This window comes from Dermacentor variabilis, chromosome 11, assembly GCF_050947875.1.
Source record: "Dermacentor variabilis isolate Ectoservices chromosome 11, ASM5094787v1, whole genome shotgun sequence".
In the NCBI taxonomy this organism is placed as follows: Eukaryota; Metazoa; Arthropoda; class Arachnida; order Ixodida; family Ixodidae; genus Dermacentor; species Dermacentor variabilis.
Window position 1 is genome coordinate 16,978,055 of NC_134578.1, and position 121,896 is coordinate 17,099,950.

At 44.8% G+C, this 121,896-nt stretch overlaps 3 protein-coding genes across 9 annotated transcripts; 1 reads left to right on the plus strand and 2 right to left on the minus strand.

Moving 5' to 3' along the window:
- Positions 1-48,468: 48,468 nt before the first annotated feature.
- On the minus strand, positions 48,469-75,370 carry LOC142564177 (uncharacterized). Of its 5 annotated transcripts, none has more exons than XM_075675072.1 (6): positions 74,915-75,370; positions 66,591-66,675; positions 64,505-64,653; positions 62,013-62,288; positions 60,184-60,278; positions 48,469-58,005 (listed from the first exon to the last, which is right to left on the minus strand). In XM_075675072.1, the coding sequence occupies exons 3-6, from the start codon at positions 64,644-64,646 to the stop codon at positions 57,559-57,561; spliced, it is 960 nt and encodes a 319-aa protein (XP_075531187.1). In that variant the 5' UTR covers positions 64,647-64,653; positions 66,591-66,675; positions 74,915-75,370; the 3' UTR covers positions 48,469-57,558. The 5 variants fall into 5 exon arrangements, with proteins under 5 accessions (XP_075531187.1, XP_075531188.1, XP_075531185.1 ...); XM_075675073.1 differs by lacking the exon at positions 74,915-75,370 and adding an exon at positions 74,467-74,889; XM_075675070.1 differs by lacking the exon at positions 74,915-75,370 and adding an exon at positions 74,338-74,458.
- An 883-nt stretch (positions 75,371-76,253) lies between these two features.
- On the minus strand, positions 76,254-96,455 carry LOC142564929 (ADP-dependent glucokinase). Its single transcript, XM_075676138.1, has 5 exons — positions 95,981-96,455; positions 91,448-91,735; positions 89,824-89,960; positions 86,587-86,857; positions 76,254-83,312 (listed from the first exon to the last, which is right to left on the minus strand). Exons 1-5 carry the CDS (start codon positions 96,325-96,327, stop codon positions 82,892-82,894), a joined length of 1,464 nt encoding a protein of 487 aa, XP_075532253.1. The 5' UTR covers positions 96,328-96,455; the 3' UTR covers positions 76,254-82,891.
- Positions 96,456-105,527: 9,072 nt separating this feature from the next.
- Positions 105,528-121,625, plus strand: LOC142564754 (uncharacterized). 3 transcript variants are annotated; one of them, XM_075675903.1, is made up of 6 exons: positions 105,528-105,651; positions 108,956-109,109; positions 110,191-110,345; positions 110,418-110,500; positions 116,844-116,933; positions 121,392-121,625. In XM_075675903.1, the coding sequence occupies exons 2-6, from the start codon at positions 108,960-108,962 to the stop codon at positions 121,538-121,540; spliced, it is 627 nt and encodes a 208-aa protein (XP_075532018.1). In that variant the 5' UTR covers positions 105,528-105,651; positions 108,956-108,959; the 3' UTR covers positions 121,541-121,625. The 3 variants fall into 3 exon arrangements, with proteins under 3 accessions (XP_075532018.1, XP_075532019.1, XP_075532017.1); XM_075675902.1 differs by lacking the exon at positions 105,528-105,651 and adding an exon at positions 108,442-108,534; XM_075675904.1 differs by lacking the exons at positions 105,528-105,651; positions 116,844-116,933 and adding an exon at positions 108,430-108,534.
- Positions 121,626-121,896: the final 271 nt, after the last annotated feature.

A 121,896-nucleotide genomic window follows, 5' to 3' on the forward strand; every position in this document is an offset into this window, starting at 1 on the left:
TGGTCGGTGGTCGGCTATCGGTGGTGGGTGGTCGGCTATAGGTGATCGGCTATCGGTGGTCGGATTTGCGATAAACTGACGGTGCAACGGAAGCGTGCTCTAGCGCGACCAAGTGTCGGGGCGCGTTGAACGCCAGCCTCGTAGCTCTTCGATACGCGTGCGCTATCGCGCGTGGGCTTTGATGTGCCTCAACGTTTAAACGCGGTACGGCGTCCGTTTCATCATGCGGTCGCTCGCTCTCTCGGGCTACTCGCTTATATTGATAATCATCGTTAAATATTTCTGCGCAATTTCGTTAATATTATTCTCATTGTTGTCACGTTTCTTTTTTTCTTTTCTCATTAATGCACAATTGTTCACCCTTAATTTTTTTCTTCTTTTATTAACCTATGTTCACTTGCAGTTTTGTTGCTGTACCCATGCACCAGCATTTACACCTTATTGATGTTCGTGTAAACGCTGAATCAGATTTCTTTGTCTAGTAAACTAGGGGAGACGACGGTATTAGAAGCGGACGCTTCTGGTGCAGTGAGGGAAGGTGCTGACGTGTCCTGATGTGAACTCCGATGTTTAATATGCTCCTGTATGGAGTGTGCTTCCCTATATGGAGCCAGTGTAAATAATGTAAAATAAACCCTGCTTTCTTCATTCCTACTACCGGACGTACTCGTCAATGGGCTTGGTGGATTCCTGGCCCAAACGACACCTCGAGCTGCAGCAGTACAGTGAACGCCCACTGCGCGCGGTCTACGCGATGGGGTCCCCCGAATCGGTTTCTTGCGTGAAATGTAGGCAATTGCTGAGAGCAAACTATGTGAAATATGTACTTATAGTGGGTTGTTTATATAACCGAATGGAGCATAACAGAAGGAAGCTTCAATGCAGCGACCGCATGGGTGGAGCAATGCAACTTTTCCAGGGGTGGGGCTCGCCCTCAGTAGTTTCGAACGTAACTGCATGATTATTGGCGTCATTAGGGATGTTTAGTTTTGCTTTTGCGCAAGCACGTTGTATACAGCGTATTCAGCAGCCGCTGAGCAAACGACGAGGCGCGGATGGACACATATCAAGGGGTACTCCGTCCTCCTATTGGCTTCCCGCCGCTTACACAGTGTTGAAAATGGCTCGTGAAATGGAGTGTCGTCTAAGCAGTTTTGTTTGAGAAGCGACGTAACGAGCTATCCTCGTGGCCGCCGGTTTTTCCACGCGCAGCGATGTGGCTCAGTCGGAAGCTGTGCTGGCACGGAGGTATACCTTACGCTAGGCTAGAGATGGCGAAAAGCAAGAGCAACTTCCGGGAAGTCAATAGAAACACCAAAATAAAGCAGACGACGAAGGGACGTCCCGCAGGGAGCGCGAGCTTTAGCCCCGACGAGCCGCTATCGTGTTGTCTCCGTCCGTACTCGTAAGTCACGGCTGCCCTCAGATAGCCGGGCTTCCGCGTGTAGCAGCGACGATCGACCTGGTGGTCGCAGTGTAGACAAATTGCGGCACACCGAGGCTACCGCTGTGAGTGTGAGCGGGGCGGAGGGGCGTACCTGTCCGGACTACTGTTTACTACATTAGCCTGAAGGAAATGCAAGTGAAACAAATAAATGGCGCGGTCTCACTCCAAGAGCGAAACATTGGACGCGGTAGGTAGGTTTAGCTTTGCGCTCCTTGGGCAGCTTTTTTTTTTAACTATACGCGGGGGGGGGGGGGGCGAAATCCTGGCGCGATGCAGCGCGCGCGTCAACTTCTGCTGCTCAGCGGAAGCATAGCCTCCGAGATTGGGAAGCGCGCGCCACCTGATCTAGGAGTCCATGGTAGAAGCTACTAGGCGCAACGCTGCCGTGATGCGGTGTCTCAGGCGTCGCTCCTCGGTGGCGCGCGAGATGAGACCGAAGGAAAACCATCGGCGTTTCTGCTTGAACTTTACTGCAGGCTCTGCGTTGACAGCTGTATGCGCGTAGCTGAAAAGCAGGAACGCACATGTTTGCGCGCGCAGCGCTCCTTGCCGATATCAGTGCTTTTACTACTAAATGAGAATTAGTTATCTTCCGACTTGGAAACAACAAACTTTCTTTCCGCCCTCAATCACGCCTGGAGCCACTGAGCTCGCGGCTAACCGGAAGTCAACCCCCTCTAGCGTCAAAACTGATATTTTCTTAAAGCGCAGCTTTCTTGTCGAGTTCGAGACACTTTTGCTCACGTATCTGGCCTCTAACGCCGAACGCGTGTAACGGAGTGGTGGTGCTGGGAACGGTACAACGAAGAAGTGGTTAGCCCTTTCAAGCATAGAGTTAAATACAATAATTACTAGAGGGAACTTATGACACAGGCGTTTACGGGAGCTGCAAGCAGGGCGATTCAGTCAGCATGGGAATCATGGTTAGTATATGGTGACTAGAGGGGGGTAGTGTGACGGGCGAGAGCGGAGAGGTGCACAAATTTGCGATGAAAGATGGCGGCCCCAGTAGATGGCGCTGGCTGTGCGACAGGTGCCAGAGGCGCTGGGCGGTTTCGCGTTGGGCCTCATGCTTTTACTCTCGACCTTGTTTCCAGTAATTACACGCCGCGTCCGTGTTAACAGGACACGAACTAGTCATTTTGTTAGTTCGTTAAAAAGCATGCGATTGAAATTTTAAATGGTGCTACTTAGCATAAACGAAAACCACAACTTTTCTGATAGGCGCAACTGGCAAGCGGCGTTTAGATTATAATTAAATGTTTATCAGCATTGACCAGATTTGACATGTTTCGCCAACTTCATTTGAATTAACCCATTTACGTGAGCGCACAGTCAAACTGTGCCTTGAGTGTTTCTTTATGACCTTTGTTTGGAGTGTAAACTGCTTAATATTTTCTCTTATAAGAAGCAATGGTTCGCGTGTAGCATGTTTATTTTTCGCTCTCAAAGGTTTTGTTCAGTGTTGAAATCATTTAAATTTAATTTTCTCTTTTCCTTTTCCTTCGAGAGCTTATATTTTTAGAGTAAAAATGGCAATGCTACAGTCAGGGCTCTGTTGCACCGAACATCTGCATTCATTATTTTTTTTTACTGTTTCTCTCCCGTTCCGTCGCTTTCGTGAAAATTGATTCTGCAGCAGTTTTCTCAAGTATTTGCAATGAATGCAGGGGCTGTTACTTTCACATACGTAAGTGCACTTGATGGAAAAGTAACACCCAGCAAAGGATATATATCTTCCTTGCTTCTCTGGTTTCACACCGCAACCTCCACACAATACAAGTGCATGTGTGCTGTCGAGCACGCTTCCTCCGGCGAAGAAACAGTGCACTGTGAGCGCAATTGGCCCCTGAGGAATACAGAGCAACACAACGATTCCGGTTCGTTGCTTTCTGACTTGAATTTCACTAAATTTGGCAGCAAGATGTGGTCAACCTGCTCGAACCTCGAGCTCACCAGACTCCGAAAAACACACTGTAACGTTCACTTGGAAACGTTACCTTATTCCATGTTGCATCAGGTAGGCAGACATTATGACCCACACGCTCAAGTTCCACGGCAATCTTCGTGCAATCTTAGGTGCCTCAGGGAACACAGTGGGCACGGCGTCTTCTTTCAGACGCGGACGATCGCGCGGCAATTCCACTACCTCACCGTTGATTGTGTGCCGGTCGGTCCTTTCAACGAATCTTTCGTCGAAGTGCCGTTCGCAAACCACGCTGTCGTTGGTAAGCTCTTTGTCAGCCCGTTTAATATTTCGGGCCCATTGCTCCCTTTGCAAGACATCAGTTGGGGCTTTAAACACGTACTGAAAGCTTTTGCGAGCAAGATCGATACCCGCCTTTGCATCCAGGTACAAACACGTACTTCAGCGGCTTGACGGCATGGTTCATTACACCCAAGAGTCTGAATCTGAAGAGTCCATTCCTTGTGTGGCAACGCAGCGACCCAACACGGCAGACAAATTTCACAGACAACGGCAGAGGCGACAGCGAAGCGCCAACGCAGCCGGTGAAGCCTAGTCAGTGCCCGGCCGTCGCAAGCGTGGCACCTTTGAACACAGCAGTGCCCCTAGCGGTGGCTAAATTTTCACCGCGTTCCGCGCGCTCCTCCTCCATGGCGCGGATAAGGCGTCCGGCACACCTCTCGTCAGCATAGTTAGTACATGAATTTGCCTAAATTTTGTCCTTTTGGCTTTGAATGGCTTTGTGACTTGGCAAGCTCATCCTTTTCAACAAAGTGCGGAGTTATGAATAATGAAATAAACATTATTAAAATTGTACGACGGAAAAATTTGAACACAGGGCCTTAAGCTTCAAGCCTTGATGCCTAATATTGAAACCACCAAGCCACTAACGCACCCATCGACAAGCGGCACGGAACACCCTTTCTCGCGAGCAAAGCCAGCGCGTTTCCATTCGCAGCCGCACTTGCAGAAGCAGACGCATCAGTAAAACCACGAGTGCAACACAACGCTATGGAACACCACTGAAAATATAAACAAATAAATAATATACATGGATGACATACTGCATGTAAATGTGTGTATATATATCCAGCCTGCCTATAAGCCAGTGCAAAAAAAAATTCTGCGTGTAACACGCTGTTCTTTAATACTAACATAAGTCGAAAACCACACTTCATGTACACACGAACATGGTTCATGAGCCCCTCACCCTAAGAACACCTTGCTTTACGTAGATGTCAACTGGAATTGAGTCTGCCGGTCTTTTATGTAGATTTACATAATGCCAATGGAAAAATATGAATGAAATATAATTATAAAATACCCAATGTACGTCTGTGCGTCTGTGCGCCATTGGTTCTGACCAGAACGCCATATATGACAGCTTGCTGCTCTCCTTTTTGAGGAGCGAAATTCACCGAATCTAGGTACTTCGCTGGAAGCATCACGTGGGTTGCCTTTCAATACATTATTTTTTAATAATATGTGTTTTTCTTTCTCTTTCTCTTTCTCTTTAGTCCCGAACGCATACGTACGCGTGGTGCCTCACCTGGCTGCATTGGAAGTAAAACGAAACAATATAAAAGCGTAAATGTCAAAGCTTCATCGATGCGCCGTAAGAGGGAGTGACCGTCGAAGTGTGAAGCTTATAGACGCGGGAGAGATTCAAACGGCGATGACTTGTAGACATTGGGGAAAACGTAAAAAAAAATGTCAAGCAGAAGGCACAACTAACAGTATAGGCCACGCACGAAAGTGGGCATAAGAGAAAACGGGAGCAAAAGAAGCTCAAGAAAGGCGAGCCAAGACGAGGACGTTTGTTAGTCTCCCGTCTTGTCTCGCGACCGCCCGGGAGGACTGGACACGGCGGAGAAAACAGAGAGGTCCCGTGAGGCCGAGATATACGACGCTTCCCAGGAACGCCCCGACTCGGGTGAGATCTTTATCGACTTGCCCTCCCCCCCCCCCCCCCCCCGGAACAGACGCCTCGATCGTTGCTGTGGTGGTGCAGCAGTGGCTGGTAATATATGCACCAGGTTTCTGCTACAGTTGAGTGCAGTGGCCTGATACCCCCCGCTATTAAAATAATAAAGAAGTCCTGCATGGCCAAATACGAGAATAAACGAAGTTTTCTTCCGGCCGGTGCATCCTCCCCCGAATCAGCAGCAGGAGATATTCCCCTGCAAGACCTGCGCATCGCTTAACTGAATTATTTCATTAGCGGTAAACTCGTTAGGGTACTTTTTTTCGGCCTATTTCCTTGTAATACAGTAAACTCTCAGTTGCACGAACGTCGGTGTAACGAATATTTCAGAATAACGAACATTTAGCAAATACCCCGACGTTTTTCTATGCATTCAATGCAAAAATGTTTCAGTAAAAGAAATTTCTAAATGGCGAATACCTCACCTGAGCGAACTTGATCAGTGGACCTGGGCTCATTTTTGAAATCAGTTCGCGGAGTTTTGCGCTCTGCAGCGCTGACGTAGCCCAAGCCCGCCGCCTCCAAATCCCCCCTCCAGCGGCGACTATGTGCACTATGACATTGAGCTGGTTACCTGTGCTGAACTATCAGATCTGGAAATTGTTTCCAGTGTTCGTCCCGAAGAAGAAGAATATGACGAGGAAGATGCAATGGCAGAGGCCGGTTTAAATCCTGTATTCCTAGCCGAGGCTATAGGATGCCTTGGAAAGTCGCGAGACTTCGTGTCTTAGCAACAAGCTGGGCCAGAGGAAGTGCACAAAAGCATAGACTCTCCAGACAGCTTTGCTACTTCTTGCGCTTTAAGAGCACCAGTGCAAACTGAACTTAGTTTATTTCTTTCTTTCAAAACGAGATTGGCAGCAACGTAACTGTTTCGCACTTCGTACATATTGATGTACGTAACTCCATAAATTGCATTCCACACTTTTGACTCGATGTCTCATGGGCCATATTCTGCTGCATATTCTAGCGAATATTCGATTTAGTGAACTTTCAGTTAAGTAAACTATTTCTTCGGGTCCCTTGAACTTCGCTGAAGTGAGAGTTCGCTGTATTACGCCTGTCATTCTCCATGGCACTGCTCGTTGCGATGTCCTTAGGTTCTAAGATATTTTTGTCTACTTTCCAAGTACCGCCCGTACAGCTCAGCACCATGAGTTCGTTGTTTGCGCACTATTCTTTTCAAGGAATCAGGAGTGCCGACTGTACCTATTTCAATGTTTCGATCTTTACCCTTCTCCTGAAAGTTTAACATGGCACCTGACAGTGTTCACATTACGCAAAACTAAGGTCGCGAACATTGAAAGCAATGCTGCGAAATTTACGTACTCCAACTTAAAATTTAAAAAAAATCGCGCATTACCACGCTCTGTAGAAATCGGTTGAGCGAAGCTTTCATTCGCGTTTGCGAAGAACGCTGTTCATGTTTATCGTAAATTTCCGGGTAATGCGATAGCATTATAGGCATCAGCCCGCCTGCACCTTTAAGTAAACTCTTTCTGGTATTTGCCCGAGTTACAAACTGCATCAAAACTGCGAGAGAGTTGAAAGTTGCGTTTATTGGTACACTGGTAGTTGTGGAACAGCGTTAAAAGACTGGACGCCCATTTGTTCTCATTACGCGCTGTTCCAGAAGTTCCATGAATATCATTGCAAGGACATATAACCTGCGCAGGTGCCAGGATGTTTCCGTTTTATCTTGCGCCGATACCAACAACGAGGGCTTGTTCTATAGTGCCCTCTGTAATACTACTGCTCCCACACTGGACAGCATGCTGGTTTCGAATCGGCTTATATGTTGCACCAACTGATACTATCGCTACCGTCTGCAACCATGAATCATTCCGTGATCACCTTCGCTGCTACATTCAAGTAACATCGTGACGTCGATAATCCTTGTCTGGTGTGTTATATTGTGTTTCTTGTTTTCCATCGGGGTTTTTTTTTGCTGTTGTTATTTTATTGTTTTTGTTCGTTTACAATAATTCACATTTCTATTAAAACAAGCTGCGTTTTCTTTCTTTGCCTCTACGTTTGACATTTGCACTGCAGTTATGTAGAGAAAGAGGGATAGTTCATTTATAGGAAAGGCATGCAGATAGGTCGACCTGAGCTTGTGCGCTATTGTCTGCTACTCCGCACTTGGAAAGAGAGAAGGGGAGTGAAAGTGCTTACATGGATGGCGGTGATAAGAGAAGGGGTGAGTGCTTGTGTACATTAGACGGTGGCCCTACTAGAGCCGCTGGTCTAGTTTCGTGTTATGTAGGAACTTCAACAGCGCTTTAGTTGTCAGCAATGAAGCTGCAGCGACACGCCGTGGGTCGAGAATGGCGTCCTCCGACAGTGGTTGTCTGCCAAAGCTGGCTAGGGAACTATCCAACGTCCTTCGCTCTAGCATAACGTGCTCCTTCAATGATAATGTTGTGTGCCTTGCACTTAGGTCTGTCTCTGTTTTTAGGTCCTAGCTATGTCCAATACGTTCCATTCCCCCGTATATTTTACAATTCCTCATAATATCCTTGTCCGTCCTCCATACTCAATGCGCCTTCCGGCCCTCCAAAAAGTTTCAAATAATAAATAAACTGTATTCTGCCCCTACAGATGGGCCTGTGTCTGGTTCCGTTTTCTAAGAAATAACGTAGTGAGACGATAAACGGTACGTAATATTTTCACAGCAACAAACATACGGCTTCAAGCGCACAATTCCTTTATTAAAGCGAAGCCTGTTGTGCAGTCCTTTCCGGGTTTAGGCGCATCTGCTCGGTCGGCTTCTTGTCAAATGTGGTGGGCTGGTCCTGGTGAAATAGCAAACTGGCCTGATCCCGGAGGCAGTGCAATCTGCGGTCACCCGAATCTCACGGACCCACGCAAGGATTTCCCTGTGGTTGCTGATTTGCCGGGCAGACCCGTAATCCATATGCTGCGAAATGCGTCGCAGGTGATGGACAATGTTACAGTGTTCAATTAAACGCTTCACGAACGCTCCGCTCCGCACAGGACATACCTCCCTACAGATCGCTTAAGGCGAAGCTTTGATCTGGATAATGATATGCAACATCATTCGGTTGCACAGGTTAATCACAGAATTTGCTGAAGAATTGTGGGACTTGCTGTTACAGTTATTGCCAGAAATAACAGTTAAATATGCATGTCCAAGTATATTGTCGCAGTCGACTACGAGAGCAAAGCGTACCAGGGCCACGCGTACCTCTTTGATTGTGCTGTGCGGCTAACAGTGCATGACGAACGAATGAAGCCGCCTTCCGCTTCAGGATTCAGTGAGTGCGCCACGTACGGTTTTCATTCGCTGCCGGACCTAGGACGAAACGGACCGCTAGTATCGATAGCAGCACAGCCAACGGACACCGCCCCCAGTGGGCAGGGTATAGCCATGTATAGCAACCGAGCGATGCAGCCGCGGCTAAACGTTTTAGCCCTTCTCGAGTAGGTGCCCGTGGCCTGCTTCGTCCAAGTCGACTACCGGAGCAAAGCGTAACAAAGCCACCCGGACCTCTTTGTTTCTGGTGTGCGACTGCCAGTGACGACAGGTGAAGCGCCTTCCACTACAGGATTCAGTGAGTGCGCCGAGTGCAGTTTTCATTTGCTGGCGAGACACACGACGAAACTGCACGCTATCATCAATAGCAGGTGACCTAACAAATACTGTTCCCCACAATTTCTTTTGCAAATGGGCAGGATAGGAGCCGAGTTATACAGCCGCAGATAAACGTGTTCGTATTTCTCGTGCAGTTCAGTAAATAACGCAGTACGTCTGAATTCAAAAGCAACGGATTGTGTTTGGTATAGTGCTTCCTTGCCCAAGCGTGTTGTGGTGATTGCTTGGCGGGTTGCTTTGATTCGTTTTGTCAGCTTGTCCTCCTTCTGAGCGAAGATATCGAAATTAACCGCGATCCTGATTTTGAGAAACAGTTGGCAGCCATCCCTGCGAATCAAGAGGCTTCTGACGATGACTTCCGATTCATTCAGAAGTTAGACTCGCCCATAATGGATACAAACAAACGACTAGCGTCTATTGCAAGGAACCTAGAATCACTTGCCCAAATAGCGCAGAAGATTGACGCGAAAGTTGTATTGCGGGACTGCAAGGTCAAATATCACAGGTGGCGAGCAAGATGAACTTGAAAATGGCAGTCTACGTAACAACTTGTTTCTTTACGGTGGATCGTCAACCTTAAGCAAAATCCGTAAACTCACACCAGGCTGCTGTTCTCAGCAATATCTTTGAAAATAAAATAGGCATTAAAGTTAACAGCGCTGAGTGCATCATCCGATTAGGCAAAGAAAGGGCGAACAAAATCCAGCCTATCATTATCAGGCTGTACGCTTTTAACGAAAAAAAGTAGAACCACTCCGTAATGCTTTCAAACTGAAGGGCACAATACAGTAGAAAAACAGACGACAAAGTGATCTTAAAGTATGATAAGTTTGTTGTCAACAGGAATACCTACGCAAAAAAAGAAAGACGTAAGCTCACAGAATCTGATCAAAGCCAGGCGAATACTGGGCCTGCCTAGTCTGCTATCACTGGCACGACTCGGGCAGGAGCTCAAAGGAGAAAAAAAAAGGAAATGCCACAGCGACGTGACCGGAACTGAGCTCCCAACCGTTAAGGCTGCTCTCCCTGAATGTCCAAAGTATTGTTGAGGAGGCAACGGGCCTTGAGAAATTACTTCTCGATCTCGATCCATATGTTACGTTATTAACGGAAACATGGTTGCATACCGATGTTCTGAACAATGAAGTTGTGCCGCCGTCGTATATGAGCTGCACAGATGTGATTGCCCATCCCGCGTTTGCAATAGCAATTAAAGGAAATTTGAAATATATTGTTTTCTGATGTATTGCCAATCATAGAAGTATATTTTGCAAGCTGATGTTTTATGGCAACACTATTGTATTCAGAGTAGTTTATCGTCGGCCACCAGATGCCGAATTTGAATTTCTTGAAGAGTTGTGTGATTGCTTACCAGTACAGCAATTTCGGCGGGACAATGCTGAAGTGGTTGTGGGTGGGGGCTTAGACCTGCCTGATATTGACTGGCTGAGCTGGAAAGTCACGGGTACCCATCCTGGACACTGCCCGCTTCATTTGGGTACTGCTTTTTTTTGTAATTTGTCCCAAGTTGATGCCGTTCCAACTAGGATTACTGCTACCACAAGTGATATTCTGGATCTGCTCCTCGTAAGCTCTCCGATAAGCTGCAAGAAAGTTGACGTTCTGAATGGAACATCTGACCACAAGGCTGCTTTTGCTACATTAGTTCTTACAAAACACTGTGGTCAACTTAAAGAGCTTAAAATTGATAGATATTTTAACAATGCTGATGATGTTAGCATATTAGACTACTCAGAAATAAATGCATTACGTAGGTTTCATCATTGAGATAGGTGTTAATATGCTTCGGTCTAGATTTAAGAAAATATACGGAATTCTTGACAAGGTTCGCTCCCGATAAAATGAAGAAAAGGAAACGCAACCCTTTTGTGGCGAGGGATGTGATCCAAACGAAGCAACAATTAAAGCGGTTGTGGCGTTCAACTCCATGTGCCGAAAAAAGGTTGGCCATGTTAAGAAATGAGCTGCGGTGGAAAATTAAGAACGCTAAGGACAACTTTTTTATACTTTAATCATTTTTTTTAAGAGAAGACCCTAGTAAGTATAAGAGGTTTTTCACAGGAGCACAATCGCGGTCTATTTCCCTAGAAGTTGAAGACACTCGTCAGTAATCCGAAGACTGTTGCAAATGTTTTGGATGAGTATTGTCAGCCATTGTATGCAGCTAAAGACACGCAAGACGTCCTTCGATCTTTTGGGGTTGGATTCTAAATGACCTTACTTTCACCCAGGAGGGCATTTTAAAATTGGTCTTAAGTTTGAAAGAAATGAAGGTAATCAGCCCTGACAATATTCCTTCTGCCTTTTTGCGGCGTTACGCGGTATGGGTTTAGCAGTATTTGAGTGCTATGTTCAGTGCATCGTTATTGCAGTGTGACGTTCCGTTTGATTGGAGAAAGATAGAGAAAAAACATCTTTACTGACTGCAGAATATATCGAATTGTGCCTATACCAAAGTCAAATCAACATTTAAACGTTTAAGATTACCGCCCTGCCAGTCTGCTGCAAAATGTTGGAGCACGTAATCGGACAGCATCTAAAGAAGGTACCTAGAGGACAACTGCTTGCTGTATGATTTCAGCATGGTTTTAGGGAAGGCACAACGAACGGCACCCAGCTAATTACTACATATCATGATATCGCAGTAGCAATCAGTGACTGGGACCAAATAGATGCAATATTTTTAGACTTTACTAAAGCCTTTGATAAAATGCCTCACTACAAACTTCTCTCAAAACTCCGGGAAATGGGAATAATTATTAAACTAGTAAACTTCATTAAAGCCTACCTTGGAAACCATACTCATTACGTCGAAGCTAACAACTCTTTTTCTAAGACTCTTACTGTCACATTAGCTGTACCCCAGAGGTCTGTCTTGCGGCCGGTTTTGTTTGATTTGTGTCATTGAGATTGCAAGTGTCCTTGAGTCTTACGTGAAAATGAAAGTTTTCGCGGATGATTGTGTATTGTATAGAGTTGTCAAATCAGAAAGGGATCGAATTAGACCCAGAAATAATCTTAGTTGTGTCCCCAGCTGGTGTGAAGAGTGGGGGATGACTCTAATAAGTGCTGCGTGATTAGGATTAAGATGCGTGATTATCCCTCAAGAGAAAAGTGTATAACAGCTGTGTCTTACCAGTACTCACTTACGGGGCAGAAACCTGGAGGCTTACGAAAAGGGTTCGACTTAAGGTCGACGCAACGAGCTATGGAAAGAAGAATGATGGGTGTAACGTTAAGGAATAAGGCAAGAGCAGATTGGGTGAGGGAACAAACGCGAGTTAATGACATCTTAGTTGAAATCAAGAAAAAGAAATAGGCATGGGCAGGACATGTAATGAGGAGAGAAGATAACCGATGGTCATTAAGGGTTATGGACTGGATTCCAAGGGGAGTGAAGCGTAGCAGGGGGCGGCAGAAAGTTAGGTGGGCGGATTAGATTAAGAAGTTTGCAGGGATGACATGGCCGCAATTTGTAGATGACCGGGGTAGTTGGAGAAGTATGGAAGAGGCCTTTGCCCTGCAGTGGACTTAACCATGATGATGATGATGATGATGATGATGATGATGATGATGATGATATAGGAGACGAATAGTACATAATGATAGCGTCATCTTTCAACCTGTCAGCTGCGAGTCAAAATGAACGTGACTTGTCTCACTTTACGGCTGCAAAATACTATCACTCTATACGAAGCCTAGGGTGTACCGTATTTTTCTAAATATAGTCCGCGCAAGCCCCGGTGTATGGTCCTCGGCTGTACGAATTCCGGCTGAAATAGCACATTTAACCAGTCCGCAACCACTCTACTGCCAGAAAGCAAAATATTCATTATTTAAGCAGTAACACACTGGTTTCGTTATTTGACTACATATAATTAGATTTATTCTTTGATTTCCATATGCTATTTAGCACGGTAAAGACTCCCAGGAACAGTCTTGTTTCGTTGTCTTTTTTTTTTCGAGTTTTCCTACTCTCTTAAAAAATTAAATAGCGTATATTCCGTAACGTCCGGTTGTCCGCCCAGCCCGAAACTCTAGCAATTTAAACACGAAGTACAGTTAGCGAGCTATAGCGCGGCAAATACGGTAGTTAAACGCTTACCGCGCCGGCGCGCCCATAGAATTAAACACGGAATCGACGTTCAGCGGCGTTCAGGAACGCAACCGTTGAAGCCCCTAGAATTACGGGGCCCACAGGGACCTGTCGGCAGGATACTCCATCAGAATGTTACGCCGCCACAGCGCGCCACTTCGTAACTTAGTGAGAATTTAGAGCGATAGGCGGAGTAACGAGCGGGTTTCACGCGACCGCAGCCGAAAGAGAGTGCTAGGCTAAACGATGCCTTTAGAATGGACTCGGCTTGTTCTGTGTTAGCCCATATTTTTGAAAATTCAATGTCTTTACTAAATGAAGTTTATTGAATGCCACACAAGTTCAGTTGGAAATCTGTTACCCGCCGTGGTTGCTCAGTGGCTATGGTGTTGGGCTGCTGAGCACGAGGTCGCGGGATCGAGTCCCGGCCACGGCAGCCGCATTTCCATGGGGTGAAATGCGAGAACACCCGTGTACTTAGATTTAGGTGCACGTTAAAGAACCCAGGTGGTCGGAATTTCCGGAGTCCTCCACTACGGCGTGCCTCATAATTAGAAAGTGATTTTGGCACGTAAAACCCCATAATTTATTTTTTTTATTTTTTTGGAAATCTGTAGAACAGCATCAACAATTTTTCTAAGGGAATGTCCTATTGCGAGAAAACTGTATCCTCCCGAGACCCCTTGTACACACTTAACATTTTACTACCCTTGCTGGCGTTAAAAGGGTGTTATTTGGTATTTACACCCTCCAGTAGGTTCATTTAGCACCCATTTTACGCATAACACCCCATATAAGGGTGTGTACGAGAACATCATTCATGATGCTACACATTGTCTTCAATCCTTCTCAGAATTACCTGGGAAGCGATAACGTAAACTATTCACCTCGTATATCGTGTCAGATGCTTGCGGAACTGCATGAAATTAGCTTAATCTCATTCTTACCAGCCTTCTTCGGCAAAAACTGACACTAAAATAACATAGGATGTTGTGCCGTCACAGATGAGGAAAGACGACCGTGTAGTGCGTTTGGACTACCGCAAAATTACATGAAAATTTAGGATGTAGCGTAAATATTGCGACCCAGCACATAGTATTACACCTTTACATTGGTGTTTATGCAAAGCAAATTGGTATTTATTATATTAAACATGAGAAAATTTTTCTTTGTCCGCACACACTAATGTGATGCTCCTGGGGCATAACAATGACGTTTACACGAAAAATCAACTTTATACTCCTGGCGTATAACAATGACATTTACACAAAAAATCAACTTCATAACACACCAGTCACTAATAAAAACGGCTATGTCCGTGACCTGACGTTGGGTCTCACGAAGGAGCGTTGACATTTCAAATACACGTGATATACTGTAATTCTCTCTCTCGGCAATGGCTCAGCCGATTTGAGCAAAACTTTTTGCATTGAAAGCAAGAAGTTTAATTATGCGTGGTCACTGGTGGTAGAGCAGGTTTTAACCGTTACCTTCTCTACGACTGCATCCAATCCTTCAGTCAATGGTTGGCTGGCTGGTTACAACTACCGTTATGCCGACGTCTGTGTAGGGTGGCCAGATCCTCTCAAGTTGTTTGATCAGCTTTTCTTTTCCTGGTCTCCCGTAACGTTGTCGCAGATAAACTCGGTTCGATTCAATCTCTGACGACGAAGGCTAATAGATGCAATGTGGTACGCGTATAACTAATTGGATTGTACAGCCGTCTGTACTAACCCTGAAGATGTACCAGCTTTCAACTCTGTTCGCTACTGGCTCTGACCTCTATGGGAGAAACAGCGAACCGTATCTATGAATATATTCAGCACAAGTTTACACCTTCGGACCCATAATTCCTTTACCAAAGTTGAGCATAATATTCAAATTTATTTTGCTGTTAGTAAAAAGTTGCCATTGTTTCAAGTGACATTTTGCAGAAATCGAGCAAGCTGTATTGAAAAATCTTGAGACACTCCACTCTGTGAAGGTGAATGACCAGCGAAGCTGTGTAGCACACGACAAAGAGGTGACACAGAATTTTGAACAAAGGTACGAACACATTTATTGGCTTTATCGGTGGTCATCGTGGCGAAAGGTATGCACACACAGTTGTGTTTAAACATTCGCGTTTATTCGTGTTACAAATTTGTTATATAAATTCGTATTTTCAGTTCGCGATATACTGAGGCAAAGAATTTGAGCCCGAAATCACCACACCGACTGGCAGTGGGCCAAGTGCCGTCAGCGCCTACGCAGAGGGAGGGGCAGTTTGGGAACGCTGGCATGAGCGGCAATGGAGCCAGCTGTGGAGGAAGTCGACTACGAGTCATTGCTGATGATGATATTTTTTGCTCGGACGCATAATAAATTCACGGGCCCCTAGCCATTAACAGCTTCGACGTAAAAAAGTTGTCTTATTGTTCAAAAACTATTTCATGGGTACCTGATTCGTGCTCGATTAAGTGTCATCGGTATTCGATTCTTATGCTTTGGTTTTAAAATTGTCATTCCCATAGCGCTATCTTTCAGCTGGTAATAAGAGAAAATGATACCGTTCATTGGTTGCCTCCGCTACCGTGTAACTATACATCCTTCCTAATCACCCTGCGTGATGACGTTCAGCGAGTCGCCTTGTTTCCGACCCCAGTCCGCTCAGCACCGCTGAGAATTTTGATAAAAGCGAAATGCGAAAATGTTCGTATACCCTTAGATTTAGGTGTACGTTCAAAGACCTCTGCAGTTTTCCAAATAAAATTGGAGTGCTCCGCCTACCGCGTGTCTTATAATCAGGTTGTGATGTTGGTGATGGTGGTAAACTTTTTTGAAGGGAGATGGTGAAAGGGGGAGGTGGCTAAGGGATCGGACTCAAGTAAGGCCCTGGGCCTGCTTGGCCTTCTCCGCCCGGTCCACCAGTCCAAGCTGTCGGTCGACGTCCCCGGATCTGAGCCAGGCTGTCCAGTCAGTCTCGCTGCTGACGGGGGGATCAGAAAAGTGGAGCGAGGTGCGTTCCAACATTATGTGTGTGAATGTCCCTGTTAATCATGGCGGGCAAGTAAAGCGACCTATATGTAGGCTCCGTGGTGTTGGCAAGTGAAATACCAAAATTTATTTTCCTCTTTTTTTCTTCTGACCAAACTTCCTATCACGATTGGGGTGCTTTTGAAATTGGGGAAATGTAGTTTACTAATACAACTCAATTTTTCTTTGGTGTACCATAAAGCAGCAACATTACGCGACGAGAAAATTTGGTTAAAATTCACCCGACACTATTGCAACAGGAGGTGCGGACGTCCCTCACATCGGCTCAGTCGTTTTTGAATGTTTGTGCAGCCTTCTTTGCCACCATTACGGATTCAAGCACATCACTGGATTTGTGAAGTCACCGGGAATTTGCGGACACCTTTCTTTAAGGTGGGACTTTCATTCTTGGACTGTTACTGGCCTTTCTTGGTGCAAGACCCAAGTAGGCCTACTGGCCCCGCCGTGCCGCGATGGCGGAAACGCGCATGGAAGATGAAGACGCTACCGGATCAGAAGAGAATGAGGAAGATCTAGGTTGGCAAATTGTGACAAGCCGAAAATTTCGCTCCACCACAAGGATTACTGGCGGTGGGAAAACATCGCCGCAGAGCCAGCGAGAGCAAGGCAACAGCAGCAAGAACAAGGGACCTACAACCACTATGTTCAAAAACCGGATTGTCAAGGCATCAAGGATGCCCCAATTGCCCGAGGAGCACAGCAAAATCATCATCCGCCCACGAGGAGGTCTCAACTTGAGCAAAGTGAGCACCACAGCGATAGGCGTGGCGGTTATTGAAGCATCGGGCCTGACTCCGCAACAAGCCCGAGAGGATGTCGTTTGCCCTAACTTCACGCAAAACATCGTGGTGGTTAGTACACCAGATCCCAGCCATGCTGCCAGGTATGTGCGAATCAGGTCAATCATTATAGTGGAAACCGAATACGAAGTGAACGCCTACGAGACAGCTCCGCATACCACGTGTAAAGGAGTGATTCGGAGAGTTGACCTCAGAGACAATCAGGCCACGATAACGAAGAACATTGTGCATGACTTTAACCCACTGGCATTGGCAGCCAAACGTATTAAATCCACGGGTTCGGTTATTGTTCTGTTTGATGGGCTCAAGGTACCCAATTATGTAAGATACGGGTCGACCCTCGTCAAGTGCTACCTGTATAGGAAGCAGTTTGATGTCTGCTATGCCTGCGGAAAGATTGGACATCGATCAGATGTATGTCCAACACCGGACGTGGTACAGTGCAGAGGATGTGGAACTCAAAACCCGGAGGACAATCACATGTGTGTGCCTAAGTGCAAATTCTGTGGAGGGGACCACCCAACTGGGGACAAGACTTGCCGACAGCGGTACCAAATTCCATACGTGGTACGAGTTCGACGACGAGAACGCACCAGATGTGCATCGGAGGCGACATCAGCACAGCTGCAATGGGATGCCCAAACGGGCACCAGGGGGCGCACGTGCTCAAGGAGCCCCACACGGTCAAGACGCCGCTCGCCGTCGAAGGGCAGAAGCCGCTCCAGATCACGCGAAGTGCAGGTGCGCTTCGAAGGAGGAGGGCAGACGCCTGGCGACAAGAGGACATCTGGAACAACCTGGGCCGACAAAGTGAAAGGTACTGTGAGGGCTGCGGAGAGCGGTGCGGAGCGGCTGGTCGGAGATAATGATGCCAGGGTAGAACAGCTAATTAAAGAAGTAACGTATCTGAGAAAGGCAAATGAAGAACTTACTAAGCAGGTTGTAGAACTTCGCAAGAACTCGCAGACTACCTCCACAAAAGTAGCAATAGCCAAACCGGTGAATAATGACAACAGCCAGGATGAAGAAAACACACCAGCTCCAAAGAAGCGGGCAATAAGCCCAGTAGAAACGACAGTGTGCTCTGCTTTGGAAGAGATCAAGGAGGCGATTAAACAACTTAGAGATGCCATAGATAAAACTACCTTCAAAGTTGATAAGTTATGGAAATGGAGACTGACGGCTGAAAAGAGGCTCACCAAAGTAGAAGCACAGGGCGATGACGACGAATACCTACCCTCAGAAGCAGAAAGCGTCAGATCGCTCCCTGGCGTGTCGGGGGGTTCTACGAAGCGTACTCTAGCGGGTAGCAGTAAGGCGGGTTCTATAAGCAATGGCTAGCAGGGGGAGCTTTACCGTGTGGCAATGGAATTGCCGAGGATTTTATCACAAAAAAGCACCTCTTATGCAGTTAATAAAAACCTCTCTAGACAAACCGAAAATAATTATGCTGCAGGAAACCTTGGCGGATGAGATCAGCCTATCCGGATACAAAGCGACATGCAGGGGTAAAGAGCCGGGTAGGGGGCTAGCCACGCTCGTAGATAAGAAAATACCTTACATAGAACATGATTTGCGCCTTGGACTAAACAAATTAGAATACTTACTAGTGGAAATAATTTTGAAAAGGAATAGAAGCAAACCGCAAAGCCTCTTTTGTCTTAATGTTTATAGCAGCCCTAGCGACATGCAACAGAGTTTCAGGGCACTTCTTAATAAGACTATGGCTGTTACTAAGCACGCTCCACTCATTATTGGAGGGGATTTCAACGCCCCACATCAAACCTGGGGATATCGCTGGAATACTAAGAAAGGGGATGGACTCTGGCACCTAGCTACAGATCTTAATCTCTCCCTCATCACAGACCCAGCTTATCCCACCAGGTGTGGTACATCTACATGCAGAGACTCCACCCCAGACCTTACTTTTGTATCAAACTTAGCGAACGCTGGCTGGAATAACTCCAATATTGACCTGGGTAGTGATCATTACATATTACAAATACTATTGGAAACACCAACTAATGAGATAAAGCACTTTAACTACATTGACTGGGATCTTTTTCGGAAAGCAAGGAAAAGCAGAGCTGAGACAGAGGAAGGACAAAAGAAAACACTCCAAACTTGGACCACTCAGCTCAGGGAAGATGTAAAGGCGGCAACGAAGGATATTACCACAGAGGAGGATATCGAAATCATGGACAGTAGGCTGGCGCACTTGATTGAAGCGAAACAATCTATGTTAAATAGATGGAAAACGCAACGGCTGAACAGGAGACTCAGGAAGCGCATAGCATTGTTGAATAGGGAGATTGAAGAACACTCCAGATATTTACAGAAACAACAATGGGATGAGCTTTGTAATTCCATAGATGGTCGAATCAGACGTGGTGGGAATTGGAACTTACTTAGACATTTGCTTCATGAGAACGACACGAAATCTAATAGGAGAACAGCAGTAGCACGACTCGTCCATCGTGAGAGTCAGGACACAACGGAGGAGGCCATTCTGGATCGGCTCGCAGCTAAGTATTTACCACTTAAGGATAGCGATGAGAGTACAGACCTGCCTGAATATACAGGGGAAGACTGTGAGCCTATGGATCAAGACTTCACAGAAAGCGAAGTTCGTGCAGCCCTGTACGACCTCAACAGTAGATCTGCTGCCGGTCCAGATGGCATTTCCAATAAACTGTTGAAAAATTTGGACGATCATTCCATAAAATATTTAACAGAGTATTTCAACGAACTCTGGAAAAATGGTGATTATCCGAAGGAATGGAGAATTGCTAACACAATTCTTATTCCCAAACCAGGCAAGCAACTCAATCTAGATAGCCTAAGACCCATATCATTAACATCATGTCTGGGCAAAACCATGGAGCATGTCATACTCAATAGACTGACTAAGTATGTAGAAAACAGAAATGTTCTTCCGCATAACCTGATCGGTTTCCGTCCTGGACTTTCGACTCAAGATGCAATGCTTTTAATCAAGCATCACCTTATTCTTGCTAGCCCGCTACATACGAGAGCTCTTCTAGGCCTAGATGTAGAAAAGGCCTTTGATCGCATCAAGCACAGGGCCATATTGGATATCCTCTCGGAGATGGGATTGGGTAAGCGATTGCACAATATAGTCAAAGCCTTTCTCGGTGGCCGTTCTGCTTGTCTCAGGTTAGGCGAACTCCAATCGACAACCCTGGAACTTGGGAATCGTGGGACACCACAAGGGTCTGTCCTATCTCCCATGTTATTTAATTTGGCAATGTCAAAAGTGGCTCGAGGTCTCGCGCAGATTGAGGGTATCCACTTTGCTATATATGCAGATGATGTAACAATCTGGAGTGCCGAAGGTAATATGGGACAAACAGAGATCAAACTACAGGAAAGCATTTATGTGGTAGAAACAACACTTGAGGGTATGGGACTGAACTGCTCTGCTAAAAAATCAGAACTATTGGTATTACGGAGCAATAAGCGTGGGCGCAGGCCGAACGGATATATCCCAGAGGAAGAACCCCGCATTGACATATGCGCCAAGAATGGAGAACCAATCAGGCAGGTGGAGACTATTAGAGTGTTAGGACTTCTCCTGCAAGCGAACGGATCTAATTGCAGGATGATAGAATACATCTCTAACAAGTCAGAAGAAGTCATTAGGCTTCTGCGTAGAGTTACCAACAAGCATAAGGGGCTAGGAGAAGACAGTGCCATAAGATTGGTACATGCATTCGCCTTTTGCCACTTCTCGTACGTGGCTGGCATGCTACAATGGACACAGGCTGATAAGAACAAGCTAAATGCTTTAATCAGACGACTTATAAAGACTGCACTAGGACTTCCCATCAGCACGGCCAATGATAGCTTATTGCGCCTAGGGCTGCATAACACACTAGAGGAGATAGCTGAGGCTCAACAGGTGGCCCACCAGGAGAGACTAATGGGGACACGCCCTGGGAGGGCGCTACTTGAAGAAATTGGCGTAGAAATTAACAACCACACCAACGAAGGAGAATTATTAACACAATTGCAAGCGGGACTACGAGAAACAATAAAGACGACCCCGTTCCCTAGAAACATGCACCCGACACATAACCTCGAGAGACGGAAGGCAAGGGCGAAGGCACTCCTTCAAGACATAGATCAACATAAGCAGCAGGCGGTGTTCGTTGACGCTGCCTGGGTTAAAAATAAGGATGCGTATACCTCCGTTGTCGTAGACACTCAAGGTAACATACAGGATGCCATCACCGTCTATACCAAGGACCCCACAGTAGCAGAACAAGTAGCAATCGCCTTAGCCATCCGGGCTAATCGGTGGACACATATTTACAGCGACTCTAGAACAGCCATACGCAACTTTACCAACGGATATGTGACACGGATAGCAACAAAATTATTAGAGAAGGTCAATAGTGAGAGGATCGAAATCCGCTGGTTTCCTGCACATCTGGGGGTGGTGGACGGAGCTCGGAGAAACCTCAATGAGGTGGCAAATGAAGCAGCACGAGGACTTTCTAGCCGTGCTCTTCAAGACCGAGCAACTTACACTTCACCCGGGGAACACAGGGATCGATTATTAACATATAACGAAATCACGAAGCATTATTATTTAAGCAGAAGGGAATACCCATTGCCACACGGTAAGCTTTGCAGAGCCCAAGCGGTCACATTACGTTTGCTACAGACAAGAACATACCCAAGTCCATATTTTATTAACAGGATCTATCCGGAGAGGGAAATTCAAACCAACTGTAATAAGTGCGATGGCATCATTACTCTTGACCATATGCTTTGGCAGTGCCCCGCGGTCTTCACAGACCGTGACAAGGAACAAGAATGGTGGCGGCAAATGCTACACAGTGAATCACTCTCTGACCAATTACGGGCAGTCCAGAAGGCCCGCGATGTGGCTGAAGGGCTCGGCCTGACAGTCCCAACGTGGGAGCGGCCCGCGTCAACGTATGGTTGACCTTCAGGACCCAATAAAGTTCTCCATACCATACCATACTATTGCAACACGCACCCCAATTCAACTACAAGCAAAAGCGGGCGCCTGATCGTGACGTGTTGTTTAGGTGAACGCCAGGCGTTGAAAGGGGCGTTCCAACGCACGAAGGAGCGGCCGGCTGTCATGGGGCGACTGACGCGCAGCACAACCGAGAGGACTTTACGAAAAATGTGATGCCGCACTTAATATTCCCTCCGAGGAATATTACTGACATAAACAACGATTGTAACCGCACCGCGAAACTTCAAACCAATTCCTACACTAAAAAAAATAGGGCTACCGTATAGACCCGTGTAAGGGCCGCATTTTCTTCCTTCACAATTTCGACGTGGTGTGGCCCTTACACGGGACCGCACCTTTTGGTCAAAATGCTTCCGGCGACGTCAGCAACTTTTTCACTTTCAAGTTTATTTCAGGAAAGTTAATACAAATTGTGCGCAAGCACTGCATGGTCCCTTAGCCGAAGGCTAGTAGTGGGGCCATATACAAATATGTAACTGGCAGTAAGCTTGTCAGTGACACATTATTGCCATCTAGTAACGGCATGCGGAAGTACGCAACGCGCGAAAATTCCCCGACGCGTCAGTGGGACATCGGGGCGCCGAACGTGATTGCTTCTCCGTTAGAAATATTTTCCAAATTTTGGGCAGCCAAGTTGGGAATGCGGCACTTACACGGGTGCGGCCCTTACACGAGTCCATGCGGTATCTAAATTTCGAACCAAAGTTGTTATCGCAGTAACTGCGACCTCTGACTGGTCGCACATACATGAATGAACAACCAAAGTATCGCGAATAGTATGTGCGTATAGTAATATATAGTATAGTATATAGTATGTAGTATATAGTATATAGGATAGTATATATAGTAATAGTAATAATGTATATAGTATTAATAAATTACATTTTTGGAGTTTCGCAACCACGATATTATTATGAGGCACGCCGTTGTGGGGGATCCCCTCCGGATTACTATTACTATTACTACTCCATTACCATAACTATTTGTTTGTGGTTTTTATGTTGCCCCGCCAAAAGTGTTCTGTTGTATTTTGTACTCCGTAAAGCTGGCAACAAGTCAAGCTGACTTGTCAGTTTTTTTTTCCGCACTCCCACACTTGATGAGTTAAATCAAGGATTATTATTGTTGTTGTTGTTGTTGTTGTTGTTGTTGTTGTTGTTGTTGTTGTTGTTGTTGTTGTTGTTGTTGTTGTTGTTGTTGTTGTTGTTAATCTTGACCACCTTGGGTTCCTTAACGTGCACCCAATACATGATGCACGGGCGCTTTTCAATTTCGTCCCCATTCAAGTGCGGCCGCGCCGCGGCCAGGGTTTTGGATCACGTGCCCTCGGAGTTAGCAGCGCGACGTCGTATAGGCGCTACGCCACCACGGCGGGCGAAGCATATGCCATTTGAAACGTGCATTAGTGCGCGGTCGTCCATCTGCAGAGTTTCAGCTACCAATCCGATCCCAGCGTTCCTCGCTAGTTCGGAAAATCCAACTGGGCTGTCAGCCAATACGATTCCTCTGGCTGTGCAACATAGAGCGCGCCTCTGAATTCTTTGCCGCCAAGGCAGCCATCGCTCCTGACAGAGGCATGCAGGGCTGTCGCATACGTCACCGACGTATAACGTTTAGCCGCGTGAAGCTCACGCAGGTGGGATGTGTTCAGGAATCCTGCAATATTTGTCGAACCGAGTTGACGCTTCCGAGCACCGGGGCAAGAGTGCGGGGAGCATATACTACGCTGGAGTGTGCTGTGTGAAGCGACGCCACTCCAAGGCAATGTCAATTGCGTGTCGGCTTAAGATAACAAATTTTCTTCAATCGAACGGTGGTGCCGTCTTTTAACACACGGCATGTTACGGCGCACTGCAAAATAATTTACGTCCTTAAAAGTGAACAAGGGTATAAATTGTTTTACAGTGCATGGTGCTTTTTCTTTTCTCTTCTTTCTTTTCGTTTCTTTCGTTTTCGTACGTAGCGGTAACATACGGCGACACTGTTCTGTTGCAGCGCGTCAGTCGCTGTTAATGAGCGACTCCTCGAACGCTGGAAAACAACAGCGACCAGGCACCGGGGGCCACTCAACTGTCAACAGCCACTGGCCACCGCTGATATCGTTGTTGGACTCTTTCTCATTGTGAGTCCGCTTCTCTTCTTTTCGGTTCCTTTTTCGTTATGACTAGGACGAACCTATATGTCCACCGATTGCACAGGGAAAAGCAACATTCCATCATAATAATCATCATAATCTTTATCAGTTAAGTTGCAGTGACATCGCGAGCCGTCTGTTTGTGATCATATATAGGTTAAGCCTTCATCCATCGATATATGGAGAATCAATCTCGAGAACATATTCGTAATTTCGTGGGAAGATCTTGAAGGTAGGGCAGTCTAACACAGCGGTAGATACCACACTGCGGTACCGCATAGTGGCACGGCGGTTAGGGGAATGCTCTCGTATTCTTCCCTCGTGACAGCTAGCCCATTTTAGACGCTGTCGCGGAGGCACTCTGTAGGGGACCCAGCCGCAGTAGGGTATACGTGAAATGTCGTGTGTGCGCTGCAGAAGGTGTTTCGACACTATGGTGCAGAAGGTGTTTCGACACTAGAGTACAGAAACATCGTAACGAAATACGCAACCAGTTGTTGATGGAGACGGATTCGAACCTTGCTGTAGGCAACTCCCAGCGCCTCTAGCATTCAGGCGCACTCGTAGTCTGCTCTGGCTGTGGTCCCACACTCGGGCCTTTGGGTGTACCCTGGATGCTCCTAGAGGATGCTGATTAGTTGTCCTCGTTGTCTACCTTCATCACAGTGTCAGACTCCCCCCCACCTCACCCCCTCCCCGTACTGGTGGCGCCCTAGACTGTCCTGCGCCGCTCAAGCTCGCTGCACTCGTAGATGATCGGGAATCTAAATAAAAAAAAAGAAGTTTGGTTTTACGTGCGAAAACCACGATATGAATATGAGTGGGGGACTCCGGTTTTCAACCACCTAGGCTCTGTAACGTGCACCAAATGCACAGTACGCGGGCGTTTTTGCATTTCGCATCCATCGTAGTGCGACCGCCATGCCCGGAAAACGATCCCGCGCTTAGAGGCTTAGTAGTGCAACGCCAAAGCCACTACGCGCCACCAAGGGCGGGTATGGTTGGGGATGCGCACGCACCAACCTGATGTGCTTGCGCTCTGTATGAAGACAAGTACGTTCCTCTGTGGTCAAAAGGGGTGGGCGAGAATACGCATTCCTTTGTCTTGCTGTCCGAGGCTCCTAACGCTTTTTTTTTTACGGGCATTATATGTCCCGACTGCGGAGTGCTATAGCCGAGCAACCGTCAAAATTCTCCATCAAACAACTCACTTGTAAGCACTCGTGGTGAGGACAGGTTTAAGTTCAATGGATTATACCTACTGTGGCAGAGTGAGCTCCCTCAAAGGCAACCATTCCATATGGCCAAACGTACGGGGACAAACGCTGACAAGCGCGGATAAACGTACAGCCGCTGACAAACGTACTGCCGAGTTATGAATCTGCGAACGCCACCCACGCGATTAAATTTACTTCCGATTGGGTCATGGGTGCCGCGACCACGGCGGCCTCTGCGAACGCTACACATGCGTGATCGAGTAATTGCTCATTTCCACTACACAACCATAACAAAGGCGCGTGGGTAGTGCGGCGGAAATTATATAAGCAGTACTAGTGTTATATTTTTGTTTTAGCAAGCGACCTACCTGAGTGACGGAAATGAAAGACGCTTCACGTTGAAATGTTGATTCACTTTTTCGGTTCAAAATTGAAAGGGTCTCCGACTTAAACTTAGTTGCCATACCAAACGTGGGGCGGCAACCATGGCCATAGCAATTCGAACCATGGCCAAACCTTTATCTTACTTTGTGTATTTTCTCGTGTTTAGAAAAATCTCGTTTCAAGAAGAGACGATACGCACACTTGAGTCATTATTCCACCAGGACATAAACAAAAAATCTGAAAACCTGAAAAACGAAACAGCTAGAGTTCGGCGAATTTCTACCGGAGCCAATTACACTCAGGTGGCGTTAACATAAACGTTATTGAAAAGCCTACGTTCTTGCTCTGGTTAGTTTGCAAGTTTCAATCGTCTGCAAATATAATTACCATTGCGGGGCAACTTAACATACAGACTTAATGATCAAACCCTTTGAGCTAACTTCATGTCCTTTAAGCTAATACCTCTGGCACTGCGACGTATAACTGTTTTCCGCAAGTGAGTACCAGATAAGGTTGTGTGAGGTGTATGCCTTTGTTTCAGAAAGAACATTATATGAAGTTTTCAAGGTATCCTGACAGAATCGTATCATTAGAATGTGAGGCAGCCTATAGGTGTGATGGGAAGACACACTTTTAAGCGTGTGAATCAGTCAGGTGCTAAATGAAAACTGATGGACCGTCAGTTCCTGCCTGAATGAAGGCGTTCTATGAAACACTTCCAAATTTTCCCTGCTGCCTTCGGAGAACCAAAGGTGGTAGCTATTCTACATTTGTAGAGAATGGGGCAATATTATAGGCGATGCGTATCGAAAGCTTAAAGCGTGAAGATATGTACTCCCGTCTTAGAAAATTACTTACACAAGAGTTCTAGAACTTTGCAGGCGCATATTACGAACCTGGAACGATGTTGTTTCAATACCCTGAAAGGTCTCAACTTGATACAGATTTGAAATTTTGAAGGAATAAGGAGGATATTATGCTTAACACATGCGCAATGTGTCCAAAGTGCCGGTTAAATAGAACCTTTGCAGGAAAAAAGAGGACAGCAGACTAGTGCGGTCATGCAGAATCCCAACCCGATTTCCAGCGAAGCCGTTTCCCTGAAGTGTTGTAATAATAATTATTTCAGTTGCATGTATTCAAATCGCAAACTTTAAAACATTGCTCGTACACGACTTACCCGTTTTAAACATTCCGGCATATAACGTACGCTATGGAGCATCTGTTAAGACATTTTGACAAAGGCAGCAACTCATCCAACTTCGCCATAACATTGGCCAAAAGGTCACCCTCCCCTCCCACCCCTGATTGATATACATACTTCAAAATATTTCCCCATATCGCCCCTGAGGTACCCCACTTTTCATCAAAATGCAAACTTTGTGAGCAATGTAGTTTTTTTTCTTATCCTTTTTTTAGATGGTAAAATAGTCCTATGTGTGTGTTTCTTTGCGCTTTTAGTCGCATAAGAGCTTCGCTATAAAACACAGCATTCTTATCCAGCTCTCATCCAAAGAAATATTTTCCAATGAACTTCGAAATTGCGTGTATACATATTCTGCTTTCGCCAGCTAACTACACTGCCGCAGACTAATCCGCCGCGGAAGGCCTCCGTGGGGCTGTGTGTTCGCTTTTCTGATTGGCTGATTTAGGTTGCGCTCCAGGTAGTCGGTATGATGAAGTATGTGTGTCACAGTACCTTCCGAAATTTTAATGTGATAGCTTCGTAGGTAGGCTTCGTCCGCTATTGAGGTATCCATAAATATTTTACATAAGAACGAAGTGGGTTGGAGCGCATACTGCAGGCGTTGCCAAATCAAGAAAGGTAGCTTACCGCTACCTTGAAAAGCTGTACAACCGTTGCATTCTACCGGCACTAACATATGAGCAAAATCTCGGAGGTTAACAGAGAAGATTGAGATTTCATTTCATTTTCATTTCATTTATTTGAGACATATAGCTGTCTCAGGTGCTGCAGCAAAAGGCAATATTCTTGTCTGACAAAGGCTGCAGCACCCAGAGCATGTTGACACTCTGAAGCAAACAACAGCACAAGTGTCACAATTTTCGAAATATGATAACATATCAAAAACGATTAACAATTCGAATCTCAATCAGAACATGTTAAAAAGGAAAACAAAACAATAACACTGTGGTACATAAGGAAGTTATACAATAAAGCAGCGAAGAAAATACGTTTTAAAGATGATGTCAACGACCGCGCAACAAGCGATGGAATGAAATAAACTGGCGGGTTTCTTTTTATATTTCTTAAAGAACGCTTCGCTTCACATAGGTTTGAACAGGAGCGTTGGATCAGCATTATTCTATATTTTCATAAGAACACTCAGATATACACGTGTAGAAATAATGAAACATGAAACTCGGCAACGTTCTCTGAAAGCTGCCTTCCTTGGCGTTTTTTTGGTTGAATCTAAATGCATTATGTTTATCTCAGGGCATGATCATCAGAAAAAGGACTACAGGAAGTTTTTGATAAGGAAAAGGAAGGTGGGTGATGAGCTATGGTTATTGTCTCACGGGAGGGTTTCTTTCTTTTTTTTTTGTTATTGTTGTTGTCGTCGTCATCGTACTAGACTAACAAACACGTACCTATTGTTCTACGCTAACGTACCATGAGAGGGAAACCTGACGGGCCTAAATCCGAAAAAGAAAGGGCGGAGAGGTGAGAAGAGAGATGTGTGATTTCACGGTACACTGAGCTTTGCCGTTCTGCGACGTTCTGCGCGCGAAACACACTTTCTGTATTTCGCAAACAAAAGTAACCTGTCTCTCGTGACACTCACGTAACACACACACACACACACAAACACGTGACACGGACTTTCACCACAGTCTGGCAGATCGTAACAAAGAAACCGCCATTGCAAATGGAAATACCACCAGCAGCAAGCACCAGAAACGTACATTAGAAAAATGCGACCTCTATGGTCGAACCTTTACACGTATGCGCCTATGCATCACGCTGGCGCCTCTTCGACGCCTTCCGCTGCGTAGAGGAAACGAAGTGTCTCTAACCGACAGAGCTCTTAATCTGAGCGAGATAAGTCGAAAATGGCGCGATGCTTCGCGCCCCCTGGTGGGCATGTACGGCGGACTCACGAACGCGGCGCGCCTGCCGAAAGCCATAAATCACCGAGGTTCTCGACCGCGCACTACCATTTGGCTTCTGTGTTCGTCCATCGCATCCAGCGGTGTTCAGATAAAAAGCGGCAAGGGCCGAACGCGATCGTTCAATTTCGCACGTAGAAACGAAAACGACGATGCCGCCGACCGAGGTGATGGAGAAGTATAGCACCGGTCTCGGGATATCCGAGAGACAGAGTGCTGGCAAGAATTTGGTTTGCGCTTATTCTGTCCAAAAGGGCGTGTGTCTCCACACTTCTGTGTGTGTTGCTGCTTGGCGTCAGTAGGTATCGTCTGCTATACGTGGCATCGGGGGCGGTATCGTCTGCTCGTGCTACAGTATACTCGAAATGGCTCCTGTTGGAATTGAAAGGCTCCTTCGCTCTAGATGTGCGTGCCTTGAATGCACCGGCAATCAGTCACTTTCACTGAAACCTAAGCTGGGTCGTCAAAGCGTGACTGGCATGGCGAAAATTTTCTCACTCTCTGCTTCACTTATGCCAAGCTGTCGCTTTCGGTTATCGTCTGGATGTTCACTGGGCAGTGCTTTGTCTTCACGCGCTTGTTGAACTTCTGGCGACCATTCCAAGCTACTTCTGCTCGGCGTCTTCTGGTTGTCTCGTCTCGCTCCTGTATTAATTTCAGTAAGCCCACCGTCCGCGTCGACGCAATGCCGGTAGCCGCAGTAACGCGGTAAAATATGTATGGTCAAGAAACTGCGAGATGTCCAGACGACATCGACACTCCCAGCGGGCACAGCACGCACTGAGTTCCCAATGATAAACGTCTTGCCCACGCTGTCCTATACTATTGAGTGCAGTGGCGCATGTCGGGTCTACACCTCTTCGAGTACGAATTAAAATTGAATACTTTCTAGGCCACTCTCCGGGCTCTTGCCCAGACAAGGACTCACTGAGGTGTCCCAACTTATTGAAAGAATCCATACCTAGTGTTTGGCGCATGATAGCCTAAGCTGCTTATGTGCCATTAAACTCAACTCAACAACAACAACTTTCTAGGCCAAACATAATCACGTTCGTGTGGCATGTACGACAAAGTCAGGAAATATGCGTGGTTTCTATGCTCGGCTCTTTTTTGGAGCTTTAGTATGCCGTGGCTTTCCGTGTGAACGACATAATAAATTATAAAAATGTGAATAAACGTTTCTATATTGTTTACATTCCTTGTATATTAATGAAACAATAGCGATCCTGTTGTTTCATTTGGCTAGGCTGGCTTAGGGATAGGTTAGGCTACTAAGTCCCTGGCTATCCTCTTCTATTACACAGAACTCAGTTAGCTGTTCAAAAACAACAAAAGTACAAGACTACCATGGCGTGCTTGTAGCTTGACCTTGAGGCCAAAAAGAAAGGCACCGCAGTGCTTTGCAAGCAAGCAAGCAAGCAGGGCGCAGCTTCGATGACGTAGCCATTACGAACCCGTCTAAATCGCGTGCCTGTCAGCGCTATAATTGATTGAGTTGAGCGCGTGAGCCAGAATTTCTTCAAGGAAGGTCGTGGGAAGCAACGAATGGAGATTGTATTCCGTCGGCCGTGTGACGAAGGCTATTCTATAGCCGCCATCAAAAATGAATTCACGTGCAACTCTCGCACACGAAGGCAGAGTCCCGAGCGGCGCACATTTTCGAATCGCCAGGAAGGCGTGACAGGGGCGGGTCGCTTCGCAGCCCGCCATTTAACGAATAAAGATCGCGGTCAACGGCCAACGCTTCTGGCGATGACGCTTATATGGCCACCAATCCGAGCGAAGATAATATAATAATAGAGCGAAGGCCACGGAATGTTGCGCCCCATCCAACGCGGCTAAGTCATAAGCCACGCACGGATCGTGCACGGCCCCGTGAAGAAAGTTTCGCAACGCCAAAGGCGGCGTGCGCTCAAGGTTGCCCGACGTATAGTCCAGCGGCGGCGGCCGAAAATAGCGCGCTTCTAGGCAATTAGGTGGGGCCGATCAACTTACCACAAAATCGGATTTCGCCTCAGCTTGGCTGTTACGTCATAGTAACGGCGAACAATTATTGTAGGCACAGTTGTTCGCATTCCTGAAAGGTATTACTCAAGATATTCCAATATTTTACAAACAAGCCTATTTAAGTCAATATTGTCACATCTGACTCTCCTCTATACAGGCCATGATTATATCTTTTCTTGCTTTATCTTTCTTTTCCCTCTTACCTTCCTGCTTCTCCCAGGGCACTTCTGTCCTCGATCACTTTACATATGCAGAATAGCGTACACAGGCGCCAACATATACGATGGAAGAATTCTCCGCATTTCAATAAAGAGCTTTCTCTCTTTGTATAAAGATTATGGGATTCTAAGAGACATGCTCATAATTCTAGAGTCGCTTGTTACGCCTTAAAAGGTTTCTTTGTTTCATCTTTCATATAACTTCTTTTCTTTGGGGGGGGGGCGGAAACATTTTCTTTTCTTTTTTTTTGTTCAGTGAGCAAATGGACCAGCCTTCTGCATTTATTTTTCAATTTCGCGCCCTGAGTAAGATGCCAATAACATCGTGGATTCCTCAGTGACCTTGTGTAGGCAATATTTTTTCTCTTTCTTGGGGGAGAGCGGTAGGGGGAGGGGGAAGTCAGTAGCTTGGAGCAAGAGTGCATGCGTTCTTTGCGCTTTCATAAGTTATTTATGATTGTGCTACTTTCGCACTCTTTTAACTTTTCAGTGCGCAAGTGCAGAACACTTCCTAGGTTAGCGTAATTAGCGTAGATTACGTGCATCTTCTAACGTCCAATGCGTGCACAGTTTCCTTTCTCTTTCTTCCTGTCTTTTTTTTTCTTAGTTTGCATGCTTATTTCGTTTTCGGCACTCCCCTAATTTTGAATAATTACTTTTCTTCTTGTCGCCTTCACTTAGCTCTAGGGTATCCTGCCCTTCGACGTACTCCCGTATTCTGCAGCTAATAAGCGACTGCGTCCAGGACAACAAAAAATTAAAACGCCTCCACGGCGAGGAACGCTTCGAGAATGTGACAGCCACTGAGTCGAGCCGGAAAAGTGTCATAATCCGCGTTCACTGCGGCTGATAAGATCTGTTGAGCAACTGCGTCGTCACGTGTACAGCCTACACGATTCTGTTTATTGAACTGTGAAGGCCACATGTATCCGGGACAATGCGAAACGATTCCCTGGGGGAATAACAGCCCTGCAGGCAGAAGCGATGGCACGCGGCGAGCGATATATAGAACCGCCGCAGACCACGCGTGATCTGCCATCTTGGAGAATGATGGATTCCTATAAGCGATCACTGCCATCAATAATGCTTGCGCAAGCAGTCACTTGCCGTGTGGAGGACTCGACTAGAAAATGCCTCGCTGGTTCTGTGGTTGAAGTGGGTGCATATATAGCGGATATATACATATACGCCACGCGAACACCATGGGATGAGAATTGGAGCCAGCATTCGCATTGTTCTTAAGCTAGGACTATTCGCAAGAGGAAGCCCTGGCCAATCGTGTTGCATGTCGGAGATATTGGCATAGGCGTCCGGTCTAGGGCCAGTCAGTTCTTACGAACGAAAACCTTTACGACGACTCCTCTAATTTCCCTGTTTCCCCATCATCGCATTTGACATGACATAAACAGCCAACGCGCAGTCCTGCAATTGGCACCTGTAAAAAAAAAACTTCCGTCCTAGTGTCACTTGATGATCCAACGCACCTTGTGGAATGTTAGGTCCACATATTATGGTGATGTCGATCTTCCTTAGAAAAAAAAATACAATTCGCCTAATACCTCCCTTTCTAACAACAACAAAACAATGAATAATATTGGAAGCAACGAATGAGCGAAAAGCCTTCTCGAAAAATTTCACGTGGGAACAAAAAATAACATTAAGTTATGCAATCCGTCAGGCACGTGCAGACAATGATAAACACCGCCCAATCAGCCCCATAAACACCGGCCAACGTGACAGACGCGCTCCACTGACCTCCGCAGCAGCCTCGAGTCGTCGTTTGTAAATAAATCGAGGTTAACTCCGTGGATTCAAATCAGCACGCAGCTACTAGTGTTCCCGTGGCAACCAATTTTAACTCGAAATCACTCGCATGCAAGCGGCGGCAGCCAGAGGCCGTGACCTACACCGCCCTCGGCAAATGTGGCGTGGGCAGCACACGAAGAAGCAAACGACAGATTCATCCGACAAGTTCTAAACTTCCTAAAATTCCCGCGGCCCTCAATCATACCCTTCAGGCTTTCCCAGCGACTTGAACTATATCCTTCCCTATTTCAAGTGCGTAGGGCTTTTGATAGTTATCTTTTTTTTTTTCAGCGACAGTGGTAGTACTATATAGAACCACAAAACATATAACAAAAGCGTTTGCTTTGCGGGTTCGCACGAGAATCCATAGCACTGTCGTCTGTGACACCCCAAAAAAGCAGAAAGAAATATGACAAAGAAAGAGAGAGAGACTGTAGGAAGAGAGAACTCAATATTGGCAGACGCAGGACACCCGAACAGTAAGGCACGTAGCATTGGACAAACGGCCACCGATCTGTCATCTTCGCTGCACCCCCACTTCTGCTGTAAACATGCGCCCGCAACAACCGTGCCACCGGATCTTGAAAGAAAGAAAAAAAGAACGTCTTGGCACGTAATTTCTGCGGAAGAACACAAGGTGGAGAAAATATCATGAAAGCTCAAATTTGTTATCCACCCGACAGTAGCTGAAACTACAAAGGAAACCAATGAGGTTTTCTCGGAAAATTTCGCAGTTGAAGAAACATTTGCCCTGTTCCGGATACAGAATGCGGGACCAAAGCTTTTCCTTTGTAGCTTCGACTACTGTCGAATGGGTGACACATAATTCCTTTCAAAAGAAGTTTTTGTGCACTAAGTACACTGTTTACTCAAGAAAGTGGCTACAGGAAACAAACAAAAAACACGTTAATTCCTTAAGGGTCGTAGTATTGTAAGTTCCGGTACCTCATAAAAGAGTGCGGTACTATGAGGTACTATATGCTTTTTAAATGCAAGGTATTCTGAGAAGCAAAAGCGTTAGTCCTTATCTATCCACACATCCCAATGCACAGTCGGCCACAAAAGTTCACAGGACCATTCACAGTCCTGTGAATTCACAAACGTTCACAGTCACACCCTAATCCTTTTTACACATTATTTCACCGAAAGAAACTATCTCGAAGCCTGTACGTATAGCCTCGATTTCAAGGTTTCCGTCTGCGCTTGCTTTTTCGACTTACCTTGTGATCCAACAAATTAGAAGCATACCTTAATAGAGCAGCGATTTATATATGTCCCTGGAACTCGCGTCCCGCAAACTTTTGTAGCTGACTGTATTTACGTTCCAAGGTCCGTTCGCTACAAAGAACTAAACAGTATTATTAATATATATATATATATATATATATATATATATATATATATATATATATTTATTTATTTACCCTCTACACCAGTGGTTCTGCCTTCTCAGAGTCGACGTTGAGCGTTTGCTTTATTCTATGCCGGATGCACAAATGTCTACTCATAGGTCTGGAATTGAGAGTAAACGGAGTCTTCGCTTTTAAGAAGAAGAAATCTTTATGTAATCACGGCTCTGTGGTCTTAGTCGTCTTCGTTCATGGGTGTGGCAATGTGGCGGCGATGTTGAAGTGGATAATTGGATGACCCGCCGTGGTTGCTCAGTGGCTATGGTGTTGGGCTGCTGAGCACGAGGTCGCGGGATCGAATCCCGGCCACGGCGGCCGCATTTCGATGGGGGCGAAATGCAAAAACACCCGTGTGCTTAGATTTAGGTGCACGTTAAAGAACCCCAGGTGGTCAAAATTTCCGGAGTCCTCCACTACGGCGTGCCTCATAATCAGAAAGTGGTTTTGGCACGTAAAACCCCAAATAATATTATTGGATAATTGGATGGCCATCCTACCCTGTATGTGACAGAGTTGGTGTGCCAGGAGCAATCACAGAACCTGACTCACGTCCTCGGGAGGGGTGGCCCAGATTGCCCAGGTGTAAGTCATGCATTCAAGTATGCATGTTAATTGGCGCACGCGATGACCCCTTCAGGTGCTAATTCATTATGTCCATTAAAAATATATTTTCACCCCTTTTCTTGCATCTTCAGAAGCATGAAAGCGAACAGCTATAGAACGAATTAACAATTTTACCTTCTTCAGTGAGTTTAACCCCATGTAATGAATGTGGACTCTGTGCGCGAACGCTCTACAGGAAAGATGGATACGAGAACATCAACTACTCCGTGTCTAGCGCATTTTTTGGAAACCACCTCTCCGTGCAACCACTAAAATAATGGAGCAATGAAATAAGTGAACCCGCTACATGACAGCCGTACTGACACTGAGAACAAACATCCATTTGTTTACCTTCCAATTGGTTTTAATAAAAGACTTCGAACATATTGTTCAAACTTGCAGCGTATGCACTCCAATCAGAAAGATGTTCAATGTGTACGCGACATGTTTTAAATGCCATTATTTTCATCAATGCTTTAGCTTTTGATGCAATATATTGGCATGCACAATTATGAAGCAAGGGTAACGTGAAGGGTGCTTTAAGGATAAGTTAAGGGTAAGGTAACAACGGGCAAGATAATAGGGGTTGCTCAGTGGCTATGGTGTTGGGCTGCTGAGCACGAGGTCGCGGGATCGAATCCCGGCCACGGCGGCCGCATTTCGATGGGGGCGAAATGCGAAAACACCCGTGTGCTTAGATTTAGGTGCACGTTAAAGAACCCCAGGTGGTCAAAATTTCCGGAGTCCTCCACTACGGCGTGCCTCATAATCAGAAAGTGGTTTTGGCACGTAAAACCCCAAATATTAAGAAGATAATAGGGTGCTGAGAGATTCTCATTCGCGCATCATGGTGTCTACGTCCCGCTTGTGTCCTTGCCTGTTCGTGTTAAACCGTTATCCAAGTTCGAATACGAACACGCCCGCCTCACTGCAGGGCGTTCTCAAGACGCGTGCATCGTGTTAGTACGCTGCCCGCAAATCCAACAAACGGAGTCGGGCTTCGCAGATGGTCATTTTGAGAGGTAAGCAGGTATGTCGATGGGCAATCTTACGACTTTCTTAGGCGTTCTTTCCAGTCCCGTCGATATTTATTCTTCGTATGCTTTCGCGCATTGTTTCTACATCAAAACGAAGTACCGGCCGGAAACTTTTCTCGACGCGAACAGCGCAATAGATGGCACAGCTGTAGGTGGCAAACACGCACACACGCCGAGTGCTGACCTTTAAAGTTGCACCCTTATTCTTATTTCACTTTTCACTAAGTAAGGGGGACATTTTTACGCATATGTTGCAGTTAGTGGAACCTATTTGGGAACGACATGAAGGTGTCTTACGTACTTAGTGGGACCTGTGTGGAGCCAAATTAAGCGTTAAATATCAGCGGTAGCAAGAAGCTGCACCAAAGGAAGGGCCGACGCCTCGTGTACATTAACCGCGTGGATTAATTTCACTAAGTCAGACATTTTTACAACTGTTTCAATTACTTAGTGCAACCTATGTGGAATCGCAGTAAGAGTGCACAAGCAACGGTCTTTTGAACTTTTACTTTCAAAGACTTTAGCTAAGCGACAAGTAGGGACAAACATTTGCGGAAAACGCAGGTATCATGGCTCCAATCCCTCAAGACCGCGGACGCGACAGACGTTCCGCGAGGCCTACATTCCCGAAGCGACGTCAGAAAGCGGTGCGCTCCTTCTTTCACAAAACAGCTTCTCTCGCGCCGGGAGACCACGTCGCCGGCTAGTCGGCGCCCAGCTATAAGGTTCACGGCTATCTATACACGCGCCTCGGGCTATGCGTTACGACAAAAGAAACATCAACTACCGGGCTCCAAGGGCGAGGCGTTGATTGCTTACCGCAACGAATGCTGCCAGACTCGCAACCGTGGCGGGCCACGGCTTCTGTGTGCACATTCGTTGACGTGCGCGTTTGCACGCGTTGCCGCCACGGCTCCGTGAGTCGTCGTCGTCTCCGTCGACGTCGTCTCGACTTTCAACTCGCTTTCCGCCTGGCCTCTGCGGGTGATAACCTCCTCCGTAATGCGCCCACTGCGTGGTCGTGATGAATTGCTTCCTCCGGTTCACCGAGACGACAGGCAAGCAGGTCTTCGGCGAGCGAACGGTACGGAGGGGGGGCAAACTCTGCAGCACGTAAATTGCCTTTTGTTTCGCCCTGTAGTTCGCAGTATGTTGCTTCATATTACGCGAACGTCGAGCCACCCAAGAAGGAACAAAAAGAGAAAAAGGAAGTTCGCGGGTCCCCCGTCAAGTTGGAAGCAGAGAACGAAGTGGCTTGCGCAACCTTTGGAAACATTGATACGTTAAGTCCTTGGAATTATGGCACGTAACAATGAGGGAACTGACCATGCAGTGACAAATAAAGTTCATAGATTGATAAACAGTAGTAGAAGAGTGTTGATTGCCGCAGGCAAAGTATGCCTGCGGCAGGTAACGCTCTTACTACAACAACTCCCTGGAACATTTAAGCCAACCAATCGTCCAATCAGTTCGCGTGTGTAATGCTGCACATGCAGGTATGTGGATAAGCGATGAAAGCACAGTTTAACACCCATCGGGACAATGGAACCGAACGTAATCTTGCGAGAACGAATTCGTCAATTCGAATACCTCGGAATTCATGGCACGCACACGTGGATCATCGTTGCACAATTTTCTTGCCACCTTCGGAGACCGATGAAGCTGCGCTGCTCTAAGATTTCTAAACTTTTTTTAGTGTGTGATGGAGCGGGGTGCAATTTTTTGGGCGAAAACAAAAACGACCACATCGCATACAGGGCACTCGTGGCGTCTCCGACGCGATATGCTTTGCTAAAAGCCGCGGACACAGCGACTGAAGCGAGCACAATCTACGCGTTCGAGATGGGTGCGGTGTGGAGAGTTGACGGAGCACCCGGGGCGTCTCTCTTAATTAAGATCACTGGGCGGCGTTTAAAACGCGAAATCATTCTTCATTGCCGTCGACGATAGTTGGGCCGGCCAGGACTTGCGTAGATGGAGAGCTTCTAGAGCGCAGGTTACAAGCAGGCTCATGCCGACCCGCCGGGGTGTTTTGCTTCTAAGCGTGTGAGGTCGCAGGTTCCATTCCCGGTCACGAAATTCACGAAATTATTTCGGGTGAACCATCTTCAATCAAAGACTTTACCCCCAAATAATACTCCTGATGTGGACGCCTTAAAAACGATTTCAAAAGGCTTTTTGCCATGAATGTTTATGTAACGTTTCACAATATTGTTACGGCTTTATACAAACAGATATGCTACACTTGGTCAGAAGGCACAACCCGCGCTACCTTCAAATAGTTGTCATCCTTCCCACACAACTGGGGGGCGGTCACCCCCCAAATTTCCCACCTGCCGCCCTCCCCCTTCACCCCCCCCAAGGGCACCGAAAAGCTGACCCATGGTCGGCGGTATCAAAAACTATCAATTTTGATGTCCTATAATTTGGAAGCAGATGCATGAAAGCAGCGCCGCTTACAAAGGACGGCCTTGTTTAAGCACAACAATTTATTATAGAAAATTTCTGATGACAAGCAATTACCCTCGGGCTTGTGATTGAGTATGCGCTTGAAATACAGCGCGAACTGCCGCAATAACATAAAAATAGTTTCAATGGTTCTAAACAGATTTAAAAATGGGCTACACTTCTTCGTTGTTCGGTCTGCATTGCTCCATGTTGACGCGAATGTTCCATTTCTTCAACGTTCAGTCGAACGCGAGAGTGCTGAGTTGACGTTAAACGTTACCTTGCGTGCACCCCTGCTGTTTGTCTGCGTATTACACAGAACACACAGGAAGAAGTGTTTGCTTGAGGAATTGTTGTGCGCCATATTTTATAACCTCTCAGAGAGTTGAGTATATTCATTGCCTCACATGGAACATCCCGACGTGGCAGAAGTATTAAACTTTAGTTGAATGATGGGGCTGTACGTGCCAAAACCACAATCGGATTATGAAGGACGCCGTAGTGGCGTACTGCGGATTAATTTTGACACCATGGTAAATTTTAACGTGTCCCTAAATCTAACTGCATGGGCGCTTTTTTTTTCGCTCCCGCCGAAATTCGGCTTCCGCGTTCGGGATAAAATTTGCGACTCGAGCAACGACATAGCTGCTAAGCTACCGCAGCGGACACAGAAGTGTTGATTTGACTAGCGACCGCTTCCGTGTAGTCTCCTAGACCCTGCGGTTTGCTTTAATTAATGCGGGTCGTTTTCTGCACGCCGTGCGTAAGCTGTAGGCTTCACATATTTGCTTGGCGTTTTTTTTTAAATAGCACAAACGTACCTTACCTTGAACTTCATTTTATTCTGCTTCCCCGCTACCGCTGTCGTGTCTATAGTAGTAGCATTTCGTTGCCTTCTCACGTCACCTTTTCCCTGTCTCCCCCTCCCTTCCCGTTGAATGGGAACTACGAACGAAGAGTGACAAGGCTGTTAATCACTAATTTAGAGATTGCGTCTGTTCTACCCTATGTCTGCTTCCTCTACCCCTGCCTCGCCACCATTTTATCCAGCTACGCTCTGAAATTGCACGTTTGTAGAAAGGTAAGCGCTGCAGTTTCTGCAGTGCTTTTGCAGGGGCTCACGGATAATTAAAGCTGTCAAGAGGCTAATGTGGTCACGCCCAGGGAGCTCCAGAGGGTATTGTGCACATTCGACGTGGTGCAAAAGTCCAAGCGAGTTTCTCGCGTCACCTTTACTCTCTACCGTGCTCCTGTCATGTACACATATGCTCTGAACCACCACCCGATGCGGTGTGCTAGACAGAAGCAGCAGCAGCAGCACTGGGAAAGTCGAAGGAATAGGCAAAGGAAGCTTCGCTTTAAAAGAATTTGTTTGCATTAAGCACAGTGTCTCCAGGTACGGAAGCCCACTTCATGTAGGAGCATATTAAACGTCTTTCACACCAGTGGTGCACATCAGCCTCTCTGAACGAAACGTCCTCGCTTTTTATCCTCTCGTCTTCCTTAGGCGACTAGACTAGGGAATCTGATGACTGCATCGGGCCAATCACAAATGTTGAATTGGTCGCAATATCCCACCCAGGATTTCACGCCGTTCCGCCGAACTCCTCCTCCGATGGTATGAAATATGTGACCGAGTAGCAACCTGGGAATCCAAGGTAGGCACTATTTTTCGGTAGCCGTCGACTCGGGCCCCTTTCATCGCTTAGTTCCGCTTGTCATTTTCAGGTAGAAGTCATTTTCTTGACCCGTCAACGGTCGGCGACAAAGCTGCGTTGACTTCTTGATAGGCGAGTGATGAATGAGTCGGTAAACGTCTTAGAAATGCTCTTCGCCTTGGACAGTGAATGCGACGAGCTTTCTGCATCGTGTGCAGCAGAGGATGAACCTGATTCTGTGACCGAATTCACCGCCTCGGATGTGGATGTCGATCATTCAGGCCAGTTGGACATTTCCAAATTTAAGACAGTCACCCACACAGCCAATACTGAACCCATTTCCATCTAAGTACGGCAAATTGAGCAGAAGCTTCCACTCGGACTGGTACGGCGCCTATTTCCTTGGTGTGAGTACAGCGCGTAGGCTGACGCAGCTTTCTGTTACCCTTGCAGAATGTTTCATACTGGCGCCAATTAGAAATCTGTATTTGCCAGTGGTGCATACAGTAACTGAAAAAAAACATATAAAAAGATATTGGTTTCTGAAAGCACAAAAACTCCCTCGCGCATAAGTCTTTCCAGACATCGTTGGTTTCCTACATGCAGATGAAGTCGAGAAGACAGAGCAAGTCAGTTGCAACACATCTTAGCGACGCGTACTTAGATAGGTGCAGGGAAATCGCCTCTATAGTAAGATTGGCAGATACTTTGCGATTCACTGCCGTTCAGGGAATCGCTCAGAGGGGCCACGATGAAAGCGCCACAAGTGAGAACAATGGAAACTTCGTTGAGCTCTTGAACTTTTTGGCAAACTTGATGATATTGTTAGAAAGAAACTGAATGGTGGAGCGGCGAACGCGAAGTATGCTCATCCTTCGATACATGACCAGATCCTCGAAATTCTCAGCCACATCACATTAACAAGTATTAACAAGCTCCAAGTGCTTTGCACTTACTGTCGATGGAACCAAATACCTGAGCAAGACAGAACAATTATCAGCTGTAGTAAGGTACTACGTCAGTGTAGCTTCAGTTGCAGTAACATGCTACGTAAGAGCGGGTTCTTTGATTCCGCAACGCTGAGCACTTGGATGCAAGGACGCTCCTGGGCTATGTAAGGGAAACGTTGAATCGCTGATGCATGGATGCTCGGCTGTGCATTACTCAACCAGATGACGGTGCGAGGGTCATGAGCGGTACCTCGTCCAGGCGCTTTCAGCAAGGAAGTACCGCAGGCAGTGTACGTCCACTGCCTGAACCAACGCCTGACTCTAATCATCGCGAATGTCTGCAAGGTGATAAAACCGGTGAGGGATATTTTCTCTCTTTCAGAATGTCTCTATGTTTTCTTGGGTGGATCTGCACTTCACTCACTGTACGCGTAGATGTGCAGGAAAGGTTGGGTTTGCAAGTGATAGAGCTTCAGAGTCTCAGCGATACACGGTGGGGCTGCGAGATAGCGGCGTGCACAGCGCCAATGAAAAGCTTTCCTGCTGTCCTTGTGTGTATCGCCAAAGTCATCGCTACAAACAGCAGCCCGCCGGGCTACGGAAGCTAGAGGTCTGCTTAAGCAAATGAACTATTCGTTTCTCTTCCATTTAAGCCTATTTGCCAAGGTACTATGGCGCCTTAAGGTTCCTTCGGACCTATTGCAAAGTAGAGACTGCAATATTAGTCAGGCATGCCTCATGGCACGCGCACTCATTGACGAGTTCTCCGAAATTAGAAATTCGCAGAACGCGTTTGACAGTGTCTGGGCGCAAACCTGCAGTACTTCTGAGTAGAACGCAGTGTCCCAAAGAGGAAAGCAGATAATCATGCGCCTTCCACTTCATTTAGAACAGTATGCATTGACCGAAGGACGGTCATTTGATGAATCTTGAAATTCAAGGGAAACATACAGATTCAAAGTTTTTCCACCCGTTTCCGACCACCTGATTGCGAAGCTGACTAGGCGGTTCACGAAGAATAATGGTGTGCTCTGCGGAGTCAGTGCCTGCGGAGTGGGAATTTTATGGACATCTCCTTAAACGAACGTTTCGCCGACCACGATGCATACGACATCGAAAGCGTTGAAGTTGCACTGAGTACACGCTGGTAACGAAACATCTTCAGCGCATCGAAGCCGAAAGGAAGTGCAAGATATAGAGACACTACTGCAATTGGCGTCTGTCTTGGGAGAATATAAACTAGCCTTACACGTACTGCACAAGCGTTGTTATCGCCGTGACGATACCGACATCGTCATCACCTTGCGAGCGCACGTTGACGTGCCTTCGAAGATTGAAGACTTATCTTTGCAGCAAGATGACTATTAACCGTCTTAGCGAGCTAGCTGTGCTTACGGTCGAGCGATCTCTTGAAGATAGATCTTCAGCGTGTTGAGGACATGTTTGATGCTGCGCACAGTAATAGACGTATACGTCTGCACTAGTATGCCGGTATGATGATACCCCACCGTATCTCTGCGGCACTTACGCGGGAAAATTTTGCAGCATGGGCGTAGGACCGATACTTATACCGGCAACAGAACACCCCGCTACACTATCGAATAAATCCCGGCTGTGTTTTGTCTTGCACTGTCACAGCGTAGACATTGGCATCTGTGGTTGTGACAAATCCTTCCTCTGTCCCTGTCATCGCGTTGAAAGAAACTGCATATAGGGTGCTGTTCGAGGCCACGTCGGTGGCCTAACTTGTGTATTGAACAGTGTATAGTCGGAGAGCTGTTATATGTGTTTGTGAAACCTGCTGTACTGTATGGTCAAATGTGACACTGACTGAAATGCCTATTGCGTGCTCTATTTTTGCAGTTCTCTCCTTCTATTTGTTTTGGTTATTACTTTCCTATATACATTTTTGTTATTCTTTTTCCCATTTCCATCGTTTAGAATCACCAGCCGGCGCCACAATGGTGTATATTTTTGTAATTTAGCGCGTCTTTATCAAAGTATGAATTAATATGCACATTGCTTAGAATAGTGTTAGTTCCCTCTCTTATTGTGAAATTACTCTTTTGAATCTAGTTAATGATGTTATTTTGTTGCTGCTGGGTACCTGTGTTCTTTTTTTCTTTTCTTTAATACTCTTTTAATGTATCTGCTGTACCATGTATTATATGAAGTTTAATTTTCTTAGTAGAAGCACTGCTGTGTAAATATGCTAAATTTTATTTTATATCCAAATGCGATGCTGGAAATCATTCACACTGATGTGTTTAGAAGGCTTACTGCCCAGTTAAACATAGCCAAAACACAACGCATAAGTTCCCCGCGTCCCCCCCCCCCGAAGGAACTCACTTGTCTTGGATGCCACTGTAGTAAATATAGTGGCGCCGCCCCAGCGTTGTGCATATTGACGTTGCTGTTCTTTCGTCGCTCATTGAATTCGCGCTGTTCTGCAGGCGCTCTGTGCGTGGCTTACTTTGGGCAGTAACTGCTGCGTCCTGCGTAGCCCGAGCACGATGTCGTTGTGTATATTGGCGGTGCTGTTCCCGTTGCCACTCATCGTGTAATGACCACAATTGATTACAAATGACTAAAAATGCTTACTAATGAGCAGTAATGACTAATAATGACTGAAATGACTTGTAATGACTACTAAATGACCTATATGTCTAACGACGACTTGTGTCGACTACAATTGCTTACAAATGACTAAAAATGCTTAGTAGTGACTAATAATAACTAATTACTTCTAATGACCTGCAATGAAAGACAGAAGAGAAAGAGGTGAATGATAAGAGGAGGAAGAGTAGGCTTTCGCCGTTCACCTCTTAAGAGAAATCTTAAGACACCCTGTAATTTTTCCCCCGCACGTCCGGCGCCGCCGCTGCCGGGGATGGATGGATGGACGGATGGATGGATGGACGGATGGACGGATGGACGGATGGATGGATGGACGGACGGACGGATGGACGGATGGATGTTATGAGCGTCCCCTTTGGAATGGGGCGGTGGGTTACGCCACCAAGCTCTTGCTGTTATACTGCCTAATGTCCTACCTAGGTTAAAAAAGAACAAAAGAAAAAAACCCTATGAACTCCCACAACCAAATTTTCTGAGGCCCTGTTGCGAGCTTTGTTTTTGTACGCCTCCGTTGTTTGTCATTTCCTACATTTCTTCCACCAATCCTCCAATCGGCTCTTAATAATTCCTATTGCGGACATGTTTACTTTTCCACTGCTCTCGCTGCAGTGGTGCCTAAATCGGCCGCTGAGTAGACGTTTCACAGTCTAATAAAACATGCACCATAATTTCCCTAGCTTTACCGCTGCAAGCACATGCACGGAGGCGCGCGCCATCTGGTGTTGTTGCGAGGAACCCACCGGCGCATGCAGCGCGCACCTCCCACTGTGATTGGTTGAGTTTTTGTCCACGGACACGACAAATGCATTGGGATGTAGAGGCATACAGCTTCGCTCTAAAAATTATTCTCGCACAGACAGAGCCGCGAATTGAAAAATCGCACACACACTTAAACTGCTTACGTGGGAGAATGCGAAGGCATTGTACCATTTGTAGACCTCGGAAGGCCATGAACGCGCACACTGCACGCATGAACGCGCTCCTGAACGCATGCACTAGGCGCACACGTTTAGTCAGCCAGAACCATGAAGCTGCCGTAGAGTCAGGAAAGTGTGCCCCTCGCACCACGGAGGGCCGGGTTCGATTCCCACCCAGACCGAAATGTACTGAATTTCCTTTTCAATGCCCTTTCTTTAATTCGTTTACAGTAACCTCCCTGACAAATTTGACGTCCATCCGAGAATTTTTGACATGTTTTTTGCTCTTTGCGCCGTCTGCCAGTTTTGGTGTCATCTTTCGATCATGACGAAGAATTTTCGCGTAATGGGGCACATACAGTGGCGTAGCAACAGGGGGTGCCGGGGGGCCGTGGGCCCCGGGTGCACGGGGCCAGTAGGGGGGGGGGGGGGTGTCATATACGTCTGAAAACACCCGAAAATTGTCGATATCCTCGCCTTCCTCGACTACACCCGGGGGGGGGGGGGGGGGGGGTTGACAGAAGAGCTAAGGGCCCCGGGTGCCAGACGACCTAGCTACGCCACTGGGCACATAACTCTTTCGCATTAAAATTTCAGACTGTAGGTGGTTTTTGTGACAGACGTAATTATGATCTGCTGAACTGCAAGCGCCGTGCGCTAAAAACCGAGCAGACATTCACGCATGTCATGCAACTGTCCCGTATACTTTTCTGGTCGGCTGTATCCCACGGCCTGGGGACGGCAGCCCCAGGATCTCTGAATGCCTTTGGCAAACGGAGTGGAAGAGTATCACCACGGAGCCTCTTGGTTCCCCCTATTATTCGTTGCTTCGGCAAACGAGTGTAAAATCTATATATAACGAGAAGCCCTTCTGGGTGGTCTCATTCCTCTGGCTAATTTCGTATTTGTTCATTTGTCGTTGTGGTCTCAGTCGCGCATACGCTACGGCTCCATCAATTGGCTTCCATTTTGGGATCGACACCTCCGGGCAACTTCGTGGGCGATCACCAATCACGTCTTTCTCAGTGGGCGTGGCATTTACGCTCTTAAACGCTTCCGGATTACGCAGAATAATAACACCGACTGGGAGCCTCATATCGATCGACATTGATCATCAACGTGAAGAAGACGCCCTTTTACGGCCCCTTGGATGTCAAAGCCAATTTAGATGAGGCGTGGCATGTGGCAATCTTACCAAGGTTGCCTTTTTTTTTTTTTTTTTTTACTCCGTGGAATGTAGGGGCCAGACCGAAAGCCAAACGTCGAGTAACGCAACATACAGCAAAGTTACCACTTGGATATATGACAATATGTGTTGGGCTGCTAAGCACGGGGTCGCGGGATCGAATCCCGGCCCCGGCGGACGCATTTCCATGGGGGCGAAATACGAAAATACCCGTACATTTAGATTTAGGTGCACGTTAAAGAACCCAGGTGATGGTTTTGGCACGTAAAACCCCATAATTTAATTAATTTTAATTTTAATCATAAGACATATTGCTAGGGGCCATTTTAACGGACAATATATAATAGGGCGTAGTCTATAACCAATCGGTGCAAGGCTGATTATGCACTGGCCATCAGTCACGCAGTCGATGTACTGGTCAGTCAAATTTTCTGTTCAGATAACAAAACCCGCGCGCCCACTAAGCAACCATCCTGCAGGAATTGATTTCGACCGCTCCGAAAGGCTGGCCAAACGGCAGCAGTCGTGCTGGTCAATCGTTGGTCCCGTGGCGCCATCTGTCACCGAGTGTTAGAACATCGTCTAGTGAAAAACTGGTTTAGCGCGAAACGTGCATTAAAATGCCCTTATCGCCGACGAGCAACAGGCGCGTGAGAAAGTCAAACTTTTGTCAGTGTCGTGCGTGTCGAGCACTTGAAGGGTGTTTTACCGACTTCATTACAAACGTACAGTGGTTTGGGCGAATCGGTAATGCGTGATTTCGAGCATCTCGCCGTGCACAAAAAAAGAAAGAAAATAAGCTATCTCTAGTTTGCATAGATCTTCTACATTTTGTTGCCATTGTTCTTGTTTTTTTTTTCTTGTGCGCTACTTACATGGAATCTCCCTATATTGTAGGGATGTTCAAAGTGATAAGCGGTGCCATATGTGCTTACTTTAACACTGCCACTGAAAGTTACGGCAATACAGGCACGTGCGTGGTATTGAAATGAAAATATTTTACGAATGCTGGAAGTGTTTGTTACAGGAAGTTGGTACGCCGGAGTTACAACACATTAACATGGCAAGTTTGAGCGTCACATTACCTGTTCTTGCAAATTTTTTTGGAAATATAACACGGTGTTGATCATTCTCCCCCCCCCCCCCCGTTATTTTTTTTCTCTCGTAATTGTCAGTCTCGAAGAGAATAAAAATAATGCAGTTCTATCTTTCTTTCTTTCTTTTTCTTTACGACTTCGTCATTCAAAATTGAATAACTCGCCCAGTAGGCGACCAAGCTGCACAAGAAAGCCAACAGAAAAGCCCATCCAAGCGGAACTGTGGTGATGACACAAAGGAGTTCAACAACACCAACGACATTGCAAATTTAAGAGTGCACCTCCGCAAGATCTTTGTCTGGTGTTCCCATGATGTAGCAACATTGGGTTTAAGCTTGTTGTGCGCTGCGGTAATAAATTGCAGGCCGTGTGGCGAGTCCCAGCGGCCCTGCGCAATGCCCCGCTGATATGCCCTGTTCCAAGCCTCCTCTGCCTAATGTCACTCCACGTTCTGCATACAACCCACTAGATTTAATACACTAAAACATGTGGCACGTACTATCAAAGATGAATGAAAGTGAATTACAAATCAACATCAGAAGGCACACAAAGTCGCCATCTTGCTGCCAACCACAATGCTGAATGATACCACGACACAGTACCTTTTAGTTGCTGTAATCGCTGCACGTACCCATTGAAACACCGCATAACAGCCACGCCCCTCCCCTAGCTGACCCCATCTTACACCTACAAATTTCCTCATTTGATCATATGACCTAATTCTAGGACACTTCTCTTGGCAACGGTTCTGCAGCACTAATCAGTTATCTGCCTTACTCATTACACCAGCGTACTCCACTCCATTTCTTCATCTCAATCTGGATTAGAATGCCAGCCACATCTGATTGCTCTCTGATACAAACCTTTATACCTGTCTCGTAATGCAAGACCTCTCACGTTTTGTTTCAGCGCTGGTTGTGCAGGCCTCCCCATCTTCTCAGATTTTCGTTATACTTAAGTGACATCCCCATATGTTAGTGGCAGGTTCAGGCTGAATACTTTTCAAGGAAATCAATAGATTCCACTCGTAACCCTATGTGTAAGGTTTCTTCAACAGTAGTGTGTTGAATTGGACTGATTGGTACCTACATGAAATCAAAGGTAACAGCACTGAACACAGGACAATGATGAGAAGAGACGAACAAAGCCACATTTGTCTATTGTCATCGCCCTGCCTTCAGCGCTACATGAAACACCTATTCAGTACTCAAGCAACGACTTCTTAAGAGATGCGACATTTGACTTCATTAATACTTTCGAAGTAGCTTGCTTTCTGAACCAACTCCACTGCACTGTCTTTTTTATTTCAGTAAAATCGAGAAAGAAAATTCAGCTTGTTTAATGGAAATCAGGTACTACTTTTATACTGATTCTCGTTGTACCTAACATTATACTATACCTACAACCTAACTGCTCCTTGCTAGACTAGTTGGCTCATATTTATTGAAGAGATTATTGAGCACAAAATTAATACAGACAGAGCTAGAAACATGTAGACGAGACAAAATCATTTCATTTTGTTTGTTTTGTTTAGATGTTTAGAGCTTTGTTTTCTTATTTCACACTCGTTAACCTTTCAATAATATATAAAGTATACTTGCATGAACTCTGATGACAACGCTGTCCATAAAATTGAATTTTGTTTATTATGTACTTGCATGAACAATAACAATGCAAAACATATTGAAAACAGTAATGTGAAACGTAGAAGGCATCACCGAGGATGTTTGTGTAGGAATTCACAATAACAAAACAAATGTATTGTACCTGGTGTGACAAAAAACAAACACTCCCACTGTATAATGTGGAGTGGCATGTGGAGAAAAATTATAGTATAGGTCAAGTGCACACAGGAAATGCACAAACAAAAATATTCATGTAAAAGAAACAACTCCATAGGCAATTCTATGTAGTACTTTGAAGCATCAAGGGAGCTGCAAATTTCTGTGCTGATAATGCAAGACATTGTCAATGCTATCAGAATTTTGTCAAAGGTCAATATGCTACAGCTTATAAAAGGAACCTCACATGCATCCGTAATGGCTCATAAAAACTTCACTTACAAAACAAAACATTCTACAGCATGTAAAATATACATTTCGAGGAATTAGCAAATGCTGCTTTTAAATTTGCTCCATGATTAACTTGAAACAGTAAAGTGACGAAGAACACATTATCCTCAAAATAAGTGGATTTCTAGGGAGTGTCCCAATACATAAGTGGGCATAGCAAACTTACTAACAGAGATATTTGTGTAAAATACTACGTAGTACTTTGAATAATCAAAAGGATTGCGAGTCTCCATAATTTGATAACAAAATGCACTTTCAACACAATTAACCATGGAACCGGGAACATATCAAAAACACCTCTGTGGGCACAACTGCAGTGAATAACAAGGAATCTCATAACTTTCAACAGAATGTTTTTTCCAAAAGAAATAGAAAGTATTACATATGCAACAGGAAAAACCTTGACAGAACCGTACCATCAGCATAAATTGAAACGTGAACAATAAAAACTAATGCCTACGCTTGCTCCTCATAACTACAAGGAAGTGCTATGTGCAATTGTTCTGTAGTCCCCAAGCAAAATGTAGACCCATATGCACATTGTGAAGCTCAAATTAAGTAACTGTTACAAATGCCGGCAAATATGGAAACTTAATAACACAGCTTAGTCAATATTGATTTATGCATGTTTTAATTTATGCCTTCAGTACACAGGTGCACATAACATGTGATGTTAAGGTTGCACAAAAAATCTACAAACTTCACGAGACATCGTGGTGCACCTTTACGTTAATGCAAACTGGAATGTACATGAACAGATGTGCTATTTCTGCTTGGACAGCACCACTACATTCACAGGCCCAGTTGACACTCACTAATTTAAACTCTAATGACCTACAGAATTTCGCCTGAATTATCCAATGTTTGAATAGAACATACAGCCAAACCTCCTTATGATTAAGTGGTGTCTGACACAAAAATACCTTCGTTATATTTGATATTCGTTACAAACATATATTTGTTACATACATGCTGAATCGGCGACATTTCAAATTTACTTCATTACACCTGATGGTTTGTTATTTCCACATTGGCTATTTGCAGGTTTCAATGCACTCTAAAGTAAAACTACATGCAAGAAAACTCACACGTACGCATCCTGACAATTTCAAACAGAATGCATACATGACCTTGACAGGTATGTGAATATGTAAGTCATAGGTTGCCTTATTACAGCTAGATTGACTGCATGATGGCATCTGCCAGCATGCACAGAATTATCAAACAAGGGTACGCTTCAAGTAGTATTTGGTATTTATGAATGTCCCCTTATCAGCTATTTCTCGCCATACATTTCTGCCTTTGAGAAATAAGAGTTTTATGTTAACCAAAAAATTTGTTTGAGTTAGGCAGCTTCAAAATGCTTTGCTAACACAGCAAACTAACCTAAGCTGTGATTTGCTTGAATTAAAGGGCCATTAAAAAGGCCGGTTTAGAAAATCTCTGTATAAAACTTCAACAGCAAAGTGGCCATTCTTACCATGAAAAAAAAGCTTGGGAAGCCAAAAAAGATGAGTAGCAACACAGTCTCAAATTTCTGTACGCCAGTTCGCCGTGACGTCTGGGATTTGGACTCTGCCTATTTGAGTCTGGTTAACTGTTTATCAGCAAGCAAGGACTACGGTGCATTTTAAAGAAACCAAGGACTAGACCCTATCAAGTTTGAAGAACATTTTCTTTTCCCAAACTGCCTAAGTTGGAGACGATATTTCACATTCCGTGACATCACACCAACGTACTGGTGCTGACATTTCACCATAAAACACAAGAAAGGCAAGTTTGGCTCTATAGTTAATCCACCAAACAAATGAACAAGTTCTTAAACAATGAATGAACATAGTTCTTGAATAATTCTTTAACAGACTAAACTAATTCGATGCTGCTCGAAAGCTATCTAACTTAAATTTTTATCTGTTCCAGGTCGACCATAGTTGCCTATCACATCTAAATAAATGCTGCCACACAGGAAAAAGAAAAACTAAGCAACTGTCGGCTTCGGTGCATTCAAACACCTCCACATTTCATCCATCTATACACACAGATTCAACTCTTCCAGCATTTATCCACCAGCATTTACCACAGACTCCGGAAATGCAATTTCATGGCAAAAGATTTCTGGTGCAAAATCAGGACCACACTAACCAGTGAATTACTGTTCTCGCACCAAGTGCAGTAAGATGAAAAAAAGAAAAAAGATGAGCACTGATAAATGACAGCTGCTACAGTTTAGGGCACAATGAAATGGCAGTTATGAAGAAGCTTCCGCAAACAAAACAAGCAGTAAGTGACAACGATGAATAGCATCGAGACTAGACGCAATAACTTCTGGCACATGTGCATAAACACTTTCTGTCATGCTGCAAACAACTTTGACAAGGTTACAATATGCATTAAGAGTGAAGAATTGTAGTACTGTCAGCATAAAAACATAATCACAGTTGTTTGCTCATCGCCCAATTATGTGGCAAATATTATACACGCTTGACTTGATAAGCTGCACTAACAATGTTGTTAAAGTCCTGTCAGAATAAAATCACACACCGTTTCGCTCATCACCGGGTTACGTGGCAGACACAAGCAGGAAATGTGTGGAGCCTCTTTTCAGTGGCCATCAGTTTGTTGGCACAAATAATGTCTGATTCAGCGAACTCTGACGTGTACATCTTGTATGACAACAGCAAAATACATTCTTGCACTTAGCATAGGCTGCTCATATTTTACATGAAGAAAACATTTTGTAATCTTTTATAGATTGTATTATTAAGATGTAACTGGACCCCCATACTTGCTCGGCTGGACTTGTACACCCCACATCCACTCTTCTGATAACTATTGCCACAAACCAGGCTTTGCAGTCACATGCAGCAAATTTTTTATGGTGGGAGGCAAAGTACCATATCTACACAACACTAGGCTAACCTCGACTCTAGGTCGTGCTCAGTTCTAGACCGACCTCCAAAATTTGGAACGAGAAAATTTTTAAAAACTCTCCAAACGAAAAAAAGGCATTTAACTGTTCAGTTAAAGTATAATTCATTACATTTTCTGACAGTGGCCTTATTACGCATCTGAGAGCTCATACTGCAACAGGAGACAGCGCATGTGTATGTGTAAATTAAGGGACACATGCCATAATTGTGCTGAACATGCCCCGTACCAATGGCACCTTTCCCTGCCTGGTAAGCTTCACTGCACAACTGCACTGTGGCGAAGCTAACTTTATTACAGGCAAATACTGCCAAGTGAATCAATGGTGTGTTTTGGCGTTTTTTACACCTTTTTGTTTAGTTCGACCTGGTGGATAATTCGACCAGTATCGTCGGTCCCGTCAGGATCGAATAAACGAAATATGACTGTATTTCAGATTCTTTTACTCTCAGTATTTAATTAAAAATAGCAAATTATTGCTTTCATTTGTGGTTCGTTAAGGTGCTTCTTTGAAGTTCCATAAAAATTTTCAAAAACTCTTTCAGCAATTATTACTGCTATACATTCATTGAAAACACCAGTTATCAGGCTATAATTTTATGTATTGCAGTATACATTACGACTACTATGTCTTGAATTAATACGTTATAACGTAAAGGCACTGGAAATGAGCACATTTGTAGCAGTAACGAAAGAGCTAAAAGCAGTTCACAAAAAGGCATGTGCTTAGCTATCACTGCATGCAGTCTCGCACATTGCACAAGACTCCACAAATTGCCATTCCTAAGAGACTAACCAGGCAATTATGAGCGCCAAATCCAGTTTTTTGAGATACTCTAACATCATCAAGCCAGTGATAAAAGCCAGCAATGAAGTCAAGCGAAATGCGCTACTTGCAATGCACACACACTATTATCGATAGATTATAATCAATATTCAATAATTAATATAATCAATATAATCAATATTATCAATAGATTATATTAACAGGCAAAATCAAGACACACTGTGTCAACAGCACCTTTCTTCAAGTTCCAGATAATAAATGGCTCAGTACAAGAAAATGTGCATAATTCTTTCTCTTTATCAAAACAGCAAACTTGCAATCACAGCAAACACTCTTGCAGAGCCATTAGAGAGCTGCCTGGGTGACATTTAACTACAAAATGCCAAAGGGTTAACTAGCATACAATGGCCAGCGTTCTTATTTAAACAGCACTGAAACTATTTTTTGTGCTTACCGCTACTTCATTATCATTTAAATTTTACAAGGATATCACATTTCTTGACCTGTATTGTTAAGTAAAATGCTTGCCTTTTGTGCTTGCAGTTTTGTCCGGATAAATTTTTAAAAGCATTGACATATGCACGCCATACCGTCGGAGAAACCAGCTGCTACAACGGCACCACTGCCCTTTGCCAACCAAATGCTCGAGCAAGCAAGGCAAATGGTGCCAAGTGTTTTATTAAATGACATGGACCAAAAAATTAAGTCACATGGTAAATTTTAAGAAAAAAGAAAGGCGAAGTAAACAAAAAATCTCCTTTCGAATTTCTTGGACAAAACCACACGTAACTGTGCAAACCACAACCGCAGTACCTTAAGTTGCCTTCAAAAACATCCTTGCTTCATACAAAACGAAAACACTGCAACACACAAGAACGCCACAAGAAAACAGAACTTATGCTCAAGCATACATTCAAACAAGCTGCTTGAAAAGCAGGTTGCTTTTATAAGTTAATAGATTCCCTTTGGCAGCACATGTTCACACACACCTATCCCTGTGCGTCGTTACTCACCTAGGAGTCACATGTCATGGCAACATGCTTCAAGTGCGTCAAGACCCACTAGTCAGTTGTGCAGCTTTGAATCTTTCTCTTAACACCAGAAAGATGATGCCACTGCACTTGCGACTGGAAACTGCAACTTTTATTTAGTTGCATTGACTTTTCATAAAGCTACCACTTCCACACTACAGGAAAGACATGCATTTTCACAACCCCGTACAGGTGTTATATCAGCCACCGCTGCGAACAAGCTTGAAACAAGTTTGATATGAAAGTATACTACACCGTAGCAGATGTTTAAAGATTCAAATGTCAGAAAAGATGGGCTTCCTTTGGTCCCTCTTGCTGTACTGTTGCAGTATATGATGACAACAGTACAAGATAATAAGAGCGTAAAGAAAACGAAACACTCCAGTATTCAGTCAACCAAACAAGCCATGTAGCGGAAAATAGCGCCAACTTTCGTGGACTAACACATCTGATAAACATTAAATAAGAGACTACGTGAAATAAAATAATGACAATGAAATGAATGAGAAAATCGGGAGAAAAATTCAGAAATGAATCACAATCAATGAATCAGAAGTGTCCGATTCTTACATAAACTTGATTGGTACAAGGGCTATTACATTATGACTTAATTGCTTGAATTAATTATGAATCAGTTGCTTGGGTTCTATGTATTCAAAGTGAGTTTCTATGCTTGAAAAGTGTCCAGTGCATAGCTGCATGTTCAAAAAAGCTAGCTGAGGATGCAAGAAAAATATTGTGCTACTATTCTACACCTTATAAGGCAGCTGGCACATTACGCTATCATCACACTGTTCTATCTGCGTGTACCTATTGGCTTCTTTCGACTAACATTTCAGTCAGTTTCTCCAGTTACCTACATAATAGAAATACACACAAAATTTGACAGCCATCCAAGCTGACGTCACCAATGTGTAGTGACGAGGAGAGAGGCCTCGCATGGCCAATGTGAGAAAAAAGAAATATCACGAGAGGCAATTGGGGAAAAAGAGGGTGCTAGAATTAATATTCTCTTGAACAATTCATGCTTAAATGTAAACAGATTGGCCACCCATGTGCAGCCAGGCTCAAAAGTTTACGGGACCAGAATCTGGGAAAAGGTCGATTTCCAGCACCAGGGCACACAGCCTGGATTTCGAATGTGCTATGTGTGCCTGCATATGCAACCAACCTATTGTTGCACTCGTTTAATGATTGCAAGTTAAAACTGGGCTGACATTCAACATTTTTGTGAAAACCATGTTCTATAAAACATTTAAACTTTGCCTCTACCAGCTGTGCCGTTGACATTTAGGAACTCCCCAAAACTTGTCTAAATGTTGGGAGTGCATTGCAAGCACCCGAAGGCTTTGAGAGGCCACAAGCGTCACTGGGCTCTCTTTGCCAATGCATGGCCTCAACCTCGCATGGCAAGTGGGCAAGTAAGAGAGGCCTCAAACTGGAAGCAATGTTTCAGTGAGGAGATTTGTATTAATTGGGCTCAAGACAAGACTCCTTGTCGAAACAACGGTTCCAGCTTGATTGTTGACCACTTCCACGTCTCCCTCCGCCTGTGACCCCGCTGTCCTGCTCGCATGGCAGGCAACCTAAGGACACTCAAAATAGTCCTTTGAAAGGAGAGGCCAACTTGTACAAATGCTTCCATGCAGTCACAGACAGTGTTTTTCGATTCTGAACCAGTGTGCAAAAATTTACGATAATGAATGACACACATTGTTAAAGTAGGAAGTCTGTGTAGTACCAAAGAGTAGCTTCAACTCACATCACCAGATTGTTCCATTTTTTACCAATGCTAAGGGTACTAGACAGATCCTGCAATTTTCATTGTTGTGGATGGCTGTAATCCAAAATCACTAATGCATACTATAGCCATTATATGCCCTCACTGGGACAATCTTTCATGCAGTTTGGCTACAATAATCTCGAGCTAGTTTGGCTAACCCCGATTTACAACCTGTCGACTAAAGTCAGCCCAGCCAATTCAACCATCTCCATTGCTGCCATGATAATGTTTGTTGTCAACAGTTCTCGTTGTACCTAAAGAGCGCACTGTGCTCGATTGTTAGGTTCTGCTCATTTTAGTTGTCACCATCATAACTACCGTAACGACTCTTCAAATTGAAAGTCAGTGATAGAAAAGTTCATCAAAGGCAAGATGCTGGCAACATGAAATCGGCACAATTTATGGCTTCGACATTTGGCTTGTGCAGTTGTTGCCTTGATCGCCGGGTATTCCAGCAGAAACGACACAGGCAGATTGGCTATCCATCCACTGGAAGTGGGAAGCCTCTGAACACTGAAGAAAGTTCCGCAGAGGGAACCGGCAATGAGTAGTACAATGCCAGCATAAAAGATCCTGCGAGCGTTAATTGCACTTCAAATATTGGGCACTTGCACCAGACGAGTCTCATTCATTTCTATACACAAACATTTCCAAGCAACATCTTTACAAATTTCATCACAACAGCCAAGACACTGAACAGATAAATGCGACCATAACATGCCTGTACAGCAGGCTCCCTTTAAACGACTACTGGCCTTAAGAAATGTTTAAACAACCTTTAAAGGACTTTTAACGGAGAACTGACACAGATTATTAAAGTTGTAGAAACTTTACCCCATGTTGTTCCTGTGTCAAACATGCCGTGATTTTACAGCAGGGAGCAAGCATAAAGGGAAACACTGTCATAAAGGGCTCTAAACCACTCTGAGCTCAAAAATTTCTTATATGTAGTGTCAACTGTGCAACAGACTACATTGAACATAGAGCTGCAAGAATTGTTTGAAATGGTGCAGTAACAGGAGTGCTGCAAGCACTTACAAACGAGAATGCGGCCGCTGCTGGTTCTCACTCGCTTACACTACCCTCCCCATTGGATCTTTCGCCTCCTCACCACGTACTCTCACCAATCCCATTTAGTGCAGCAAAAGCTACAGGTCGCATCAATGCACCAAAAGAAAAGCTCCTCTATTGTCCACCCCTAATTGCCCTCCGCGTGACTCCAACTGAATGGAAGCTTCACAGAACAGTGGTACACGATGGGCGACCACCCCTCTCTTTCCATAAGACACAGCTGGCTCTCGTTAAATTGGCACTATCCTCTGCGATCGACCGACCAATCGACAGCTTTTACCCTGGTGACATCACGTGCAGCACACAGCTGGCATCGCAATGTGCAAAAAGAAAGGCCAAGAGGATCCCGGAGAGGGGCAGAGGATTGTATTTTGAATTAGCAGCTTGTCTGTGCCATGGGAAAGCCACAAGGATGGATCCAAGGCATCAAGAGGTTACAGCACATCTACCTCCGGGTTACTGAAACCGAAACTAGTTCGTGGAGACAGGTATTATGGTAAATTATATAGGGCACTCTGATGCCTTACGGTATTTTATTTTCTGGGGGTTTAAGGAGTTTAAACCTTCATTTACACAAAAAATGACAAGTTGAAGATGTCATGTCAATGCTCCTTTAAAGCAAACATAAAGGAACAGCACAAATCTGTTTAGTAGAGTAGTTTGCTGGGCCAGTTGGTGCATGGTGAACGTATAATGGTTTCCAGCAAATACGGACGCGAGCACAAGCAAGTAGAAACGAACAGGACAACGCTGGACACCAGCGTTGTCCAGTCCGTTTCTACTTGTGCTCGCGTCCGTACTTGCTGGAAACCGTTATACGTTCAGCAGAAATCTGCTCTTGTCAAAATTTACCTTGATAACTGATCACCAAAACCAAGGTCCCCATTGTGTTCAGCTTAACAGAAAATTCATGTTAGCATAACTTGTTTTGAAGGGTGTCTGCTACATACAGAGCCTTTAGTCTTTCACACCCCTCTGCTCAGACAGCTTTGGGCTGATCGGCCCAGCGTTCAAACCTTGCCGGTCCACCACAATCACTGGCACTTCAGAGGTTGCCGTAGCGCGGTTCATTGTTGGCAGTCCTCCTCTGAGTGCTCGGTGAGCTGTCCTCAAATGTGGGATTCTGATAGGTCAGGTCGGCACCATTCCTGGAACCAGCGTCTGGTTCCGGGTACCCATTATCGTTGTCGCCTGGCGGCGGAAGGGGAGGTGGTGGTGGCAATCCGGCCGTCGATCCGTTGAAGTCCGAGTCCTCCAACTCTGCGGGTGGAGAAGGTGGAGGTGCTGGAAGCTCGGTGTCGTATGCACGTTGCTGCACATCGTACACGGGTTGTCGGCCAAAGCCGGGATTACTGTACGTCTCGGAAAAGTCGTCCTGGTAGCTGCTCGTCCCTGTGTTTGCCGCTTCTTGCATGTTCTGCAGCTTCCAAAGTTGAATGTTCTCCAGTGCACCAACCAGCACAAGGAAGATGTCGATGATCAGAATGACAACCTGTGCAAACAGCAACCACAAAATATATATCTTAGACACGAGGTCACGCTCAGCATGAGGTCACAGGTTCAATTACCGGCCACGGCTGGGGGCAGAATGCAAAAATGTTTGTGTACTGTGCCTTGGGTGACGTTCAAAAGAACCCCGCAGCCAAAATTAATCCGGAGTCATGCACTACGGCAGCCTTGACAGCGTACTATGCATATTTCGAATATTAAACCCTGCGATTTATTTTATATTTTAGTAAAATTGACGAGAGTCAAGAAATTTCTAGAAAAAGATTTCCCCTTCTGTCTAAAAGTGCGAAGGAAAGGCGCAATAGTTCGTCAAGTCATCATCACCATCAGCCTAATTGATGTACACTGCAGGACAAAGGCCTCGCCCAACAATCTCCAATGTTCTTTGTCTTACATTGGCCGATTCCATTTCGTGCCTGCAAATTTACTAACTTCACCACATCACCTCAGACCGCCTCAGTATTGGCACATTTAGTCAAATAACAACCACTGTATCATGTAAAAAGACACTGAGATGAAGGAAGGAATTGTGGAAGTAGATTTATTTTTATTAGTAATAATTGTGAGTGTATAATAATTACAGGGAAGTGATTTGTGCTTAACTTCATACTGTGCATATCTTCATCTTCATAAGGAAATAAAAAGGAGTCCAACCCACAGCCTCCACACAACGCAGGTGGTGCTTTCCCATCAAAATACAGCTTGATTACAGCTTTAAAAACTTTTAAGTACTTACATAAATGTTTATGCGACCTAGACTTAAGAGCACTAGCCACACCACTTGCTGCCGTGGCAACGGGAGTGACACACCCATGGGCGTTTCACATGCTCCGCTGCTACACAGAACACGCTCTCAGGGTCAGGCAGCTGGTTCATAGGCCATCATTTTAGAAGGCTTGACACTAACGAGGTTATAAGCATAGATTCAGTCAGGCCTTTTGAAATCTTCACTTCCCTAGCCATGTAAAGTATTGTGGTAGTTGGCCATCGTGGCTAGAAGACTACAGCTCAGAACATGAAGAGAAAGAAGAAAAATGGGATGGACACAAGTGCTCTTTATGGTCATGCTTTGCAGCAAAGTTCAAGGCAGCACAGTAGTCACAAAATATAAAACACAGCACACTTGTGCAACCTTGAAGTATTGCAACTCAACTTCCAATCAAGCGGTTCCTTTGAAGCACTTGTATACATTAGTAACTTTTCCAAAGACAACTAACGCATGCACTTTAACCTTTGCCTCCGTATCCCCTCTAACATGTCCTCCCGGTCCTCCCAAATTTAAAGCCGCTGGCACATTCTGCTAGCCCAGGGCACTGCAAACATGCTGCTTGTTTACTGAAGAGGGAAATAATGAGTGTTTAGTAATTATCACCAAAGCCGATAATAAATACGCACCCTTTAAAGAAGGCCAACTGCAATGAATTTTTACTTTCGATAAATTGAATTTATTGATAGGAAAGACAGAAACTTTGGCTAGATTTGTTATAAATGAGTAGTATATACCATTGAAGCAATCTCTGCAAAGCCGCAGCGCTGACAATTATCTAATTTTCTTATTAGCAGCTTTAAATAGCCCTCTAAGCAGATGACGCGTGCCACCTGGTCGTCAGCGGATATGATACAATCCCTGAACATTGCCTCTGAGATTTCTCAGAGCACCATCGACAGCTGTGGGCACCACCTAATTTTGGAGGTCATGCCAAAGATCCACACTGGTTGTCAACGTTTCGGGTGATATGTCACTTCTGGTGAGCAATAATGGTGTCGTATTTTTCACTTTCAGTATCAAAAACGTCTCTTTTTATTATCTTTTCATGGTGCATCCACTCGTATCTCAAACAAATTTTCCACGGAGGCTGCTTTAATCTAAAATATCTGAAACTAGGCTTTTTACACAGTCTAAAATTTTGCTGCAGTAGTCCTTTAGGCTGTCCTTGCGTCACCCCTTAACATGCCCCTCCTCATTCCTTCCAAATCTAAACTTGCTGCCCCATTTACTTCTCACAGAACAACGGGAATACATGCACATTATAACCTTCAAGTGCGTCTAGTCGCACTAAGAACTTTACTGTAAAAGAGTGAAGTGTTCTTTACAATGGCTTTAGCTCTCAGAACGAACACAGCTGGAACAAAAGTCCATGAGGTGGGCGCGGCACCCTACCTGAACCCAGAATGCCCATCCTTGCTGCACTTCATAGTAGGCTGGCTGATCTGTGCCCATGCTGCCAAGGATTACCACAATCACCGCAAGGATCACTGTTGGAGAGAAAAAAGAAACTGTCAGAGGTGTTAGCACATACTCATTTACCCTAAATTTAACTTACTCTGAATTTAAAAGGACTGATTCTCCCACAGAGCTTATGACATCCACATAACATTGTACCAATTGAAATTGAAAGATGAAAATTACACCTCGAGTTTCTCAGCCTGCTTCTTAACTATGAGTCAGCACTTAAACCTTGTGCCTATTTAACACTGCTGACCACAAGATGTACACAACATTATAAGGCCCATGTATTAACGCCATATTTTGCTAACACTGATGCTTACAAGTTCTTTAATTTTTAGCATGGTATTTTAGGACGACACTTGAAACGTGAAACGACAGGCACATGCGCGAACTTTCAACTAAAGTTTAATGCAAGACATTTTGAATAAACATACAGAGCAACAAAAGTCAAAAAAAAGGAAGAAAAAAAAGAAATCAGCCAATCATACGGTAGCTGGCGCTACTATGTGATTATAAGCTACCAGCTTTTAAGTTCTAATTTTTTGCTCGTACAGTAAGTAAGTCGAATAATGTTGCTCAACCTTACTTAACAATTCTAAATAACACCGTTTCTTCTGTATTTTACCTATTGTGTTTACTAGTTATATAATGTGTTAATTTGATTTTATATTTTGTTCCACGATGGTGCCTGCCCTGTTTGTGTGTTGTAGTGGCCTGCGGTATGAAACAAAAAATATACCGTGTGCAACAGCAGTCCAACCAAAGCCACGCACATACTGTAGTCATGCATTAAATTAAACTCCTAGGGACCTTAACCAAAGCACAGTGACATGATAACAAATTAACAGTGCAAGCAAAAATAAGGACACAGAAAACAACACGACCAGCAATTTCTATATCCCTGGTATATCTGTTTGTAATCGTTTCCTTGTGCTCGAACTGTTAGCTTGTTACCATGGGTTAGCAACTAGCCCAAAAATTCGCTTTATTGCGGTGATATACAACATATTCCATCGCACATCCAGTGATATCGTATATTCAGTGATACCCAGTGATATTGAATATGTGCCAGGTCAGAACAATGATATAACAAAGACCCTGCTGCTCATGATCAAACGGACAAACAAGCAATCTCCCTCAAATTAAGTTGCATGTTCCTATGACTGCAAATACATGTCCTAATTTTATCACATCACCTGCGTTTTCACCACCTCACACTGCCTCTGTCGTTCTTGATTGCATTTCCCAAGCCTTGGCACTCATTCAGTTCATCTATTTTTTTATTTACCTACAGTGCTTAGTGGCGTTACAGTGGGAGGGGAGACATGATTGATCAATACAAGAAGATCAAAAGCAACCAAAGCAATTGCGACAAATAGCAAACCATAAGAACATCACAGCTATGATGCAAATAGTTCATTAGACATACTAGGTATAGCTTCTTTCAGTTGCATGCTTTTATAGACCTAGGAAAAAATTGAGTGAATGTGTTCTATGAGAAATTTCTTTAATCTTAAAATGTAATCCCTCTTATAATCACTGGTTATCTGGTTTGCGCATTACACTGACCACCCAACTCCCATTTATTCTTCTTAATCTCAACCGGAATATCAGCTATTTACCCGTCTGCTGCCCAGTCCACATCACGGCCTTCTGAAACACGAAGGTGGTGGTCTAGTTTTTCATTTTATCACTAACAACCTCTAGATGCTACGGCATTCGGCAGTGTGAGCACAAAGTAAATGGACCTATAGACTCACATGCAACAACAGTGACAGTAGTCTTGGCCAAACACAGGAACCGCACATCAAGGCACCCGTCTTCGATGTTTCGAATAGACTGGACCAAGCGTATGACGATGAGCGGTAGAGCTCCGAACAGTATGAGCAGGTGAATGATGGCCAATGCTCCGGCGGCCGTGCTGAGTCCGGTCAGCCTCAGGTACGTGATGGGAGCCTCGCAGTCCTCAAAGAAGAACGGCACGCGCTGGCTGCAGACGTACCACAATCCGAAGTGGCCACGCTCGAGAATGGCTCCTGTGGCAACAAGGACAGGGATGGCACGATGGCGTGTAAGAATGTTTATTTTCGCAATGAGGATGAAGGGGGTCAAGGACAAAAGCTAGTGAGCTTGACCAGCCCTCGACCTCTATATAAGTACAAAGATATAAAGAGAAAGATTATGACAAATAAATCTGTCATAATGACAAGACGTTAATTCTTCAAAAAATACATTTCGCATACATTGGACACATCCAACGTAGTAAATACAGGCATTCATAACATACAAATTCATCATATGAAGCAATATGAAAGATAATGAGCATGTCCGAGGTTGATTCCGACAAAGGAGTAGAGAGTAGAATAGATTGCTTTTATTGTCAAGAGAAAGGTACACTGGGAAGTGGCGAAAAAGCATGTGTGTTTCGTGAGAGTTAGCAAAAAGGAAAGGCGGTGAGATAAAAACAATCGAAAGTGAAGGAACATTTTAGTGCTGACGGAAGAGCGGGCCTCTGCCTGAGCACAATGTATGGCTGCGAAGATCATGGGACTACTGGCATACGTCGACAACGAGCACGGACAGTGGCTACAAAGACGGGCGCAGACGGCCGGTAACTACAGGCAAACTAGAAAACAATGTCTTGTGTAAGCCTCTGTTCGTAGATTATTTTGGCAACAAGTCAGCCCACAAATACATTCGCAGACCAATAATTCGGACTCCATGGGAACTGCCTAAAAGTCAGAACAATCAAGAGTCCAGAATATCGGATTTGCAAGAAAATAAACTACTACTGAGGACTCTGAATAAACGACGGACGGACGGGACGGACGGATGGACAGACGGATGGACAGACGGACGGACAGACAGACAGACAAAGAACTTCATTTTCTGAATAAACAGAACTCACTTAAACAGTCATTCCGGATAAACAGAATAATGGCATCAACTTTTGTTGGCCAACCATAGGCACAATGTTAGCAAACTTCAATTAAATGGAACCCATCTTTTTGTGATCTCTGGTTAAACGGAATTTTAATGGAAACCATCTCCTGGCCTGATCAATGTATGGAACAGGAAAAGCCTAACAAACATATTAAATGGTTAAGCTATATATAATAAATAAAATTCAATCCATCAGGCAGTCGCGGGGAACTACACATACAAATAAAAAATGACAAAGCTGCAATGGTATTGCAGTCAGGCTACCACTGTACCACTTCATTTGCGTCGCCAGGAATAACAGACCTCAGATGATGCCCTTGTTACTTGATCTGAGGAGACGGTTGAAAATATTGCCAGTGAAGTTCGTCACGAAGGCTATGATGCTATTGATGAAGACATCTACTGTTCCAGAGTGCGATACTATCTAGAAACTTACGACTGCGCATAATTAGGGCTGCGCATAGTTATCAACATTTATTTCCCACATGAACACAACCTTGCCCAAAAGAAGCTGCGATATTTGAAGCAGCATGCTGAAAAGTCCATTTTTTCTCCGCAGCGATATCAAAACACTCAGACACTTTTCAAATTAAGTGACTTTTAGCTAACTTGGCAATTTTGGCTTGGCTTGTCCCATGCTTTTGGCGCAGCCGGTGACTACTGGACTGACTAGGCTTCACTAGCAGTGGTTTCAAGAGGGCGCTGGCAACATAACCAATGACCATGCCAGCAATATATCAAAACAAAAATATTGCTCTTTCTGCTCAACTCAGTGGCTAAATCAGCATGCGGCCATGCCGCAGAGTCTGAATTATCAAATGGCACGCTGTAAGGTGTCAAAAATTTTGGCTGTCCTTACATTCTAATTAAGCCTATGGCGGGGTGCCATGAATCTGTTTAATTGATTGGCAAATTTATAATGTTTTCCTGAATAATTTGTTTTATAGTGGTCCACTAAGAGACGTAATGAGAGTTCTACTGTAAATACCTATTTCCAAATAGCAACTATGTCAGCATTTGCATATTTCACTTGCACTGTCATTCGGCTGTGTGTTTGTTGTACAGCCCTGAAAATTATCACTGTTTGTTGCTTGTAGAGCAGCCGAAGGCCCACTCCAGGACAGGTTTCTATTTGCCGATTTCTCAGACTTTGTAGCCCAACAGGTCCCAAGTTGGCTAAATTCGTGTACATTCATGGCAGACAGAAAATGCAAAACAAAGACACACCAAAACAAAGAGGCATAGTTTTGAAAGCTACACGGCAAGATACCACATTATTTTAAAAACTCTAATGACAATAACGACCAACCTTGATCAGTCTTTGCAATGTAGGTTCCCCAGTAGGACGGAGGCAGCGAGACCAGCTGCAGGACAATGTTGATGAAGCACAGGATGGCCTGGCATCCCGGCAACGCCACTGCGCCCAGGTTCATGCTGGCACTCCTAAACATCTTACGCCTGCATTTGACACAAATAATGTGGCCTCAATACTACTGACACATATATTTACAAACGTACGAAGCCAACAGGCAATGAAGCCAAGAAAAGCAGAGGAGAAGTTAACTGATATTTTTAAACTGAAATGCAGAAATGATCACGGGAAGTGAAAGTAGGCGAAAACAAGTACATAATATGAAAAACAGACTTCACACCTCTCATGGGCGATACCTAGCACCAGCGGCTAAACACATTAAATGGGTCTCTCTAAAAGAACGAAATGTGCGCATGCAAGTTTCAGTAACCAGATTTTGGGCATTATGTGCCTCAATTCATTGATTTACGCCAGTACGTTTCGAGACCAGCGAACGTCTGAACTATAATGCAGTTAAAGGTATTTACTGATAGGTAGAAATGAGACAGAGTACAATAATTTCAAATGAAACAAAGGTCACTTAATCCTGCTTTTCTAACTGCCATATGCATCAGGATTTCTTATCAAGTAGACAATAATAATGCATCCACTTTTTCCTCCACAACCTTTACTATGAAGTGACTGCATCATATACTAGAAGCATTTTACTCTATAAGATGTTAGAGACAAGGAAACAAGATTTGCATGAAGCAATATGCATACACACAAAACACACACTAAAACACAGGTACAAGACAAGAACCTGATGAATGCATACTAGCACTCGCGTTCCCTTACGCTACAGTTCTAATTTTAATATTGTGCATATCCCACGCACTATGGGAATTAATGCTGTGCAAAGCATTCTGCAAGTACCTGGCTACCCGGCATTTCTTGGGCTTTCGCAAAGTGATACCAGGTGGACCAATGTGGTTGTGCAAATTTAGTAATTGTGCCTGTGGATTGCAAGCGTATGTGTGTATGACGCAGGAGCACAACGTCAACCACATCCAAGATGATTTTAGGGTGGCAACGGCATGATTTATACGCCAGCTGTTGAACGCTAAGCTCGCAACATGATGATTGTTGGATTCTACATGTGTAGTGGACGAGCGTGAGAGAAACACTGATTGTGATGTCATCAGCGACCACGTGCTTCACAATCATACGTGCCTCTGGCTATGTCATGTGGTGTATATTAAAACAATAATGGAATTTCTACTCCAGTGATGGAATGTGAAAACATGATTAACATGGGTGATCATGCATGAATTCAGTACAACACTGCACAACTTGCATGTAGTATTAGCTACTATGAGGAAAATACTGGGAAAAGTGGGCCATTCCAAGAGATAGAGCAATCTAACATGGTGCCTAAAGTGCGAGTTGGCACAACTGAAGATGATAAAGTTTGAAAGAGTGTGCTGGCTTTGGAACGCAAGAATTGTGCTAGCGATCGTGGTCTAATGATTAGAACATCGGCTGCTGTGCTCGATGGCAAAGGTTCAATTCGAGAATCGGTCACACCTTACTTCCTTTTTATAAAAGTGAGGCGAGACAGTGACTTATCTATTGCGAAGTGCCAATAATGAGGCAAAGAGTGCTTACGTTTTGCATTAAGATTACAGGAGGATATGTTTAAATGGGTCATAGAACTTCCACATGGTTATTATTCGAATGTAGACCAGTTAAAATATTAAACCAACGGAAGGGAAATTTTATGCACCAAAAATAGGCTAATTAACAGTTCAGCTAAGCAACAAGAAATGTACAGTCAGCCGCAAAAGTTTACGCGACACGAGTCCCACAGCATATATGAAAAATTTCTGCTTTTATTTATGCATGGTGATTTTAATATAATATGAGCCACTGTGTAGGCGCTACAAGGGCCAATACAGACAGAAACTATCAATTCGAGCTACCTATAGTAATGTGCCAAGGCTTCGTGGGAATTCAGCTTTTTCGCAAATCCGGTGTCCCTTAAACTTACGTGTCCGACTGCATCAAGAAATTTGAAATTACGGCAATGCGCCGCAGATCATACCCGACTCGTTGAAAAATGAACCGACTCCTTCCTTCTCCGCTCTTGCGCTTCTGTCATCCTGCGGTCACATCGAGAGTGCACGAACCTGCATCGAAAATTATGGGCGTTCACAGTCGCGCACATTTCACATCGAAAAACGAAAAGAAGGCGCAAACAGCAGGGACACGCGCTCATCCATACCGCGCTAAGGTCCATATACCACGCGTTCTGTGAGCGTCTACCAAAGCTATTCCAGTACCTCTAATACAGAGGAAAAGATCGTAGGTTCCTTCAAACAGTCGCGTAAACTTACCATGAGCACGCACCGGCGGGAGTTCTGTCTACGCCAACTCTCCGTCCGAATACGACCACGGTTACCCCACGGACACCCACATGAAAAAGTAGTTTCACTACTAAAGGCTAGCGCCTTCGGCCGACACGATCGCTCTGGAAACTGCCGCTGACATGCGAGAATCCAACGCCTTCAACACGGAACGCGAGCGCTGACAGCGCGATTTGTCACCCGTGCTCTCACCTCGCATCGCCGAGGTGCTCCTGTATCGACCGTTGACGAGCGAAACCAACAAACTTTGTTTTCAAAGTTGTGACCTCCATTCTAGTTCCCCAGTCACCAGCCTCCGCTTGTCTTTTCTCGCGCGCGTCAATGGTGCGCAAGTTTGCTACCAGATGGCGCCACAATCGTTGCCAGCTTCATGCCGGCGCTGCCTACCGTGGGCCTCGGTCTCTGAATCAGTTTCGGTTGTTACTTTGTCAAATTTCCCGAAACAGGGCAGAAGTTTCCGTGCTTCGTCGCAAAATTCAGCGATGATATACCCTGAAAAGTGAATCGGACCGAACGTTACCATATGGGACGAACACCTCGGCAATTTTTCTGTCTAAAACAGTAACATGTGTTTCGGTGTATCAAATTCCTCGCTTCTGCGTTCAATGAACGCCTCTGGACGACCTTGGGGATACGGAGTGATACAACCCGCCCACCGGCGACTTTAATTGAACGTGAGTGTAGGTTACTGCGATGGCCTCGATGCATTCCAAACGGTATGCGCGACACGACTCGACTACGTGTATGGCGCTTGCTTGCGTCTTTTGTCGCCTGCCGCCAGCGAGAAGGCGATGAATGAATGGTCAAGGGTTTAGGCACAACGCCAAGCACCCAAGTTTTTTTTCTTGTTTTCTGTTGTTTATTTCTCTTCGCGGTGTGCCGAATGGTGTGAGTCAACGGGCTACCAAAAATGTTTGACGAAACGCAGCTGGGGGCGATTGCGGCGTACACTCGATCGCACGTCAACTAAACTGTATTCAGATGACCGTCATATTTGTGAGACCGAATACGGTGATCAAGGCACATGCGGCCGATTCCATAATGCTTTTCGTTCGTAAGCGCTGTTTGACGATGGCGGGCCGTATTCATGCACTAAAAGCAAAACTTTGCATCCTCTTTGGGCTTGCATGTCTTGTCCCACAACAATAATCATATATTTTGCACGCTTTTCCTTCCTTTGGAGCTGCGTGCCTGGTACATTCTTGACATCGCATTCTTCACGCGAAAGTAGCGAGCACAGAGTTTTCAAGACAGAAAGCTCAAGCAAGGCACATGACGATTATTATAGTTTAGGAACAATTAAGATAAGCCTCAAAGAGTACAAACTCCTTAAAGAGATGTCCAGCATATAAAGAGTGGCTGGCATATTTGATGTTACGAACAGCTACACGTAGCGTAAGATCTTGATGCATCTCTGCTGTGTGAGTCTGAATTTTCCGTAAAGTTTACGAATATGGGCTTGTTTCACTATTTTTGTGAGCGTTGCGTCAACTCTTACGGAAAATAAATTTCGTTTTCGGAAAGTTTATCAGATCTATCTCCCCTTCCGTTTGAAGCCTCATGACGGTGAAAGCTAAGACGCCAGAGGTGTCCTTGCCTCGAGTAACTTTATACAGACAAGTTCGTGAAGCAGGCAATAGGGGCAACAAGAATAGTTGCTGAAGAAAACCTCGTGATGAAAAACCTATGTCTTATAAGTTATAAGTTTCGTTCTGCATTACTATGTGCTGATTCTAAACTTAAATAATCGTATAATAAACGTCACATGTATCCCACGGGAGGCGTGCTCAGTATATGCTTTTAAAATACGTCGGCTATTTCACCTTCCTCAAATTAAGAGTGACCGTTTTGATACTGCAGTTGGGTAATTTACTAATACAGCTACTAATATACGTTAGCTGCGTGACATATAACGCTGATTCTCGACAAGGGAGTAGCCAGCGCGGAGCTTTTTAAGAAAACGCAAGCAAGACCGATGGTGATCGTTCCTGTGGGACGAATAAAGATACGCTCCAAAGGCAGTAAACTATTTTTAGAGCGTGTGTCTTCACGGGAACGTTATCCCTCTTCAACAGTCTTCGCGGAGAAAGAGTACGTACACGGCTTCGATCCATAATTGTAAGGGAAATGAAATGTTCACAACGAAGATGATTATATTGTACGGGGCAAAACGTACTGCAAACCGAAGGGTGCATCGCGTTACATCACGAGAGAACTGCGGCGAAATTACAGGTCAAAAAACGTAACCTTTCGAAAGAGTAAAAACGAGGCGAAATTACACCCCTCAGGCACGCGTGTATCACCCGCGCTATTCAGTGTTTTCAGTTTTCGTTTTTTTTTCTTTTTTCCATTTCTCGCCAGTGTACTTGTAGACATTATCTGCTTCCCCTGTCAATAATTTCATTTTTTTTTTTTGCGACGCAACTGTGGGCGTTCCTGGCGCACGGATGTCCGCTGAATTAAAATTAAGAGACAGCAATGAGACGCAACAAGATGTCCGCTGGCGGAAGGCTAGGAATGGCCGAGAATTCTCTAAGAGACCTCCGATGACTCAAAGATGATGACTCAAATACGAATGTTCAATTTCAACCACTTTTGCAACGATGCCCGACGGTGTCAGTTTGGTGGAGAAACAATTCGAGTCACGTGGAGGCCGACCTTTACGTCAAGCTTGTCCTCGGTCACGTGGGTTCTTCCCCGTGACATCTTCAATTCGTGATGGTGACCCCGATTTCACGGACGCCATTTGGATATGCAAGCACTCATGCGTCGTCCACATCGACCTTTCTGTGACTTGAAGGCCATATTACTCACACTGCTTTGTTCGCAGAAGCAATCGAAGTACTTTTTCCTACAGCTCCCTCTTCTTTCGAGCGTTTTTTTTTAAATCCTAAATGGACTCTGGAGATCGACGTTAAGATGGCGTTGTCTCGTGAAATATTTCAATGGCAATAGCATGCTCCGCATGGTCAGACCAGTTTCCGTTCCGGTATCTATCTATAAATATTTGGGCCGATCCCGATGATAGCGCGGTCTGATTTCCAAGGTAGTGCTTTAGACGCGTTCACCTGGATATGTGCCACTGGGTAGGAGGCGGGGGATAAAACACTTATTAAATTAAATGACAAGATACGAGCGACGAGAGCTCCTACTTCTCCTTACCCCGAGGACTACTGTGCCACTGGGCCTTTGCCGTTTTTGAATAAACATGTCTGACGCCAACTTGGGTCACTGTGCGCGTGCCACTGGGTACGCGCGGACTTCATGGCGGCACCGCCAGGAGGCGCAGCGTGTCCAGAGCGAAGCACGAGAAAGGAGCCAGGCTGTAACACACGCCTCATACATGATGCGTTTCGGCTATTGGCACGCTTGATAACCATCGTAGACAAGTTCTGACCAAACGTATTTTTAAAGGATCGATTCGACGTTTATTTGCTGGAAAAGTGGGGGCCTAGCTATTAGAAAAGAAAATCAAAGGTGAAGTTTTCATTTTTGAACTTCGCGGTCGTGTCTTGGCAGCAGCACGTCATTATGCATGACTCTGCGTATTTCACTGAATACATTCGAATATTTGCGCCTTTTTTCATTTCAGAATGAGCTTAAGTTTTCAATACCATATATATGTTGAGTTTCTGGGCTCTTCTGTAATGCAGTGTATTCTGTTTACCAACGAACTATTAGCTATTGTCCCGATAAGACACTGTCAAAATCTCATGACGTCGTGGGGATATTGCGTGCGTACTTGCAACGTGTGTCCCGTGGACTTTTTTTTTTGTTGTTGTTTTCCGCCACGGCAAAATTCACGGCCCTGGTATTTCACGTTCTTAACCCACGCCATACATCGCAATGATTTTATAGCATCCAGCAGGGTCTACTTTCAAGATAACACTGTTATATCGGTTCTTCTTTCCGGATTGCTTGATGCACCAGGAAACTATTTTCGTATGACTGAGATACCGACAGACGTCTGTAGTCGGTGCCAACGTAAGCACGCAGTGGCAAATACACCGCCGCTTTCCAACACCGATAATTTGTGCGGACGTGCCAGCCAGTTACTCTCGTTCGTTTCCGTGACAGCACGCTAGTATTCTGAGCCAGTCAGAGCTGACAAGATGGCGAATTTGACAACTGGCAATCCGAAAATTTTTCGCATTCTTAGTAAATTTATTCATCATCATCATAGTATTCTTAAATGACAAGATGCTACAATAATTATCACACACACATATATATATGAATTTCAATGCACGTTCGTGCCCTTTTTCAAGCATTCTAAATGTGGCCTGCGAATTCAGGTGGCTGGTATATATATCTTTGACCACGTACCTGAATTCGCACATAAGTATAAACACAATGTACGCACGTTTTTTTTTCAAGCCGCTACCATCGAAACGGGTAGGCTGTGATCGGGAATCGAACCCACAACAGTGTGCTTCGTAGCACTGCACTCCAAAGAGAGTCTAATTTTGAGGTAGTCCACTATGGGAACCAGCCAAAAGCCTAGCTATTCGTACGCCAGCAGTGTGGTTTTTTTTACACATAAATGAAGTTATACTTAAGAACCTGTGCTAGTCACCGCAAATACCGTATGATGTGGCAAAGCGTGCACACACAATTACACACAAGCGATCACATAAAAAAAAAACGCCTCGTTTTATGGTGACGTGCGCAACAGGACCGTCGGATGGTTCGTGAACGCGCGGCTATAGATTTGGCTCTAAACAAAGCTGGGCCCTGGAACGCGGAGAAACCCGGATGCATGCTTGCCCCGCCCGAACGGGGACCTGCGAGGCTGTTTCTTATATCCACTGCATCCCGATTTAGCGCGCCTGGCACACCGACGCAGCTCTCACATTCTCTCTTCCCTATATCGAACGAGACAATCTCGCGCGGTCGGCAATGTGGAACGACTGCCGGCGCTAACAGTGAAGAATATACACCCGCGTCCCATGCACCGATTTCGAATTCTCTCCAACCCCTGTCTTACTAATAACGGCGTGCCCCAGTCCGGAAAGAGGACTTGGTACGCAGTTCGCGCGAGCTGCGCTTCCGGCGACGAGCTGCCATCGGCATGCCTATAGAGCGACCTTGGCCACGCTTGGTCGCGCTCGAAGCGCGGCGACAATTATGCCCGAATTCTTGGCACACAAATGAAACACACACTTGGCTATATTTAGTATGGTGAACTAAGTACACTGGGGTATCGTCATCAACCTAAGTTTATACGCCGCCCGCCGGACCAAGACCTCCTTTAGCCGTCCATGTTTACTATAATTAACCCTGTCTTCTGTACGCGCATGCTTCATCCTAGATCTGCACATTTTTCTAATCTGATCACACGATCGATCGACTTCCTCATCTGCCGCCCTCGACTGCACGCCTACCTTCCCTTGGCATAGTCCATTCGGTTACGCCATAATAAAGACCACGGGCCAGTTACCCGCTCTACGCATCACGTGACCTGTTTCACTTCAGCTGCTCTCGATCTCAACTCTACAATATCGCTTATTGTCTACACCCGTTTACTTTCTAATGCACGCCGGAGTCTTCGTCTCTTAATGTGTATTATTTTCGTTTCATCACTCATTGAGCAGTTCTTAGCTTCTTCTCAAAATTTTTCTTTCTTTTTTTAGACACGGAAGAGGTAATCGAAGTCAGTTTAGACGGATAAAGCTTTCTTTTAATACCCTACTTTTGTTCATCATGCGGTAATAGTATGACTAATCTTTTTTTCCTTGACGACTAGAAAAAAGTTAGGTAAACGTCATATTTTCCTAATGTCGCGCCTGGTCGCACCGAAGCCCAGCGCCTATACGCGAGTGTGACCTCACTGATTTCAAAGTTGTATTTGTTTCGTACTCTGGTCAATGTGGTTCAGTAGGTGTTTTTGCATTTCGCTATGTTCAAGTTTTGGCTCCTTTATTTTAGAACACAGTGTAGCCCATTTTTATAGATAAATGTTACGTCAGCCCTAGCAGACGCCATCAAAATTTGTGGCGTCACGGCAGGCTTGTGCTGTAACTTCAAGGTGGCGCCACTACTTCGATAAAACGGGCGTCACTATAACGAATTTCTTGATATAACGAAGTATTTAAATTTTTCTTCACAGAGCACCATCTATTCAGAACCTCAATATAACAAAGTGTATTTATAAATGATCTCAATATAACGAAATTGTCGACTTTACGTACTTCGTTATGCCGATGTTTAACTGTATTTCGTTTGTGGCTTACCAAGTATCTTGATTCCCACGGTAAGAGTGCCTTTTTTGGTAAATTATTCTACTACAATACTAACAGATCCGATCTTTTCTCCCTATAATGCCCCTATAATATCCAAGTTTCTGCCCCGTACGTTGGATGCACTAGTTGTATACTGCCTTTGTGTGTGGTACATTTGCGTTCGCCTCGATTCTCAAGCTCTCCGGCCGAGTTTGCGCACATTTACCCTGCTTCTGCTCGATCAGTGTGAACGTATACCTTCGGAGAAAAGTTTGCACCAACAGGACAGTAGCACGCGCAGAATTTTTAAAAAGAAAAACATGTTTTGGGGGGTATTGTTGTCCCGCAAAACTAATTGTTACCCGTCTTGCTTGCGTTTCCATTCTTGAAAATTCTGCGCACGCTAGCTCCCTGTCGAGAATGCTGTGTCATGATGATAACGCGCACACCGTTCGTGGCGAAGTATCCCGCGCGCAGCGTTAAAGGAAAGGCGCGCAAGACAGGTGACAATTATTGTTAGGGGACAAGGTACGCTCCAAAGGGTGGAAACTTAGTGAATGCACCATATTAGGATGTACATGCGCTTCACCATAACAAAAAAGGGGAGTCGAAGCATAGCATAATCACTTCCGCAAGAAGAGCTGCCAGCGCACTCTGTCTTAGATTGAAGTAGACATGAAAATGACGTCACTCCCGAATCGCAAAAGATCTGGTACTTCTTTTCCGTGTAGGTTCGCGGCCAAACTGAGTCATATGCGCTGAAGGTCTGACGGGTATGGTCCAGCTTTGCGATACACAGTGGCGCGCTATTACACAGTTTGTACAGTGCCAACGTACTCTTACGACAAATGTACACCCTTTGGGGTGTATATTTGCCATCCAACGATAATAGTCGTCTGCCCTGCTTGTGTTTCCTTTCGAAGAAAGGAAACCGCTCGCTACTTTCCTGCCGAGAACGCACTGTCATGCTGATAACGCCCATGCGGTTCGTGACTTGCAAGTACCGGGCTCGCAGCGTTCAAAGGAAATGCGGACAAGACATATGACGACTATCGTTGTGTGGCAAGATACGACCCAAAGAGTGTAATTTTGTTTAAGAGTGTCAGAAGGCGTCGCCAAGCGCTACTACCTGCTAACAGTCCACAATCACCGAACTCCTCTGTCCACATGTATTACAAAAAGCGGCGTAAGTGAAAGTACTCACCGTTTGTATGCTTCCTAGGCTGTGGTCTCCAAACGAGCTTTCCCTTTTTTAAAGACTTCTGAACAGGAAACGCACTTTGGTCGTCGAGACAATTGTTTTTTGTCGATCACAGATCTACATTGAACTTACCAGTGAAGGTTTCAGCAAGTCGGTTGAAAAAGGCTTTCCGAAATTTCTGAGCAGCTGCTTCCAGATGCCCGTTGGTCGCGTACTAACAAACAACGAATTTTCAGCGACCAAAATACCAGTGTGGTACAGCAGGCAGAGCTACGCTGTTTCACTGACAAGCCTATTCAAGCGCTGGAAATTTTCTTCTTGAGAAGGCAGTCATGCGCCATTGATCACTGCATTTCTGTTTAGGCCGTTACGGTCGGTCCATTGACAACGGAAAAGCCAAGTTGACAACGGACGCTGCAATCAGACGTTGATAACGTTTCTGTCGAAAAGCTGACAACACAATGTTCGCTGTTACCGCAGTCACCTACCATGCGCATTGACTACAGTACTCTGGACATTCCAAATGGTGCCGCGCTCTCGCAGAACAGTGCTGTCTATAGTCGCCGAACAACCCACTCACTCTCGGCGCGGAACACCACGGGCTTGGGACATTCCAGCTGTCGACGATCGTGCGCCTCCACCGAGCCAGCTAAGAACACACAAGTACAGACGCGATGACCGAGTGTCCTGGATACCGAACGCAACGTTGCCGCCGAGACGAGGCAAGACGTATACTAGCCGTCACTGAGTCACGGCAAACTGCGCTGCGATCACCACACGTGCCTGGGACGCTTCTGCGCGCTCTTGTCCCTGGTGACGCTGGCTCGAGGAGAGGCTATCGTACACACGTCTCGCAGTACAGCCGTACAGCGACAATGGAGGCACGCGTTACTTCCACGGACCTCTGTCGAAGGTTTCGAATGCAGCCAGGCGTCTCCGGAGCCGCGGAGGGGGAGCTCGCGGCTGGGTGCTGCGACGCACACTTACGCTCGACGACGACACGTCGCCGCAACACCGGAACTGGCCGATTCACGCCGCGGTTCGCTGGAGCGGCGGCACACACAATGCGCGCGCGCGTCCCAGGAAGGACCTTGCCGTCTCGCATGCGGGAGTCGGAAGGGAACGTTGTAGAGGGCGAATGAAGAAAGAATGCAAAGGAAGTGATACGGAATCGGTGAACAAGGTGAAGCAAATGCGACAAGAGCGAAGGAACAGAGGTGGTGGGCATGGGGTGGATAAATGAGCGAACTGTCTGCGATATGAAAAAAGACAAATCGAGGCAGAAAACATTTGCTGCGATGCTTCGTAAAGCTTCACAGCAAATAAACGTTTTCTCCTTCTTGCAATAAGAGAAACAAAAAAAGTGGTACGCCATTCACGGGAAGTCCTGAAGTGTCACCAAAGACAATTGACCATAATTGATTGTAAGCGCGATGACAATGGCAATAGAACGACAACTAGGCATGATGACAACGACATGATAGCTCATATGTCACGGGACCGGGACTGAAACAGGGGTCGAGTAGATAGAATTTTCTTTTCCCACCTACAAAGCGGTAGCAAGTGAAGTTTGGCTGAGCGTAGATAAATCGTAAGTTATGCACACTTCAACAGAAAATAGCAACACTAAGTCAGTTTAAAATGATAAAACATTCGTTTGTAAGTCTAGCTTCGCTAAATTAGTAGAAAAAGGCTAATTGTCACTGGAGGAAATAAAGTCCCCGCTACTGTTAAACATCGCGCCAAACACGGTGTCTTAGAGGCTATGGCCGGCGTTGCGCTGTTAGGCCTGAGGGCGCGGGATCAAATCCCGGCCGAGGTGGTCACATTCCGACGGGGGCGAAACACACACATAAGAAGAGGCCTGTGTACCGTATACACTAGGAGCTCAAAATTAATCCGGACAAACCAACAATGAATAATTTCAAAGGCGTGTTTATTTCAACCTTCACTCTTATCGTACAAAAAAGAATGTCAAACCAAAACTCATTTCAAAGCTCTGAAATTGTGCCTTACTTTGGTCACAGCTTTCGGTCCACAAAATGTGGTTTCCCTTATAGTACAGCCTCGCGAAATGCCTTTACCATCCCAATAAAGGAGAAAAAGAGAACTGGACTCGGGACACCTATCACATTTCAAAAGTTTCACAATACAAAATATTTGGGCCCTAAGAGCAAAATGACAGGTAATACAAAGACCCCCATGGTCCCTACACCTCTAGTCGAAACACACCTGCCACAACTGAGCCACGTATAAACATAACTACGGTAGCGCATTGGTTTTTCCCAATGCAATCGTTTTTCGTCGCAAGTGCCTACACTAAACATGGCAAAACCTTTGTTTAAAATATGCTGAAGCAGCTTGTCGCTTCAGCAAAATACACAAATTCTAAAATATACCTGTCTGAAAAAAAATGTGCAACATGCAGTGTTCCCATGCGACACATAGTAATTCATGTCACCTGGATTAACTGTCAACTAAAAACAAGCTAGCAGAAAAGATGACTGTCAGCTCAACAAGTTTCCATACTCTTAACTATAAGTCCTCAAAAAGCAGTACTCACACATTGCAAGATTCAATTGAAAAGTTCTTACTCATATTCTAAAAAAATATGAAAGCACAATGCTACACACACTGCACTAAGCTATGTGGTAAAAGCCTGCACTTTACAATGCCACATTCAGAATGAAAGTGCTAGAACGCTAGCAGTCTTTGCCAAGTTACGCACAATTCATTTAGAAGATTTTTTTAAGTTTAATGAACACATACCATCTCTTTACTTGGTGAACTCAGAGAATTGCTCAGCTCTTATAAAATATTCTGGGAACAATAAGGGGCCTCCCAATAAATAGCCCAAAGAAACACTTAGCAATGATATGAGACTTGGGAATGAATGCCAATGTAAAATGCCCTAAGGTAGCAGAAAAAAAGTCCATTAAGCAGGATCTTCATAAGTATTTGCCATAAAAACGTTCCAAGCCGATCCAAAAGACGGAACTGAGCTGAAACATTCGGTATTGGTGCCCTGGTACAGCAGAACCTCATTATAGCAACGGTCAACACAAAAAGATCTGCTATATCCAATATTCATTATAAGCATATGATCATTATACAAACGTCTTGGCAAAAAACATTTTAGATTTACTTTGGCATATCAGATAATTTGTTATATCATTGCTATATTGAGATTTGACTGTATTGCTTTCTATTCGACAATGAATGCCAACATTTTCTGTTTGGCTGCATTGCAATCAGAAAAAGTATAATAGACTGTACAGCACTGTAGCATACATATCTGCACACCTTCAAGCACTTAGTACCACTTGAAAACAAAACTTACAGGTTGCAACATGCAAGCAAGTACAAGGTTAATTTCCAATGCATATTCAGCAATAAAATTAAAAATAAGATAAAATGTACACTGATTGACACATTCAAACAAACAGCTCAATCATGTTCCATGTTAACAATCACCTGCGGACATGGCCCAAAATAGCCTAGCAAACTAGTACTGTCGTCTATTGGCATAGCCACAACATAGCTAATCTTTCGTGTTGGTAACTTTGCTTTCACCTTGAACTACTACCAATTCTAAAAATTCTGTTCCATGAACTACCTGAAGAACCAGGCAAGTATACAAGCCAAATGCACGGGCACAGTTGGCCTCCATTAATTTGACGTTAGATTAACTTTATGTTCTTTTCAACTCAACCCTGTTTCAATGCACCAAAAGGTGCTCACGCTTTTTAAAACACTTCATTTAATTCAAATATTGTGTAAGGCAAATTTGTGCATCCCGATGGGGTAATATTATTGAAGTTGTCAGTACTACACTCTGAAATTAGATCTCCATGCAGGAAGTGAGCTATTTTGAGCCTAGTCAATAAGGAAAGTCGGGCCAGTTATAACATCTGATTCCTTAGCAAGTTATAACTCAGAACTGCTGTTTAGCTGTTTGCTGAAACATGTGGTTCACTATACATACAGCCCAGTGAGTCGAGGCTCTGTAGATTTCATAGATGCACACCTGACCACAAAAAAGTTTTGGAGCATGCAGTTTATGAAAAATTTTCAATTCTGTTGCTGTTTTAACAGGTGAGGAACTGAAGCTTGGAATTTGACAGTGCTATGTTGAAGTGCTGGGTTTACAAAAGCAACAGAAAAATTTTAATTTGATTAAATTTGGAAGGTATAAACCATTAGAAGGTGATTTTACAAGAATAAAAAAATAAAGAAAATGTAGACTATCTTTTTTTCAGTAATAAAAAATCTTATAGCCAGAGTTGCTGCATTTGTCTGCAAAAGGCAGCACTGTCACGGCCCAACTGAAGTTGAAACCCAAATGAAGCACCCACCCATCAATGTAACCAAGTTATTTTTGTACCGTTTTTGGTACATTCCTGCAAAAAACACATCTTGCTACAGCCTATACTATGCACATTTAGTTAACCTTTTATACTTTTACTTTTTCTGTTACTTTATGATCTGAATACAGCACACCTCTCCCTTTCAGGCGTGAACACATCGGCTACGGCCAAATTTTATTCCTTCCCAGATGCCACGCTCCAAGAAACTTTTATGGTGAGGAGTACATACACACTTGCAAACATTTCCAACAACCCACACTCAATGATGCACACAAACTCATTACAATATTCAATGCCCAACTGCTTGGCTGCATCCTCTCTCGCACATGAAGAGCACACAATCAATGAAAAAAACATTTTCCCACTTTTCCTCATAAAAGAATTTCACATACTCATCCCCTATCTCAAAAAAGCAATTAGAAAGTAATAAATTGGAAAAATAAATCGAGTAGAAAGGGTGGTGACATTTCACAAGAAAGCCTGATCCTGTTCATCACAAAACATGGCATTCAAGCACAGCTTCCGACATAAGCACCATTTATGCCATATCTGATGCGCAAAAGAAAATATGTATATTGTTGCTGCCTCCTAACAAGAAAGAGCTCTTCGCTTTTAGCTTACTGCCTTGCCATTTGCATTTTCGACAGTATGTCTGACAACCTTTCAACACAACACAAAAACGACACCCTGAAGAAGCAGATCTAGCATAAACAGCAAATTGCAGTAGAAAATTGTTGATTACACTCCTTGCTCATACTCATTTTCCCAGTTCATGTTTGCAGCAGAGAACAAGGAAAATAACCCATTTGGATCGTAGGTCTGTAGATTGTATCGTATAAAATATGCGAGGATATCAAGTGTGGCATTATACGCGCTTGTCAGTGAAATAATTAGCATTCTTAGGAAGGGAATCTTCTGAAAGTAGATTATTCACAAAGCGAATATGGTTCTCTACCTCATCAGATGCACAGTACCTGCTATGTGTAAAAACGATCACGGTATTTCAAAATAATTGTTAGTGCCATGTGTGTACTACAGCAGAACCTCACTGACAAAATCCCATTTCGTTCAATTTCTTGGCGCCAATGTTTGTGATCGAGAACACAATAAATGACCCAATACAGTTACGCTTCTCTTTTGCCACTTAATACATCCCCGGAAAACACTATCTTTCGGTACGAACGTTCAGTTCATCACCAAAGCACAGCCGAATTATATGTTTTCTGGTCATTAGATTACATGCAAACGAAAAACGGTGAGGCATGTGCAATTGGGAGCTGTAGATGCCCACCACAGCAGCTTGCCCATAGTGCTCGCCCACATGTGTCACGCGAAAATGCTGGCACTCACTTCTTTGCTCTTCAGGCACTAGCAAATCTCATTGCGAGTTCTCGCACACTGCATACACAACTATCGCCGCCAACCCAACTGCTATAAGCATCTTTACTTATCTGTTTCACAACACATGTGGCATAGTGCCGTTGGAAGCGTACTGCATGCTTTCAATACGCAATAACCCAAACATGCCACTGTTCCCGGCTGCAGGCAATACGGACTGAGCTTCATGTTTCGACCTGGCAGCATCGTGTTCAGGCATCGCCCACCAGCTCAATTTCATTTGTTTCTCACTGTCGCCGTTTTAAAACACTACGCGATAGGAAAACAAAGCACTTCTTGGGTCGCTCAGGCCTCACCATGCGCATCAAGTGATGTATGATTTGTAACAATTTGTGCAATGCTTCACATTACGTAGATGCCAACTACAGTTGAGTCTGCCAAATTTTTTAGCGACTTCTGATCATACATTTTCCCAGTTCGCACACTCCTTTCTTGAATTTTTTTTTTTTCAGAATGTATGAACGAGGTTCTACTGTATTTTGTTTCTTTCTGTCCTCATTGTACATAGCGCATTAGTACTAATGGCACCACCTTCAGACCCAAATACTACTTTGAGTAAAATTTTTCAGTTACGCTTTTTTTTCAAAGTAACAACTTTTGCTTTTTTGCATCATTTTCAAACGTGTTGGTGATGTTCTGCTGTGCATGGTTTGATAACTTCCACTGGACAAGGTAGCCAAATAGTACTACGCATGGCATAAACTGCACACAATTGTAGGCCACACAAACGTAAAAAAAAAAAATTTTGAATGAGTGTGCTCTAGTTCAATACAATATCAGCCGGCTCATAATATAAGGGACTCTGAGACAATCTATCTGGTATAACAAGCTAGAAGCTGTGAACTGAACCAAGCAGTTTCATTTTAAAGGCACCTGTTTTTCATTCTATGGACATATGCTTACTTTCACTGAACATTTGCCTTGCACCTGCTTGCCTGCATGCTTTATCATGTCATAATATCCTAACAATCTCATCATTTCAGTACTAGTGGAGGACGACATTCAGTACTACTGAAGGAACCATGAATGGTGTTGAAATAACAGGCAAAGTGGCAGATTTTCAGTAATAAAGCGTGCAAACTATTTCAAGTTAAAATTTCACGTGATGCTGAATATATATAATAAATTCTTTTAAGACACTCAAGAGAAAAAGCGCATCAGTTTAGATTAATAAAATATTTTTAAGAACTCTAGTTTCGTTGATGTTGAAATAATAGGTTGATTATTAAAGAGAAAATGAAGGTGAAAGATTCATTTTCAAATTTTGTGCTGGAAACCCCAGGTCGGCACCCCAGAGTGACGTCACAGATGACAAAGTAATTTCTATGCATTTTGGCCATTGTGGTTCAGTAAAAGTTTATGAAACTTCCTAAGGTTCAGTCTTTGGCTCTTTCGGAATACGTAATTCATTTTTACGACTAAAAGCTTAACTACGTTTTAGGAGATGGTGTTGACATTCATGACGTCATGGCTAGCTAGCATGGAAATTTTCAGGAGGCTTTGCACCAGTTATGTTTTTAGAATTTTTTCTGTATAAAGAACCATATTCTCACAGTAAGAGCAGATTTTGTGATATTGTGGAAGGGCAATTTACTAACCCATCACAAATATATTTGCTATTTAGTGTCCCTCGTAGACACATCCGAAAAAAAGAAGCCTGGCTTAAATACATCTGGAACATTTTATTATGTTGCATTGTCTAGTGTGTTCATTTATCGAAGTATAATAATATGCACTATAATAAAGGAAACAGGGTTTTACTGACTGATATACATATATTTTGCTGATATTATACTGGTTGAAAATATATATATATATATATATATTCAGCCAGAAATAAATAATAAAAAAAGAACCTACAGTCTCAAATTTGCCCCTGCGAACTACACAGCCCAGAAAATATGGTAAATGGCAAGGTCTAGCAATATGTTGCTTCTGTTCCTGTGCTTTTGTGTGGCTGTCTAACCTAACCTAACTGCTGCCAACACGTAAAGAATGGTAAAAATTTTGATTTGATGGATCCAGCTTGCAAGACCAATCTACAGACACTTAAAAATAAATAAGAAAGAACTGGTCATATGTTGGGAGCAGTATGCATTCTATAATGAACTGCAATACATGTCACTCAAGTTGAACTCAACAAGAAAGCAAGAATGGTAGAGAAAAACGAATTTGCCCTAAGAAAATGCGACTTACAATGCAGAGGAATGTATACTTTAACACCCCAAAGGTGAAAAAGGAATTGGCGTGCAATAGGGCAATACGTAGAGGAAACCAATCAAAACCGTGAACCCAGACAGGATCTAGGTGTGACTGATAAAAAGAAACCAAGTTTTTCTGAAAGTATGTATTACAACAAATACAATAAGCCTCAATGTACAACTGCCTCTACAATGACCAATTAACAACTGCCTCAATCAGTGCTGCTATTTCACCGCTTAAGATGCCCTCAACACAGCAAGTGGCCAATGCCTGGTACTATTAACGTAACTAGCTCAACTAAAACAATCTTTATCGGCTTTCTTGTGATAGGGATAAAGTTTATAAGCTATTTTGGAGTAGCGATATGATAGGCTCCCAATGCTGCCCATCAAGAAACATCTTAAACCTCAGCCGTTACTTCCTCCCAGTTAAGAAACAACCAAAACATGGAGTTGATGAAGCCAATTATTCCACACTGGTGGCAGGGTCCAAAACGCCCTGTGACTTCCAAAAGTTTGCTATTATACAACCACTTGAGAAATGGCTTGCAATTTGGCTGTCGTTGGCTCACGGTCAGCCCGGAGCTGCTGCTAGACTTGGAGAACGATACCAGCAGCTGACACGTTGTCCCCGCCTCCACCAGTATGGAGGACCTTGGTGCACACCAGTACAGGTGCCACGCAGATCTCGAAGTCCCGCTCCTGCCAGCAGGCGACGGGCCGTTCGTTGTTGAATGGTATGCGCCGACCACCATTGCCACGGCTTGTTGTGAACGAGTCGTCCATGATTACCCGCGCATGTGTTGTGTCAATGTCGTGCGAGCCACAAGTGTAACGGTGGGCAGTGAGCGCCGCCTTCGCGGCCGCGGCGAGCGAGTTCTTCCACGGCGAGTCGTTGGCGACGAGGATAGCCTGGAAGGCAAGCGTGTGGATGTGTAGGCGGGTGAGCGGCCTCCGACCTTCGTCACCTGGATTGGTGCTGCCTTTCTTCGGAGAATTTGCCTTCAGCAACCTGCGCATTAACAAAGAGTGTAACTTTGTTAGCACATAAGGAGCTTGAACTGAATTGAAATCGGGAGGGAACGCAAAGCCAGTGCTATAACCACCGTACAGTCAACGACCAATGTTTCGGGCATGCCTGACAATCTGGATGCCTTCCTGGCACCATCATATATCCCTTTCGAGCCAATGTATAAGGACATCCAAAATTTCAGACACTAAAACCTTTTGCCATCCAATTTTTCAGACTTTCTGCCGTGACTGGAGGTCTCAAACGGCATCGAGACCACCACCGCCACAATTTGATTATCTCCGTCTTGAACCAGCGCTCTCGTGCACTGATCCGTTATCTGCCATAGTACTGTAATTATTTGATTGTAACGTTATCTTTTTCCAGGTTTTCATGGCTTGAAGTTGACCCTCACACTGCAAATACCAAAATTCAAGTCAACTAAGATATGTTGCAATGCATGCAATTCGAATAGTTGATGCCAGTTTTGGCCATTTCACGATCTATGTTGGCAACTTCTGCCTATGAATCCAAATCCAAGTCTAGCACAAGTTTAAATGTTTCTTTGTTTTTATATGTACTGGCACTTCGCATTGATTCTTGTCACAATCTTTTTCTGTGCTCTCTACATCTCGTCTACGATGGCAACGCGTCGCACTCAGTGTGATGGTTGATTTAAAAGGAAAGCCATTTTGATGTCCGAAGAGATTGGTAACTCAGCTGCTGCTTGATGCCTCGATCTCAATAACTTGACCATCTGCAGATTGCGTCTCCAGCAGGAGGTGCTCTTCCAGTGCTCTTCCAGTTCCAAGTGTCTTGTGGGTGGGGGCAAAGGTTTATGCAAAGAAACGGCTTTTCTCTTCGGCCAATGTCTATATGAAAGAAGCTGCTGGAAAATTTCGAATCAAAGCTACTGAAATTCCATAGTGCCATGATTTAACTGCACTGTTCGCCAAGCATGCAACTGGGGCACAGTGGCAATGCAGATTAAACGGCTGTATACCTCGCCATGCTGATGGCCAGGAATATTCACAGCATTGGTGCCGCATAAGTCTGCATTAGGACTACTAGGCATGAAAAGGCAAAGTTGACTGTCATGCTGGCGTGCCTGGCAGATTCTGAAAGAAACCTTCTTCAGGAATGTGGTTGTTCGCTGTTGGAAAGAGGAGTGAATGGATGCATCACCAGTTCTTAATGGGGTTAAGAAGGCGCCAGCGACCAGGTGCTCTTCACCCTACGTCTATCTTGGTATTGGACTCGTTTCACGGGTACGTGACCTCCAAGTTGAAGAAGCTGGCACCCCCTGTGGTTGCTCAGTGGCTATGGTGTTAGGCTGCTGAGCACGAGGTCGCGGGATCGAATTCCGGCCACTGCAGTGGCATTTCGATGGAGGCGAAATGCGAAAACACCCGTGTGCTTGGATTTAGGTGCACGTTAAAGAACCCCAGGTGGTCGAAATTTCCGGAGTCCTCCACTATGGCGTGCCTCATAATCAGAAAGTGGTTTTGGCACATAAAACCCCATAATTCAAGAAGCTCGCAGAAACAAAGGCGCACTTTCCCATCATTCCTTGCGGGATGACACCCGTTCTCCAACAACTGGATGTGCAGCTAAACAAGCCCTTTAAGGACAGGATAAGGAAGATGTACACTGACTGGATCCACGAAGGTCAGGCCCTGACACAATTGGGAAGGGTAAAGCACCTGAGCGCATTGCAGATTGCCGAATGGATGTATGCCATGTGGTACGACCTCCCTCATGATATGGTTACTCATGCTTCAAAAAATGCTTCATATTCAGAGTGTGCAATTATTCAAAAATTTTGAATATTATCGAATAGTATATCTTTAAACTTGTATTCGATATCTAGGTACTAAATATATTCAAGTATTCGAAATGAATTGAACATAATGCTGCCTGCACGAGAGCAAATACGGTTCTTTGCGTTTGTTTCCCTGTAATGTAAAAATATGTGTCCAGGTCTTGTGCTGAATTTAGTGACAATTTCGTGCTGCGAGTGAAATTTCGCTGCAAAACAGGTTTAGCCACTAGACGTCTAAGCTTTGCCGGAAAGCCAGCCTCTCAGTAGCAAGGGGCACAAGATTGTAGACAGTGAGGGTGCACTCTTTTGCAGGTGCCACCTACAATCCGTGCTTATTGCTTGACAGCAAATGCGATGAGCAACAGCTGGCGCAGGATCAAGTGCTTCTGAGTTCACGGGCAACTGATGCAGTATAACAAGGCACAAGTTGGCAAGAACAGACAGCTAGTGGGAATCGCTCAACTTTTCAAGCTAACCATGATCCAAATACACAATCTTTTAGTATAACAGCTTACTTCTGTATAATTCTTTACCAATGACAATGTAATTGCGATGTTCAAACGTGTCAAAATAACTCAACTTGCTAATTAAATGCATGTGAATATAATTATTCAATACGCGATTTGGTTTCGAATTTTTTTAACTTGACTTTTTTAATGAGTCGCATTCCCCGAACCCATTTTCACTTCTGAACCCAATTGTAATGCGTACATGAATTTGGGGGACATAATTAGAGGAAAAAAGCGCACTTTAGAATCGTGCAAATATGGTACCTTTGTTATGTCCGATATTTGTTTTGAGCATATTATACTTGTTATACACTGATATTAACGACAAACATTTTCTTTTACTTCGTTATTTGCAATAATTCTTTATATTTATGCTCCTTACATGCTAGTATTGGCGAGAGGCATTTTTAGACTTGCTTTGTTATATCCGATAATTCGCCTTATGTGCATTAGTTATATATATATAGGTTTAGTTTAATTGTACTTGAACAGAATACCAAAGGAAAATACATAGTCAAGCTAGATCAACAGGTTATTTGCCTAGAAGGCTATCGCATGTCTCAGTGTGCCAGTAAATCAATTTGCTGCATTAACAACTACCGCTGAAAGTTGAGCTGCCACTCCTCAATATGAACCAGTCATGCAAAAATGGATGAGTCGACATAACCTCCCTCTATGCTGCTCTGTCATAAGAGAGATCACATAAGAGCTACTACAGTTCACAGCAGGTGGCAACACTACAATCTCCCATTTTCGTCATTTTCTCCCATATAAAAGCTCCTTTATGGCTACGAATCATGAATTATTACGGAAGCCTAATCTCTAGATGTAGCTCCATTTGATATCTCCTATAATAAGTAGCCCCAACCATGAACAAAACTAAGCTTTTCAACAGTCACACAAAGTGCTTAGGAACCAGCTTGAACTGAGGTTGTCCGAAACTCACTCGTAGACGTCGCGCATGGCGTCGAGAACGGTGGCGACCCGGGGGTACGAGTCGGAAACGTACGAGACGTTGCCGTACTTGAGGATGCTCAGCAGGTTGGGCAGCTCCTGCTCGTTCATGCCCAGTGAGTCGGCGTACGGCAGCACGTGCTCGACCAGCTCGTGCAGCAGTGACGTGTCCGTGTATGAGGCCATCTCAAAGTGCAGCGGCACGGACTGGTCAGTGCGCTTCATCAGGTTTTGGACTTCACGGACGTGCTTCTGTCTCTGGCCTTTAAGAAGAAAAACAAACAAATTGACCATTCAAAATATGCATTGCTGCAAACATGAAACATAAGTTGTCCAACTCTTACATTAAAATACAATAACAATGATAAATAAAAAGTTTGCCAGTATGTTGCGGGTAAAGTACACAGAAACAGCTCAGATCCAACATCTTCAACACCAAACAAGAAATGTTCATCTTGTCCAGCGCATACTCGTGGTAGAAGGCTCATAGAATATGGCATGAGGCAATGTTAATCAATAGGTCAATCAATATATTTTGTCATTTACACAAATAAATGGAATTGTGTGGGCCATGTAATGTGTAGGATAGATAACCAGTTGTCTATTAGAGCTACAAAATGGGTGCCAATGGCATGGAAGTGGAGACAAGGATGGCGACAGCAGGAAAATAGGTCAGCCGATTGGAAAATGGCACGAAATGGAGTCAGCCAATCAGAAATTTCAGATATTGAGGACTGCGGGGAGAGGTCTTTGTTTTCCATGTGTTTATGACACTGATAAGAATGATAAGTTAAGAGCCACAATAAACAGCTTGAAGTCTTAGCCCGTTTGAAAAAAGCTCCGATGACGTGACAAGAAAAAAAAAAACTGTTGCTTGTCCGCAATATTTGCATTATGGAAAGTGAAATCTTATGAAGCGAATATGCAGCTTAATTAGGACTAGAATTATCAGACATGAACACAATTCTGGGCACTAAAATGTTCATGAGAAAAATTGTTCATACAAAATGTTCATAGCAAAATTGTAGCATGATACTGACAGACACGAGAAGGAGCAACGAGTATGAAGGTAACAGAGCAGCACATAAGAGAATTTAAATTTATATCACTGAATGAATCAGTAATGCTATTTTATTCCACTTCTACAAAAGCACTAAAATGGCCTGAATCTGACGGCCATCAAACATTACACTGAAATAAGTGAAATCAAACATGTGGTCAAAAAAAAAAAAAAAGAATAAGCTCAAATCAGACATGATATAACAAAGGGCCATAAAGCAGCACAATATAAGTAAATGAACCCTGATAACCTGACAAAAAATGTCCATTTTATCCGAAGTCCACAATATCCGAAACGTCTGACTTCTGAAAATTTCACCGCGATGTCTAACAACGTTATTGCAAAGAGAGTGATGAACGCCCAAAGTAAAAAACAAACAAAAGAAGTTGCAGTTTCGCCCAAAAGGCGAAGCATTGATTGCAACAGCAAATTAAGCAAGATAAGCGCGGCAGCAGCAGCGAGCGAATTGATCTCTATGCTGTCTGTCGCTTCAGCACGAACTAAACGTTGAAAGCACAGCGCATACGAAGCTACCGGCACTGGGTGCACACTTTGTTCACATCGCAGATCACTTTCAAGATGAGGCGGCCGCTCCGGAACCAGGAGCCATCAGAGTAGAACCACCCTCTCTTGTCTCCCCCCATCTCCTGTGCCTTGCTCGCGAAAGAAAACATCGCGTTTCTGCTCCACCTTCCTCTCTCTCGAGTGTGATATTGAGCTGCGATCATCAACTGGCCCTCGCAAGTCAGTTGTCAGCCCGTGTCGACACGGCAAAACTATGTTTTTCAGCTAATTTCATCCGCTGTAGCGCGGTCCACTAAAAATGAACTTTATTGCATTAACTAAATAGGTAGAACAAACTAAGGCTGAAATATGATCCGTTATATTCGAAAGTCTGTTGTAACAAGCGTAGACTGTACAGTAACTGAAAAAGTTCAAGGCACACTAAATTGCATGTATTTGCGCACTAATTATCTTCAACAGCTATGCAAAACCAACTAGCCCAACAGTTAGCACTCCTTAATTGTACATCAAAGGAAGATTGCTTCCCAGTGGACCCACCAAGGTATGCCGCTGGGACCACTTGTTGGCTATAGAGGCTACAGAGTCTCCAAATGTTATAGCACAGCACCTGGAAGGGGTGTGGCGGTGCGCATAAAAGCCGTTGGTGGCACCTGAAGTGATTACTTTAGCAGCAAAATGTGTACCGTTATAATATTGTGAACACTGAAAGAAGAGACGGGATGCAAAATGAAATAATTTGGATGTGCTCGATCATTCAGACAGCTTTGTGGCACCGCCACTGATGCCACAGGCTCCGACTTAATCTATTAAGAACGAAGAGAAGTTTGGACGCCTCCATAGCGCGCCATTTCATAATTCAGACTCTGCCTGCACATCCATGTGGTAATTTAGCTACCGAGTCAAGCAAAAAGAGCTACATTTTTGTCTTGGTACTGTAAGCTGCTGGCTTGGTGGGAGAATAGATCACGGTAGCTGGATTGTTGTCGGCGTCTTCTCGAATCCAAAATGAGAGAAACCTAGTCGATCCAGTAATCACTGGCTGCCCCCAAAACACAGGGCAAATCGAGCCAGGCCGCTAAGTTCTAAAAGCTCCATCTGCGGTTTGCCGTGCCAGTTCCATGCGTCCGGATTGATCACGGGCAAATTTGATTGACATTATAAATTTTTGTCTATCAGTATTACCAAGCACCTAGAAGTGGCACCAACTTCACCCTTGATGTTTGCACCAAATGCAGCGCTGGACAACAACTGTTGCGAAGAAACAGTTATTGAAACAGTTAACTTCTGTTATGCGACCATGGGTTGGAGATTAGGTGCATGCATTAACCGTACTTTCATGTATCTGTAGCAACAGCATGACAACAGCGGAACTATTACAGATTGACTGGGTAGCAGGCAAGTGTAGTACACATAGCAACACATTGACGCATTCTTTTGGCCCCTTACGAAATAAAGTTACTCATATTCTGGAAAACCTGATATTTTCAACTCCGAAGATTCTGACTTTCTGGTGGTGCCCGTCTAGTTCGAATTATCGGTTGGTTACTTTATGAGAACAAACAATTTTGCAGTGATATACCAACACTGTCAGCTCCATAATGCTGCCCATAGAGAAAACCATAAAGATACCTACACCATGCCTACCTTTTTCAAATGGAAAGTTATCCATCATCTGAAGTGCAGACACAACCAACAGCTTCGGCTTGAATTTTTCAAGCTCCGGCACAAAGCTTTCGATGGAGGCCAACTTGGGATTGGTGTGGTCATTGTGAATTATGAACCTGGGGCAGAGTTAGCAGCAAACAAGTCAATGCCAAAGGACGAAGGGAAAAGAAAAAAATGCACGGCATGTGATTTGGACCATTTCTTTATTATTTTTTTATTAAGATGGTCCCACAGCACAATTAATGCTGGAGTCCCAAAGCTGAAAAATGAATCCTGTGCAGGGCACACAAATAACAAGGGGCTCAATTTTTTTAAATGCAGTAAGCATTCTTAGCATACCCAAACCAATTTTCTTTCCGTCTATGCAGCTATCCACCTATCTCACCACAAATATGGGCTGATACCAAAGATAGTGCTGTCCAAGAATGTGGGCCATTTGTGTATTGGCACTGGGAATGTGCTACTCTTCAATGAACCTCTTTGATGCAAACTTAGGCCACTGGGTATTTGCCATGGGATGTGTGCAACCCTTCAAAGACAAAAAAAAAAAAAATTAACCATACAATTTTCCAGTACTGTGCGCAACCGAACCCGCATCATATATATTCAAACAATGTTGTTTAAACATATATTCACACACGCACCAAGCGCAGACTTCGTTTGCGGTGATGCCAGTAGATGGCCCAGCCTGTCCAGAGGAAAGCGCAAGGGCAGAATCCGGCCACAATACAATCCTAGTACATGACATGTTTTGGCAGTGGCAATACAGTGTCTCGCTACATTGCCTCGATGCTAATCGCATTAAAGTCGGCAGTCATCCTGAGATGGGGGGGGGGGGGGGGCCTTGTGCTGGAAAAGTTTTTAGACTTTCATTTCCCTTCTATACATTACTTCCACACTTCAACTGACAACACAGTTGATTTCCTCAATGCCTTTGTGGGCTTCCCCGTTTCTTGGCTACATACAAATTACAAGGCAGGAAAGACATAAGCACTGCCTGCACCTCCCTTTAGCTCTTTACTCATTGTTGTCATAAAGTTTAATCAAGAGTAGGATGAGGACGTCTCCCACTAATCTCCGATTACTCCTGTCTTCTATCAGCTGACTCCCATCCATCCTATGCCAGCGAATTTCCTAATTTCATCACACTCTGTACTCCTCAACTGTGCTTCCCTTCCCTTGGCGCCGATTCAGTAACTCTGAGAGACCATTGGTTATCTGCCCTTCGCATTGCACAATCTGTAGAAATCTGCACCTTAATATTAATTTCACCCAGAATATCAGCTACCTCTGTCTTCTCCCTGTTATACCCTGCTCTCTCCCCGTGTCCTAAAGTCACGCTTCCAATTCTTTGTTCTATTGCTTGTTGTGCAGTCTCTAGCTTTTTTCAAACTTTTTTTTTTTTGTTAACCGCTTATATTTTGCCCCACATGTTAGCACTAGTTGAATGCAATGATTGTACACTTTTCAAAGACAGTGATAAGCTGTCGGACATGCCTTAGATGCATCGGCTGTATGCATCCACATGAAATTTGATAACCTTTTCCCTCGGATATATTAAATTGCCCAGTAAGAAACCGAGATTCAGGCATCTGTTGCTCACCTGTTGGCACGCGGAGAGTGAAGATGACCCCACCGTTCGCCGGCCGGGTACTCGATGAGCAGGTGAACCTCGTCGTCGCTCACCTCCGGCCCCGCCACAGTTATGCCCTCCGGCAGCTCAGCACGCAGCTTGGGTGACATGTGAGCCCCAAGGAGCACTTCGCAGCCCTCGTAGGCAAAGCGTCGCGCCATCAAGGGCGCGTTGCCCCCAATGTGGAACTCGGCACTGTCGGCGCTCTTTGCCGCCTTGACGAGCTCAGCAAATAGCGTCGTGTTGGAAACAAATCGCCTGCAAGGAAGAAACAAAAAGCAGTGTATTCTTTCATGTGAAAGCCCCATTGTAAACACATATACAAAAGCAACAGACTCCCCAGCAGTTTCCAAACTGAATTTGGACATCACTTGATGCCACAGGCACTGCTAGTTTTTTTCCTTAACCCTTCAACGCCCAAAATCTGCGTCTACTGTTGAAAAAAAGATGTGTCAAACGTACTCTATTACATGAACTTAATGGAAACATTGAATGACAAATTGCGTTTTGAGAAAGACTGTTATTCTCACAACAAAAGGCTTCAACAATATTCTTTCACCACATGGCAACAAAACAAATGGAAAAAAAGGAAGTTGCTGTGATTTTTGGTGCGTCGTAGCAATTTTTCAATTTTGACTTCTGTTCTCATTATTGCTGTTCATTGTTGTATCTTGCATTGCGCTCTGTATTTCCCCTCCTGATTAGGCCCTGTGGCCTGCAGTATTTTTGGCACTATAAAGGGACACTAAATAAAAACAGTTGATCAGTTCAGAGTGATAAACCATTGCTTCATAACCCTACCATCATCGAATTTGCGGCGAGAGTTTGACATTTTTTTTTTCTATTGTGATCAAAGTTTTTTGAACATCGCACCATAGCCCCAGCACATCAGTGTGACATAATCGTTTTCAAAGTATGTTTTCCTATTTGAGCCGCTGCAGCTCATGAAAGCTCCTTAAGCTTGCTAAGTTCACTCTTTGGTTTCTTTAGAGTACAGTGTAGTCAATTCTTAGCAATAAAAGATTAACTAGCGATGAGGGCTGAATGCAAAAACGCGCGTGCACATTGCATTGAATGCAAGTTAAATAACTCCAGGCGGTTAAAAGTAACCAACAGCTTCCCTCTAGGGCGTTCTTCATAATTGTATTGTAGTTTTGGCACGTGAAACCCCAAAATTTATCTAACTTCAAGTTAACTTGGCTCAAGTAAGCATCATCAAAATCGACAAGATAACAGTGAGTCTGTGCAGAAACTTCAAGGTGGCGTCATTGCATGTCTTTCGTTTTTGCATTTATTCTGGCTATTTAAGCTTCCTCTTACAGCAAGTGGCATTTTCAGCACTGTAGAAGCTCAATTCACTAATGCAATTCGCATTACTATTTTTAAAAGGAAGGCCTAAGGGCAACACAAAACAATTTTAGGCTAGTAATGGATTCTCCCGAGGCTTTTACAGTCAAACCTTGTTATAAAGAAACGGGATATAACAAAATAATGGACTTAATGAAGTAAGTGAAATTCCCAGTGAAACCCCCAGAGATTCACAGTGCAGTAAATGCAATAGTGGATATAACGGATTAATGGATATAACAAAGTACCTAATTCTGGCTCCCTCTTCAACTTTGACTTGACGAGGTTTTGCTCTATTCATTTGCTTGAAGAGAGGCTGATGAGACAGCGAAGGTTACCTTTCGTGAACTTCACGTAAAACCTCAACACCGATGCACCACTGCAACCTCAGATTTCAAAGCTTTTCTTCCTTTAATTTTTTTGTCTTTTATTTGGACGATTTTGTCACTGGAAAAGCTCTCAAAGCATGCAAAGTTGAGTTTGCAGTTCCTTTTACAGTGCAATGTAGTGCTTCTCTACCGATGAACAGTAGACACGTGTAGATGCTGTCAAAATCCATATTAATTCAGGCACCTGGTAGCATAAGCGTGTGATTGTCGACACCACCTCCATATTACGTCCATATGCATTGCCCAATATTTCATATTTTTGTTGAGTCATAGATTACACCAGTTTTGCAATCTACTACTGTATGATTTGCTATCAGCAGCAGCTCATTTTTATGTCCACTGCGGGATGAAGACCTCTACTACCAATCTCCAAATGGCCTTCTTGTACTAGACGATTCCAGCTTGTGCCTGAAAATTTCCCAATTTCGTCACCCCACCAATTTTCTGCTGTCCTCTATTGTGCCTCGCCCTACCCTTGGCACCTATTTTGTAACTCTAATGGTTCACTGGTTACCTACTATATGCGTTACATGGTCTGCCCAGCTCCCCTTTTTATACATGTCATCTAGAATATCGGCTATCCCCGTTAGCTCTCCAATTCACACTGATCTCCTCCTGTCTCTCAATGCTACACAAAACATTTCTCGTTCCATCGCTCTTTAAGCGGTCCTTAAGTTGTTTTCAAGCTTCTTTGACAATCTCCAAGCTTCAGCTCCATATGTTAGTACCAGTAGAATGCAGTGGTTGTACACCTTTCTTTTCAATGATACGGGTAAGCTTCCAGTCAAGAACTGACAGTGTCTGCCGTATGCAGTCCAACCCATTTTTATTCTGTGAATTTCCTTCTCATGGTCAGGATCCCCTGCGAGTAATCGACCTAGATAGACATACTCCTGTACAGACTCTAGAGGTTGCCTGGCAATCATGAATTCTTGTTCCCTGGCCAGGCTATTGAACAATAGCTATGCATATTAATCTTCAACCCCACTCTCGCACTTTCTTAATTAAGGTCCTCAATCATTTGTTTGCAATTCATCCCAAGTGTTGCCGAACATGACAATGTCATCTGCAAACTGAACATTAGGATGCTCGCTGTTGATCCTCACTCCTAAGCCTCCCCAGTAATAGCTTGAATACTTCTAAGCGTGCAGTGAATAGCATTGCAGATTGTGTCCTTGCCTAATCCCTTTCTTGATAGGCAACTTTCTACTTTTATTGCACGGAAACAAGGCAGTTGTGGAATCTATGTATATATTTCCTAAGATATTGCTGTGTCCTGCATTGCTATGATTTGCTATATAGTACATTAGGTGATAGCAGCTTGGCAGGAAATAATGAGCGACATTTACTGCATTTTCTACATGTGTAATTATTTATGAAGGATGCAAAAATAAAGATTTGTGATGAACATAGCTTAGTTAAAAGACGCACCTGCGCCCCTTGAGGAGCTCATATTTACTGTACTCATTCTATGACTGACTGTTATTTATTCTTGGACTTACAAGTGCACATATAGCGTGACGTTTTTAACCAAAGTGGTGACCACTTTTGAAAAGTGCAAAGGATTTGGCATGCAATGCACGGACACACAGAAGTGCTGAAGCTTTTCAACACATAAGGATTCACGTAAACGATAGGTGTCAGCTTATGTTTTAGTCAATGACAATGCTATGTGGGCGACAAAGAGTGTCAATGCCACCCGTTTTCTTGCAGCCTTGGACGGTAAAGTGAAGGCAAATATTTCTACCGTTTAGGATCGGTGTTAGTGATGGGTTAACGCAGCAGCAAAGAAAATAGGCTCTTGTACAACTTAGACAGTGACACAGTAACTGAAGGTTTTTAAAAAACTCCGTAAACGTTGCTTGACTGTCAGTGAGAGAGAGAAGACACCGCTCACAGCCAGAACAGGTCAGCTGCACAGGTGTTCACGTTGGACCTTTATCACCAGGCGGATAACCTCAACGGCCACTCGAATGATAGACGACGTGACACACCGAGCGCCGACAACGTGCCAACCCCCCGATAATGCGCTCGACGCAGCCTCAGTTGAAGTGCGTCAAAACCGAACCCAGAGCAAAACCACTATCAACCTTTGGGCTGCATAGATAACGGTAAAAGACAAAAGACCTGTAAGTCACCTTGTCGGCAGTGGGTGTTTCGACACACCTCTCTTTCATTTGAGCTTGAACAATTGGCTTCGTCGAACAAGTAGAACAAGTTAGCAAAAGTTGCACACGTAGAGTATGCAATAATCGCGGCAATTAACTGGCGTCTGAGCAGACGGCTCGAAAAATGCAGGAGACTATCCTGACAAATATCACAGTGGCATTTCAACTTAAACGCACGCGCACGTCGCTGCTAAGTCGGTCATGGCCGCAAGCGCTGATCAGAGCAATAAAACAACTACTGATGCCATCGAAGCTCTCTTGAACCTGCTAGGAAAGCACGATCGTGCAGAAAAAATAAGGGGCTAAACGAAACGGCAGCAAGCTGACGCACAGTCGGCACTAATCCGCGGGCGCTTCGCCAAGCGGAAATGTCGGTAGATAGCGTCAGCTGCGCATGTGCTTGCAGAAAAAGAAAACAAGGCAGTAAAACGATTTGTTTTGAATAAACGCCACGCAGGCAAAAAGGCGCAGTCATGACGCAGTGGGACGCTTTCAAACGATTTAACCAACTCAACCAAAAGACATAGAAACACCAGGAAAAAAACACGAAGAACGGCGTTTTCCTGTAACGGAACGTTTCTCCTGCATAATCAACTTACTCGGCCGCTGCCCCATGGCGGAAGTAGTAGGCGAAGACACGCTGAAGATCACGCTCGCTGTCGATGACATCGATGTGTTCCGGATCGTCGGGCGGCTCTATGTGCGCGAACAGTTCGGAACTCTGAACAATCAGGTCCTGACAGGAGCCGAAGCCGATGGCTATGCGGGTCTTGGGCGCCACGGAGACCTGACTCTCGGCTTTGAGCAGCCCGTCGAGTATTAGCTGCAGCCTCTCACGTAGAACGTCGTCGGCCTGTCTCTTGTAGTATATGGCGTAGAAAATGACTAGCACGGATATGAGGGTGGTCGCGGTCACGGTCCACTTGGACGTCGTGGTGCCTGCCATGGTGACGGCGAAGAATGCGGGCGTCGACGGGGAATTTTCTTTAGAAGCGAAGGCTGAGAATTTTCGAACGACCGACGGAGGCTAGCAGCCTCGGGCCGCTATGACGGATCACGTGATGCCTACAAACCAGTGAACTCCGTGACGTTTGTATAAACGCATGCTGAGCTCCTTCCGCGAGCAAAAAATAGTGCGGCGGATGCTTCTAGTGTAGTTTTCGTTTCGTTTTCATGGCGCGGCAAGTCGCGAATTTGCGCCGCTGCATTTGTGACCACGTAGAAGCGTTCGCACGAACCCAATTTTATAGAGCATGCTTGCCATTGACGCATGACTTTGTTATACCGCCCTACTAAAATCACCTTTGATGACTGCAGTATATAAATAAATAAATAAATATTAGTGCAACCACTGGGTAGGCGCTTTATTTGTAGTTTCAGTGGACTTCATTATGAATGTGTGCAACAGCTCAGGCAACACGCAAGAGAGGTTTACTGCAGCATATAAAAATGCGTTTATTTCAAAACGTATTGTGAACATATTTGAGCGCATTCCTGAAGGGGGGGGGGGGAATGTGCCATTGAGGCTATCCTCTTTTCCATGAACAGAACATTGCGGCCCTACTCATGGCGCGCATCTACCTCCGTCTGGGTCGTGTTAACCATAACTGATGATGAGGGGATCAGTTCACAAAAAAAGTTGCAGTTCCGCCCGAAAGGCGAAGCACCGATTGCGATAGCAAATTAGTAGATAGCTGTACGAAGTAACGACAGTAGTCTTATCGGCCGTATAAACTTGTAAATATTCGCTTTCTAACTAAATTAACAATGATAGAATGTGTAAGCGCGACTAAACGAAGATGTAGAAAGAGACACACAGGGACAACGCTGTCTTTATGTATCTGCTTCTTTATACGTCCTTTTTCAGTCGCACTTACACATTCTATCATGGATTCAAACCAACTAGCTCATCAACGTGTAACCTGCCGTGGTTGCTCAGTGGCTATGGTGTTAGGCGGCTGAGCACGAGGTCGCGGGATCGAATCCCGGCCACGGCGGCCGCATTTCGATGGGGGCGAAATTCGAAAACACCCGTGTACTTAGATTTAGGTGCACGTTAAAGAACCCCAGGTGGTCGAAATTTTCGGAGTCCCCCACTACGGCGTGCCTCATAATCAGAAAGTGATTTTGGCACGTAAAACCCAATATTTAATTTTTTTTCCATCACCGTGTATTAACTAAATTAACCAGCACGGTGTCGCGCGCGCACAGGTAAACATGAACACACCTCGCTCCATGAGCGCGGAAACTCGCTGTGAAAATTCTGGAGTGAGGAATCGCTGCAGCAGCAAGCGAATTGACCTCCATGCATGTCTCTCTTCAGCGAGAACGAAACGTCGAAAGCACAGCGCATACGAAGCTACCAGCACTACGCGCACTCTGCAAACGTCGCACATCGCTTTGAAGATGAGGCCCGCGCGGGCGCGCACTTTAGCCACGTCGCAGATCGCTTTCAAGACACTCGAGCGCCGGCAACGCCTCCCTACGGCTTCCGCCAAAGCGTCTACTACGGTGTCTGAGATTCGCGTGGCCAATGCCGCAGTAGACGCCGCGGTTGTCTCCACTCTGTACGGAGGGGCGGCGGGCGAGGAGGACAACGAGGCACCGTAGCAGCCGCCGGAGTAAAGCCGGAGAAGAACGCCTTTCGTCCCTCGCCTCACCAACACCCCTCACCCCTCTGCCTCGCGTGCCACAGGAGAGGGCACGCATCCGGGATGCGTTCCTCGGTCGCGCACGTGAGATTGAATCGCGTTCGCCGGCTCACCCTCACCATAGAGAAAGAAAAAGACTGCCCTCACATGCTTTCACTCGTACGGAACCTCGCGGCGACGGCAGAAATGCGCCTGGAGTGTCCGTATAATTGCTATCGCAATAAAATTCCACACACAGATAAGGATGGGACGAGCCCGAGCATAAAAACTTGGGAGGCATTTTTGCTCCTCACCAGGCCTTCGTATCACGAAGAGCTTCATTCCGAAAATATTGGGACTTGCTTGTCTAGGAAACGCATAAAACGCAACCCCCCCTTTTTTTTCTTTCCCTTCTCTCTCACTTCCATTATGTTACTAAACTTGAGAAGAGCTCAAGTGCTCTTAGGCTAGTTTGTACACGCTGGTAAGAATGAAAACTGTGCAAGAAACTGGACAAGAAAGACCTACAGAATACTAATTCGTGCACGGCAAAGTATACCAAGGACCACGTAAGCTAAGACGCCGCAACAATAAACAGGTGGTAGGGCAGGTAGGTTAATGGCCTCAAAGTCAACGCAAAAACAGAAACATAGGAATGTAAGCGACCTGTTGTGTCTACGTAGTCGCAGGGCGCGTGAAAGCGCCCAGGCAGAGGATGCAATGAAACGTAGTTGTAACACATATTTAACTTGTTTGATGAACTTAGAAATTAAGGGGACTGTTGGAACCAATGACTCCCACATAAACATGCGCCCTGACGGCAATGCCACATTTATTCTATTACAAACAAAACATACCTGCGGTTTCCGTTCTTACCTAGCTTTATCGTCAATCTTACCTTTAATTTAACTTATGTTTGATCATGTCACTTAATAGGACATTGTGCCAAATCTCCGCAGTCTCCGCCATTTTCTCAAGAAGTATGGAAGCAATTAGGTGAGCTCATTGAACGAGTCCCCGAGCCCGCACCGAATAACTCTAAATCCTTACGAGAATGCAAGCTAAAAAGCAATTTTTGGTTGGTGTGTTTTTGGGCTTAGCGAGTCTTAGGTGACGCTTGGTCACGTTAAGCGTTGCTTTAGACGTAATCACGATATCCACAGTTTATGTCGACGATGCATGCGGGACCGAGCTTAGAGGCTTTGGAGCCCGACCTCCTCTATAAGGCTCCCCTTAGACCCTTTAGTTGTTGACAAACATCAACCCTGGACGGCTTCCGGTTTTGCTCAACCCCGCTAAATATAGCGGGTAAGAAAGGCATAGGCGGCGATGTGGAGTAGCAGATTTTCAACACTTTTTCTCTCTACATAAAAAAAATTTTACAAGTCAAGGTTGCCGCAAGTTATACGAAAAATTTTACGTATTAGTCTTGAGGCGCAATGTGCGCGTCTTTTATCTCAAAACTTAAAGATAGACTTCGCGCACGGTTAAACAACTTAAAAATGCGCTTGTTTTCAGGCGCAGTAAACTGACAAGGCCCGTGACCGGAAGTTTCTTGGGGCCGCACTCTCTCTGCTGTTATCGCGCGAGCGAAACCGTCTATAGACCTCCTCTATAAAAGTTTATAGAGGAGGTCGTGGTTTGCAGGGCTCCGGAGACGTGCACGATGCAACTAAAGGGCAAAGTTCTGGCTTCCCCTGCTGGCATAAGCGCTGTCCGAGCACACGTGACCTTTGCTGAGCTGTTCGTATGCGTCCCGCCGTCGTGCAAATACTGGTTTTCTCTTTTAAGATAGCATCTAAGATACGTTGACTCGCGTACTTGTTTTTATTTCTCCGGTGGCCGCTTTTCACCGACTGATAAATGTTAAACGTTATCGCTCGGCGCAGGGCACGCCTGCGTGTATCAGGAGATTCTCGATTCTTGTAGCCGACTCCATTTGTTGTACGCGTCGTCGCCGAGTCTTGCGTGTGATCAGACTGCGTGCTCGACGATTATAGGGGTGTACGTTCTAGAACTTGCGCGAGCACCAGCGATTATATACGCTGGAAGGTTCGGCCGGGTCACCGGTAAATTTCCGACGCGTCTGATCCGTAGATCAGATTGTCGATGATCGCCGACTGTGCTCGACCGCTATCGTTGTGCTTTGAATGTCTCTTGCAAATTAGGGGCTCAAGTTCACCCGGTAAAGGGGTATAGCTTTTCGATGTGCAGTTCTTGCTACTGTGTTCTTCACCGTCACTACAACGTGACAATGTGAATTGTCGAATGCTGCCCAGTCCTGGGCCATTGGTCCGTCTCCAAACTTGGAAAATTTTCCTGAACTGCACGCGACCTGCTTCTTTCGTCCGTATCTCAGCGCTACGTGTACGACCATTTTCAATTTGAACACGTATGCTTGCATTTGGATTGCGGCCTTGTTATAGCCTTGCTTCATTTGGATCCACAAACACATACATGAGTGCATGCATGCACAGACCTATGAAGGTACACGCAAAAAAAAAAAAATTACCGACGATTACGTTACTTCCTAATGCGAAATTTGAGCGCAGCAAATAAGCTGTTTCACCTTTTCGATAGATTGAGGCAAAGAAATCGAGCAACACATGTATGCGCTATCACAGAATTTTTTTTTATTTTTCACACGTATTCCTTTAACAAAGACTCCACTAGGTAAGCTTCTGCTTCGGCGGCACGCACCTCTGGATTCTGACGGCGACGGCGCTGGGCCTCTGCTCTGGCAGCTCGTTTAGCAGCAGCAGCAGCAGCAGCAGACGGAGGACTTCCATCGGTCGTCTCGCTCATGGCTCAGAAAGAACTGGCAGATAATTTCGCAGTGGCGAACGGCAGCGGCAATTTCGGCTCGGGCGGTGCACATATACAGATCCGCCGCCACCGATCTGGCTCTCTGATTGCCACCGCACAGGGGTTGCATTGGAGGAGGAGCGAAGAAAGGAATTAAGTTCGAGCCGGCGCTTTGACAACCGGAGACTCGCAGGAAGAGGGGGGAGGGGGGCGGCGTGTACACCCAGCGGCAAACGATGGGGGCAGAAGCGCGCGCAGCAAGCGGACAACACGATAAAGGGAGGAGGGAAGAGATAGCAGCGACTGACTGATGCCGCTGACGCCGATAGTGAGTCAACCCCAGCTGCGGAGTTGGTTTCAGGGACAACGCCGCCGATGCCGACACAAACAATATGATACCCTCGCTTCCGCAGCGCTAAGAACCAGGTCTAGCCATGGGAAGGTGGTCACGTATTCGTCGACGTGCCGGGGCCTACGTGAAATAACCGGCGCGTCGGCAACTGAAGAGCACCCTATCCGCCACACAAGAACAGGGGGGGGGGGACCCTTTCCTCCTCTTTCTGCATGGCGGCGACGGTGTTCTATGCAGTCACGTTATCTTGACTCTCTAGCGGCGTCAGCGGCATCCAGCGGTATCAGTCGGTCGCTGCTAGCGCTGGGGGGATGAAAGGGGGGCGGAGCTGGTTACGAGGCCGACGACAACGCCGACGACAACGCCGACGACAACGCCGACGACGACGCGAAACCCAGGAACGGACGCCAAAGAGCTGCGCTCTAAAAACGCTCTATTCGAGAACATGGCGCGAGTGCACTGCTCCTCTTTGTTGAGCTATCGTTTGAATTGCAAGAACCGGGAAACTTTCCTTCTTTATATGTATTTTATACGTTTTTTATACGTATTGTCGTGTGTTCTGTAGTAATGTGCGTTCGCTAATGCTGCCTAGTTTCAGCGGATGTGGGTATAGCAAAGCTGCTGCTTCGCACCTTCTTTTCGGACCGTTCCTACGACTCCTGTACCCAACGATACACGCGTGATGAATAAATGCTCTAACGGCAACCTTTCCTTTAGGAGGGGGAGGGAGGGAGGAGCTGCACCTTCTCCAAGGGACTCACATAATTCCGACAACCCTGTGCTGCCGCCAGGAGGCGCTGGTTTTCGGCCGCCATTGTGAGGGATAGACGCGGGCTGGTTTTTGTAGGCCGCGTTCATCTACCCCGCCACGCGGTTGTATGCCCCGTACTGTGTCTCCAACGCTCTTTCACTGAAATGTGACATGCCACAGCTCAGCCGCATGCTGCTAAGCAAGCAGTGCTTCTATACTTGTGCAATTCCTGTAGTAGTAAGATATGCATAAGTGCAAAAAAAATCAATTCGGAGTTCAGTGCACCGACGTAGGCTTTTCTGCATCCAAAGTTAGAATCCACAGACTTCCGGGCGTATAAAAAAGCAAAAAGAAAGACGTGCAAGAAAATTAATAAATAAAGGCAAGGAGTGCAAAATAACATGAGCAGGCCTATGGTTTGAGTACGCAGAGAAGCGCTATTTCTTAAACGCTCTATTGTTACCTACCCTTCTGCGGGGAAGCTACGCCCGTCTGCGGAGCCATATTATGCTGCCAAAACGCCGAGTGCGTGCCTGAACAACGCAGCAGGCTCAATAACACCTGTAGCAGAGTACGCTTTGCTCACAAACAACTTGCGCGGGTCCTGAGCTCAAGGACGCGCTTTTACGATTGTGGTGGTAACTCATTGTGCGCACAAAGTTGTCGACATTATGAAAAAAGGTCTATACAAGTGTGAAAAATACGTCGTTTTCGCGGAGCTCTATTTCCTTAGTCTACGCGCATCTGTCCGGACCGCGGAGGGTACAATCTCTGTATGGCCATTGTTATTGCAGATAACGTTATTTTTTTTTTAGGCAACGCATCATTATATGTCAGTGGGGGCGATTTACAAATGAGCGAAACTCGCAGATTAACTATTTTTTTCAATATTTCTCAAAGTTGATATTATGATGAAATGCCAGTCAAATTTATGAAAGTGAGCCATTGCGAATATATGATAAACGGGGTACTTTATTTAAAAGTAGGCTCCATGAGCGCTTAGACATTTGTCTCCCTGAATAACGAGTCGCGTGATTCCCGTCTCATAAGACACCTTGAGTCGCTGCTTCAAAAAGTCTGTAACTGACTCTTTCACGTCATCGTCCGACACGAATCTGGTTCCCTTGAGCTGTTTTTCCAAATGCCCCAAGATGTGGAAGTCGCAAGGCGACAGGTCCGGGCTGTATGGCGGATGCTGCAGGGTTTCCCACTTGAATTTTTCCAGTTTTGTGTTAACCACATCAGCGACGTGGTGACGTGCATTGTCGTGGAGCGAGATGACCTCATTGGTCAATTTTTCACGTCGTTTTTTCTTGATTGCGACGCGCAGCCGATCCGGCATTTCACAATGTCGGAAACGATTTCTATCCTCTCCAGGCTTATAAAATTCTATAGGTAATGGTCCCTGGCGATTGAAAAAAAAAAGTCAACAACACCTTTTCGCCAGAAATGACGGCCTTTGCTTTCTTTGGGGGCGGTGAATTCGAATGTTTCCACTGTAAGCTTTGTCGTCGTGTTTCAAGGTCGTGGTATAGTGGCACCATGATTAGTCCGCGGTCACAAATGCAGACAAGAAGTCGTCACCCTCATTGTGATACCGTATCAGATGAGTCAAGGCAGCGCCGAACCTCTCCGTCTTCTGGCGATGGTTCAAAATCTTGTGCATCCGTAGCGCACAAAAAAGCCGATAACCGAAATGTCCATGAATTATAGTGTGAACCGAACCGCGACAGATGTTCACAGGCTGTGCCAGTTCATCGATGCTTATCCTCCGCTCTTGTATAATAAGCTCATCAACCTTTGCAACTGTGCTGTGTTGGGGGTGATTGCACGTTGGCTTTGGCCCGGTCTTGGATCGGCTTGCAACTTTCGCGTCCTTCTTTGAACCGTTTGCTCCAACACTTCACAGTGGCCAATGAGATGCGTACACGGCAGCCATACGACGACTAATTTGTTTTTGGGAAACACCTTCAGCTGTCAAAAACCTCACGACACCACGCTGTTCAACTTTTGGAGCGACCATTAGGTCATGCAACCATGTTCAACCCAGTGTATGAGAGCGTTAACGAACATTTATCCTCCCACCTGCGTGTCACTTTTGTGAATGAGAGATGCCTGTCTGCTACGCGCATGTCTCGCAGATAATGAACCGAACGATTATTGCGCGGGGTGGGTTGGCTCACTTTCACTTGACTCGCCCTCGTACATTAGAAATCTGATGATGCAATGGAATATACAAATGCGAAGATACAGCTTGATAAAGAGCAAAAGAGTGCCACTGGGAACAAAGTTCACTACACGTATACACAAAACCTCGCAACAAGGTATTTAAATATACGTATAAGTCTCCGATACATTTATGTATCTAAGGAAAGGTCACTGTATATAATACGCCAAACAAGGCAAATAAACATGTTACTCAATCACAGATCCATAGATCAGACAGCCCGGGGGTAGCGAGAAAAAAAAATGAAGAGGCTCAATGTGTCCTCGCGAAGAAAAGTCAAGTAGAAAAATGAATAAGAACGTAGTTACCTTTGCTAGTTTTAGTGTCTTGACATGGGTGCTTTGGCGCAGAGGAAAAAAATGATATTCTTTTCTGTGACATGGCGGCACAAATGAAACACCACAACGCTTCGTCTCATCGGACCTCGCGGCGCGCTTTGTCAACTTATCTGGTAGTGTGTTGATTTGGTTTGCCTCGTTGTATGGCCCGATGTACGACTTTAGAAAAGTCAATGCACCTTTGGCGTCAAATGTTCACAACTGCAGTAAACCGAAAAATTCCGGAATTGAAAATCTAAAGCACGACTTTGTAAAGGTCAATGTACCTTTCGCATCAAAAGTTCATGAGATCTTTATACTCTTAAAGTTTAGGAATCGAAATCCATGCACTCCGTAGATTCCGCGGCCTCCGCGATATGCCGCGACGAGCCCGTTCGTCATCAAAACGCTCATGGAACTTTGTGCTCGGATGGGGCTCCTTGCGTTATATGACTCCCGGTGCATGGGCGTTGCTGCGAAATCCCGTCCGCGAGTTCGCAATGTTCGTGCCGAAATTTATTTCGAGCGTGAAAAAGACGTTCTAGACAAAATCCAGAAGGATTTCCGGCGTCGGTGATTGTTTTGGTCGGTGGTGCATGACAGCATGAAATAATTTCTGGGGGGGGGGGGGCTGAAGCCATATAAGCCCCCCCCCCCTGGCTACGCCCCTGGTGCTACATAAAACTGTTTTTCCAAGCATGAGAGAAGCCCGCGAATACACGCAATGTGCCTCAAGCGGCCAGTCGCGCGGCAATTTGCACTTTTCATCTAACTATAACATTTGGGAAGTTGATTAATGAATTAAGACTAATTATGTAATTAGGCGGAATACACAAAATACTCTGAGTATCTCCAAGCGACGGAAAATAACATTTCGTTGTTTCTATACAGCCACGTGGCATTTCCGCATTTTTAAAATTTGCTTCAAGTTACGTGGGACACCAGGTATACGCTGTGAGTTGTTAAATATCATAAGTTCATTGTTCATTATGCTAACTGACAAAGTTGTATGACAGTTGGCGCTGCGACGTATTTCTAAATTTAGGAGCATCATTGTGTGATGATCACCCTAGAACGACAATGGTCATTGTAGTGTGTGCAACTCGGTAAATGGGAGGCCGGGCTGTAAAGTATTTTTTTGCATGTGTAACTCAGAGCAAGGTTTGCTGCCTGCATTTCCGTCTCAGTGTGAGTGCATCTTGAACTTTTGGTCGCACAATTTCAGAATTTTGTGCGTATATACCAAACAGTTTCCGAATGTACGTGATCAGACCGTAGCAGTTGCATGTTCAATGTTCTAATCTAAAATATACGAAAGGGTGAAATAACATTTGAAGAACTTACGAAGCAGTTACTACAGGAGGATGAATGAAGTTAGCAAGTAGACTTGGTTTTCGCAGGGACAATGCGTACATATGCAAAGTAACAAAGAACAAACGAAAACAGAAATTTTGATGCCGTAATAAAGAGAGAAGATGAATTCCATGGTGAACTGTAGACAACTCGCAACAGCCACATAAACACGATTAGGCGTGATAGCAAAGAAGTTCATCTTGTGATCAGGGAGCAGGGTAGAACGGCTTTGCAAGGCATGCCCCGGGTAGAAGATGCAACAGCTGCATCTGACGTGGCAAGGGATCGTTGAAGTGCCCAATTCTGAATGCTTGCGATACTTTGTAAGCAATGCCTCGTGACTTGAACTCTACCACAGATTTGCCATGATGGCAACGAAATATGAATTCATAAAAGGAGTCATTAAAGAATTGTAGGCCCATGCGCTTGTTTTTCGTGCTATACAAAAGATTCACTAAGGTAGTTTCGAATAGTAACAGGTTAACACTTGACGTTCCATATCAACCCAGAAAACAAGGTGGTTTTAGAAAAGAATATTCAGTAACAGATTGCATGTGGTATGTCAACATTAGGAAAAAAGTTTATTTTGCGTGCGTACATTTGGAAAGAAAGAAAGAGTACACAAGACGGAGCACTGACTTCCAACATATCTTTATTCCTGAAAACAGCGATTTATGCAATTCGGTGACAACATGTCACATGTAAGCTTGCATCGCCTTCTAAGAAATTCAACCGCTTCATCGCTCAGAATCATAGAAGGGGTGTGTACACAAACTGACCCAAGTCTTAAAATTATTTCGGCTTCAACAAAGTCGCACGTCAGCTTGTCGTGATCCTTACAATGGTACATGCATTAAAGGAATAAAGGTTTTTTTGCAAGAAATAAAATGTGTCTCCAGGCCTAAGGAAAAAAAAACATTCTGTCATGTCTATTCCGTCTTATTTTCCGTGTACTTGCACTAAACAAACTCTTTCTTAGTATAACCAATAATTGAAGACTTCAATGGGCCAGTAATTCGTTTAAGAAATAATGTGCATCATGTAGACAGAGACAATTTTGGGTAGCGCGGATAATTCGGTGTTTGCAGTCAACCCTTTAAAGATGTGCTAAAGTACATTTATCTAGGCGATGTAGCGATAGGGAGACCCGGGTCACGAGGGAAAAAATATGCTCAGACGATCAAAATTACGTTGGAGCCCGTATGGCAGCCTTTCCCGAGCGGTGATCTTCATCTTAAAGATATCCGTGAAAATAAAAGTTAACATTCGGCGCATCGTACGAGTACCAACATAGTGGGCCGAAACTTGGAGGACAATTAACGCTTGAGCAGACACTGTCACCCTAAAAAAAATTTTACACCCTTACGGGTGATCGCTCGTCCCAAGTATAACAACCCTACCATTAGGACATTATTATTTTTTATAGCGAACGACAACGGGTTGAAACTAGACGTTCGATCAGAAAAGGCGTGGCTCAAGATAGTGTCATAATTCTGACAGCCTTGGACGAGCAGAGATATCTGACGGGAGAATTTGACAGCGATAGCTTTGAAAATTTATTTAATACACTTTTCGTTCCTTACGTTGCATGCGTCATTACTTTCCAGAAAAAGTAGGCGGACAAGGTACCTTCATTGGTCTCCACCAACTATTCAATATTACCCTGTAAACGCGAGGGTGTTCGCCATATCGGACAATCGAACATCCTTTATACACCTGCAAAAGTGTAAAACTCCACGAGTGATGCAACGAAATCTGTGATTGGCTTAGCGTTAAGAGGCATGGGAAAAGACAGTCAGGATTAGATATCTTACGGTAGTAGCCGATGTTCTAGCTGAGGTTTAGGAGGAACGAAGCGTATAGATTGGTAGAGTCATGTAATGCGCAGAGTAGGAAACCGGCAGTGTGTTACCTTAATAGCAAAAATTCTTCCTAATCTGATACCTTAAATCCCCAAATTGACCTTAATACCCTCGTTAGATGGTGTAAAATGTAAAATATGGGATTGAGCGTAGCCAGAAGTAAATTAATGAGAATTTGTCACAATCGATCCCCTTCCCGCGTGTTCTCTTAACGGTAATTCAATAAATTTTGTAACTGGTTATTATTACTACATCGGCGTTCTGCCGCGTTCACATCGCCGATAAGACATTTACAAATCTGTTCACTCAGTCATACCTTAAGTCAATCGTATGCTTGGTTTTCTAAAACAATTTTTTATCTTGCGGTTGCTACAGTTCCTACAGTTGCTACAGTTGCGCTTGCTACAGTTCCTAAAGTTCCTACAGCGCTTAAAGCGCAATTATACATCACTTATGTTTGCCCTAACCTAAACGGCTCAACAGGCCCCGGTCACGTTACAGTAATCGATAAGATGTGCAGAATAGCTCCGCTCATTTCATTATGCCACTATCATCGCACAGTTGGCGTAACCAGCTCGAAATCCAGTCATAACCTTCCTTTACCTGACAAAGACAACGTATCGTAATTATCGCCTCATTAAATGCTCATTGCATCAAACCAACTTTCGTAATTTCCCCACGTCTAGAACGCGTGCTCAAAGTTAGCGCTCCGCGTCAAAACACCCTCATTTATTCCCGGTCCTTCGCTCCTCAAGCATGGAACCGCCTTCCTGGTCGTTAGCCGGCATTACAGACACTGATCGTCTCCGCCGATGACTGGCCAGCATAATCTGAATAACCACTATTCTTGTTTTCTGTGTGTGCTCTTATCTGTTCTGTTTACGTATTCTTTTGTTTTATTTTGCCTTGTTTGCATATGTAGTGCCTGACCTTATTGACGCGAAGAATTCATTTGATGACATTATTGCTTGCTGGTTGCGTTCTGTGTTATTCTGTATTCTTCTTGTTCTTTCTTTTTGCTTGTATGTTTGATTGTAACCCCTCTCCTTTTTAATGTTTATACGACTTCAGTGCACAATAAGTAAATAAATAAAGAACTAATTAAATATATAAATTCTGAAGTACGTCGTCAAATTATGTGTTAGATGTAAAAATCGTCTCGTAATATACGTTGTGCAGTGTCTGGTAATTGCTAAACATTTTCAGTAACAAACCTGATATACAGTAAATGTGTACGTTCAGTGCGTATTAAATGTTTACAACAAATGCTTCTGCAGGGCTATGCATCCACAAACATGCCTTCAATTGAAGGAAATGTTCTGGACGATAGTCGTGGTTGCACAATGCCTCGGTGCGGTGGCTGACGACAAGGTTTTGAATGTTCCCTACGAAGAGGACCCTGCGCACTACGATGAACAACACATTCGCGATGTAAGTAAAGAATATATTCTTATTTTACCGAGTTTAACTGCTTTCTTCTGACAAACGTACACCCGTGAGCAAAAGTATACGGACCTGGGATTCCGCGATAAAACTGATTTTCTCCTCTGCCTGCGAGAGTAACTTGAAATTAAAGACTGCAGTCCAAACTTGGCGTTGCGAATTTTCTAGTGCACTTGTCAGTTTCCCTTTATGCCTGTTAATTACTAAGTCATTCTGTTTTTTTCGGCGACCCTGTGGTCCGTATACTTCTGCTTACGGGTGTACACTCAGATAGTCATAAGCATACTCGTTTTATATGTAAAATAGTCCAGAACTCCATGTCACTAACTTGTTCCTCTGATGAGGAACACTACGCAACATCCAAACACTACGAAATTGGCTGGTTACTCCGTTCATGGCGTGGGAAGTACGGCTCACACAACACAAATATCTTGCTACGTTTGGCAGTTTACTCCCAATCTATGCTCGCCAGTTTACAGGACTAAAAGACTGCAACAGTTCTTACCAGTAATGCTTCCATGTGTATCTATTTAACAAGGTACGTGAGAACTTATACAGGGTGTCCCAACTGTCATGCACCAAGATTTAAAAATATGCAAATACCATGCACGTACTTGGACAGAACCAAGGTAATGCTGTTTGCCTTCGCTTGGAAATACTCAGATTATTTTTTACATTGCGCCCAATCAACTCCTCAAATATTATAGCTAGACGAGAGGAGCCAATGAGAAAATTGCGGAGCAACTTGAAAAATTCCCAATACAGCTTTCTGTTGCTCAATACGTGCTACATAAAAGTGTTTTCCGAGCGTGAAAGAAGCCCGCGAACACACACAACATTGCCGCGCGACTGGCCGCTCGGAAAAACACTTTTATGTAGCACGCTGTCCTAGGGCTACCTAATAAAGTCAAGCCTGTTCCGTAGCATACGCCAGCCTACGGCTATTTCCATAATTGAATGACATCTCAGTCATTCCAAGCATGTTTGCGAGTTTCCTCAGGCTTCAAGCAATACAGCTTCAAGGCTGCTTAAACATTGTATATTTTACACGCCGTATTTTTACTTTCAGGTGGTCAACATCAACGGCAGAATTTGGGTTAAGAGTCGTAGTTACAACATAATGACCAAAAGACGGTGCTACTCAATAGAGAGACAATACTACTATGGCGGGAGGGAGTGGGTATACACATTTCGTTACAGAGATCCGCAGCGACCAGACGTACTGTGAGTAATATCTTGGTATTGAGTGAATATTGCAGGAACGGTTGCTCTTATCTCACTTTTAGCTTTGTGCAGCACGGCGTTCAATGCGACCTTACGTATACGAAGAACTGGGAACCACTCCGTGGAAAATGCAGCAGTCTACACGTTTAATAAAGGTGAGCTAGTGTTCATCACCACCAATACCAAGACCGGTTATTCTGTCCCTACAGAACTATGCATGCAGAGTCAAGTATAAAAAGGTAATTAAATTATGAACATACGTGTATCTTGTCTACCTAATAAAAAGAAACCGTGGCTGCAGGTCTGTAGGGCGATGGTAAATGGTTGCTGACCGTCGACACTACGATTTCGCTGGAGCTGTGCGCTTTCCTATATCTTCGAAGTGAGTTATAGCGTAAATGACGATCATGACCTTGGTGCCAGTCGCGCGTATCGTCAGGATTTGGGGCTCAATCCCATCGCTCGTAACACGTTATCAAGATTGGAGTCCGGCATGAATTAGAAGGTAGCTGGCCCATGCCGTCGTCCAACTTATCCACGCTGAGGACGTTGATGAATGGAAGGGCTGCTTGTCATTGAGAACGAGGAATATGGGTTTATTTACAGTATTTACATGCAGCTCATCAGTCTAGCATGACTGCGAGAGAAAGTACGGCAGTCTAACACGACTGCTTGAGAGAGTGTCTCAGTCCAACATGACTGCTTAAGAAAAGTGTGTCGTGCATCCGCACAACAGCGGCTTATAAACACTCGGTCCCCCCTCGATTCCAAGGGGACGGAAACATTTGTCCAGTCATTGTAAACACGCCGCCTCTCCCCGGGACTTCTTATACACAAACACACACACACACACACACACACGCACGCACGCACGCACGCACGCACGCACACACACACACACACACACACACAGGTGCACGGTCCGGAGTCGACGTCAGAGGGGCTTCGTAGAACTCGGAGCTGACCCGGGTAGCGCTACCGGGTAGCCATTGTCCTGCGTCTTGGTCAGCGCGTGGGAAGGGGCCCCGGATGACGTTCCCGCGGCAACTCCCCCGCTCTCGGCCGACCTGGTTGGCGGTGTCGTGTTGCGGCACAAGGCCTGCTTCGTCGAACTCATTCAGTCCCAATCACGACGAGGCCGTTTAGTTACAATGGCGACGAGGTGACGCCGTGGCTAGAGGTTTGCGGCGGCGCTCCAGGAAAAGATGACGCCCATTGGCGCAACTGGCAGGCGAAACTTACACGTCATCGGGCCGTTCTTAACAGCATCCACTAAGGGTGATTGGTCAAGAATAGTGTGGCGGTCGTAAATGCGTCGGAGGTAATAACTTTAGATGTAAATGAAAGCAGGAATCGTAAAGCTATCGTGTGGTTCAGCACTCAGGTGGGCATCGCGTAAGTTTCTCCGAACGTACATACACACACTGACAGAAAGAAACGAATAAACGAAACACTAAGTTGAAGTCTGTGAGATTCGCAAATCAAATTCGGCATGACGGCGCATACATTCCCGCGGGTATGACCGCGCACGTCCTGCGACCCTCTACAATAAACACAAAGTCCTGGCCGATCCGCGCGGTGGAGCGGCTATAGGAAGAGAAGACGGGACACTGATGTTCAAGCTGCGCTCAAAGCCCGACAAAAAGTAAATCGCCACTACTGTCACGCAAAGGTGACGCGCAGCTCTGAGGAAACCTCCGCGATGGATGGATGGATGGATGGATGTTATGAGCGTCCCCTTTGGAACGGGGCGGTGGGTTGCGCCAGCAAGCTTTTGCTAATATACTGCCTAATGTCCTACCTAGGTTAAACAATATGAAATGAAAAAATGAACACTATAAGCTCCCGCACCCAAATTTTCTGCTCCCCTATTGCAAACTGTGCTTTTGTACGTCTTCGTTTTTTGTTGTTCCCCTACTTTTCGTCCACCAATCCTCCAATCGCCTCTTACTAATGCCTATTGCGGACATGTTTACTTTTCCACTGCTCCCGCTGGACCCAAGGGCTTCAAGGAGGCCAGTGGTGCCTAAATCACCCGCTGGGTAGACGTCTTCACATTCTAATAAAACATGCTCCATAGTTTCCCTAGCTTTACCGCAGCAAACACATGCTTCTTGTTCCTTCTTATATCTCGCTTTATAGGTGCGTGTTCTAAGGCATCCCGATCTCGCTTCGAAAGGTAATGAGCTTCGCTTTGAGTTATCATAAATTGTTTCTTTCCTGATTTCGTTTTTTCCTCCTAAGTAGTTACTCATGACAGGTTTCCTTTCCATTGCCGCCACCCATGAGATTATTTCAGCCTCTCTGACTTTCCGCTTGGCCGTCTTTGTTGCTATGCTGCCCACCCTAATGGCCACATACTTGCTGGTAAGCTTCCTAGTTCTTTTCCTCCACTGTGAATCAATGTTTTTCCTGTACAGATACCTGAACACTCTCCGAGCCCATTTACTTTCTTCCATATTCCTCAGGCGTTCTTCATACTCAATGCCGCGAGAAGAACGAATTTGGCGCCCTCGCACAGCTTGCTCTAGCAGAGGCGGAAGAAAAAGAAGCACATGAGTGAATGTCGGTGGGCAAGGAATCGTCAGAGCATTCTGGTTCTTTGTCTACTGCATAGTCGCAAGAACAGCACGACATCCGCGTGACGAAGGCATGGGCGATGGTGACAACCCGTTCGTCCTGCCCTACAGGCCGCTCACGACAACTGCGTGCGAAGTTTGTGCTCAACAACCTCGAGAAGGCAACACTGAAGCAGGTGAACATACGCAGGACATTCGATCAATACTTGTCTAGTTCCACTTCGGTCGTTTCGAGGCTCCTGCGTAGAAGCTCTTGTGTGTTCAACAAACTAGCCCGCTGTCAAACTTTCCTTAAATTCTGGGGCTTTAGGTGCCGAAACCACGGTGTGCTTATGAGACACGCCGTAGTGGGGAGGCTCCGGTATTATTTTGACCACCTGGGATTCTCTAACGTGCAGCTAATGCACGGCATACACGTGCGATTTTGCATTTCGCCCCCATCGAAAATTCGGCCGCCCTCGGCCGAGATTTGATTCTGCGCTTTTGGGCGTAGTAGCTAGCGCGACGCCAATGCCACTACGCCATTATGGCGGGCCGAATTTTCCTTAGTAGTGCGCGAAGGTAGATGGCAGAGCCAGACATGGGGCTTACCTTACCGGACAGCATAGTGCGAAGAAAACATTTCCAAACCTCGACAGCATAAAATGGAAAGCGTCGCGAGAAGCACATAAACAAAGTAATGGCAAATAAACATAAATATAATATTCTCGGTGCCTAATGCAGTTGAGAACCTTCGAGTCCATCATCGCAAATCTTTATTAATTTTCTTTTTTTGGAGTCCGTTAGAAGTTTTCATTAAAGAAACCCTGGCGACAGCTGCGCGAACACTGACATTCGATGCGGACATAAACTACGCGAACATTGACTACGCATATCTGACGTTCGAAAACTCGGGGAACGCGAAACTGACTCGGAAAAAGAGTGCATATACAAGGTCGACAAAGTCGACTGGTTATTACTTATTCTGGTGCGAAAGCGTCAAATGGCCCATTGAGCGAAAAAGCCGGCGTCTGTCATCTGTAGTATATAAACGGCAGGCAAACTCCCATAGGCTGCGACGACCCCTCGCGAGCGCGCTTCGACGGAGCAGAGCGGCCGAAAGGGAGCACCTGCTGTAGCGATAGCGCGCCAGGTGTTGCTTGAGGGGAGAGGACATCGCTTCGACGCCACGTCACCCTCGCTCTCGGAAGCCTGCGTTATGCGCGAGTTCATTGTCCATGCAGGCTGAGTTCTAACAGCGCCTCGGAAAGGCCTAATCAAAACGCGCCAACAGTCTCAATGCGCTCAATTAACCACGAGGAGTTGAAAACTCGCGGGACCGCTCAGCGGCATTCAAGTTGACATAAATGCTTTCGCATTCACAACTCATAAGCAGTGCTTAGGTGCCCTAGCATTTTTTTTAGCGCGAAGCTTTCTTTGAGAACCGTTCCGGACTTTTCTGACCGTTGCTGCTGCATGCTGTTGCTGTCCTGCCGAAGAGCTCATACATAAAAAAAAATTATGCGTCCGATGGTGGGATTGAACCTCCCTCCCCCGGCACAGCTAGCAGTCCGACGTTATAACGATTAGGCAACAATGGCAATTTCTTTGCTTTTTCTTTACTGCATGGAAATAAGGCCACATTATTTAGATTACATTTTAAAAACGGGCGAACTTATACTTCTATTGTACCAACGCCTAAGCTCTTCAAGGTGGTCGCCGCGTGTCGCATTGCGTAACATTGGTGGGCGAGAGCACATGCGCACGCGCCAGTCTCTTTTACGCCCCCTCCCCTAAAAAATATAACGCGTGAGATCACGGCCTCCGAGATTTGCGCGCGTCGGTCATGCGCAAATCTCGAAGGCCATAGTTGAATCTCCATAAAAAATTTTTAGGCGGCAAACGGCATCGAGTTTTGGGGATAACTGAAAGCTCGCTGCGGAGCACACTGTAAATTAATTTACGCCTCTAAATGTGAATACGGGTGCAAATCTTTATATAACTCACACCCTTGCAGTGAAAGAAGGGGGTAAGAATGCAAGTTGTAGACAGATTTGCTCGCTTATTTACTGTCAAGGATGTTAATTATTGTACGGTGACGAAGGGACACGGAACGGAAGGCTGGCACAGATATACAAGGCCAGCGGCTTCAAGGCACTAAGATTTCACCGAAAACGAAACTATACAGAGGGCGATCCCAATGCAACCGCTCAAGAAGCCGTGTTTTTCGCGACTGTGTCAACTTGGTGCCACCGAGACGAAGTGGTGGTACTGACGTCACAGGCACTCTTTTTTTCGCTTCAGTTTCGCTTTCGACGAGCCTTCGAATGCGACATCTTTGCCCGGATAGCGCTTGCGATAGCTTGTTTAGAGAACAGCTATTTGCTCAGCTAGATAATGTCGAGAACTAGCTCCTCCAAAATATTCGTTTGCATGACACGCTCATGATCATTAGACTAAAAAGTTGATATTACTTTGGTAATTACCTACGAAACTAACAAATTACTTCTTTTATAATAGCTGCTAATCTGTACAGTCGAACGGTGCACGTAATTTCAGCGTGATTCATATTGCTTTAATTTTAAAAACTCCTAGTAGATAAAAAGCCCACAGTTTATAATACTAAGCCGGGTGCCTCTTTCTTGAGCTGCACCAAATTTTAAAATATCGCCTATGGTAGATATTGCATCTCTAACTCTTGAACTAAATTACTCTTTGAGGCGGGCATTACTTCTACAAGAAATTAAAATGCTTTTTCATAATTAACCTACTATGACTATATAACGTTTTTATTAATTACTTTACGCCCCATATTATCATTTACGAACTGTAGTCGTTGAGTTAGCAAGGCGTACCCAATTAGGACGAATTCTCAGGATGACGCCACATTGCAGATATTAATTTTCACAATGTGCGACGAGATACATTGGCATTCCAGTTACTAGTGTGCTAGTTTCAATGCATAAAACAACATTTTCTTGAAGTAAGTGGGACAACAGTGCATTGAAAATTTGACGGCACACATTTCGAAACCGGTGTCATCCTCCGAATTCATTGCAAGTCGATAGGCCTTGCAAATTTCTGGTGAAAGCTTGTAAATGGCAATATGTGTGGTAAATTATTAAGTAGAAAGCGTATTTAGTTATATTTCAATAATTAGTCAATTACACATTTGATTTCCCGTGAAAGTAATGTGCACGTCATTGAGTAATTTTGTTCGAGGCTTATAATTGTGCTTTCTGCCATAGGTGATATTTAAAAATTTGGTGCAGCTAAAGGAAAACACCCTTTATATGTATGTGGACAAGCACCGGCTCACGACATTAATCAAGAAAGCCAGCCAAGCATAACTAAGTACTCAATCCATCGCTACAGAACGTTTTCATAACTCGCGGCTGTAAATGAAACTCAGAAACGAAACAAAACAAAACGATAATTAGGCACAACGCCAGGACACAAGTTCTGAATTTCTGGTTTGTCGCTTTGCATACTGGTCAGCTACCAAAAATAATGCATGGTGGTTTCAGACAATGTAGCAGAAGATGTCACTTTTGTATGTGCAATAAAGTGACCTATTCTAATAATATTTTAAAGCTTTTACGTTTCATTCGCCAGCTCATGCTTCAGTGAACATAGACCAATAAAGAGCAAGAATGCCTAACCAAATAATCAGATAATTTAGGCATCATGATTTATCCTTTCCACAAATCATACGCCCCGAAACCTTATTTGTTACCGACCAATAACAAAGCTCGGAAAAGACCCAACTGATTTGGGTTAAAGGAAGAACCATGTAAGATCAGTGTGTTGCATAAACTAACAATTGACTAGATGTGATGATAAACAGCCCTTACTTACTTCCAATATGCAAAAGTTGCTTAACAATTTATGCTGCTAACTGTCATTAATGTTGCGCGGAATATCTGTCTTACCTTGGCAGGATATCCCGGATTTACCCACAGGCTTATGAGCTATGCGTTTTACTACGGCTGTATGATCCTAGTCATGCCTCTTAAGGATGGCAGGAGAGGTATGTACCTTGTGATGTATTCACCACTGATATGTGCTAAAATAGGCGTTTAATCGCAACCTTGGGATCAAACAAACCTTTAGCCATAGATTAACAATGACGTGTATTTTCCTTTAACATTATGTGCAGGCTTAGAGATAAACGAAGTTTTATATAACCTCCTTGGATGAACCATATTTCAGTGTACGCAGTTTAAACGGAACTCTAATAAACAGAAAATAGAGCCTTGTTTACCCGAAGTTTAATTTATGCGAGGGACACAATGATTGCGAAAATTTGTTTTATTTCGAAAGCATGAAGTGTTTTAATTTAACTGCGGCGAAAAAAAAAGAATGTCATTAGTGTTACTCTGCTTGCAGTATTCTTTCTCACAACGGGGGGTATTTGTTCAGAAACTCTCGGGTTTTTACTGTCGTCCATCACGATACACAGAGAAACGTGAAAACTAGGCAACATGAACGCTTCATAGCAGCCGCTGATGCCACGACAGCGCAAATGACTGATACACTGGATCTTCTTAGCTATTTGACAACACCGTTTGAATTCCTCGTCAACCTCATCTTATTTCATATCAAGTATTACAACTGATGAGGTAGGCACAGCTTCCGTGCCAGTTTTGTCTAACCGGAGTTCACAAAAAATGAGCGTTCCGTTTAAACGATGTTTGTCAACATTGTTCATATGGATTGCCAACCAAAGGCACTATAACGTAAAGTTATTCTAATTTGTTGTTATTACAATGCCCGGACATCAAATTTAAGTAACCGCTAGCGCGAGCTTCGGGCGGTGCCCTGGGCCCGCACCATTGTTTGAATAGCCCAATCAAATGCTTTGCTCGTGTATAGGAGATCACTTTTGTTTGCCCTGAAAGCGAATAGTACTGCCTGCGTTGACTGTATTTTCTTATTTAATTTGTTGGCACGAGCGAGGAGCACACATAAGTGGAGATGATTTCGGTGGGGCCGAGCTAGCACATTGAAAGTAGATGAAAGGATGAAGAGGGCCCTGCCGGCGTCTGCAATTGGTCCGCTTCCCCTTGCCCAGCTTGCGATGGCTGGTCGAAAACTGCGCCGGCGTGCAACGGAAGGTGAAAAATGTCGCTGAAACGAATCCTCAGCGAAGAAGAGTCGGCAGACCAATGTCGTATACGTGCCGAAAAGGCTCAGCAACATTACACTGCGACACAAATGCACGTGTCAATATAGGCCAATACATTCTACCGAGCAGGTCCGAGTAGCCAGTGCCATAGCAATCGTCTGGCAACCATTCTCTGATCCTTTGCGAACGGGGCTAGTCTCCGACTATCCCACAAAGAGTTCAGTGTTGTTCGGCATAGTAATGCATCTTTATTGTGTGCACGTCACTTTCTTTAATAACGCTGTGCGTTCTCGCGTTTTTTTACGCCACGTGACAGACAGGCAAAGTAGTCCCCCCCCCCAAATACTTGTGACAAACAGCGGAGCGATATAATGGCGAAAAAGGAAAGCGTATAATCGGTAATATATACTTTTATTTTGTTCGGTCAAATCCTGCATAATCAGTGTGTGCATGTCATATCAAGCGGACATTGCTAGCACGAGACATCGAGACACATGTTCAGCTAGTTAGCAAATTCACTAATTTACTTCTTAATTATATACTTACGGCACCATACCAGCCGTGGTTAGGGTGTTGGGCTGCTAATCACGATGTCGCGGGATCGAATCCTGGCCACGGCGGCCGCATTTAGAGGGGGGTGAAATGCGAAACAACCATGTACTTTGATTCAGGTACACGTTAAAGAACTCCATGTGGTCCAAATTATTCCGCAGTCCCCCACTACGGCATGCCTCATAATCAGAACGTGGTTTTGGCACGTAAAGCACCATAATTTAAACAACTGCTTTACGGCACATCCTGCAGTTTACGAATTGTAGCAGGTCGGCTTGCAAGACGTTCCACTTGAAATTATCTTCTAGGATGACACCAGTTGCGAGTTATTTCCCAATGTATGGAACCACATACATGGACGTATCAGCTAATTTTTTTTTGCTTCAATGCATGAATGCGACTTTTATTTAAAAAGTAAATGGAGCTACAGTGCATCTTGCGGCAAGTTTGATGGCACATATCTCCAAACTGGCGTCATTGCGGAAATTCATTCCAAGTGGATGCGCTTTGTAAGCTCGCCGGCTATAATTCGAAAATTGCAATAAGTGCAGGGAAGTAATTGCTTAGGAAGATAATTGGTGAATATTCGTTAATTAGTTGAATATATGTTTCGATTTCACGTGGGAGTTATGTCCCCCTTTATGAATAATCCAACTCAAGGACTAGAATCTGCAACAGGCTATTTTGAAAAATTCCAAACAACTTAAAAATGTTCAACCTGGATATACGTAAATAACACTGCTGTCTTGTGCACGTGTGAGCTATTTAGCAAGGCGGCAACGGCCACGGTCAGCAAAGTCGGCACAAAGAAAGCTTAAAATCGCTCTCTCAGTACTAACCTTATGAGACAGCCTGCTAAGGAATCTGCGACATGCAATAAAAATTGACTCGCCATCCCGGCCCTGAGATAGGGGATGACCTGCGAAGCCATTAAAAATCCCCACTACAACTGCTGAGGGGGGTAAGCAATGCTTTATTGCTTTAGAGTGACGGTTGTAATGGTAATTTAGAGTAATGACAGTTGTGGGAGTAATGTCAATTTAGGCAGCACGCCGCCGCTGGTCGTATTGACGTTTTTTGTCCGTTTTCCGCTCCTCGTAGTCACGCTGCTCCTGATGAAGTCAGTTGCTAAATTGTTTCGTTTATATATGAAACGTTATTGACGTCACTCCCCACGTCACAAGCTGCCGTCGCCGCGGCAGCTTGGGCAACAGTAATCATTACCGAGAAACGTATGCGGGCAGCACTACGTTCTTCACATTGTTATGAGGAGCACCTTATCATCGATTATGTGGTTTGGATGCTTGTTTTGTGTTTGTTCTTTACTAAAACGAATGCTGCGCTCTATTTTGCATGCGTGATGCCAAAGAATGTCAGCACTTTTTGCTTCAGTCGCTGAAGGTTACTTTTTTCTTTCCGCAAGGATGCATGCGCCGCGAGAAATCCCGACCAACTAGAGGCTAACAGTTTCGCTGTAAAAAATGCAGCTTTAATGCTGAAGGATAGCACGACAGCAAAATGAATTGAGGTTCCGATATCTTCCCGCTCAGCCAGATCAGCATCAAAGCGTACTCAAAACTAGCCCTAGTAGCACGAGGTCGCCGGTTCGATCGCGGTCGTGAGGGCTGTAACCCGAAGGAGGCGCAATACAAGAACAGTCATGTATTACGCATTGGGCGCACTTTAAAGAAGCTGATGTAATAAAGAAAGTATTATTCGCATTTGCACCTTCGGCATGCCTCGCATTGCATATCGTGGTTTTGCACGTAAATACCCGGAATTTAATTAAGGATATCATAACCATATTATGACATTCTAGCTCACACTAGCATTAACGGTGAGGAACAAAGAACTAGAATTTCACGGTATGGTATGGTATGGAGAACTTTATTTAGGTCCTGAGGGATCAGTCTGGGACTGATGCGGGCCGCTCCCACGTCGGTACAGAGAGGCCGAGCCCCTCTGCCATCACACGGGCCCTCTGGACAGCCCTGAGTTGGTCCGCCAGCACTTCACTGTGCAGCATTCGCTGCCACCACTGTTCACCTCGAGAACCATCACCGGCCAACGCCAAGCAGCGCCACAGCATGTGTTGTAAATCGAGCAAACCCCCACACTTACTACAATAGACTGAAACCCCGCAGTCCGGATTAATTTTATTCATGATGACCGGGTTAGGGTACGTCCGTGTCTGCAGAAGCCTTAATGTAACCGCCTGCGGCCTACTTAATTTTGGATGTGGCAACGGGAATGCCCTGCGCCCTAAGTAATAGTGCTTGGTGATGTCGTTGTAGGTTAACAGTTGGTCCCTGTATTTCACGGTATCATACGGCATTTAATTGGGTCTTTCAGCACACTACAAATATGCAGAACTGGCCAGCTTTACACTTTTTTTTCTTTATAATGCGGTGTAGTCCTTGTCGGTCGATAATCAAAAAAGGGGGCTGACAGATGGAGTAGCACACGTGGTATAAAGGTTGTGGGTTAGGATAGGTTAGGGTGCCTTTCTGAGGCACGTCACCCCTTTTTATAACCTTTATACCCCGTTTGCTGGTCCATAGGTAATTGCTAGATCCAAGAACGCCAAAGGTTGAGGAACTTCGGAAGGGTGCCGGCCTCTGCATTTCGTTTTTTGAACCCTTTCTGACGTGTCCAGCGTTCTCGCACCTTATTAACGCCTCTTTTATCATTGCAGACGCGCTATTTGCCGATATAGCGTAACCAAATTAATGCACCCTTCAGTTCCTGTACAATATTCGTTTTCAAGTGTTCAGGATAACTTTATATACAATTTTGTTTCCTTTGCAGCTTGTGAACTGTTGCAAACGGATGAAACTGTGGGCACAGGTGTCCCAACGGTCTGCAAGAGTCTTTACGACCGTGAATGCTGGGGTGATAAGACACGACTCTATATGGCACACTGTAAAAGACTGCCAGATTATATCATACCACGATAATTACTTTTTTATGCGAACATTCTAATGTGAGCCACTCAGGAAAAAAAGAACAGTTGCAGATAAAATCTGATAATGTATTTTGTAAGGATGGTGTTCCTCCTATATTATTAATTTCACGTTGTCTGTGCACCTCACTTACCATTTCCATTGATAAAGGCGCCAAGTCTACGGGTGATGTAACAAAAAATGGCCGAAAGAATGAAAAACAAAACGGAACATGTAATGATTTCGAAACACCACTGTTCACATAATACAAACTAGCAAATAAAAGCATCATTCAATGAGCACATATGTAAACTTCTACATGTAGCGCGTGGCACAAACTCAACTCTCTTGCTGCAATTAGCAAATAAAAA

Coding starts and splice junctions, on each gene's coding strand:
- LOC142564177 (XM_075675072.1), bottom strand. CDS start 64,646: ATGTTTAGGAGTGCCAGCATGAACCTGGGCGCAGTGGCGTTGCCGGGA. Junction 62,289..64,504: donor CATTGCAAAGACTGATCAAG/GTTGGTCGTTAT, acceptor TTGTTGCCACAG/GAGCCATTCTCGAGCGTGGC. Junction 60,279..62,012: donor TACTGTCACTGTTGTTGCAT/GTGAGTCTATAG, acceptor TCTCTCCAACAG/TGATCCTTGCGGTGATTGTG.
- LOC142564929 (XM_075676138.1), bottom strand. CDS start 96,327: ATGGCAGGCACCACGACGTCCAAGTGGACCGTGACCGCGACCACCCTC. Junction 89,961..91,447: donor CACTCTCCGCGTGCCAACAG/GTGAGCAACAGA, acceptor ACTCTGCCCCAG/GTTCATAATTCACAATGACC. Junction 83,313..86,586: donor GCCATGCGCGACGTCTACGA/GTGAGTTTCGGA, acceptor GTTAATGCGCAG/GTTGCTGAAGGCAAATTCTC.
- LOC142564754 (XM_075675902.1), top strand. CDS start 108,491: ATGACTGGCCAGCATAATCTGAATAACCACTATTCTTGTTTTCT. Junction 108,535..108,955: donor AACCACTATTCTTGTTTTCT/GTGTGTGCTCTT, acceptor ATGCTTCTGCAG/GGCTATGCATCCACAAACAT. Junction 116,934..121,391: donor TCTTAAGGATGGCAGGAGAG/GTATGTACCTTG, acceptor TTTCCTTTGCAG/CTTGTGAACTGTTGCAAACG.